The 143,185-nt window shown below is 55.1% G+C and overlaps 3 protein-coding genes across 6 annotated transcripts in view; 1 reads left to right on the top strand and 2 right to left on the bottom strand.

Moving 5' to 3' along the window:
- Positions 1–50,211, bottom strand: part of LOC147086679 (fibulin-1-like) — a 63,036-nt gene extending 12,825 nt beyond the window's left edge. The window contains exons 1-8 of one of the 2 annotated variants that reach the window (XM_085978814.1): positions 50,003–50,211; positions 16,077–16,727; positions 15,245–15,391; positions 13,181–13,292; positions 9,719–9,848; positions 4,645–4,831; positions 3,231–3,329; positions 1,834–1,935 (exon numbers count right to left, since the gene is read on the bottom strand). In XM_085978814.1, coding sequence (XP_085834940.1) covers positions 1,834–1,935; positions 3,231–3,329; positions 4,645–4,831; positions 9,719–9,848; positions 13,181–13,292; positions 15,245–15,391; positions 16,077–16,716 — 1,417 coding nt within the window. In that variant the 5' untranslated portion in view covers positions 16,717–16,727; positions 50,003–50,211. Of the gene's footprint in view, positions 1–1,833; positions 1,936–3,230; positions 3,330–4,644; positions 4,832–9,718; positions 9,849–13,180; positions 13,293–15,244; positions 15,398–16,076; positions 16,728–50,002 lie in introns of both variants that reach the window. The other variant, XM_085978813.1, reaches the window with a different exon arrangement.
- Positions 50,212–60,754: 10,543 nt separating this feature from the next.
- Positions 60,755–126,712, bottom strand: LOC147086678 (structural maintenance of chromosomes protein 1A). 3 transcript variants are annotated; one of them, XM_085978810.1, is made up of 25 exons: positions 126,512–126,711; positions 116,375–116,563; positions 115,276–115,388; positions 112,821–113,024; positions 110,479–110,717; positions 107,942–108,200; positions 106,465–106,605; positions 104,085–104,167; positions 102,724–102,931; positions 99,867–100,052; positions 93,501–93,680; positions 91,495–91,641; positions 91,126–91,263; positions 90,558–90,674; positions 87,020–87,126; positions 85,705–85,846; positions 83,513–83,658; positions 76,867–77,020; positions 74,549–74,659; positions 73,471–73,627; positions 71,880–72,034; positions 70,900–71,051; positions 69,542–69,611; positions 67,350–67,460; positions 60,755–62,215 (listed from the first exon to the last, which is right to left on the bottom strand). In XM_085978810.1, exons 1-25 carry the CDS (start codon positions 126,618–126,620, stop codon positions 62,135–62,137), a joined length of 3,699 nt encoding a protein of 1,232 aa, XP_085834936.1. In that variant the 5' UTR covers positions 126,621–126,711; the 3' UTR covers positions 60,755–62,134. The 3 variants fall into 3 exon arrangements, with proteins under 3 accessions (XP_085834936.1, XP_085834937.1, XP_085834938.1); XM_085978811.1 differs by having other exon boundaries at positions 74,549–74,647; positions 126,512–126,710; XM_085978812.1 differs by lacking the exon at positions 67,350–67,460 and having other exon boundaries at positions 126,512–126,712.
- A 798-nt stretch (positions 126,713–127,510) lies between these two features.
- ribc1 (RIB43A domain with coiled-coils 1) lies at positions 127,511–140,945 on the top strand. Its single transcript, XM_085978809.1, has 7 exons — positions 127,511–127,838; positions 131,134–131,215; positions 133,759–134,103; positions 135,445–135,563; positions 137,466–137,693; positions 138,278–138,444; positions 140,714–140,945. The coding sequence occupies exons 1-7, from the start codon at positions 127,722–127,724 to the stop codon at positions 140,793–140,795; spliced, it is 1,140 nt and encodes a 379-aa protein (XP_085834935.1). The 5' UTR covers positions 127,511–127,721; the 3' UTR covers positions 140,796–140,945.
- Positions 140,946–143,185: the final 2,240 nt, after the last annotated feature.

Raw genomic sequence — 143,185 nt, 5'->3', positions numbered from 1 at the left:
GAGAGCGAGAGAGAGACAGAGAGCGAGAGAGAGACAGAGAGCGAGAGAGAGACAGAGAGCGAGAGAGAGACAGAGAGCGAGAGAGAGACAGAGAGCGAGAGAGAGACAGAGAGCGAGAGAGAGACAGAGAGCGAGAGAGAGACAGAGAGCGAGAGAGAGACAGAGAGCGAGAGAGAGACAGAGAGCGAGAGAGAGACAGAGAGCGAGAGAGACAGAGAGCGAGAGAGACAGAGAGCGAGAGAGAGACAGAGAGCGAGAGAGAGACAGAGAGCGAGAGAGAGACAGAGAGCGAGAGAGAGACAGAGCGAGAGAGAGACAGAGCGAGAGAGAGACAGAGAGACAGAGACAGCGAGAGAGACAGAGAGAGCGAGAGAGACAGAGAGCGAGAGAGACAGAGAGCGAGAGACAGAGAGCGAGAGAGACAGAGAGAGCGAGAGAGACAGAGAGCGAGAGAGAGCGAGAGAGAGACAGAGAGAGAGAGAGAGACAGAGAGAGAGAGACAGAGAGCGAGAGAGAGACAGAGAGCGAGAGAGAGACAGAGAGCGAGAGAGAGACAGAGAGACAGAGACAGCGAGAGAGACAGAGAGACAGAGAGAGCGAGAGAGACAGAGAGCGAGAGAGAGAGACAGAGAGCGAGAGAGAGAGAGAGAGAGAGAGACAGGGAGAGAGAGAGCGAGACAGAGAGAGAGACAGAGCGAGAGAGAGACAGAGAGAGCGAGAGCGAGAGAGAGAGACAGACGGAGTGTGGGGGACGGAGAGAAAATCAGAGACACGGAAAAACAGAAACATGGAGAGAAACGGAGAGACAGAGAAAAAGAGCGCAGAGGGAGCAACGGAAAGAGAAACGAACAGAAAAAGGGAGTGGGGAAGCGGAGGAGAGAGGCAGAGAAAGTGAGGGAGAGAGAGCAAAAGAGGGGGAGATATAGCGGGAGAACAAGGGGTCAGGGAGAGGTGGGGCAGAGCGTGAGATAGAGTGTGGGAGAGGGAGAGCGATAGAAAACAGGAGTGAGGGAAAGAGAGACGCAGATGGAGCACAAGGTGCAAGGAGACACACAGAGGCCGTGGAAAGAGGTGGCGGGGGGGAGGGGGGGAGTCAGAAATATTTTGTCAAAATCAATAGTGAAATGATACAGATACGACATGCGGAATATCGCAGTCAGCTCAGACAGAACATCATTAGAGAAATCAATCAGAGCTACAGTACAGAAAAATATATTACACCATCACTCCTGATAACACTGTCCCATGTACAGTAGAGGAGATTTCCGAGGATGTGGCCAGGACTGGAGAATTTTAGCGATGAGGGAAGATCGGAGAGGCTGGGGTTGTTTTCTCTGGAACAGAGGAGGCTGAGGGGAGATTTAATCGAGGTGTATAAAATGATGAGGGGCCCTGGATAGAAAGGACCTATTTCCCTGAGCAGAGGGGTCAATAACCAGGGGGGCAGAGATTTAAAGTCATTGGGAGAAGGATTAGAGGGGAGTTGAGGAGAACTTTCTTCACCCAGAGGGTGGTGGGGGTCTGGAACTCACTGCCTGAAAGGGGGGGTCGAGGCAGAAACCCTCATCACATTTAAAAAGTACTTGGATACACACTCGAAGCGCCGGAACCTACAGGGCTACGGACCGAGAGCTGGACAGTGGGATTAGGCTGGAGAGCTCTTTGTCGGCCGGCACGGACACGAGGGGCCGAATGGCCTCCTTCTGTTCCGTGAATTTCTATGATTCGACGATAGATTTCTATGAACACTGCCCCAGTGAACAGTATGGAGTATATTACGACCTCGCTCCAGACACTGGCTGTGTTGCAAGTTGTTCCTCCGGCAGTAATTACCTTCGCAGGAGGTTCCGTCGTTCATCAGCCGATATCCCGGTAGACAGGAACAAACGATGGACCCTCCTTCACTCGTACACACCTGCGAACAGGGATGGTCACCTGTGGCCACACAGATAACACGTTATCAGCAGAGACACCGAACCGACTGATGCCCATGAAATACTCTCTCCATCGCCGACTGCAGAACCGACAGGCATCTTTATATCCGAGCTAATTACTTCTTGATTCACCTCAGCGCCTCCTCCTCCTCGGTGGGCCTCACTCACGCCTCTGAGCCAGAAGGTCGTGGGTTTCGAGCCCCCACTCCATAGATTCGAGCCCCATAATCCAGGCCCAACAGTCCCCCAGTGCTAGTACTGAGGGAGCGCCGCACCGTCGGAGGGGCAGTACCGAGGGAGCGCCGCACCGTCGGGGGGCCGGTACCGAGGGAACGGAGCACCGTCGGGTGGCCGGTACCGAGGGAGCGGCGCACCGTCGGGGGGGGCGGTACCGAGGGAGCGGCGCACCGTCGGGGGGGCGGTACCGAGGGAGCGGCGCACCGTCGGGGGGGGGCGGTACCGAGGGAGCGCCGCACCGTCGGGGGGGCGGTACCGAGGGAGCGCCGCACCGTCGGGGGGGCGGTACCGAGGGAGCGGCGCACCGTCGGGGGGGGCGGTACCGAGGGAGCGGCGCACCGTCGGGGGGGCGGTACCGAGGGAGCGCCGCACCGTCGGGGGGGGCGGTACCGAGGGAGCGCCGCACCGTCGGGGGGGCGGGTACCGAGGGAGCGCCGCACCGTCGGGGGGGGCGGTACCGAGGGAGCGGCGCACCGTCGGGGGGGCGGTACCGAGGGAGCGCCGCACCGTCGGGGGGGGCGGTACCGAGGGAGCGGCGCACCGTCGGGGGGGGCGGTACCGAGGGAGCGCCGCACCGTCGGGGGGGCTGTACCGAGGGAGCGCCGCACCGTCGGGGGGGGGGGGGGCCGTACCGAGGGAGCGCCGCACCGTCGGAGGGGCAGTACCGAGGGAGCGCCGCACCGTCAGGGGGGCAGTACTGAGGGAGGTGCCATCTTTCAGATGAAAGGTGGACGTAAAGATCCCACATCCACTGTGGGAACAAAAGCGGGGGGGGGGGGGGGGGGGGGAGGGCGTGGAGTTCTCCCCGGTGTCCTGGGGCCAATATTTATCCCTCAACCAACATCACTAAAACAGATGATCTGGTCATTATCACATTGCTGTTTGTGGGAGCTTGCTGTGCACAAATTGGCTGCTGCCTTTTCTACATTACAACACTGACCGCACTTCAAAAATTCTTCAATGGCTGAGGCGCTTTGGGACGTCCTGAATGGTGAAAGGCGTCGGAGAGACGCGAGTCTTTTTTATACTGAATGCTGCCCGAATGCATTCCACCGTTACCTTGGCAGTGATCGTCCACTTCAGACGGTGAGGCTTGTGGTGGGCTCCGTTCCTCGTCCTCTCCTCCTCCTCCTCCTCCTCCTCCTCCCTCGTCCACTTCTGCCAGGGTCAGAGGAAGAGACGTTCAATCATTGGGAGGTAGTCCCGTGACACGGAGGGCGGTTTCTGCCCCCAGCACGATAAGACAATTGGTCCCACACTCCCCCCTGCTCTTGCCCCAGGGCCCTGCACATTTTGCCTGTTCCGAGTATTTATCCAATTCTCTTTCGAATGCTCCGATTGAATCGGTTTGCAGATCATAACCACTCGCGGCGTGGAAAAATATTCTCATCTCCCCTCTGGTTCCCCACCCTCCTGCCACTGGAAAGAGTTTCTCCCGATCTACTCTGATCAAAACCCTTCATATCCACTCACGGATCTAATTCCATTAGCCGCATTCACGCCCGATCGCAGCCTCTACATCTCACCATGGCAGACCGAGAGAGGGATCGCAGTTGTCCTATGGCCACCGCGCCCTGTCCCAGGCCAATCCAGTCTTGTCCCATGTTCTCCCAGGCCCACCCAGTCTTGTCCCATGTTCTCCCAGGCCAATCCAGTCTTGTCCCATGTTCTCCCAGGCCAATCCAGTCTTGTCCCATGTTCTCCCAGGCCAATCCAGTCTTGTCCCATGTTCTCCCAGGCCAGCCCAGTCTTGTCCCATGTTCTCCCAGGCCAGCCCAGCCTTGTCCCATGTTCTCCCAGGCCAACCCAGTCTTGTCCCATGTTCTCCCAGGCCAACCCAATCTTGTCCCATGTTCTCCGAGACCAACCCAGTCTTGTCCCATGTTCTCCCAGGCCAGCCCAGTCTTGTCCCATGTTCTCCCAGGCCAGCCCAGTCTTGTCCCATGTTCTCCCAGGCCAACCCAGTCTTGTCCCATGTTCTCCCAGGCCAGCCCAGGCTTGTCCCATGTTCTCCCAGGCCAACCCAATCTTGTCCCATGTTCTCCGAGACCAACCCAGTCTTGTCCCATGTTCTCCCAGGCCAGCCCAGTCTTGTCCCATGTTCTCCCAGGCCAGCCCAGTCTTGTCCCATGTTCTCCCAGGCCAACCCAGTCTTGTCCCATGTTCTCCCAGGCCAGCCCAGGCTTGTCCCATGTTCTCCCAGGCCAACCCAATCTTGTCCCATGTTCTCCGAGGCCAACCCAGTCTTGTCCCATGTTCTCCCAGGCCAGCCCAGTCTTGTCCCATGCTCACCCAGGCCAGCCCAGTCTTGTCCCATGCTCACCCAGGCCAGCCCAGTCTTGTCCCATGTTCTCCCAGGCCAACCCAGTCTTGTGCCATGTTCTCCCAGTCCTGTGCCATGTTCTCCCAGTCCTTGCTGGGGCCCCACAGTGGAAAGTGCCCCCTCTCCCTGCCCTCACCGACAGTGACTCACCCGCAGACGCTGTCTCTTGTGGGCGCCTGGGTTCGCGGCGACTGATGGACGAGGGAAGGCGGCTGTCTGTCTCCCGGCAGCAGGTGGTGAAAGCCTGGCCACAGCCCAGTCCAAGGGGTGGGATCTGATCGCACTCCGCCCCTTGACTGCGGGCCTGAAGTCCCAGAGAGCAGCACTTGCAGCAGCGCTACAAAACAGAGAGACTGGCGTCAAACGCAGGTTGTACCCGCTCCATCCGCAAGACCGCCCGCTTACAACTCCGTAACATCCGCCCGTCTCCGCCCCACCTCAGCTCATCTGCTGCGGGCAATGACTGTCTCCAACAAGCGAGAGTTTAACCATCTCCCCTTGACATTCAACGGTATTACCGTCGCCGAATCCCCCACCATCAACATCCTGGGGGGTCACCATTGACCAGAAACTTAACTGGACCAGCCACATAAATACTGTGGCAACAAGAGCAGGTCAGAGGCTGGGTATTCTGCAGCGAGTGTCTCACCTCCAGACTCCCCAAAGCCTCTCCACCATCTACAAGGCACAAGTCAGGAGTGTGATGGAATACTCTCCACTTGCCTGGATGAGTTGCAGCTCCAACAACACTCAAGAAGCTCGACACCATCCAAGACAAAGCAGCCCGCTTGATTGGCACCCCATCCACCACCTTAAACATTCACTCCCTCCACCACCGGCGCACCGTGGCTGCAGTGTGGACCATCTACAAGATGCACTGCAGCAACTCGCCAAGGCTTCTTCGGCAGCACCTCCCAAACCCGCCACCTCTTCCACCTAGAAGGACAAGGGCAGCAGGCGCACGGGAACACCACCACCTCCAAGTTCCCCCCCAAGTCACACACACCATCCCGACTTGGAAATATATCGGCCGTTCCTTCATCGTCGCTGGGTCAAAATCCTGGAACTCCCTCCCTAACAGCACTGTGGGAGCACCTTCACCACACGGGACTGCAGCGGTTCAAGAAGGCGGCTCACCACCACCTTCTCGAGGGCGATTAGGGATGGGCAATAAATACCGGCCTTGCCAGTGATGCCCACATCCCATAAGCGAATAAAAAAGGGTAGATGCTGGGAGGCTGTTTCCCTCTGGCTGGAGAGTCTAGAACCAGGGGTCACAGTCTCAGGATAAGGGGTCGGCCATTCAGGACTGAGATGAGGAGGAATTTCTTCACTCAGAGGGCGGTGAATCTTTGTAATTCTCTGCCCCAGAGGGCTGTGGAGGCTCAGTCGTTGAGTATATTCAAGGCTGAGATTGATAGATTTTTGGACTCTAGGGGAATCGAGGGATATGGGGATCAGGCAGGAAAGTGGAGTTGAGGTCGAAGATCAGCCCTGATCTTCATAGAATCCTAGAACGGTTACAGCACAGGAGGAGGCCATTCGGCCCATCAAGCCCGTGCCAGCTCTCTGCGAGAGCACTTCAGCTAGTCCCCCGCCCTTTCCCCGTAGCCCTGCAAATTTTTTTCCTTCAGGTACTTATCCAACTCCCTTTTGAAAGCCACGATTGAGTCTGCCTCCACCACCCTCTCAGGCAGCGCGTTCCAGATCCTAACCACTCGCTGCGTGAAAAAGTGTTTCCCCTCATGTCGCCTTTGGTTCTTCTGCCAATCACCTTAAATCTGTGTCCGCTGGTTCTCAACCCTTCCGCCAATGGGAACAGTTTCTCTCTATCTACTCTGTCCAGACCCCTCATGATTTTGAACACCTCGATCAAATCTCCTCTCAACCTTCTCTGCTCTAAGGAGAACAATCCCAGCTTCTCCAGTCTCTCCACATCACTGAAGTCCCTGATCCCTGGTACCATTCTGGTCAATCTCCCCTTAACCTTCTCTGCTCTAAGGAGAACAACCCCAGCTTCTCCAGTCTCTCCACATCACTGAAGTCCCTCATCCCTGGTACCATTCTGGTCAATCTCCCCTTAACCTTCTCTGCTCTAAGGAGAACAACCCCAGCTTCTCCAGTCTCTCCACATCACTGAAGTCCCTCATCCCTGGTACCATTCTGGTCAATCTCCCCTTAACCTTCTCTGCTCTAAGGAGAACAACCCCAGCTTCTCCAGTCTCTCCACATCACTGAAGTCCCTCATCCCTGGTACCATTCTGGTCAATCTCCTCTTAACCTTCTCTGCTCTAAGGAGAACAACCCCAGCTTCTCCAGTCTCTCCACATCACTGAAGTCCCTCATCCCTGGTACCATTCTGGTCAATCTCCCCTTAACCTTCTCTGCTCTAAGGAGAACAACCCCAGCTTCTCCAGTCTCTCCACGTCACTGAAGTCCCTCATCCCCGGTACCATTCTGGTCAATCTCCCCTTAACCTTCTCTGCTCTAAGGAGAACAACCCCAGCTTCTCCAGTCTCTCCACATCACTGAAGTCCCTCATCCCTGGTACCATTCTGGACAATCGACCCTTAACCTTCTCTGCTTTAAGGAGAACAACCCCAGCTTCTCCACATCACTGAAGTCCCTAATCCCTGGAACCATTCTTGTAAATCTTTTCTGCACCCTCTCTAAGGCCTTCACATCCTTCCTAAAGTGCGGTGCCCAGAATTGGACACAGCACTACAGTTGGGGCTGAACCAGTGTTTTATAAAGGTTCATCATAACTTACTTGCTTTTGTACTCCATGCCTCTATTTATGAAGCCCAGGATCCCGTGTGCTTTTTTAAACCGCTTTCTCAACCTGCCCTGCCACCTTCAACGATTTGTGCACATATACCCCCAGGTCTCTCTGTTCCTGCACTCGCTTTAGGATTGTACCCTTTAGTTTATATTGTCTCTCCACATTCTTTCTGCCAAAATGTGTCACTTCACACTTTTCTGCGTTAAATTTCATCTGCCACGTGTCCGCCCATTCCACCAGCCTCTCTATGTCTTCCTGAAGTCTGTCACTCTCCTCCTCACTGTTCACTATACTTCCAAGTTTTGAGTCATCTGCAAGTTTTGAAAGTGTACCAAGTCATTAATATATATCATGAAAAGCAGTGGTCCTAGAACCGACCCCTGGGGAACACCACTGTATACGTCCCTCCAGACTCTGCCAATGCTCTCTCACCTTGCCCCCTCAGGTGGATGCAAAAGATCCCACGGCCGCTATTGGAAGAAGAGCAGGGGGGAGTTCTCCCCGGTGTCCTGGGGCCAATATTTATCCCTCAACCAACATCACTAAAAACAGATGATCTGGTCATTTATCACATTGCTGTTTGTGGGAGCTTGCTGTGCGCAAACTGTCTGCCGCGTTTCCTACATTGCAACTTCAAACAAAAAGTACTTCCTTGGCTGTGAAGCGTTTTGGGAGGTTCTGAGGTGGTGAGAGTTGCTGGAGAAATGGGGAGTTCTTTCTCTAACCCGAAAGGACGGTAATGTCTGTGTAAAATTTATATTGTCCGATTCTGTTGCTTCGAGCCCCGCGTTCTAATCTCCGGGAGGTTCATGTTCTACTCCTGGGACACCCCAGGACAATTGTGGAGCGGGCCCAGGGGCCGTGTAGCCTGGTTCTGTTCCTACTTCTTGTGTTCTAATTCGGTGTTAGATGTCAGGAGATGGTTTTATTCCTGTTCCTGGCTGGGGTGGAGATCGCCTTTACAGAAGGTAAGTACTGTAGAAAATATAGGGACAGAGTGATCTCCTGGAAGAATCTCGATCACCTAGATGGGTCGGAGAGGAATTTCCCAGATTTTTTTCTCCCAAATTGGCCATTGGGTCTTTATCTGGTTTTTCGCCTCTCCCGGGAGATCACATGGGTTCGGGTGGGATGGCGAGTGATAGAAGATTTGAGGTTAGGATCAGATCAGCCATGATCTTATTGAATGGCGGAGCAGGCTCGAGGGGCCGATTGGCCGACTCCTGCTCCTATTTCTTATGTTCTTCTGTAATCCGGGAGGGTTACACAGTATTTACAGCACAGAAACAGACCATCTGGCCGCAACTGGTCCACGTCGGTGCTTATGCTCCACCTTCCTTCATCGTAACTTTCTGAAACGGAATTTCCGGCTGGGTGGGCGTGTGTGCTGTGAGGAGGATGCCGAGAAACTCCAGTACGATTTGGACCGGTTGGGTGATTGGGCAGATGCATGGCAGATGCAGTATAATGTGGATAAATGTGAGGTTATCCACTTTGGCGGCAAAAACAGGAAGGCAGATTATTATCTGAACGGCAATAGATTGGGAGAAGGGGAAGTGCAACGAGACCTGGGTGTCCTTGTGCACCAGTCGCTGAAGGTAAGCAAGCAGGTGCAGCAGGCGGTTAAGAAGGCAAATGGTATGTTGGCCTTCATAGCAAGAGGGTTCGAGTACAGGAACAAGGATGTCTTGCTGCAGTTGTACAGGGCCTTGGTGAGACCACACCTTGAGTATTGTGTGCAGTTTTGGTCGCCTTATCTGAGGAAGGATGTTCTTGCCATGGAGGGAGTGCAGCGAAGATTCACCAGACCGATACCTGGGATGGCAGGAATGACGTATGAGGAGAGATTGGGTCGATTGGGCTTATACTCGCTAGAGTTTAGAAGAATGAGAGGGGATCTCATTGAAACTTATAAAATTCTAACAGGACTAGACAGACTAGATGCAGGAAGGATGTTCCCGATGGCGGGGAGTCCAGAACCAGGGGTCACAGTCTAAGGATAAGGGGTAAGCCATTTAGGACAGAGATGAGGAGGAATTTCTTCACCCAGAGAGTGGTGAACCTGTGGAATTCTCTACCACAGAAGGCAGTAGAGGCCAATTCATTAAATATATTCAAGAAGGAGTTAGATATATTTCTTAAGGCTAAAGGGATCAAGGGATATGGGGGAAGGCAGGGACAGGGTACTGAACTTGGATGATCAGCCATGATCTCGTTGAATGGCGGAGCAGGCTCGAGGGGCCAAATGGCCTACACCTGCTCCTATCTTCTATGTTTCCGGATGTCAAAAGCAGGGATTGAACTCGCGACCTTGGCGTTATTAGCACCACGCTCACAGGCCCAGAGGCCCCCCGGGGTCACCTTCGATCCCCCGCCACCCCCACCTCCGCCCGCTGCAAGCGCCAGGTGAGAAAGGAGCGGCGGTGCGAGGGGGGGCTTCACCTTAAACACGTCCGAACCGCAAGCGTCGTTGGCCTCCAGCGTGCAGAAGCCGCCTCGATTCGCCGCCACGACTCCCGCCTGGCATTTCGCCTCCTCCAGCGCGGCCAGGCAGCACTGGTCCTGCAGCTCCCTGGGGGTGGGGAACAAGATCACAGAAAGATCCCACAGTCTGCACTAAAATCAAAATCATCAGCAGGACATTCGACGCTGGGGAATGGAACCCAATGTCAGCTTCAGTCCCAGGGCCCCGCACAGACACACACAGAGACAGTAACACACACACAGACATACACACACACACAGACACAGACAGCGACACACACACAGACACAGCGACACCCACACAGACACAGCGACACCCACACAGACACAGCGACACACACACAGACATACACACACACACACAGACAGCGACACACACAGACACGGCGACACGCACACAGACACGGCAACACGCACACCGACACGGCAACACGCACACCGACACGGCAACACGCACACCGACACGGCAACACGCACACCGACACGGCAACACGCACACCGACACGGCAACACGCACACACGGCAACACGCACACACGGCAACACGCATTCACACACTCACAGACAGTAACACTCACAGACAGTAACAACAACTTGTATTTATGTAGCACCTTTAACGTAGTAAAACATCCCAAGGCGCTTCACAGGAGTATAATCAGACAATAAGGTTCACCAGACTGATTCCTGGGATGGCAGGACTGTCGTATGAGGAGAGATTGGGTCGACTAGACCTGTATTCACTAGAGTTTAGAAGAATGAGAGGGGATCTCGTGGAAACGTATAAAATTCTGACAGGGCTAGACAGACTGGATGCAGGGAGGGTGTTTCCCCTGGCTGGGGGGGAGGGTCTAGAACGAGGGGGTCACAGTCTCAGGATACGGGGTAGGACATTTAGGACTGAGATGAGGGAGAAATGTCTTCACTCAGAGGGCGGTGAACCTGTGGAATTCTCTACCACAGAAGGCTGTGGAGGCCAAGTCACTGAATATATTTAAGAAGGAGATAGATAGATTTCTAGACACAAAAGGCATCAAGGGGTATGGGGAGAGAGCGGGAATATGGTATTGAGATAGAGGATCAGCCATGAGCGTATTGAATGGCGGAGCAGGCTCGAAGGGCCGAATGCTGCTCCTATTTTTTATGTTTCTGTGTTTCTATTAAATTTGACACCGAGCCACATAAGGAGATATTAGGGGCAGGTGACCAGAAGCTTGGTCTAAGAGGCAGGTTTTAAGGAGCGTCTTAAAGGAGGAGAGAGAGAGGCGGAGAGGTTTAGGGAGGGAATTCCAGAGCTCGGGGCCCAGGCGGCTGAAGGCACGGCCGCCAATGGTGGAGCGATGGAAATCGGGGGGATGTTCAAGAGGCCGGAATTGGAGGAGCGCAGAGATCTCGGAGGGGTTGTGGGGCTGAAGGAGATTACAGAGATAGGGAGGGGCAAGGCCATGGAGGGATTTGAAAACAAGGAGAATTTTTAAATCGAGGCATTGCTTAACCGGGAGCCAATGTAGGTCAGCGAGCACAGGGGGTGATGGGCGAACGGGACTCGGTACGAGTTAGGACACGGGGGCAGCAGAGTTTTGGATGACCTCCCATTTACGGAGGGTGGAATGTGGGAGGCCGGCCAGGAGTGCGTTGGAATAGTCGAGTCTGGAGGTAACAAAGGCAGGGATGAGGGTTTCAGCAGCGGATGAGCTAAGGCAGGGGCGGAGACGGGCGATGTTACAGAGGTGGGAGTAGGTGGTCTTTGTTATGCTGCGGATGTGGTCGGAAGCTCATTTCAGGGTCAAATATGACCCCAAGGTTGCGAACAGTGTGGTTCAGCCTCAGACAGATGTTAGGGAGAGGGATGGAGTCAGTGGCTCGGGAACCGAGTTTGTGACCGGGACCGAAAACAATGGCTTCGGTCTCCCCAATATTTAATTGGAGAAAATTTCTGCTCATCCAGAACTGTATGTCGGACAAGCAGTCTGACAGTTTACGACAGTGGAGGGGGTCGAGGGAAGAGGTGGTGAGGTAGAGCTGGGTGTCGTCAGCGTACATGTGGAAACTGAGGCTGTGTTTTCAGATGATGTCACCAAGGGGCAACATGTAGATGAGAAATAGGAGGGGCCAAGGATAGATCCTCGGGGACACCAGAGGTAACGATGCGGGAGCGGGAAGAGAAGCCGTTGCAGGTGATTCTCTGGCTACGATTAGATAAGAATGGAACCAGGCGAGTGCAGTCCCACCCAGCTGGACGATGGTGGAGAGGCGTTGGAGAAGGATGGAGTGGTCAACCGTGTCAAAGGCTGCAGACAGGTCAAGAAGGATGAGGAGGGACTACACACACCGCACAGCCACAGACACACACATAGACGCTGATACACAGACAAACAAACAGACAGATAGACAGCAGACAGACTCTGGTACACAGACAAACAAGCACACACGGACAGACAGACTCTGATACACAGACACACACGGACAGACAGACAGACTCTGATACACAGACACACAGCCACAGACAGACAGACAGACTCTGATGCACAGACACACAGCCACAGACAGACAGACTCTGATACACAGACACACAGCCACAGACAGACAGACAGACTCTGATGCACAGACACACACGGACAGACAGACAGACTCTGATACACAGACACACAGCCACAGACAGACAGACTCTGATACACAGGCACACACGGACAGACAGACAGACTCTGATGCACAGACACACAGCCACAGACAGACAGACTCTGATACACAGACACACAGCCACAGACAGACTCTGATGCACAGACACACAGCCACAGACAGACAGACTCTGATGCACAGACACACAGCCACAGACAGACAGACTCTGATACACAGACACACACGGACAGACAGACAGACTCTGATACACAGACAAACAAGCACACACGGACAGACAGACTCTGATACACAGACACACACGGACAGACAGACAGACTCTGATACACAGACACACAGCCACAGACAGACAGACTCTGATACACAGACACACAGCCACAGACAGACAGACTCTGATACACAGACACACACGGACAGACAGACAGACTCTGATACACAGACAAACAAGCACACACGGACAGACAGACTCTGATACACAGACACACACGGACAGACAGACAGACTCTGATACACAGACACACAGCCACACACGGACAGACAGACTCTGATACACAGACACACACGGACAGACAGACTCTGATACACAGCCACACAGCCACAGACAGACAGACAGACTCTGATACACAGCCACACAAACACACACAGCCACAGACTCTGATACACAGAAACAGAGACTCTCTCACACACAGTGACACTAACTCCTGACAGAGGGTCGCTGAGGCGTGAACTCCAGGGGGTCCGACGCTGTCGCGGAAGAGCTTCCAGGGTGAAGGAAAGGGAAACAGACCTGCACAGCTCCGAGTCCCCTCCGTGCGATGAAATCCTGAGGCATTTGCCATCCTCGACTGCAGAGCGACGGCCGGCAGCACAGCACGAGGCCAGAGATTCCTCAAACACCGCTGCACAGATCAAACACAAAGCACGGGTCAATCTGGGGGCAATCCGAAAATCAAACCAAGATGGCAATAGCGAGCGGGCAGGGAGATGCTACAGAATCACACAGCACAGCAGGAGGAGGCCATTCGGCCCGTCGTGCCTGTGCCGGCTCTTTGAACGAGCTCTCCAATCAGTCCCACTCCCCCCTGCTCTTTCCCCACAGCCCTGCTAATTCCTCCTTTACAACTATTTCTCCACTTCCCCTTTTGAAAGTTACTATTGAATCTGCTCCCACTGCCCTTTCAGGCAGCGCGTTCCAGATCACAACAACTCGCTGCGTAAAAAACATTCTCATCTCCCCTCTGGTTCTTTTACCGATTATCTTCAATCTGTGTCCTCTGGTTACCGACCCTCCTGTCACTGGAAACAGATTCTCCTCATTTACTCCATCAAAACCCTTCATGATTTTGAACGCCTCTATTAAATCTCCCCTTAACCTTCTCTGCTCTAAGGAGAACAACCCCAGCTTCTCCAGTCTCTCCACATCACTGAAGTCCCTCATCCCTGGTACCATTCTGGTCAATCTCCCCTTAACCTTCTCTGCTCTAAGGAGAACAATCCCAGCTTCTCCAGTCTCTCCACGTCACTGAAGTCCCTCATCCCTGGTACCATTCTGGTCAATCTCCCCTTAACCTTCTCTGCTCTAAGGAGAACAATCCCAGCTTCTCCAGTCTCTCCACGTCACTGAAGTCCCTCATCCCTGGTACCATTCTAGTCAATCTCCCCTTAACCTTCTCTGCTCTAAGGAGAACAATCCCAGCTTCTCCAGTCTCTCCACATCACTGAAGTCTCTCATCCCTGGTACCATTCTGGTCAATCTCCCCTTAACCTTCTCTGCTCTAAGGAGAACAACCCCAGCTTCTCCAGTCTCTCCACATCACTGAAGTCCCTCATCCCCGGTACCATTCTGGTCAATCTCCCCTTAACCTTCTCTGCTCTAAGGAGAACAACCCCAGCTTCTCCAGTCTCTCCACATCACTGAAGTCCCTCATCCCCGGTACCATTCTGGTCAATCTCCCCTTAACCTTCTCCGCTCTAAGGAGAACAATCCCAGCTTCTCCAGTCTCTCCACATCACTGAAGTCCCTCATCCCTGGGACCATTCTGGTCAATCTCCCCTTAACCTTCTCTGCTCTAAGGAGAACAACCCCAGCTTCTCCAGTCTCTCCACGTAACTGAAGTCCCTCATCCCTGGAACCATTCTGGTCAATCTCCCCTTAACCTTCTCTGCTCTAAGGAGAACAATCCCAGCTTCTCCAGTCTCTCCACGTAACTGAAGTCCCTCATCCCTGGGACCATTCTTGTAAGTCTTTTCTGCACCCTCTCTAAGGCCTTCACATCCTTCCTAAAGTGCGGTGCCCAGAATTGGACACAATACTCCAGTTGAGGCCGAACCAGTTAGGTTCATCATAACTTCCTTGCTTTTGTACTCGATTTATGAAGCCCAGGACCCCGTGTGCTTTTTTTAAACAGCTTTCTCAACCTGCCCTGCCACCTTCAACGATTTGTGCATATATCCCCAGGTCTCTCTGTTCATGCACCCTCTTTAGGATCGTACCCTTTAGTTTATGTTGCCTCTCCTCGTTCTTTCACTTCTCAGGACGTCCCAAAGCGCTTCACAGCCAATGAAGGACTTCTTTTGAAGTGTGGTCACTGTTGTAATGTAGGAAACGCAGCAGCCAATTTGCGCACAGCAAGCTCCCACAAACAGCAATGTGATAAATGACCAGATCATGTTTTTTTTAGTGATGGTTACACGTGCACTGCATCAGGACATTATTAGAATCAACGGAAGGATATGAGCAAGAGTCTCGCGCACTCCCCGTCCGCCCGCCACCCGCCCCCCGGCCTTAACACTTAACGGAGAGGCAGTCAGTGGGAGTTCGGGGCCCCCCGATCGATGGTGCTGGACCTACCTCTCTCGGTCGTGCCGCTGTGGTCCTTCTCCGGCTCCTGTGCGGTGACGGGACGCGTGTGTTCGGAGCTGGCGGCCGTCGGGACGCTTGCCCGGTCAGTGTGTGGGGCTGCGGGGTTCCTGTCCCCCTCGGGCCCAGCTCCAGAATCTGTTGCTAGAAGCACACGGATTGCGTTCAATCAATTTCTCGCCTCCCTCCCCGACCCACAATATTCTCCCACCCCACTTGCTGAACAGTTGCGGGGGGGGGGGGGTCTGCCGGCCGCTCAACCGTCCCCGCCCGCTGCAAATATCGGCAGGCACTTCGACTAGGTGAGGCATCGCAGTCCAGACCGATGTCCACGTTCTCTCGCTGGGTGATTTTTCACGGAGGGGGCGGAGGACTCGCGCAGACACCCAGGACGAGAGGATATATCTCCGCACGGACCGGGGGCGCTTGGGCTCTCTCGCTCCCAACACTGCCCCAGCCCTCCCACACCCCGCCCCGCCTTTCTCTACCCCCATCATCACCCCTCAATGACGACCCCCTTTGTCCCCTTCCTCTCTGCACCTCGCCCCCATCCCCTTCCCTTCCCCTCCCCTCTCCACCTCCACCACATCCCCTTCCGCCCCTCCCCTTCCCCTCCACCCCCCGCCCTCACCACCCCCCCACCCCTCTCCCTCTCCGCCCCTTTCCCTTCCCTCCCCCCCCCTCCTCCGCCCCTCCCCTCCCCCCCCCCGCCTCTCCCCCCCCCCCTCGCCTCTCTCCCCCCCGCCCCCCTCGTCCCTCCGCCCCCACCCCCCTCGTCCCTCCGCCCCCCTCCCCTTCGCCACCCTCCCCTTGCCCCGCTCACCTCTCTTGCCGTCACTTGGGGCCGCGCTCTCCTCCGTCTCCCGCTGGCCGGCCTGCGTCCCCCCGGCCGGGTCCTTCTGGTCAGACAGGACCCCGTTGGCCGTCTCGGGCCCGCAGTCGGCGTCCGCGGTGCACATGAGGGAGCCCGAGCTCAGGCAGTGGCAGACGGTGCAGGGTTCGACGCGGAAGGAGTGGCCGGCCGGGTACTGGTGCCCGCTGCTGACGCAGCCCAGCCTGGCGCACTGCGGGCATCCGTCCTGGGGCTGGTAGGACTTGATGCAGTTCTTGGGCAGTTCCGGGCAGGGAATAAAGCTGCAGTGGATCTTGCCGCCACCTTTGGGGCACTTGCACTCGGTGCTGCCAGCGTCCACGTAGTAAGACTGCCCAGCCGGCACCTTGCCGCCCTGGTGCCCAGCATTCAGACAGTCATAGTACTCGTAGCCCTCGCACTGGCAGCCCGCCTGCAGGCAGCTGGCACAGCAGGCACCGCTCTCCAGCGTCTCCTCGATGCAGTTCTCCAGCAGCGGGCACTCCACGCCCGTGCAGTCCTGCTGGCCCAGAGCGCCCGACAGCACCAGGGCGGAGCACAGCAAGAATCCGCCGCAGAGGCTCAGCGAGCCCCGACCCCTCCGTGCAGCCATGACTCGGAAACCTGTGGGGCACATCGACAAAATGTTAGATTTCACGGGTTAGATACAGAGTAAAGCTCCCTCTACACTGTCCCATCAAGCACTCCCAGGGCAGGGACAGCACGGGTTAGATACAGAGTAAAGCTCCCTCTACACTGTCCCCATCAAACACTCCCAGGGCAGGAACAGCATGGGTTAGATACAGAGTAAAGCTCCCTCTACACTGTCCCATCAAACACTCCCAGGGCAGGTACAGCACAGGTTAGATACAGAGTAAAGCTCCATCTACACTGTCCCATCAAACACTCCCAGGGCAGGTACAGCACGGGTTAGATACAGAGTAAAGCTCCCTCTACACTGTCCCCATCAAACACTCCCAGGGCAGGTACAGCATGGGGTTAGATACAGAGTAAAGCTCCCTCTACACTGTCCCCATCAAACACTCCCAGGGCAGGTGCAGCACGGGTTAGATACAGAGTAAAGCTCCCTCTACACTGTCCCCATCAAACACTCCCAGGGCAGGTACAGCACGGGTTAGATACAGAGTAAAGCTCCCTCTACACTGTCCCATCAAACACTCCCAGGGCAGGGACAGCACGGGTCAGATACAGAGTAAAGCTCCCTCTGTGTACACCCCAATGAAGAGCTCCCACCACAGTACACAATTTTTGAATATTAAGGAAATCGAGGGATATGGGGATCGGGCGGGAAAGTGGAGTTGAGGTCGATGATCAGCCGTGATCTTATTGAATGGCGGAGCAGGCTCGAGGGGCCGAATGGCCAACTCCTGCTCCTATTTCATATGTTATGTTCTTATGAAGCTGGACAGAGGTCAGGAGCAGAATCCGAGGCTGTCCCAAACCCAGGTGCTACGACTGTCCGAGGCCCCCCCGACGCTGTGTTCAGTAACCCAGCACCTGGCATCCGCTTGCCGCGTGCGGATCAGGACCAGAGATTTACTTCTATTTAATGCTGCATCCTAAGAAACTTCTCCACTCCATCCCTCTCCCTGGGCTACTGTCTGAGGCTAAACCGGACCGTGCGCAACCCTGGCGTCCTATCTGACCCTGAGCTGAGCTTCCGACCACATATCGTCTCCATCACCAAGACCCTCCGTCTCCGTAACGTCGCCCGTCTCCGCCCCTGCCTCAGCTCATCCCGCAGCTGAAACCCTCATCCATATCTTCATTACCTCCAGACTCGACTATTCCAACGCACTCCTGACTGGCCTCCCACATTCCACCCTCCGTAAACTTCAGCTCATCCCAAACTCGGCTGCCCCGTGTCCTAACTCACACCCAGTCCCGTTCACCCATCACCCCCTGTGCTCACTGCCCCGTGTCCTAACTCACACCCAGTCCTGTTCACCCATCACCCCCTGTGCTCACTGCCCCGTGTCCTAACTCACACCCAGTCCCGTTCACCCATCACCCCGTGCTCACTGCCCCGTGTCCTAACTCACACCCAGTCCCGTTCACCCATCACCCCCTGTGCTCACTGCCCCGTGTCCTAACTCACACCCAGTCCCGTTCACACATCACCCCCTGTGCTCACTGCCCCGTGTCCTAACTCACACCCAGTCCCGTTCACCCATCACCCCCTGTGCTCACTGCCCCGTGTCCTAACTCACACCCAGTCCCGTTCACCCATCACCCCCTGTGCTCACTGCCCCGTGTCCTAACTCACACCAAGTCCCGTTCACCCATCACCCCCTGTGCTCACTGCCCCGTGTCCTAACTCACACCGAGTCCCGTTCACCCATCACCCCCTGTGCTCACTGCCCCGTGTCCTAACTCACACCCGGTCCTGTTCACCCATCACCCCGTGCTCCCTGCCCCGTGTCCTAACTCACACCCAGTCCCGTTCGCCCATCACCCCCTGTGCTCACTGCCCCGTGTCCTAACTCACACCCAGTCCCGTTCGCCCATCACCCCCTGTGCTCCCTGCCCCGTGTCCTAACTCACACCCAGTCCCGTTCACCCATCACCCCCTGTGCTCACTGCCCCGTGTCCTAACTCACACCCAGTCCCGTTCACACATCACCCCCTGTGCTCACTGCCCCGTGTCCTAACTCACACCCAGTCCCGTTCACCCATCACCCCCTGTGCTCACTGCCCCGTGTCCTAACTCACACCCAGTCCCGTTCACCCATCACCCCCTGTGCTCACTGCCCCGTGTCCTAACTCACACCAAGTCCCGTTCACCCATCACCCCCTGTGCTCACTGCCCCGTGTCCTAACTCACACCGAGTCCCGTTCACCCATCACCCCCTGTGCTCACTGCCCCGTGTCCTAACTCACACCCGGTCCTGTTCACCCATCACCCCGTGCTCCCTGCCCCGTGTCCTAACTCACACCCAGTCCCGTTCGCCCATCACCCCCTGTGCTCACTGCCCCGTGTCCTAACTCACACCCAGTCCCGTTCGCCCATCACCCCCTGTGCTCACTGCCCCGTGTCCTAACTCACACCCAGTCCCGTTCGCCCATCACCCCCTGTGCTCACTGCCCCGTGTCCTAACTCACACCCAGTCCCGTTCGCCCATCACCCCCTGTGCTCACTGCCCCGTGTCCTAACTCACACCCAGTCCCGTTCACCCATCACCCCCTGTGCTCACTGCCCCGTGTCCTAACTCACACCCAGTCCCGTTCACCCATCACCCCCTGTGCTCACTGCCCCGTGTCCTAACTCACACCCAGTCCCGTTCACCCATCACCCCCTGTGCTCACTGCCCCGTGTCCTAACTCACACCCAGTCCCGTTCACCCATCGCCCCGTGCTCACTGCCCCGTGTCCTAACTCACACCCAGTCCCGTTCACCCATCACCCCGTGCTCACTGCCCCGTGTCCTAACTCACACCCAGTCCTGTTCACCCATCACCCCGTGCTCACTGCCCCGTGTCCTAACTCACACCGAGTCCCGTTCACCCATCACCCCGTGCCCACTGCCCCGTGTCCTAACTCACACCCAGTCCCGTTCACCCATCACCCCGTGCTCACTGCCCCGTGTCCTAACTCGCACCCAGTCCCGTTCACCCATCACCCCCTGTGCTCACTGCCCCGTGTCCTAACTCACACCGAGTCCCGTTCACCCATCACCCCCTGTGCTCACTGCCCCGTGTCCTAACTCACACCCAGTCCCGTTCACCCATCACCCCCTGTGCTCACTGCCCTGTGTCCTAACTCACACCCAGTCCCGTTCACCCATCACCCCCTGTGCTCACTGCCCTGTGTCCTAACTCACACCCAGTCCCGTTCACCCATCACCCCCTGTGCTCACTGCCCCGTGTCCTAACTCACACCCAGTCCCGTTCACCCATCACCCCCTGTGCTCACTGCCCCGTGTCCTAACTCGCACCCAGTCCCGTTCACCCATCACCCCCTGTGCTCACTGCCCCGTGTCCTAACTCACACCCAGTCCCGTTCACACATCACCCCCTGTGCTCGCTGGCCTACATTGGCTCCCGGTCCGGCAACGCCTCGATTTTAAAATTCTCATCCTCATGTTCAAATCCCTCCACGGCCTCCTCGCTCCTCCCTATCTCTGTAACCTCCTCGCCCCCCCCCCCCTATCTCTGCGCTCCTCCAGCCCCTACAACCCTCCGAGATCTCTGCGCTCCTCCAATTCTGCCCTCTCGCACATCCCCCAATTTCCATCGCTCCACCATTGGCGGCCGTGCCTTCAGCTGCCAGGGCCCCGAGCTCTGGAATTCCCTCCCTAAACCTCTCCGCCTCTCTCTCTCCTCCTTTAAGACGCTCCTTAAAACCGACCTCTTTAACCCAAGCTTTTGCTCACCTGTCCCCAATATCTCATGTGGCTCGGTGTCAGATTTTGTCTGATTTACGCTCCTGTGAAGCACCTTGGGAGGTTTTACTACATTAAAGGGACTAACATTAATACTTCTCAAACAACTATCAAGGCTATTTAAGTGTTTATCCAGTCTTGGAGTATACAATGGGATTGGAAAATAGCTTTGACCTAAGAAAATTACTAGGCACTTGGTCTAAGCGTTAAACAAAGCTTTAATCAACTGTTTTACAACATGGAGGTCTAGTTGTGTCATAGATACATAGAAGATAGGAGCAGGAGTAGGCCATTCGGCCCTTCGTGCCTGCTCCGCCATTTAATGAGATCATGGCTGATCCTTTAATTCAGTATCCCGTCCCCGCCTTCTCTCCGTAACCCTTAACCCCTTTTGCCCGTAGAAATATATCTAATTCCCTCTTAAATATATTTAATGAGCTGGCGTACACTGCCCTCTGTGGCAATGAGTTCCACAGGTTCACCACTCTCTGAGTGAAGAAATTCCCCCTCATCTCTGCCCTAAATGGTTTAGCCCTTATCCTTAAATTATGTCCTCTAGTTCTGTTTTCACCCGCCAAGGGAAACATTCCTTCTGCATCCAGTCTGTCTAGACCTGTCAGAATTTTATACACTTCTATGAGGTCCCCTCTCAATCTTCTAAACTCCAGTGTGTACATCCCTAAACTACATAGTCTCTCCTCATAGGTCATTCCCGCCATTCCTGGTATCAGCCTGGTGAATCGCCGCTGCACCCCCTCCATGGCAAGAACATCCTTCCTCAGATGAGGCGACCAAAACTGTACACAGTACTCGAGGTGTGGTCTCACCAGTGCCCTGTACAGCTGCAGCAAGGTATCCCTGTTCCTGTATTCTAACCCTTTTGCTATGAAGGCCAGCATACCGTTTGCCTTCTTGACCGCCTGTTGCACCTGCATGCTCGCCTTCAGTGACTGGTGTACAAGAACACCCAGGTCTCTCTGTACTTCCCCCTCTCCCAATCTATTGCCATTTAAATAATAATTTGCCCTCCCGTTCCTGCACCCAAGGTGGATAACTTCGCACTTGTCCACATTATAGTGCATCTGCCATTTATCCGCCCAATCGCCCAGTCTGTCCAAATCGCTCTGGAGCTTCCTGGTCTCTTCCTCTGAGCCCACCCCACCTCCTAGTTTAGTGTCGTCTGCAAATTTGGAAATGCTGCATCCGACTCCCTGATCCAGGTCATTAATGTAAATTGTGAACAGCTGGGTCCTCCACTAGTTCCTGTTAAAGAATGTCCTGAGCAAGCTGGGCCCGTGCCCGAGTATTTATACTCTCCCTGGACAGCGCCACCCGCAGGCCGGTCAGTATTATTTCATAAGTCTTCCATGAATGTCAACTTAATAGCAGAGAATATAAATCAGATTTTACCCACAATGTCCTCCATGGACCCAATTGCGGGGCAACAGAAAGACATTTTTTTTTGGGAGTGCGGTCAGTTTTTTAAAAAATTTGTTCCTGGGATCTGGGCGTCGCTGGCAAGGCCGGCATTTATTGCCCATCCCTAGTTGCCCTTGAGAAGGTGGTGGTGAGCCGCCTTCTTGAACCGCTGCAGTCCATGTGGTGAAGGTGCTCCCACAGCGCTGTTAGGGAGGGAGTTCCAGGATTTTGACCCAGCGACGATGAAGGAACGGCCGATATATTTCCAAGTCAGGATGGTGTGTGACTCGGAGGGGAACTTGAAGGTGGTGGTGTTCCCGTGCGCCTGCTGCCCTTGTCCTTCTAGGTGGAAGAGGTGGCGGGTTTGGGAGGTGCTGCCGAAGAAGCCTTGGCGAGTTGCTGCAGTGCATCTTGTCGATGGTCCACACTGCAGCCATGGTGCGCCGGTGGTGGAGGGAGTGAATGTTTAAGGTGGTGGACGGGGTGCCGATCAAGCGGGCTGCTTTGTCCTGGATGGTGTCGAGCTTCTCGAGTGTTGTTGGAGCTGCAACTCATCCAGGCAAGTGGAGAGTATTCCATCACACTCCTGACTTGTGCCTTGTAGATGGTGGAGAGGCTTTGGGGAGTCAGGAGGTGAGACACTCGCCGCAGAATACCCAGCCTCTGACCTGCTCTTGTAGCCACAGTATTTATGTGGCTGGTCCAGTTAAGTTTCTGGTCAATGGTGACCCCCAGGATGTTGATGGTGGGGGATTCGGCGATGGTAATGTCATTGAATGTCAAGGGGCGGTGGTTAGACTCTTGCTTGTTGGAGATGGTCATTGCCTGGCACTTAAGTGGCAGGTAACATTCACGCCACACATCAGCCCAAGCCTGAACGTCGTCCAGGTCTTGTTGCACGCGGGCATGGACTGCTTCATTATCTGAGGAGTTGCGAATGGCACTGAACACTGTGCAGTCATCAGCGAACATCCCCACTTCTGACCTCTTTTTTGCAAAGGAGAGGGAAAGCATGGGAACATGTAATGGAGATAGTGAACTCTGTGCCAATCCTAATAAGGGCCTGGATGAGTAAAAAGTTGGAAAATTAACATAGCAGAGGCTCTGACCATCATTTTCCAATCCTCTCTGGCTACAGGTGTGGTGCCAGAGGACTGCTAACACAGTACCGTTGTTTGAAAAGGGAGAAAGGGATAGACCGAGTAATTACAGGCCAGTCAGCCTAACCTTGGTGGTGGAAAAATTATTAGAAAAAATTCTGAAAGACAGGATAAATCTTCATTTAGAAAGGCACGGATTATTCAGGGACAGTCAGCATGGATTTGTTCAGGGAAGGTCGTGTCTGATTAACTTGATGGAATTTTTTGAGCAGTTAACGAGGGTCGATGGGGGTAGTGTGTTTGATGTAGTCTATATGGATTTTAAGCAAGGCTTTTGATAAGGTCCCACATGGCAGACTGGTCACAAAAGTAAAAGCCCATGGGGTCCAAGGCAACGTGGCAAGTTGGATCCAAAATTAGCTCAGACAGGAAACAGAGGGTAATGGTCGAAGGGTGTTTGTGTGACTGGAAGGCTGTTTCCAGTGGGGTTGCGCAGGGCTCAGTACTGGGTCCTTTGCTTTTTGTGGTATATACAAAAATTGGCCGTGTGGTTGATAAAGAAGGAAGCTGTAGACTGCAGGAAGATATCAATAAATTGGTCAGGGGGGGCAGAACAGTGGCAAATGGAATTCAATCCGGAGAAGTGTGATGCATTTGGGGAGGGCTAACAAGGAAAGGGAATACACATTAAATGGTAGGATAATGAGAAATGTAGAGCAACAGAGGGTCCTTGGAGTGCATGTCCACAGATCCCTGAAGGCAGCAGGCCAGGTAGATAAGGTGGTTAAGAAGGCGTATGGAATACTTGCCTTTATTAGCCGAGGCATAGAATACAAGAGCAGGGGGGTTATGCTTCAACTGTATAAAACACTAGTTAGGCCTCAGCTAGAGTACTGGGTGCAGTTCTGGTCACCACATTACAGGAAGTGATTGCACTAGAGAGGGTACAGAGGAGATTGCCGAGGATGTTGCCTGGGCTGGAGAATTTTAGCAATGAGGAAAGATTGGAGAGGCTGGGGTTGTTTTCTTTGGAACACAGGAGGCTGAGGGGAGATTTAATTGAGGTGTATTAAAATGATGCTGGGGAAAGCTTGACGCGACCCTTACTTGAAAGCAACCATTCAGCACCTTGCAAAGGGTTAACTACGCAGACAGAGCGAGCGGGACGCTTCCCATTAGAGACAGATGCTCGCATTACAGACCTGTTCGCTGGGTAATCGCATGATTGAATTCATATGGGAACCAGCGCCGCTCTGAAACTGTGCCAGCCATCAGCACAGGATTAACTGGGAGGGCCGAGAGATCGGTTAACACACAGCTCACTGGGAGAGAGGGCCCAGGGATCGGTTAACACACAGCTCACTGGGAGAGAGGGCCCAGAGATCGGTTAACACACAGCTCACTGGGAGAGAGGGCCCAGAGATCGGTTAACACACAGCTCACTGGGAGAGAGGGCCGAGAGATCGGTTAATGCACAGCTCACTGGGAGAGAGGGCCGAGAGATCGGTTAACACACAGCTCACTGGGAGAGAGGGCCAAGGGATCGGTTAACACACAGCTCACTGGGAGAGAGGGCCCAGAGATCGGTTAACACACAGCTCACTGGGGGAGAGGGCCGAGAGATCAGTTAACACACAGCTCACTGGGAGAGAGGGCCCAGAGATCGGTTAACGCACAGCTCACTGGGGGAGAGGGCCGAGAGATCGGTTAACACACAGCTCACTGGGAGAGAGGGCCCAGAGATCGGTTAACACACAGCTCACTGGGAGAGAGGGCCCAGAGATCGGTTAACACACAGCTCACTGGGAGAGAGGGCCGAGAGATCGGTTAATGCACAGCTCACTGGGAGAGAGGGCCAAGAGATCGGTTAACACACAGCTCACTGGGAGAGAGGGCCAAGGGATCGGTTAACACACAGCTCACTGGGAGAGAGGGCCCAGAGATCGGTTAACACACAGCTCACTGGGGGAGAGGGCCGAGAGATCAGTTAACACACAGCTCACTGGGAGAGGGCCCAGAGATCGGTTAACGCACAGCTCACTGGGGGAGAGGGCCGAGAGATCGGTTAACACACAGCTCACTGGGAGAGAGGGCCGAGAGATCAGTTAACACACAGCTCACTGGGAGAGAGGGCCGAGAGATCGGTTAACACACAGCTCACTGGGAGAGAGGGCCCAGAGATCGGTTAACACACAGCTCACTGGGAGAGAGGGCCAGAGATCGGTTAACACACAGCTCACTGGGAGAGAGGGCCCAGAGATCGGTTAACACACAGCTCACTGGGAGAGAGGGCCGAGAGATCGGTTAATGCACAGCTCACTGGGAGAGAGGGCCGAGAGATCGGTTAACACACAGCTCACTGGGAGAGAGGGCCAAGGGATCGGTTAACACACAGCTCACTGGGAGAGAGGGCCCAGAGATCGGTTAACACACAGCTCACTGGGGGAGAGGGCCGAGAGATCAGTTAACACACAGCTCACTGGGAGAGAGGGCCCAGAGATCGGTTAACGCACAGCTCACTGGGGGAGAGGGCCGAGAGATCGGTTAACACACAGCTCACTGGGAGAGAGGGCCCAGAGATCGGTTAACACACAGCTCACTGGGAGAGAGGGCCCAGAGATCGGTTAACACACAGCTCACTGGGAGAGAGGGCCGAGAGATCGGTTAATGCACAGCTCACTGGGAGAGAGGGCCAAGAGATCGGTTAACACACAGCTCACTGGGAGAGAGGGCCAAGGGATCGGTTAACACACAGCTCACTGGGAGAGAGGGCCCAGAGATCGGTTAACACACAGCTCACTGGGGGAGAGGGCCGAGAGATCAGTTAACACACAGCTCACTGGGAGAGAGGGCCCAGAGATCGGTTAACGCACAGCTCACTGGGGGAGAGGGCCGAGAGATCGGTTAACACACAGCTCACTGGGAGAGAGGGCCGAGAGATCAGTTAACACACAGCTCACTGGGAGAGAGGGCCCAGAGATCGGTTAACACACAGCTCACTGGGAGAGAGGGCCCAGAGATCGGTTAACACACAGCTCACTGGGAGAGAGGGCCAGAGATCGGTTAACACACAGCTCACTGGGAGAGAGGGCCGAGGGATCGGTTAACACACAGCTCACTGGGGGAGAGGGCCCAGAGATCGGTTAACACACAGCTCACTGGGGGAGAGGGCCGAGAGATCAGTTAACACACAGCTCACTGGGAGAGAGGGCCCAGAGATCGGTTAACGCACAGCTCACTGGGGGAGAGGGCCCAGAGATCGGTTAACACACAGCTCACTGGGAGAGAGGGCCGAGAGATCGGTTAACACACAGCTCACTGGGAGAGAGGGCCCAGAGATCGGTTAACACACAGCTCACTGGGAGAGAGGGCCCAGAGATCGGTTAACACACAGCTCACTGGGAGAGGGGGCCCAGAGATCAGTTAACACACAGCTCACTGGGAGAGAGGGCCGAGGGATCGGTTAACACACAGCTCACTGGGGGAGAGGGCCCAGAGATCGGTTAACACACAGCTCACTGGGAGAGAGGGCCGAGAGATCGGTTAACACACAGCTCACTGGGGGAGAGGGCCCAGAGATCGGTTAACACACAGCTCACTGGGAGAGAGGGCCCAGAGATCGGTTAACACACAGCTCACTGGGAGAGAGGGCCCAGAGATCGGTTAACACACAGCTCACTGGGAGAGAGGGCCCAGAGATCGGTTAACACAGCTCACTGGGAGAGGGGGCCCAGAGATCAGTTAACACACAGCTCACTGGGAGAGAGGGCCCAGAGATCGCGTAACACACTGCTCACTGGGAGAGAGGGCCCAGAGATCGGTTAACACACAGCTCACTGGGAGAGAGGGCCCAGAGATCGGTTAACACACAGCTCACTGGGAGAGAGGGCCCAGAGATCGGTTAACACACAGCTCACTGGGAGAGAGGGCCCAGAGATCGGTTAACACACAGCTCACTGGGAGAGGGGGCCCAGAGATCGGTTAACACACAGCTACCTCCCAGGGCGGGTGTATAATCCCAGATTAATATAATTACAAAGACATAAACATCACTGTCTTGCACTATCCGCGATCTACTTTAACGTATCCTGTCCCAAAGCGCTTTACAGCCAATAAAGTACTTTTTGAGTGTGGTCACTGTTGTAATGTAGGAAACGCGGCAGCCAATTTGCGCACAGCAAGCTCCCACAAACAGCAATGTGATAATGACGAGTGCATCGTTTTCCGTGATGCTGGTTGAGGGATAAATATTGGCCCCAGGACACCGGGGAAAACTCTTCTTTGAAATAGTGGCCGTGGGATCTTTTATGTCCAGCTGAGGGGGCAGACAGGGCCTCGGTTTAACGTCTCATCTGAAAGACGGCAACTCCGACTGCGGCGCTCCCTCAGTACCGCCCCTCCGACAGTGCGGCGCTCCCTCAGCACCGCCCCTCCGACAGTGCGGTGCTCCCTCAGCACTGCCCCTCCGACAGTGCGGCGCTCCCTCAGTGCCGCCCCTCCGACAGTGCGACGCTCCCTCGGTACCGCCCCTCCGACAGTGCGGCGCTCCCTCGGTACCGCCCCTCCGACAGTGCGGCGCTCCCTCAGCACTGCCCCTCCGACAGTGCGGCGCTCCCTCAGCACTGCCCCTCCGACAGTGCGGCGCTCCCTCAGCACTGCCCCTCCGACAGTGCGGCGCTCCCTCAGTACTGCCATTCCGACAGTGCGGCGCTCCCTCAGTACCGCCCCTCCGACAGTGCGGCGCTCCCTCAGTGCCACCCCACCCACAGTGCGGCGCTCCCTCAGCACTGGCATCGGGGGGGGGTGATAGTGTCGGGGCTCAGATTATGGGGTTCGAGTCTCTGGAGTGGGGACTTGAACACACTGGCTCGAGGGCCCACTGACACCCGAGGGAACCGAGTCAGGACGATCCCAGGTCGAGCTGATTTCAACCCAGGGCAGCGACCGAGGCTCCATTACTGGCCCTCAGCAGACCCGGAGCCATGATTGCTGCTCCCAGATATCCACAGTCTTATCGGACTCCTGCCAGAAACTGCAGGTGGGCAATGGGTGACGACCAGCGACGGCCTCCACAGTCGAATAGCCCACTGAAGGGGGCCAATGGAATGTTGGCTTTCATTGCTCGGGGGATAGAATATAAAATTAGGGAGGTATTGCTTCAGTTGTACAAGGTATTGGTTAGACCGCACCTGGAATACTGCGTACAGTTTTGGTGTCCATACTTAAGAAAGGACATACTTGCTCTCGAGTCAGTACAAAGAAGGTTCACTCAGTTAATCCCGGGGATGAGGGGATGGACATATGAGAGGTGAGTAGATTGGGACTCTACTCATTGGAGTTCAGAAGAATGAGAGGCGATCTTATTGAAACATATAAGATTGTGAAGGGGTTGGATCGGGTGGATGCGGGGAGGATGTTCCCGATGATGGGTGAAACTAGAACTAGGGGGCATAGTCTTAGAATAAGGGGCTGCTCTTTCAAAACTGAGATGAGGAGGAACTACTTCACTCAGAGGGTAGTAGGTCCATGGAATATGCTGCCCCAAAAAGCTGTAGAAGCTACATCATTACATAAATTTAAAACAGAAATAGACAGTTTCCTAGAAGTAAAGGAAATTAAGGGTTACGGGGAGCGGGCAGGAATTTGGACATGAGTCTAGGTTCGGATCGGTCATGGCCCTGTGGGTAGCGGAGCGGGCCCAGGGGCCGTGTAGCCTGATCCTGCTCCTATTTCGTGTGTCTAATTCTGTTAGATTCAGGAGATGGTTCTGTGATAGTGGATTGGCGGTTAGGATCAGGTCAGCCATGATCTTCTTGAATGGCGGAGCAAGCTCGAGGGGCCGATTGGCCTACTCCTGCTTCTTATGTTCTTATGTTCTGACCCCCACCCACCCCCCTCCACCTGCCCATGGCTGTACCTGGCCTACATGCTCGACGGAGGCGGGGAGAGTCCCGTGGAAGAGGAACGGCGTCTCAAGGCCCGATTTCCACCCTGGGCTGCACCGTCAGATCGGGCAGAAATTAAGTGCAGTTGGAAGCGGTTGGAGATTGGGCTGATGGAGCGGCATTTTAACCGCCTCTGGCTGTCAGCGTGGAAGTAAATCTCTCCGAAGGAAGAGAAATTGGAGCAGGGGGTGGGGGGTGGGGGAAGGGGAGGAAGAGGCTCAATTCCCAGATAAAACTTCCGGAAATCTGGTCCCGATTAGAAGCAATCAGTCGGTTTCCTCGCCGATCTGCTACTGGGTAAACTGCAGGAATGTCTCTCACATCTGCGCGGTGGTGAGCCGCCTCCTTGAACCGCTGCAGTCCGTGTGGTGAAGGTGCTCCCACAGTGCTGTTAGGGAGGGAGTTCCAGGATTTTGACCCAGCGACGATGAAGGGACGGCCGATATATTTCCAAGTCAGGATGGTGTGTGAGACTTGGAGGGGAACTTGGAGGTGGTGGTGTTCCCCTGCGCCTGCTGCCCTTGTCCTTCTAGGTGGTAGAGGTCGCGCGTTTGGGAGGTGCTGCCGAAGAAGCCTTGGCGAGTTGCTGCAGTGCATCTTGTAGATGGTCCACACTGCAGCCACGGTGCGCCGGTGGTGGAGGGAGTGAATGTTTAAGGTGGTGGATGGGGTGCCGATCAAGCGGGCTGCTTTGTCCTGGATGGTGTCGAGCTTCTCGAGTGTTGTCGGAGCTGCACTCATCCAGGCAAGCGGAGAGTATTCCATCACACTCCTGACTTGTGCCTTGTAGATGGTGGAAAGGCTTTGGGGAATCGGGACCTCCCGAGTCTACGTGGTTCAGCCTCGCACCCGGGGAATTTCTGAAAAGTCTCTTCCATGCCTCTCGACCCGGCACCTGGCAAACTCCAGCCCCTTCGAGCAGATCAGCCTAACGTCTGTGGTGGGGAACGTGCTTCTGATCCTCCGCCGGAAGGGGCTGGTGGACAACGGCGGGGGATCAGCGAGGGCCTCCCCAGTCAAATAGCCCGGCGCCGCGCACCGGCCTGGGCTCAGAGCTGAAGGACGGCCACGCGGGTGAGGCGTGGGAGGGTGACCAGCGCAGAAACGGTGGCCAATTCTGTGCGGACTGGAGGATCTTTCCCATCCACCCCACTCCGAGCGCCTCAGTTCTAAGCCGGGTTTGTCGAATCACTCACTCAGACACCAGCGACACAAGTGTCAGGGGAAAAAAAATAACACATATTGCAACATCTAAACTCACAAACTGAACTGAAGCCGAGACCGAGAGTCTGGCAGATTTCCTCATGCTCCCTGATGGGCCTTCAATACCCACAAAACTAGAAGTTACAGACTTAAACAAGTTGGCTTTTAATCACTAAGATCAGAGCTAACATCTCAACACGCCGACTGGTTCACAGGAATGAGTCATACAGATCCTGGGATCTTTATGTAAGAGAAGTCAGGGGCGGAGCCAAGAGCCAAGACCTGGAACCTCCCAGGTTAGTCGGGAAAGAGGAAGTGAAACTATACACAGTGGGGGAGGGTAATATACATGAGTGCAAAATGAATACAGGATCAAGACAAACAGATTTCATTACATTCACCCCTTCTATAGATTTAGTCCATCGGGGTGATGTTTCTTAAAAGTTGGTATAAGTGAGTCTGTCAGGAGGTTTTGCAGTTCTCAGTGATCGGCGCAAAGCCGGTTGGGGTGCCTCTAGGGGAGTGGATTCTGGTTCCTCCGCTGTCCGGGCCTCCGCAGTGTCTTCCAGGTTATCTGCAGTGTCCTCCAGGTTAAAGTTGGGTATTGATACCTCTGGGCGTCCTGTCTCTTTGTAGTGTAGGTCTTCATCGGGTAGTCTCCCATTGTTCTCTCCGCTCCCCGAGGGAGCGAGGTGTTTTATGGAAACAGTGTCCTCTCGCCCGTCAGAGTATTCGATATAGGCGTACTGAGGGTTTGCATGGAGGAGCTGTACCTTTTCCACAAGGGGGTCCGTTTTATGGCCTCTCGCGTGCTTCCGCAATAGTACTGTCCCCGGAGACGTCAGCCACGCGGGTAGAGATATGCCCGAGGTGGATTTCCGGGGGAAAACGAACATCTTTTCGTGAGGGGTAGCGTTAGTGGCAGTACATAACAGAGACCTTATGGAGTGGAGCACGTCTGGGAGGACTTCCTGCCAGCGGGAGGTCGGAAGGCCTTTTGACTTGAAGGCTAACGTGACAGCCTTCCAAACAGTAGCATTCTCCCTTTCCACTTGCCCATTACCCCGGGGGTTGTAGCTAGTGGTTCTGCTAGTGGCTATCCCCTTCGAGAGCAAGAACTGGCGCAGCTCGTCACTCATGAATGACGTCCCCCTGTCGCTGTGTATGTAGTTCGGCATGCCAAACATGCAGAATAGATTACAGAGACACTTGATGACCGTGGCACTGGTCATGTCTGGGCAGGGAATGGCAAAGGGGAAGCGGGAATATTCATCAATGATATTGAGGAAGTATACGCTACGGTCGACAGAGGGAAGGGGTCCCTTGAAGTCCAGACTTAGGCGCTCGAATGGCCGTGTGGCTTTGATAAGGTGTGCACGGTCAGGCCTGTAGAAACGAAGCTTGCATTCCGCACAGATGCGGCAGGCTCTGGTCATTGCCCTGACCTCCTCGATGGAGTGGGGCAGATTGCGGGACTTTATAAAATGGTATAGTCGGGTGACCTCTGGGTGACAGGGGTCATTGTGGAGACCCTGTAATTTGTCCGTATGAATGCTGGCACACATTCCCCGCGATAGGGCGTCTGGGGGTTCATTAAGGGCTCCCGGCCTGTACATAATATCATAGTCGAACGTGGATAGTTCGATCCTCCACCTGAGTATTTTGTCATTCTTGATTTTCCCCCTTTGTTTGTTATTAAACATGAAAGCCACCGACCGCTGGTCGGTGAGCAGGGTGAAACGTTTGCCGGCTGGGTAGTGTCTCCAGTGCCGCACTGCCTCCACTATAGCCTGTGCCTCCTTCTCGACAGAGAGTGCCTGATTTCAGGTCCCTGAAGGGTTCGGGAGAAGAAGGCCACAGGTCTCCCAGCCTGATTGAGGGTCGCAGCTAAGGCAAATTCTGACACATCGCTTTCGACTTGAAAGGGAATGCATTCGTCCACTGCACACACTGCAGCCCTTTCAATGTCCTGTTTAATACTGGTGAAAGCCTCCCGAGCTTCAGCTGATAGTGGGAAGGACGTCGATTTAATGAGGGGTCGGGCCTTATCAGAGTAATTGGGCACCCATTGGGCATAATACGAAAAAAACCCCAGGCACCTTTTTAAAGCTATGGGATTGTGTGGCAGGGGCAGTTCCTTTAGGGGGCGCAATCGGTCAGGGTCCGGTCCAATTACCCCATCTTCCACCACACAGCCGAGGATACAGAGACGGGTTGTGTTGAAGACACATTTGTCTTCGTTGTAGGTTAGATTCAGCTTTAGGGCAGTTTTTAAAAATCTCGCAAGATTTAGATCGTGGTCTTGCTCGTTGTGCCCGCAGATAGTGACATTGTTCAGATAGGGGTAGGTAGCTTGTAGTTTATTCTCGTCAACCATGCGGTCCATCTCACGTTGGAAGACCGAGACCCCATTTGTTACCCCGAAGGGCACTCTGAGAAAATGGTAGAGGCGTCCGTTCGCCTCGAAGGCGGTGTACGGGCGGTCCTCCGTTCTAATGGGGAGCTGGTGATACGCGGATTTGAGGTCGATAGTCGAGAAGACTCGGTATTGCGCAATCTGGTTGACCATTTCTGATATGCGGGGTAAAGGGTAGGCGTCCAGCTGGGTATAAATATTAACAGTCTGGCTGTAGTCAATTACTATCCGTTTCTTTTCGCTATTTTTAACTATGACTACTTGGGCACGCCACGGACTGGTACTGCATTCAATAATGCCTTCCCGCAGGAGTCTGTCCACTTCCGCCTTGATAAAGTGTCTGTCTTCCAGACTGTACCGTCTACTTTTGGTCGCTATGGGCCTACAGTTCGGCGCGAGATTAGCGAATAAAGAGGGCGGGCTGATTTTTAAGGTTGATAGGCCACAGACTGTGAGTGGCGGCTGGGACCCGCCATATGCTAGCGTGACACTTTTGTGGTGTCATTGGAAGTCCAGGCCCAAGATTACATTAACACAGAGTTCTGGCATCACGAGGAGTTTAAAATCCTTGTAGTCCGTGCCTTTTACAGTCGGTGTTACCACACAGTAGCCCAAAATGTCCGAAGTGTGGGGCTTAGCAGCCATAGCAATTCTGCTCCGTGTAGGGGTTACCGTTAATGAGTGCCGCCGTACCAGGCTAGGGTGGATAAAACTCTCGGTACTCCCACAGTCAATTAAACATTTCGTTAAATTCCTGTTTACCTGTATGTCCATCATGGATTTTGTCAACGGGTGTGGCCTGGATTGATCCACCGTGATCGAAGCCACTGTTGGGCCCTGGGCGGCTGTTGAGTCGGGAAAAGATGGCGGATCCCAAGATGGCGGCACGCACGGCACGCACGAGGCGGTGACGGAGTTGGAAATCGGATTCCCCTTGCAGACTTTGCTAAAATGCCCCTTTTTCTTACATTTGAAGCATGTAGCGTCCTTCGCTGGGCATCGTTGTCTGGGGTGCTTGGCCTGGCCGCAGAAGTAGCATTTCGGGCCTCGAGACATTGCCGCTGTAGTAGGACTCCTGGGTGAACTTCTGTGTGGGGACTCCGGCGGCGTAGAGCTGGTCTGAGACCTGGATGGGGAAGATGGCTATTCCAAGATGGCGGCCCCCTCGGCGCGCACGAGGCGGTGAGGGCCGCATGGCCGGAAGAATAAGAGTCAGAGTTTCTCTGGGCCACGTCCAGCGATCGCACAGTGGCCACTGCCTTTTTTAAGTCCAGGACCTCCTTCTCCAGCAGTCTCTGCCGGACATAATTCGATTTGAGGCCCGTGATGAAGGAATCGCGGACCAATTAGTCAGAGTACGCGTTGGCCATCACGGCCTTGCAGTTACAGTCCCGGACCAGGTCCTTTAGGCCCTGTAAGAAATCGTCCATTGATTCCTCTGGTCGCTGCCTGCGTGTAGCCAGCAGATGTCTGGCGTACACTTCGTTTACCGGCCTCTGGTATTGGGCCTTCAGGATAGTGATGGCCTCCGTGTAAGAGGTGGCGTCCCGGATGAACGAATAAATCCGATGACTTACGCGAGTAGTCAGTAGACGCAATTTATCTACCTCGCTAGCGGATGAGGCCCCCGCGAAGAGTTCGAAGCATTTGAGCCAGTGTCCAAATTGATTTGATGCTTCAGCAGAATGTGGATCCAAGTCCAGACGCTCTGGTTTTAGGAGTCGATCCATCCTAGTATTCTTTAGTGATTAAAATTGATGGGCCTTCAACAACCACAAAACTAGAAGTTATAGACTTAAACAAGTTGGCTTTTAATCACTAAGATCAGAGCTAACATCTCAACACGCCGACTGGTTCACAGGAATGAGTCATACAGATCCAGGGATCTTTATGTAAGAGAAGTCAGGGGCGGAGCCAAGAGCCAAGACCTGGAACCTCCCAGGTTAGTCGGGAAAGAGGAAGTGAAACTATACACAGTGGGGGAGGGTAATATACATGAGTGCAAAACGAATACAGGATCAAGACAAACAGATTTCATTACACTCCCGGACGGAGACAGAAAGGTCCATGCACTTCATCGCCCGGGTGTGGAATACCCTGGGAGCAAACAGCATTCCTTGCGTTCAGGACAAGCACAGTACGAAAGACAAGTGGCCACAGGTAGCGAGAGCAGTTACCCGGAAATAGTGCCACCCGCTATCAAAGTCACGCAACTGCACACAGGCCAGGAATGCCAGTAACCCAGAGTCCAATCTCACACAGACATATTGGGGATTCACCCGAAACAGCAACATAGAGTAATTAAGGAGTGACCCGGACAGCAAGAGTATTAAAGGGTTAACCCAGTCCGCGACCCGCGTCCTGTCACCATGCGGGGGAATCGCAGGCACAGACCCGCGTCCCGTCACCGAGCGGGGGGATCGCAGGCACAGACCCGCGTCCCGTCACCGTGCGTGGGGATCGCAGACACAGACCCGCGTCCAGTCACCGTGCGGGGGAATCGAACGCACAGACCCGCGTCCCGTCACCGGGCGGGGGAATCGCAGGCACAGACCCACGTCCCGTCACCGTGCAGGGGAATCGCAGACACAGACCCGCGTCCCGTCACCGTGCGGGGGCATCGCAGACACAGACCCGCATCCCGTCACCGTGCGGGGGAATCGCACAGACCCGCGTCCCGTCACCGTGCGGGGGCATCGCAGACACAGACCCGCGTCCCGTCACCATGCGGGGGCATCGCAGACACAGACCCGCGTCCCGTCACCGTGCGGGGGAATCGCAGGCACAGACCCGCGTCCCCTCACCGTGCGGAAGAATCACAGACACAGACCCGCATCCCGTCACCGTGCGGGGGCATCGCAGACACAGACCCGCGTCCCGTCACCGTGCGGGGGAATCGCAGACACAGACCCGCGTCCCGTCACCGTGCGGGGGAATCGCAGTCACAGACCAGCGTCCCATCACCGTGCAGGGGAATCGCAGGCACAGACCCGCGTCTCGTCACCATGCGGGGGAATCACAGGCACAGACCCGTGTCCCGTCACCGTGCGGGGGAATCGCAGGCACAGACCCGCGTCCCGTCACCGTACGGGGGAATCGCAGACACAGACCCGCGTCCCGTCACCGTGCGGGGGAATCGCAGGCACAGACCCGCGTCCCCTCACCGTGCAGGGGAATCGCAGACACAGACCCGCGTCCCGTCACCGTGCGGGGGTATCGCAGGCACAGACCCGCGTCCCGTCACCGTGCGGGGGAATCGCATACACAGACCCACGTCCCGTCACCGTGCGGGGGCATCGCAGACACAGGCCCGCGTCCCGTCACCGTGCGGGGGCATCGCAGACACAGACCCGCGTCCCGTCACCGTGCGGGGGCATCGCAGACACAGACCCGCGTCCCGTCACCGTGCGGGGGAATCGCAGACACAGACCCGCGTCCAGTCACCGTGCGGGGGCATCGCAGACACAGACCCGCGTCCCGTCACCGTGCAGGGGAATCGCAGACACAGACCCGCGTCCAGTCACCGTGCGGGGGAATCGCAGACACAGACCCGCGTCCCGTCACCGTGCGGGGGAATCGCAGACACAGACCCGCGTCCCGTCACCGTGCGGAGGAATCGCAGACACAGACACGCGTCCCGTCACCGTGCGGGGGAATCGCAGACACAGACCCGCGTCCCGTCACCGTGTGGAGCAAAGACACAGACCCGCGTCCCATCACCGTGCGGGGGAATCGCAGGCACAGACCTGCGTCCCGTCACCGTGCAGAGGAATCGCAGACACAGACCCGCGTCCCGTCACCGTGCGGGGGAATCGCAGACACAGACACGCGTCCCGTCACCGTGTGGAGCAAAGACACAGACCCGCGTCCCGTCACCGTGCGGAGGAATCGCAGACACAGACACGCGTCCCGTCACCGTGTGGAGCAAAGACACAGACCCGCGTCCCGTCACCGTGCGGGGGCATCGCAGACACAGACCCGCGTCCCGTCACCGTGCGGGGGAATCGCAGACACAGACCCGCGTCCAGTCACCGTGCGGGGGCATCGCAGACACAGACCCGCGTCCCGTCACCGTGCGGGGGAATCGCAGACACAGACCCGCGTCCAGTCACCGTGCGGGGGAATCGCAGACTCAGACCCGCGTCCCGTCACCGTGCGGGGGAATCGCAGACACAGACCCGCGTCCCGTCACCGTGCGGGGGAATTGCAGACACAGACCCGCGTCCCGTCACCGTGCGGAGGAATCGCAGACACAGACACGCGTCCCGTCACCATGTGGAGCAAAGACACAGACCCGCGTCCCATCACCGTGCGGGGGAATCGCAGGCACAGACCCGCGTCCCGTCACCGTGCGGGGGAATCGCAGGCACAGACCCGCGTCCCGTCACCGTGCGGGGGAATCGCAGGCACAGACCCGCGTCCCCTCACCGTGCGGGGGAATCGCAGGCACAGACCCGCGTCCCGTCACCGTGCGGGGGAATCGCAGGCACAGACCCGCGTCCCGTCACCGTGCGGGGGAATCGCATACACAGACCCACGTCCCGTCACCGTGCAGGGGAATCGCAGGCACAGACCCGCGTCCCGTCACCGTGCGGGGGAATAGCAGGCACAGACCAGTGTCCCGTCACCGTGCGGGAGAATCGCAGACACAGAACCGAGTCCCGTCAATCGGTGGTGCAGTGTCCCCTCGCTCTAGACGCTGCCTCGGATCGCGGCCGTCAACTAAGCGACGACCAGCGCGGGCGAGTATCCGAGTGCCCCAGATCTCACCACAGTCCTGAGGTGGTGAATGGATGGAGGTTGATCCCTGCTACAACTGCAAAGAATGGTCTAAGGGAAGGTTTGGAACCAGCGCGCTATTCCGGGAGGCGTAGTTGTGTCTAATTAGTGCAGCGCAGCACAGGTCAGGCAAAAAACTGTCAACGCTGGCACATCTGGCACAGCTTACAGATGCCCGTGTGGCTGCCATGTGTGTTAGCAATGGCCCGAGTCGGCACCTCGATACACGACCGTTACACGTCCTTCAGAACTGAGAATTCGACATTCGCCTTACACCAGCAACGTCTTTGCGCCCTGCGCCCGTCCCCCTCTGCTCTCTCCCGTCAATCATTACTGGACAAAAGGTCGTGGGTTCGAGCCACAACCCAGTCCAACACTCCCTCGGTGCCAGCACTGAGGGAGCGCCGCACTGTCGGAGGGGCGGTACTGAGGGAGCGCCGCACTGTCGGAGGGGCGGTACTGAGGGAGCGCCGCACTGTCGGAGGGGCGGTACTGAGGGAGCGCCGCACTGTCGGAGGGGCGGTACTGAGGGAGCGCCGCACTGTCGGAAGGGCGGTACTGAGGGAGCGCCGCACTGTCGGAGGGGCGGTACTGAGGGAGCGCCGCACTGTCGGAGGGGGGTACTGAGGGAGCGCCGCACCGTCGGAGGGGCGGTGCTGAGGGAGTGCCGCACTGTCGGAGGGGCGGTACTGAGTAAAGCTGCCTCTACACTGTCCCATCAAACACTCCCAGGGCAGGTACAGCACGGGTTAGATACAGAGTAAAGCTCCCTCTACACTGTCCCATCAAACACTCCCAGGGCAGGTACAGCACGGGTTAGATACAGAGTAAAGCTCCCTCTACACTGTCCCATCAAACACTCCCAGGGCAGGAACAGCACAGGTTAGATACAGAGTAAAGCTCCCTCTACACTGTCCCCATCAAACACTCCCAGGGCAGGTACAGCACAGGTTAGATACAGAGTAAAGCTCCCTCTACACTGTCCCATCAAACACTCGCAGGGCAGGTACAGCACAGGTTAGATACAGAATAAAGCTCCCTCTACACTGTCCCCATCAAACACTCCCAGGGCAGGTACAGCACGGGTTAGATACAGAGTAAAGCTCCCTCTACAGTGTCCCATTGTGGTAAACCACTGTTTGTATTCCACTGTGTACATGTCTGTACATGTCTCGGCTGACTCCTCCCACGAGTCCAGGTATAAAGGTGACTGCTCCACAGTCCCTCTGTATTCTGGACCGGTCGACCACTCGAGGCACACCTTCATTCTCTTGTTAATAAAAGCCTGTTAGTTACTCGCTTAATCTCAGTCTTTTGAGTTATTGATAGCGCATCAATTTTATGAACAAGATTTTTATAATGGAGAAGATCCTCACACCAGCATGCCTAGACTTAGACCATCGGGAGGCGGACGCATCCACCAAGTTTACTCACTGGCTGAGGTGCTTTGAAAAATTCCTGATCGCCTCCGCTGCAACAGTCAAATCGGACGAGGACAAACTGGATGTCCTGACCTCCAAAGTGAACCACCGAGTGTACTCGGTCATCCAAGACGCGACCTCGTACGCGGACGCTATCAAGCTCCTCAAGGACCAGTACACGCGCCCAGTGAACGAAGTGTACGCCAGGCACCTTCTGGGGAGTCGTAAACAACAACCTGGGGAATTGACCGAGGAATACCTTCAGGCACTGTCTGTGCTTGGCCGGGCCTGTGGTTGTAAGGATGTAAAGGCCGCCATGTACACAGAGGAACTTATCCGGGACGCTTTTGTAGTGGGCCACAGGTCCAATTACACCCGACAGCGACTGTTGGAGCAGAGTGACCTCGACCTCAACAAGGCCTCTGAACTCGCACTATCATTGGACGCAGCCTACCGGGGCATGGATGCCTACTCCTCTGCACCGTGGACGCCGCGGGGAACGACAGCCTGGGACACGGTAGGACCGTCTCATAGCGCCGTGCCACCCCAGCCACATCCCAGCAACGGCCCAACTACCGCAGCAGTGTCCCAAGGCAAGACAGCAGTGCCCCAAGGCCAGAAATGCTACTTCTGTGGCCAGGCCAAACACCCCAGAGCACGCTGTCCGGCGAAAAATGCGATCTGCTCGGGCTGCGGGAAGAAGGGACACTACGCCAGCGTCTGCAGGGCCAAAGCCACCCTGAACCCCAGCAGCGCCGCGTGTGGGCCGTGCGGGCCGCCATCTTGGGCCTCCCCAGCCATGTGCGAACCACCGGAACAGCAGCCATTTTGGACGCCTCCAGCCACATGGGGATCATGGACGCCGCCATCTTGGACGACAGCCGGGACGCAGCAGGCCCCCAACACCGCCTCATCTGATACCCGCAGCGACACACCGACCCCTACGCTGGCCTCCGTTACGCTGGGCCAAGCGAGACCGCACCAGCTGGCCCGGTCTACAATGGACATTAAGGTAAATGGTCACGAAACAATCTGCCTTTTTGACTCTGGGAGCACGGAGAGCTTCATCCACCCCAACACGGTGCGGCGTTGCTCTCTCCCAGTCCTGCCTGCGCACCAGCGGATTTCTATGGCCTCCGAGTCCCAGTCGGCGGACATTGGCGGCTACTGCGTGGTGACACTCGTAGTAGACGGGACTGCGTACGATAATTTTAAACTTCTGGTCCTGCCCCACCTCTGCGCTGCCGTTCTACTGGGGTTAGATTTTCAGTGCCACCTTAAAAGTGTTACGATGGCGTACGGTGGACCCCTCCCCCCACTCTCAGTCCGCAGCCAGCAGCTTCCAAATTGCCAGCCGCGCACCAGGTGCAACCTCTCCACACTCAGTCACCCCCCCCCCCACTGTTTGCTAACCTTACCCCCGACTGTAAGCCCATCGCCACAAAGAGCAGGCGATACAGTGCCGGGGACAGGGTTTTCATTAAAACCGAAGTGGAGCGGCTCCTGAAGGAAGGGATTATTGAGGGCAGCAGCAGCCCCTGGCGAGCCCAGGTTGTGGTCGTTAAGACCGGCGAGAAGCAGCGCCTGGTCATCGACTACAGCCAGACAATAAATCGCTACACCCTGCTGGACGCTTACCCACTCCCCCGCATAGCTGATATGGTCAACCAGATCGCGCAGTACCGCGTCTTCTCGACCATTGACCTGAAATCAGCGTACCACCAGCTCCCTATCCGCCCTGAGGACCGCCAGTATACTGCCTTTGAGGCAAACGGCCGCCTCTATCACTTCCTTAGGGTTCCCTTTGGCGTCACCAACGGGGTCTCCGTCTTCCAAAGGGAGATGGACCGGATGGTCGATCAAAATGCGTTGCAGGCCACTTTCCCATATCTGGACAATGTGACCATCTGCGGCCATGACTTGCAGGACCATGACGCAAACCTCGAAAAATTCCTCTGCACCGCCAAACTCCTCAACCTGACGTATAACAAGGAGAAGTGCATATTGCGCACAACCCGCCTCGCCATCCTTGGCTGTGTTGTGGAACACGGAGTCATCAGTCCCGACCCCGACCGGCTGCGTCCCCTTATGGAACTCCCACTGCCCCACTGCCTCAAGGCCCTGAAGAGGTGCCTAGGGTTTTTCTCTTATTACGCCCAGTGGGTCCCCTACTATGCGGACAAGGCCCGTCCGCTGATCAAGTCCACCTCTTTTCCCGTGATGGCAGAGGCCCGCTTAGCCTTCCACCGTATCAAGGAAGACATTGCCAAAGCCACCATGCACGCAGTGGACGAATCCATCCCCTTCCAGGTGGAAAGCGACGCGTCCGACTTTGCCCTGGCCGCTACCCTCAATCAGGCGGGGAGACCCGTGGCCTTCTTTTCACGAACCCTCCAGGGCCCGGAGACCAGACACTCCGCTGTTGAGAAGGAGGCCCAGGCTATTGTGGAGGCTGTGCGTCATTGGAGGCACTACCTGGCCGGAAAACGATTTATCCTGCTCACTGACCAGCGTTCAGTTGCTTTTATGTTTAACAACAAGCAGAGGGGCAAAATCAAAAACGACAAGATCTTGAGGTGGAGAATCGAACTTTCCACCTACAATTACGAGATCTTGTACTGGCCCGGGAAGCTCAATGAACCCCCGGATGCTCTATCGCATGGCACCTGCGCCAGCGCGCAGATCGATAGACTGCGGGCCCTCCACAATGACCTCTGCCACCCGGGGGTCACCAGGTTCTTCCACTTCATCAAGGCCCGCAACCTGCCTTACTCCATTGAGGAGGTGAGGACCATGACCAGGAACTGCCAAGTCTGCGCTGAGTGCAAACCGCACTTTTATAGACCAGACAGGGCTCACCTGATAAAAGCCACTCGCCCCTTAGCGTTGATTTTAAAGGGCCTCGCCCCTCCTCCGACCGCAATGTGTACTTCCTCAACATTATTGATGAGTACTCCCGTTTCCCGTTCGCCATCCCCTGCCCGGACATGACCAGTGCCACGGTCATTAAATGTCTGAACGACCTCTTCACCCTGTTCGGTTTCCCCAGCTATATCCATAGCGACCGGGGCTCATCGTTTATGAGCGACGAACTCCGTCAGTACCTGCTCGCTAGGGGTATTGCCACAAGCAGGACCACCAGTTACAACCCCCGGGGGAACGGACAGGTGGAAAGAGAGAATGCGACAGTTTGGAAGGCCGCCCTGCTAGCCTTAAAGTCTAGGGGCCTTCCGACCTCCCGCTGGCAGGATGTGCTCCCCGATGCGCTCCACTCTATTCGGTCACTGCTCTGCACTGCCACTAACGCCACCCCTCACGAGAAAATGTTTGTCTTCCCAAGGAAGTCCACATCGGGGACATCGCTACCGCCATGGCTGACGTCCCCAGGGCCGGTCCTACTGAGAAGACACGTGAGGACCCATAAAACGGACCCCCTGGTCGAGAGGGTCGACCTCCTCCACGCCAACCCCCAGTATGCTTACATTGCGTACCCGGACGGGCGGGAGGACACAGTCTCCATACGAGACCTCGCACCCTCGGGGGCCGCAGTAACCCACTACCCACTACCACCCGCCCCCCACGATCCGATATCCAGCCCCAGCAGACGGCAGGCCTGGGCCCCGCGACCCGCTCGACACCTACGAGGACTACGCACCAGTGCCCCAGCCTATGCGGGACTCGACGCCGGAAGCTTCACTACCGCTGCCGTCGCCACGTCGATCACAGCGGCAGACAAGACCTCCGGAGAGACTCCAATACACTAACTTTTAATACACTTCACCCCGCCGGACTCAATTTTAAACAAGGGGTGAATGTGGTAAACCACTGTTTGTATTCCACTGTGTACATGCCTGTACATGTCTCGGCTGACTCCTCCCACGAGTCCAGGTATAAAGGTGACTGCTCCACAGTCCCTCTGTATTCAGGACCGGTCGACCACTCGAGGCACACCTTCATTCTCTTGTTAATAAAAGCCTGTTAGTTACTCGCTTAATCTCAGTCTTTTGAGTTATTGATAGCGCATCACCCATCAAACACTCCCAGGGCAGGTACAGCACGGGGTAGATACAGAGTAAAGTTCCCTCTACACTGTCCCCATCAAACACTCCCAGGGCAGGTACAGCACGGGGTAGATACAGAGTAAAGCTCCCTCTACACTGTCCCATCAAACACTCCCAGGGCAGGTACAGCACGGGTTAGATACAGAGTAAAGCTCCCTCTACACTGTCCCATCAAACACTCCCAGGGCAGGGACAGCCTTTTCGCTTCGGAAGGTCCTGTGTAATCCTCTTTAACTTTTACTGGCTTAAATTTGCGCATTAGCTTTTTAAGCAAGATTTCTTCCTCCTCTCTGTGCCTGGAGCGGATTTCGTGCCATATCGTAACAGGCAGGAGCTGAGCTGATGCTCCATTGTCCTGCCGGTGAGCCGCAGGCTCGAGGAGTTTGGTCTCCCTGCACCGAACGGCGGAGCAAGAGGGGGAGTAGGAGGGAGGGGCCTTCTGGGTGTCGCAGAGAGCAAGCTGCCCACAGCAACTCACATCAAAGTTTGAAGGGGGGGGGGGGCAGACAGAGGGGGGGGGGGCAGAGAGAGGGAGAGGGGGCGAGCGGGGGAGAGCGGGAGAGAGGGGGAGCGGGAGAGGGGGAGGGGGAGCGGGGGAGGGGGAGCGCGGGAGGGAGAGGGGGAGCGGGAGAGGGGGAGCGGGAGAGGGGGAGAGGGAGAGCGTGAGAGGGAGAGGGAGAGCGGGAGAGGGAGAGCGGGAGAGGGAGAGCGGGAGAGGGAGAGGGAGAGGGGAGCGGGAGAGGAGAGCGGGAGAGGGAGAGGCGGGAGAGGGAGAGCGGGAGAGGGGGAGAGCGGGAGAGGGAGAGAAAAAGGGGGGTAGTACTGTCGGAGGGGCGGTACTGAGGGAGCGCCACACTGTCGGAAGGGTGGTACTAAGGGAGTGCCGCACTGTGGAAGGGCGGTACTGAGGAGCGCCGCACTGTCGGAGGGGCGGTACTGAGGGAGCGCCGCACTGTCGGAGGGGCGGTACTGAGGGAGCGTCGCACTGTCGGAGGGGCGGTACTGAGGCAGCGCCGCACTGTGGAAGGGCGGTACTGAGGGAGCGCCGCACTGTCGGAGGGGCGGTACTGAGGGAGCGCCGCACTGTCGGAGGGGCGGTACTGAGGGAGCGCCGCACTGTCGGAGGGGCGGTACTGAGGGAGCGCCGCACTGTCGGAGGGGCGGTACTGAGGGAGCGTCGCACTGTCGGAGGGGCGGTGCTGAGGCAGCGCCGCAGAGGCAGCGCCGCACTGTGGAAGGGCAGTACTGAGGGAGCGCCGCACTGTCGGAGGGGCGGTACTGAGGGAGCGCCGCACTGTCGGAGGGGCGGTACTGAGGGAGCGCCGCACTGTCAGAGGGGCGGTACTGAGGGAGCGCCGCACTGTCGGAGGGACGGTACTGAGGGAGCGCCGCACTGATGGAGCGCCGCACTGATGGAGGGACAGTACTGAGGGAGCGCCGCACTGTCGGAGGGGCGGTACTGAGGGAGCGCCGCACTGTCGGAGGGGCGGTACTGAGGGAGCGCCGCACTGTCGGAGGGGCGGTACTGAGGGAGCGCCGCACTGTCGGAGGGGCAGTACTGAGGGAGCCCCGCACCGTCGGAGGGGCGGTACTGAGGGAGCGCCGCACTGTGGAAGGGCGGTACTGAGGGAGCGCCGCACTGTGGAAGGGCGCTACTGAGGAAGCGCCGCACTGTCGGAGGGGCGGTACTGAGGGAGCGCCGCACTGTGGGAGGGGCGGTACTGAGGGAGCGCCGCACTGTCGGAGGGGCAGTACTGAGGGAGCCCCGCACTGTGGAAGGACGGTACTGAGGGAGCGCCGCACTGTGGAAGGGCAGTATGGATTTAGACGTGTGTGTGTTTAGCAGGCTGTCTGCCGAACAGCCCTCAATAAAAGTCTCCCCTCTGGCTGTTATCGGCCATCTTTGAAGTCACTCCTTTCTCTTTTATTGTTGGATTGAAGTAATGTTTTGTTTGTTACATTCTGTGTTTCCCCCCCCAGTCCCATCTGGTTCCTCTCTACCTCGCTCAGAGAATGTCGCACAGATGTGCGGTCTAGTTAGTTGTATAAAGCTTTAACCGATTGCGCTGACGGATGTGCTTTGCATTTCTGCACCAGCTCTGGATGTTCCAACGTTTACATCCAGTTAAATACTTATTGAAGTGAAGTCACTGTTGTCTACTGCACCTCCGACAGTGCGGCGCTCCCTCAGTACTGCCCCTCCGACAGTGCGGCGCTCCCTCAGTACCGCCCCTCCGACAGTATGGCGCTCCCTCAGTACTGCCCCTCCGACAGTGCGGCGCTCCCTCAGTACTGCCCCTCCGACAGTGCGGCGCTCCCTCAGTACTGCCCCTCCAACAGTGCGGCGCTCCCTCAGTACTGCCCCTCCGACAGTGCGGCGCTCCCTCAGTACTGGCAGCGGGGGAGTGCTGGCCTGGATTATGGGGCTCAGGTCTCTGGAGTAGGGGGATCGAACCCACGACCTTCTTACTCAGAGGTGCGAGTGAGACCCTCTGAGCCACAGCGGACACTTGGCTTTTAAGGAGCATCTGAAAGGATTAAGAGTAGAGGCGGTGAAGTCTTCACTCCTCGATTGAAGATCTTCAATTCCCAAGCGGGAGGACTGGGGGACGAGCGGTGAGCTCCGTCACTGGTGCCTCTCGGACCACATCACAGGGGAATGTGCAGAGCACCAGGATCCCTATCGTGGTCCGACGGCCACGGGAGAGTTTCATCGTTGGCCAACTTCATTTAATTGAGGGAATCTCCGTTCTTCATTCGCACCTCTCCAGACGGCTGCCAGGGTACAAGGAGCAGGATCCCTCACCCGCTCACCCCGGTTTCCCTCTGGCCTGATCCTGTCCTAATGAGATGTGTCACATACACACGCAGGAAATGATATACACAAATTATCCACCGGCATTCACTGGACATTGGTCAGGAGATCACAATTGGAGGGCGAGTGGGCAAAAGAGCAAAACGGAAGAATATAAGCCGAATGCTCTTCGTGTGACACACAGAACAATTTCACACACACAGATAGCGAGTGCCAGAGCACGTCTGTTGTCTGAAAGGAGAGTGGGACAGGTCTGCACTGGGCGCTCAGACCCCTTCCCGACACTTCGGTCCTAACCAGAGACATCAGCCTCTAGCCTGACACACTCCCGCCAACAGACCAGCTGTGCGTAATTCTTTTAATTAATTCACGGGATGTGGGCGTCGCTGGCAAGGCCGGCGTTTATTATCCATCCCTAATCGCCCTCGAGAAGGTGGTGGTGAGCCGCCTTCTTGAACCGCTGCAGTCCGTGTGGTGAAGGTGCTCCCACAGCGCTGTTAGGGAGAGAGTTCCAGGATTTTGACCCAGCGACGATGAAGGAACGGCCGATAAACTTCCAAGTCAGGGTGGAGTGTGAGACTTGGAGGGGAACTTGGAGGTGGCGGTGTTCCCGTGCGCCTGCTGCCCTTGCCCTTCTAGGTGGAAGAGGTCGCGGGTTTGGGAGGTGCTGCCGAAGAAGCCTTGGCGAGTTGCTGCAGTGCATCTTGTAGATGGTCCACACTGCAGCCACGGTGCGCCGGTGGTGGAGGGAGTGAATGTTTAAGGTGGTGGACGGGGGTGCCGATCAAGTGGGCTGCTTTGTCCTGGATGGTGTCAAGCTTCTCGAGTGTTGTTGGAGCTGCAACTCATCCAGGCAAGTGGAGAGTATTCCATCACACTCCTGACTTGTGCCTTGTAGATGGTGGAAAGGCTTTGGGGAGTCAGGAGGTGAGACACTCGCTGCAGAATACCCAGCCTCTGACCTGCTCTTGTAGGAAAAGTATCTTTCTCGGCTCCGAGTTCCTGCACTTGCTGTTAACGCCACCTCCTTTCGGGACCGCGGCAATATGCAGTCACGCACTGTGACCCCGGGGTGATACACTGTCACGCACTGTGACCCCGGGGATACACTGTCACGCACTGTGACCCCGGGGATACACTGTCACGCACTGTGACCCCGGGGATACACTGTCACGCACCGTGACCCCGGGGATACACTGTCACGCACTGTGACCCCGGGGATACACTGTCACGCACCGTGACCCCGGGGATACACTGTCACGCACCGTGACCCCGGGGATACACTGTCACACACCGTGACCCCGGGGATACACTGTCACGCACTGTGACCCCGGGGTGATACACTGTCACGCACTGTGACCCCGGGGATACACTGTCACACACAGTGACCCCGGGGATACACTGTCACACACTGTGACCCCGGGGATACACTGTCACGCACTGTGACCCCGGGGATACACTGTCACACACTGTGACCCCAGGGATACACTGTCACGCACCCTGACCCCGGGGATACACTGTCACGCACTGTGACCCCGGGGATACACTGTCACGCACCGTGACCCCGGGGATACACTGTCACGCACCGTGACCCCGGGGATACACTGTCACGCACCGTGACCCCGGGGATACACTGTCACGCACTGTGACCCCGGGGATACACTGTCACACACTGTGACCCCGGGGATACACTGTCACGCACTGTGACCCCGGGGATACACTGTCACACACTGTGACCCCAGGGATACACTGTCACGCACCGTGACCCCGGGGATACACTGTCACGCACCGTGACCCCGGGGATACACTGTCACACACTGTGACCCCGGGGATACACTGTCACGCACTGTGACCCCGGGGATACACTGTCACACACTGTGACCCCAGGGATACACTGTCACGCACCCTGACCCCGGGGATACACTGTCACGCACCGTGACCCCGGGGATACACTGTCACGCACCGTGACCCCGGGGATACACTGTCACGCACCGTGACCCCGGGGATACACTGTCACACACAGTGACCCCGGGGATACACTGTCACACACAGTGACCCCGGGGCGATACACTGTCACACACCGTGACCCCGGGGCGATACACTGTCACACACCGTGACCCCGGGGATACACTGTCACGCACCGTGACCCCGGGGATACACTGTCACGCACCGTGACCCCGGGGATACACTGTCACGCACAGTGACCCCGGGGCGATACACTGTCACGCACCGTGACCCCGGGGATACACTGTCACACACCGTGACCCCGGGGATACACTGTCACACACAGTGACCCCGGGGCGATACACTGTCACACACCGTGACCCCGGGGCGATACACTGTCACACACTGTGACCCCGGGGATACACTGTCACGCACCGTGACCCCGGGGATACACTGTCACGCACCGTGACCCCGGGGATACACTGTCACACACCGTGACCCCGGGGATACACTGTCACGCACCGTGACCCCGGGGATACACTGTCACGCACCGTGACCCCGGGGATACACTGTCACACACTGTGACCCCGGGGATACACTGTCACACACCGTGACCCCGGGGATACACTGTCACACACTGTGACCCCGGGGATACACTGTCACGCACCGTGACCCCGGGGATACACTGTCACGCACCGTGACCCCGGGGATACACTGTCACGCACTGTGACCCCAGGGATACACTGTCACACACTGTGACCCCGGGGATACACTGTCACGCACTGTGACCCCGGGGATACACTGTCACGCACTGTGACCCCGGGGATACACTGTCACACACCGTGACCCCGGGGATACACTGTCACGCACCGTGACCCCGGGGATACACTGTCACACACCGTGACCCCGGGGATACACTGTCACACACCGTGACCCCGGGGATACACTGTCACGCACCGTGACCCCGGGGATACACTGTCACGCACTGTGACCCCGGGGATACACTGTCACGCACCGTGACCCCGGGGATACACTGTCACACACCGTGACCCCGGGGATACACTGTCACACACCGTGACCCCGGGGATACACTGTCACGCACAGTGACCCCGGGGATACACTGTCACGCACCGTGACCCCGGGGATACACTGTCACGCACCGTGACCCCGGGGATACACTGTCACGCACCGTGACCCCGGGGATACACTGTCACACACCGTGACCCCGGGGATACACTGTCACGCACCGTGACCCCGGGGATACACTGTCACACACCGTGACCCCGGGGATACACTGTCACGCACCGTGACCCCGGGGATACACTGTCACGCACCCTGACCCCGGGGATACACTGTCACGCACCGTGACCCCGGGGATACACTGTCACGCACCGTGACCCCGGGGATACACTGTCACGCACCGTGACCCCGGGGATACACTGTCACGCACCGTGACCCCGGGGATACACTGTCACGCACCCTGACCCCGGGGATACACTGTCACGCACTGTGACCCCGGGGATACACTGTCACACACTGTGACCCCGGGGATACACCGTCACACACCGTGACCCCGGGGATACACTGTCACACACCGTGACCCCGGGGATACACTGTCACACACTGTGACCCCGGGGATACACTGTCACGCACTGTGACCCCGGGGATACACTGTCACACACTGTGACCCCGGGGATACACCATCACACACTGTGACCCCGGGGCGATACACTGTCACACACCGTGACCCCGGGGATACACTGTCACGCACCGTGACCCCGGGGATACACTGTCACACACCGTGACCCCGGGGATACACTGTCACACACTGTGACCCCAGGGATACACTGTCACACACCGTGACCCCGGGGATACACTGTCACGCACCGTGACCCCGGGGATACACTGTCACACACCGTGACCCCGGGGATACACTGTCACACACTGTGACCCCAGGGATACACTGTCACACACTGTGACCCCGGGGCGGTACACTGTCACACACTGTGACCCCGGGGATACACTGTCACACACTGTGACCACGGCGAGCCTGGAGAGTGGGAGAGAATTAGTCCCCACAGACGCTCCCTGCCTCTTGAAGAGAGACAACATCGCAAGCCAATGCATTTTTACACAATGTTCGGTGCTGAGCGATATATGGCCCAACCCACTCCCCCGTCACCACCCCCCCACTTTCCAAGAATGAACCCCCACACTGTACCGTATCTTGCAGGGAGCCGAGGGGTCATTAACAGCTGCCTCACAAATACCGAGCTCTCAGGATAGACTCGGTGTGCTTGTCCGAACCAGCCTAGCTCTCTGCGGGTCTGCACACAGGCAGCATTTTTTTTCCACACACACACACACACACACACACACACACAGAGTTCTTACCTGCAAAGTTTTTTTTCCAGCGAATTCTCTCTCACGCCAGCATTCCCACTCTGTCCTCAGCCCATACTCCCTTATCCTCTCCCGGAAACACTCCCGAGCTCTGCCCGATCCGTGCAGCTAATCTCAAACAGAAAGGCCAGTCATTTTAAGCTGCAGAGAGCAATCCGACGTCTGCAGTTACTGAGCACCTTCCCCTCTGTCCCCGGGAGGAGAGCTACCTTAACCCTTTCTCTACAGGTTTAAACTTTGTGCTCGTTACTTGCTGCGCTTTTCTCTTGCTGGACTCTGCCAGGTATCCAACCCCGTGCTGTACCTGCCCTGGGAGTGTTTGATGGGACAGTGTAGAGGGAGCTTTACTCTGTATCTAACCCGTGCTGTACCTGCCCTGGGAGTGTTTGATGGGGACAGTGTAGAGGGAGCTTTACTCTGTATCTAACCCGTGCTGTACCTGCCCTGGGAGTGTTTGATGGGACAGTGTAGAGGGAGCTTTACTCTGTATCTAACCCGTGCTGTACCGGCCCTGGGAGTGTTTGATGGGGACAGTGTAGAGGGAGCTTTACTCTGTATCTAACCCGTGCTGTACCTGCCCTGGGAGTGTTTGATGGGGGACAGTGTAGAGGGAGCTTTATCCGGTATCTAACCCGTGCTGTACCTGCCCTGGGAGTGTTTGATGGGGACAGTGTAGAGGGAGCTTTACTCTGTATCTAACCAATGCTGTACCTGCCCTGGGAGTGTTTGATGGGGACAGTGTAGAGGGAGCTTTACTCTGTATCTAACCCGTGCTGTACCTGCCCTGGGAGTGTTTGATGGGGACAGTGTAGAGGGAGCTTTACTCTGTATCTAACCCGTGCTGTACCTGCCCTGGGAGTGTTTGATGGGGACAGTGTAGAGGGAGCTTTACTCTGTATCTAACCAATGCTGTACCTGCCCTGGGAGTGTTTGATGGGACAGTGTAGAGGGAGCTTTACTCTGTATCTAACCCGTGCTGTACCTGCCCTGGGAGTGTTTGATGGGGACAGTGTAGAGGGAGCTTTACTCTGTATCTAACCCGTGCTGTACCTGCCCTGGGAGTGTTTGATGGGGACAGTGTAGAGGAAGCTTTACTCTGTATCTAACCAATGCTGTACCTGCCCTGGGAGTGTTTGATGGGACAGCGTAGAGGGAGCTTTACTCTGTATCTAACCCGTGCTGTACCTGCCCTGGGAGTGTTTGATGGGGACAGTGTAGAGGGAGCTTTACTCTGTATCTAACCCGTGCTGTACCTGACCCGTGCTGTACCTGCCCTGGGACCTTCTGTTTAGCTGCGCAGCAAGTCAGCACTAACTCCCACTGCTCTAATGGACGGTGTGGAGCACAGGGCTGGGATTCACCTCGCGTCCACCTCTATCCTGGGGCAGGTGCCGGCCTGTTAGGACACGCTCCCAAAACTATTTGCGCTGCCTGCAAGAATCCTCTCAGAGGGGATCATCACTGTGGCTGCACAGGCTGCCGACTGCCATCGATTTAAAACTCATCTTTGTGTTCAAATCGCTCCACGGCCTCCCTCCCTATCTTTGTAGCCTCCTCCAGCCCCCACAACCCTCCGAGATCTCCGCGCTCCTCCAATTCTGGCCTCTTGCGCATCCCCCCGATTTCCATCGCTCCACCATTGGCGGCCATGCCTTCAGCTGCCTGGGGCCCCGAGCTCTGGAATTCCCTCCCTAAACCTCTCCCTCCTCCTTTAAGGCGCTCATTAAAACCTACCGCTGGTCGCCTGTCCCTAATATCTCCTTGTGTGGCTCAATGTCTGATAACGCTCCTGTGAAGCGCCTTGGAACGTTTATATTAAGTTAAAGGCGTTGTATAAATGTAAGTTGCTGCCTCGGAACCGCAGCCGTTCAGATGCAACAAGCGCCGAAGCGATTACAACGCATGGTTTGCGCGTTCAGTCCTCAACGGGCTTTCATGCCCCGGGAGTTTCACCGAGCCTGGGGCACGGAGAATCGCTCAAGAGAATTCCTTGCGGTGAAACCTTCCAGCCTTGAATTCTGGGGTGTGGTGGGTGGAGAGCAGGAAGGGGGTCGGAGAGCGAGATTCGGCCCAAAATGCTCCCCTCCCTCTAGCTGAAGCGACCTCGCTCAAGTGGCCCTCCTGCACGGGACAGCTCCGACAAAGTGGATATTCGACCACGGGGGACCGTGCCCGATTCTGCCGCGCAGCCAGGCCTCCGCGCGCGCACATTCCAGCGTCAGCCTCTGGGTGGCGATCAGGAGCGGAAACCCTGGCTGGTTCTTCTCCACCCGAGACAGGAGACCATCTCAGCACAGGCTCTTTACCTTGAAGAAAGAACTTGCATTTCTATAGCGCCTTACACAACCTCAGGACGTCCCAAAGCGCTTCACAGCCAATGAAGTTTTTTTTTTGAAGTGCGGTCACTGTTGTAAAGTAGGAAACGCGGCAGTCTATTTGCGCACAGCAAGCTCCCACAACCAGCAATGTGATACATGACCAGATAATCGCGGGACGTTTTACTACGTTAAAGGAGCTATGTCAAGACAAGTTGTTGTCAATTGGTTCATCAATAAAGCGTGACAATGAAACGTTTACATAGACATTTCCACTGCACAATGCTGACATAGGAAGATCCCATTATAATTGTTGAAATTAAAAAGTTATGTTTGTGGCCACGATATACACACCAGCTGCAAGTTTTTGAATTACTAGATGTTCCGTGCATCATTTTAACTTTCAATTTCAGTTTAATCCAGTTTCCCCTGAGCCCCTCCACACTGGTTCACACAAACTAAAAAGGAGAGCACTCGTTTACAGTTTTACAACCGACAGTTCAGTGTTAAAATATCATTTAGGAACATGGGAACAGGAAGAGGCAATTCAGCCCCTCGAGCCCGTTACATTAGGAACAGGAGGAGGCCATTCAGCCCCTCGAGCCCGTTACATTAGGAACAGGAGGAGGCCATTCAGCCCCTCGAGCCTGTTACATTAGGAACTGGAGGAGGCCGTTCAGCCCACTCGAGCCTGTTACATTAGGAACAGGAGGAGGCCGTTCAGCCCCTCGAGCCTGTTACATTAGGAACTGGAGGAGGCCGTTCAGCCCCTCGAGCCTGTTACATTAGGAACAGGAGGAGGCCATTCAGCCCCTCGAGCCTGTTACATTAGGAACAGGAGGAGGCCGTTCAGCCCCCTCGAGCCTGTTACATTAGGAACAGGAGGAGGCCGTTCAGCCCCCTCGAGCCTGTTACATTAGGAACAGGAGGAGGCCGTTCAGCCCCTCGAGCTTGTTACATTAGGAACAGGAGGAGGCCGTTCAGCCCCTCGAGCCTGTTACATTAGGAACAGCAGGAGGCCGTTCAGCCCCCTCGAGCCTGTTACATTAGGAACAGGAGGAGGCCGTTCAGCCCCTCGAGCCTGTTACATTAGGAACAGGAGGAGGCCGTTCAGCCCCTCGAGCCTGTTACATTAGGAGCTGGAGGAGGCCGTTCAGCCCCTTGAGCCTGTTACATTAGGAACAGGAGGAGGCCGTTCAGCCCCTCGAGCCTGTTACATTAGGAACAGGGGGAGGCCGTTCAGCCCCCTCGAGCCTGTTACATTAGGAACAGGAGGAGGCCGTTCAGCCCCCTCGAGCCTGTTACATTAGGAACAGGAGGAGGCCATTCAGCCCCCTCGAGCCTGTTACATTAGGAACAGGAGGAGGCCGTTCAGCCCCTCGAGCCTGTTACATTAGGAACAGGAGGAGGCCGTTCAGTCCCCTCGAGCCTGTTACATTAGGAACAGGAGGAGGCCGTTCAGCCCCCTCGAGCCTGTTACATTAGGAACAGGAGGAGGCCGTTCAGACCCCTCGAGCCTGTTACATTAGGAACAGGAGGCCATTCAGCCCCATGAGCCTGTTGCATTAGGAACAGGAGGAGGCCGTTCAGCCCCCTCGAGCCTGTTACATTAGGAACAGGAGGCCATTCAGCCCCATGAGCCTGTTACATTAGGAACAGGAGGAGGCCGTTCAGCCCCTCGAGCCTGTTACATTAGGAACAGGAGGAGGCCGTTCAGCCCCCTCGAGCCTATTGCATTAGGAACAGGAGGAGGCCGTTCAGCCCCCTCGAGCCTATTGCATTAGGAACAGGAGGAGGCCGTTCAGCCCCCTCGAGCCTATTGCATTAGGAACAGGAGGAGACCTTTCAGCCCCTCGAGCCTGTTCCGCCATTCAATGAGATCATGGTTGATCTTAACTCCATCTACCCGCCTTGGCTCCGTAACCCTTAATACCCCTTACCCAACAAACATCTATCGATCTCAGTCTTAACATTTTCAATTGACCCCCAGCCGCGACAGCCCTTTGGGGGGGGGGGTGCGGGTGCGGAGGGGGGGGGGGAGAGTTCCGGATTTCCACCACCCTTTGTGTGAAGAAGTGCTTCCTGACATTACCCCTGAACGGCCTGGCTCCAATTTGAAGGTTCTGCCCCCTTGTTCTGGACTCCCCCCACCAGAGGAAATAGTTTCTCTCTATCTCTCTCTACCCCATCAAATCCTTTTTAATCGTCTTAAACACCTCGATCAGATCACTCCTTAATCTTCTAAACTCGAGGTAACACAAGCAAAGTCTGTGCGACCTGTCCTCGGGAGTTAACCCTTTTAGCACCGGTCTAAAGAAAGCTACAAGATTCAAGCCCCAGTGTGACAAGGAATGCACTTTTACAAAATAAAATCACTATTCAATGCTTAACTTTTATTGCCGCAGCGGAAAGCTCCCACAAACAGCAATGCCATCTGTTTCAGTGATGTTGACTGAAGGTTAAATATTTTCCCCAGAACTCCCCTGCTCTTCTTCCAATAGTGCCCTGGGATCTAACTTTTACATCCACCCGAGAGGGCAGATGGGGCCTCGGCTTAAAGTCTCAGCCGAAAAATGGCACCTCCGACAGTGTGCCGCTCCCTCAGTAATGCACTGGAGCGTTCGCTTAGATTTTGTGAGCTCAAGTCTCTGGAGTGGGGCTTGAACCCACAACCTTCTGACTCCAAGCCTCGATTTTACAATTCTCATCATGCCCAGGGAGCTTTACTCTGTATCTAACCCGTGCTGTACCTGCCCTGGGAGTGTTTGATGGGGACAGTGTAGAGGGAGCTTCACTCTGTATCTAACCCGTGCTGTACCTGCCCTGGGAGTGTTTGATGGGACAGTGTAGAGGGAGCTTTACTCTGTATCTAACCCCGTGCTGTACCTGCCCTGGGAGTGTTTGATGGGACAGTGTAGAGGGAGCTTTACTCTGTATCTAACCCGTGCTGTACCTGCCCTGGGAGTGTTTGATGGGACAGTGTAGAGGGAGCTTTACTCTGTATCTAACTTGTGCTGTACCTGCCCTGGGAGTGTTTGATGGGACAGTGTAGAGGGAGCTTTACTCTGTATCTAACCCGTGCTGTACCTGCCCTGGGAGTGTTTGATGGGGACAGTGTAGAGGGAGCTTTACTCTGTATCTAACCCGTGCTGTACCTGCCCTGGGAGTGTTTGATGGGGACAGTTTAGAGGGAGCTTTACTCTGTATCTAACCCATGCTGTACCTGCCCTGGGAGTGTTTGATGGGGACAGTGTAGAGGGAGCTTTACTCTGTATCTAACCCGTGCTGTACCTGCCCTGGGAGTGTTTGATGGGGACAGTGTAGAGGGAGCTTTACTCTGTATCTAACCCGTGCTGTACCTGCCCTGGGAGTGTTTGATGGGACAGTGTAGAGGGAGCTTTACTCTGTATCTAACCCGTGCTGTACCTGCCCTGGGAGTGTTTGATGGGGACAGTGTAGAGGGAGCTTTACTCTGTATCTAACCCGTGCTGTACCTGCCCTGGGAGTGTTTGATGGGGACAGTGTAGAGGGAGCTTTACTCTGTATCTAACCCGTGCTGTACCCGCCCTGGGAGTGTTTGATGGGACAGTGTAGAGGGAGCTTTACTCTGTATCTAACCCCGTGCTGTACCTGCCCTGGGAGTGTTTGATGGGGACAGTGTAGAGGGAGTTTTACTCTGTATCTAACCCGTGCTGTACCTGCCCTGGGAGTTTCTGATGGGAGGTTTACTCTGTATCTGGCCATGCTGTAACTGGGAGTGTCCGACGAGGACACTGGGTGAACAAACGTATTCTATTCCAAGGCAATGACAAGTACCGCACATTGATGAGAAAAGTCGATTAAAAAAAAAAAGATAGCTGGAGGAAAAGAACAGTTCCAACCAAAAGGTTAAGTACCAGGAATCTGTTGCTCACTTGGTCCGACCCCAGCTCTCGTCTGCATAAGTCATTCTTGACATTTAAAACAAGAAGCACGTTTATCCCGCACTGGGATGGAAAAACATTTTGCCCCAAAGCACCGAAAATTCATTTCGTAAGATCTCGTTCTTTTTCCTGTTGAAAGGATTTTGGTTATAAATTACATTGGGCTGAAAACTGAAAACCGCAAAGATTAACTCTTTCGGAGCACAAAGGGACAGCTGTGAAACGTTCCGGGGCAAAGAGGATTTGTACCTTGTGTGATCTTCTGTCCTCCTCCTCTGAACGCGTGCCGGTGTGCGACTCACAGGCTTCGCTACCTCGGCCATCCTTCGTGCGTGGGGATCCTCGACAGCGAGGGGCTGGTGGCTATTTGACCAGCACGGGGTCCCGACTCCAGGCCTTGCCGAGCTGACCCCCCCTTTCCTTGCCAAGACCCAAGCAGTCGTCTGCGGCCCCCGCACCGGTTCCCTCCCCTGGCCGCTGTCTCGAGGCTGAACTGGACTGTTCGCAACCTCTGACCTCCCCACCCACCCCCGACAACCCAAAGCTGAGCTTCCGACCCCATAACCTCTCAGCCGCCAAGACTGCCCGCTTCCAGCTCCGTAATATCGCCCGTCTCCGGCCCCCTGCGTCAGCCCATCTGCTGTTGAAACCCGCATCCGTGCCTTTGTTACTTCCGGGCTCCATTATTCCAACGTTCTCCTGGCTGCCCTCCCATCTTCATCAATTTGAGCTCCCGCCTCTCCCCGGGACCCCGCCTCTCCCCGGGACCCCGCTGCCCGTATCAAGTCCCGTTCACCCATCGACCCCCCCCCCACACCCTGAGCTCGCTGACCTACATTGTCCACCAATGCCTCAATTTTAAAATTCTCATCATGTTCGAATCCCTCCGTGGCCTCCTCTCCCTTCCCTATCTCTGTGACCTCCTCCAGCCCCTGCAACCCTCCGAGATCTCCGCGCTCCTCCAATTCTGGCCTCTTGCGCATCCCCCCACTTCCATTGGCAGCCGTCTCGACCCCAAACTCCGGAATTCCCTCCCCAAATCTCTCCCTTTAAAACCTACCTCTTTGACCAAGTTTCTGGGCACCTCTCCTGCTGTCTCCTTCTTTGGCTCAGCATCAAATACTGTCGGATTACGCTCCTGTGAAGCGCCTTGGTACCTTTAACCAAGGCGACTTCTTGTTGCTGCTTCCTGTGAGTCGGAGGACACACACCGCCTCATCTCCGATGCTCCGTGCGTCACTGGGCGCTGCTCGTTCTGTCCTTTTTATTCACTCGCGAAGCAGGAGTCCACAGCAAGGGGCCCTCTCCACCCAGCACAGTGGCTCAGCAACTTTATTCAAGGTTTAAGTCCAGCCATGCAAACCAGCAAGGTCACTGCTACTGTCACAGGGGGGCATGCCAGGTGTTATAAATCTCATCATGAAGAAACTGCTCATGAAATAACACTGGACGGCCAGCTGGTGGCGCCGTCCAAGGAGTGTAAATACTCGGACGTGGGCCCAGCTTGCCTAGGGACATTTTGTAAGACAAGGAACTAGTGAAGTACAACTAGACCTCCATGTTCTGAAACAAGTTGATTAAAGCCTTGCTTTATGCTCGAACCAAGTGCGTAGTGAGTTTTATTACCTCACTGGGCTTGCAGCCCGTGCCAGGGAGGTGCGCTGCTCCCCGGGACACTGCTGACCCAACAACCTGCCTCACTATCGGGACCCAGAGGCGGGGTAGAGCAGCCAACTGGGGACTGGGACCGCCGGCTCCTCGGTTCCAAATAAACCTGCAAAAGTTAACGCCCCAGTAACTCCGGTGGTCCCAGCTGGGCAAAGCAGTAGGAACTGGCACCTGGAGTACTGTGCACAGTTCTGGTCTCCTTATCTGAGGAAGGATATACTTGCCTTGGAGGCGGTGCAACGAAGGTTCACTAGATTGATTCCTGGGGTGAGAGGGCTGCCTTTGATGAGGGATTGTGTAGATTGGGCCGATACTCTCTGGAGTTTAAAAGAATGAGAGGTGATCTCATTGAAACATAAGATTCTGAGGGGGATTGACCGGGTAGATGCTGAGAGGCTGTTTCCCCCCTGGCTGGAGAGTCTCGAACCAGGGGTTACAGTCTCAGGATAAGGGGTCGGCCATTTAGGACTGAGATGAGGAGGAATTTCTTCACTCAAGAGGGCGGTGAATCTTTGGAATTCTCTGCCCCAGAGGGCTGTGGAGGCTCAGTCGTTGAGTCTATTCAAGGCTGAGATCGATAGATTTTTGGACTCTCGGGGAATTAAGGGATATGGGGATTGTGGAGTTGAGGTCAAAGATCAGCCGTGATCTTACCGAATGGCGGAGCAGGCTCGAGGGGCCGAATGCCTGACTTCTGCTCCAAATTCTAATGCTCTTAGCTGTAGTGGCGCTGTGCTGGTAAGCTGCTGGGTTTGAGCAGTGCTTCTCTGGGCGCTTGCGAGTCACTAAGGTTCAACTCATACCAACCCGAGCTTAGGTATGGTCCAGGGACATATCGGAGAAACCGAAACTCCACCCGCGTGGATTTCTCAGTCGTTTCTTGGAGACTCTTGAGCACGAGTTTCCACAGGAGAGGGGGGAGCGGGAGAGGGAACATAAAGATAGCTTAGGGCATTGGTTGCGGGTGGGGGGAGCTAATGGTTTGCCACCTGTGCTGATGGGCCGGGAATACGATCAAGCCAAGGCTCCGTCTCTTGATTCCTGCTGGAAGGTTCGTGCGTGCGAGGGCATGATGGGCTGTCGCATGTCCCCGTGGTCCAGTGACCCGCCGACGCTCGCACTCAAGAAACACGTCACTTCGGGGAGGTGCTAGAGGGCTGCCACTGGAACTGCATCCCGAGCAACCGTTTCACGAGAGGCAGAGAAGTGGAGAAATATACTGGTCTCCATCTCTACAATAAATATAATTAATTAAATGGGTTCGACAGAGAGGATGTTTCCACTTGTGAGGGGGAGACCAGAACTAGGGGCCATCAATATAAGACAGTCACCAGGGGACCTTGGTGTGCATGTACACAGATCCCTGAAGGCAGCAGGACAGGTAGATAAGGTGGTTAAAAAGGCATATGGGATACTTGCCTTCATTAGCCGAGGCATAGAATATAAGAGCAGGGAGGTTATGACGGAGCCGTACAAAATGCTAGTTAGGCCACAGCTGGAATACTGTGTGCAGTTCTGGTCGCCACACTATAGGAAGGATGTGATTGCATTGGAGAGGGTGCAGAGGAGATTCACCAGGATGTTACCTGGGCTGGAGCGCTTCAGCTATGAAGAGAGGCTGGGCAGGCTGGGGTTGTTTTCCTTAGAGCAGAGAAGGCTGAGGGGCGGACCTGATTGAGGTTAAAGGGATCAAGGGGTATGGGGAGAAAGCAGGGACTGGGTACTGAATTTGGATGGTCAGCCATGATCGCATTGAATGGCAGAGCAGGCTCGAGGGGCCGAATGGCCTACTCCTGCTCCTATCTTCCATGTTTCTATGTAGGTGTACAAAATTATGAGGGGCATAGATAGGGTAGATCGAAACAAACTTTCCCCTTAGTAGAGGGGTCAATAACCAGGGGGCATAGTTTCAAGGGCAGGAGGTTTAGAGGGGATTTGAGGAAAAACTTTTTCACCCAGAGGGTGGTTGGAATCTGGAACTCACTGCCTGAAAGGGTGGTAGAAGCAGGAACCCTCAACATTCAAGAAGCATTTAGATCAGCACTTGAAATGCCACAGCATACAAGGCTACGGACCAAGTGCTGGAAAATAGGATTAGAATAGACAGGGCTCGATGGCCGGTGTGGACACGATGGGCTGAAGGGCCTCTTTTTGTACTGTATAACTCTATAAATCCAATCGGGAATTCAGGAGAAACTTCTTTACCCAGAGAGTGGTGAGAATGTGGAACTTGCTACCACAGGGAGTGGTCGAGGCCGATAGCGGAGATGCCTTTAAGGGGAAGCTGGCTCGAGTGGAGCAGAAACACCGGCGCGGATCAGTTGGGCCGACTGGCCTGTTTCGTGTGATGTACGTTCTGTGTGCGCAAGAAGAAAATATTCCTGCAGAACAGGTTCCAACTCCTGCACAGCACCAACAGTGGCAGTGTGTCCCGAGGCACTAGCTGTCAGGCGTCGGGCTGACGTTGGCAGACGCTTGCAGTTGACAGTGTTGCCTGAACTCCCTTCGTGTTGCGGTGGCCTCACAACACACTCCAGACTCGAGATTCCCCCCCGCCCCAGCCCCACTCAGAAACAGAGCGACAGGAAAGACAAGCCTGTACCTGCGACTCCTCCCCGCCCTGCAGGGGTGTCCCCGCCTCCGACCAGCTGGAGAGCAGGAGGAGGAGGAGAGGGGGACGGCGCCGAATCCCAGCGGCCCGCAGTCAGGCCGGGGACTTAGACCAGAAAGTGAAGGGGGAGAGGGGGCAGGGCATAAAGCAGGCCGCCGTGGGGGGGGGGGCCATGTTAAATGGCTCGGGACGACTCGCTGGGAACGCACCACAACGTACCGTTAGGTCAATAAAATGGATTTTTATTGGGGGGCAAAAAATATTCAGGACAAACGTGATTTTGCACAAAGCTGCGATATGAAGTTTAACATGATTCTTTCTAAAATAAAAAAAGAAATTAATTGCCGGTCACTATTACAAAGAGCACAGTATTCAATGTTGATAAAGTTACCTAACACAGCAACACGACAGCGAGCAAGCGACGGGATATTAAATTCATTCTACACGGCAAGCAGATCATGATCCGAACACACCAGGTATCAAATATCCTAACGGGCTCTTCATCTTAAAAAGCCCCCCCCCATCCCGCGGTTTATATATTACAGTCACGCCCTGGGATTTCAGTCGACCGGCGATAGCGGTGCATCCAACCTTCGGCAAGGATACCCGGGCGGGCGATGCCTTCAGAGCTTGGGCGGGCAAGCAAGAGGGTGAAGAAGTGCTGGCGGGCACCGGGTGCGCCCCTGGTGGGAGCAGCAGCGAGGGGATGGATTCGGAAGACGAGCAGCACTTAAAGCGCTCTCTCTTTCCCCCGTGATGCGGTTATTCGGGGGGGGGGGCGGTGGCCAACAGCGCGAGGAAGAGGAGAAGCGAGAGTCCGGGGAGCGGTCCCCTGATTTTAAACAGTGCGTCACAGCGCCGACTCATCTCCCTCGTACGTACGGCGCCCCCCCTGTACAGTTTCTGCGGCACTGAACAGGAAGCGCACCAACAAAACATCCTCTCTCTTCGGGATTAGAGTCGAGGCTCGGCGGCACGGCAAAATCTTAAAAAGACAAGACAAGACACCACATCCTCCCTCCCTCCCGCCCTCCATTTCTCCAACCCGCTAACCGACGCTTTGATCGACTCTTGCGAATTATTTCGCCCGCATCGCCGAATTTCAGGCGACTGACTGTCTCAAGGTGCTGGGTTAAACGGCGGAGTTTACCGGGTCGGGGCAGAACGCCACTCCCCTCGGGATCGCACGCCCCGCAACACTCCGAAACGGATAACTCCGCCCCTTTGAAAAGACGCTCCGTCAATCCGGGCAAGCGATTGGACAGCTGTGGGAGAACCGGCTGGGCGGGACGCCTTCTGTACTAGCGTCGGGAGAGTGGCTCTGGTTGGTGCAGTTGGGGCCGGGTGTGGTGGGGCTTGAACCGTCAAGCCTCTGACTCGCGGGGGGGCGATGAAAGCAAGAAAAGACCCACAACGCCTCACTGAGGCATCCTTTCCCCCAGCTCTACCCCCCGGCACTAGACACTGGGGCCTACGACGGGGATCAGCAAATCGCCAGAAGGTACAAAGCGAGAAGGTTCCCCCCTCTCCCTCAGTTGCCCGACACGCACTGCCAGGTGTATAAAGCACTGTACACCCACCCCACCCCCCCCATTCCGCCCTCAGATTACTCGTTGGGAGACGGTCCAGCTTCTGGGAACACAGTCAGGTCGAAGGTCAGCACCTTGCTGATGACGCAGTCCCCTTGCTGGAAGAAAAGGAGAGAGAGAGAAAAAATAATATTAAATAAAACAGTCAGGGAAAGGGGCAGCCATTTCCCACCCCACACTCGAGAGGACAGCTCCCGGGACACTTTGCTGCAAGATCTCAGGTCGATGCACTTAATTAAACCATCCGAGAGCTTTCAAATGGGGATTGGGGGGGGGGGGGGGGGTAAGGGGTTAAGGGTGAGGTTGGAAATTCTCTCATAACTGAGGGACTTCAGTGATGTGGGGAGACTGGAGAAGCTGGGGTTGTTCTCCTTAGAGCAGAGAAGGTTAAGGGGAGATTGACCAGAATGGTACCAGGGATGAGGGACTTCAGTGATGTGGAGAGACTGGAGAAGCTGGGGTTGTTCTCCTTAGAGCAGAGAAGGTTAAGGGGAGATTGACCAGAATGGTACCAGGGATGAGGGACTTCAGTGATGTGGAGAGACTGGAGAAGTTGGGGTTGTTCTCCTTAGAGCAGAGAAGGTTAAGGGGAGATTGACCAGAATGGTACCAGGGATGAGGGACTTCAGTGATGTGGAGAGACTGGAGAAGCTGGGATTGTTCTCCTTAGAGCAGAGAAGGTTAAGGGGAGATTGACCAGAATGGTACCGGGGATGAGGGACTTCAGTGATGTGGAGAGACTGGAGAAGCTGGGATTGTTCTCCTTGGAGCAGAGAAGGTTAGAGCAGAGATGAGGAGGAATTTCTTCACTCAGAGGGTGGTGAATCTTTGGAATTCTCTGCCCCAGAGGGCTGTGGGGGCTCAGTCGTTGAGTAGATTCAAGGCTGAGATCGAGAGATTTTTGCATCCTTAAGGGGAATCAAAGGATATGGAGATCGGGCAGGAAAGTGGAGTTGAGGTTGATGATCAGCCACGATCTTACTGAATGGCGGAGCAGGTTCGAGGGGCCGTATGGCCAACTCCAGCTCTTACTTCTTATGTTCTTAAGAGGAGATTGACTTGAATGGTACCAGGGATGAGGGACTTCAGTGACGTGGAGAGACTGGAAAAGCTGAGGCTGTTCTCCTTAGAGCAGAGAAGGTTAAGGGGAGATTGACCAGCATGGTACCAGGGATGAGGGACTTCAGTGACACGGAGAGACTGGAGAAGCTGGGGTTGTTCTCCTTGGAGCAGAGAAGGTTAAGGGGAGATTTAATAGAGGTGTTCAAAATCATGAAGGGTTTTGATGGAGTAAATAAGGAGAAACTGTTTCCAGTGGCAGGAGGGTCGGTAACCAGAGGACACAGATTGAAGATAATCAGTAAAAGAACCAGAGGGGAGATGAGGAGAATGTTTTTACGCAGCGAGTTGTTGTGATCTGGAATGCGCTGCCTGAAAGGGCGGTGGGAGCAGATTCAATAGTAACTTTCAAAAGGGGAATTGGAGAAATACTTGAAGGAAATATTTGCAGGGCTGTGGGGAAAGAGCAGGGGGGGGGGGGGGGGGGAGTGGGACGAATTGGAGAGCTCGTTCAAAGAGCCGGCACAGGCCTGCGCTGCATCATTCTATGATAACAGGGCATCACGAGGTAAATCTGGGGCACGGTCGTGGGAAGGTGGCAGATAATCGACAGCCCCCCGCCCCCCCCGATAGACTGGGTGACGGGCTGTTTGGCAACCAAGGCAAGTCGGACACAAACAGCAACAGCGCAGCACGAGCTCGACATAAGCCCCCGCAAGGCTTAGAAACCTCGGAAAGATTCCTGGCAGGTAGTGTGTGTTTCTCCTGCAGCACAGAAAAAAAATAAACCAACTCCAGAAACATCTGGAGCGGCGGATTGCATGTGAACCCTGATAAACATCATTTCTTGGCAGCCTCCCCTGGCTGTGCTTGGATCGCGATTCCAGCAAACTGCGGCCTGAAATAGCCAGTTGGCAAAGCTCCCCCCGCCACCACCCGCCCCGCCCCCAACCAGCGCAGCACCATTTAGTGTTGCCGTCCTTGGTTTAAACCCCCAAAACACTAAATGAGAGAGCAGGAATGGCATCAAAGCACTGACCGACAGTCAAAGTCACTTGAAAATGGGGATATGAATGAAGTGGTCTGATTTTAAAAAGTGGGTGGGTGCAGGAACAGAGAGACCCGGGGCTGCATGTACACACAAATCTTCAAAGGTGGTAGGACAAGTGGAGAAGGCTGTTAAAAAATAAACATACTGGATTCCTGGGCTTTGTAAATAGAAGCGTAGAGTGCAAAAGCAAGGGTGTTATTATGAAATCTTTAAAAAACACTGGTTCGGTCCCAGCTGGAGTGTTGTGTCTAATTCTTTAGGGAGGATGTTAAGACCTTGGAGAGGGTGCAGAGGAGATTGACCAGAATGGTACCGGGGATGAGGGGCTTCAGTGACGCGGAGAGACTGGAGAAGCTGGGGTTGTTCTCCTTAGAGCAGAGAAGGTTAAGGGGAGATTGACCAGAATGGTACCAGGGATGAGGGGCTTCAGTGATGTGGAGAGACTGGAGAAGCTGGGGTTGTTCTCCTTAGAGCAGAGAAGGTTAAGGGGAGATTGACCAGAATGGTACCAGGGATGAGGGGCTTCAGTGATGCGGAGAGACTGGAGAAGCTGGGGTTGTTCTCCTTAGAGCAGAGAAGGTTAAGGGGAGACTGCCCAGAATGGTACCGGGGATGAGGGACTTCAGTGACGTGGAGAGACTGGAGAAGCTGGGGTTGTTCTCCTTGGAGCAGAGAAGGTTAAGGGGAGATTGACCAGAATGGTACCAGGGATGAGGGGCTTCAGTGACGCGGAGAGACTGGAGAAGCTGGGATTGTTCTCCTTAGAGCAGAGAAGGTTAAGGGGAGATTGACCAGAATGGTACCAGGGATGAGGGACTTCAGTGACGCGGAGAGACTGGAGAAGCTGGGGTTGTTCTCCTCGGAGCAGAGAAGGTTAAGAGGAGATTTAATAGAGGCGTTCAAAATCATGACAGGTTTTGATGGAGTGGAGGAGGAGAAACTGTTTCCACTGGCAGGAGGGTCGGAAACCAGAGGACACACATTGAAGATAATTGGCAAAGCGACCAGAGGGGATGAGGAGAAGAATGTTTTTAGGCAGCGAGTTGTTATGATCTGGAATGCGCTGCCTGAAAGGGCGGTGGGAGCAGATTCAATAGTAACTTTCAAAAGGGGAATTGGAGAAATACTTGAAGGGGAACAATAAAAATTGCAGGGCTGTGGGGAAAGAGTGAGACTCAATGGAGAGCTCTTTCAGAGAGCTGGCAAGTACACGAGGGGCCGAATGGCCACCTTCTGTGCGGTGTGATTCTCCGCTCGTGGCCGTGCCTGAGCCAGTTCTCACCCAACCGCACCTTTCCAGCAAGCGTCAAGGGAGCAGCGACCCCGTCAGCTGACTGCCCCCTGACATCGGGCGCACGGAGGTCAATCGTCAGGACTCCTACTGCTGCCCCTTGCCGAGGTCAAGCGCAGGCTGGGGACTGAACCCTGGGGTCCCGATGGGCCGGCGGGAATCCCCGCAGCGAGGGGGCCAAGGCCGAGGACACCAGCTGCGGGGGAAGAGAGAGCGAGCGGGCGGGCAGCACGAGTGCGGGCGAGCGGCGGTCAGTGCACCGCTAGTATGGGAAGGAGAGGAGGCGCGCGGTTTGGAGGTCCTGGGATAGAACGGGCTACAGGAGAAGAGGGCGTCGCGAGTCCGGGTGGCGACAGAGTGAGGAGGATGAGTGAGTCGGACAGCATTAAGAAAAGAATTCGGATTTCTACAGCGTATTTCACCACCTCAGGACGTCCCAAAGGGCTTCACAGCCAATGAAGCACTTTTTGAAGTGTGGCCACTGTCGTAATGTAGGAAACGCGGCATCAATTAACGCTCCCTCAGTACTGTCCCCCCGACAGTGCGGCGCTCCCTCAGTACCGCCCCTCCGACAGTGCGGCACTCCCTCAGTACCGCCCCTCCCACAGTGCGGTGCTCCCTCAGTACCGCCCCTTCGACAGTGCGGCGCTCCCTCAGTACTGCCCCTCCGACAGTGCGGCGCTCCCTCAGTACCGCCCCTCCGACAGTGCGGCACTCCCTCAGTACCGCCCCTCCCACAGTGCGGCGCTCCCTCAGTACCGCCCCTCCGACAGTGCGGCGCTCCCTCAGCACCGCCCCTCCGACACTGCGGCGCTCCCTCAGTACCGCCCCTCTGACAGTGCGGCGCTCCCTCAGTACTGTCCCCCCGACAGTGCGGCGCTCCCTCAGTACCGCCCCTCCGACAGTGCGGCGCTCCCTCAGTGCTGTCCCCCCGACAGTGCGGCGCTCCCTCAGTACTGTCCCCCCGACAGTGCGGCGCTCCCTCAGTACTGCCCCTCCGACAGTGCGGCGCTCCCTCAGTACTGCCCCTCCGACAGTGCGGTGCTCCCTCAGTACTGCCCCTCCGACAGTGCGGCGCTCCCTCAGTACTGTCCCCCCGACAGTGCGGCACTCCCTCAGTACCGCCCCTCCGACAGTGCGGCGCTCCCTCAGTACTGCCCCTCCGACAGTGCGGCACTCCCTCAGTACCGCCCCTCCGACAGTGCGGCGCTCCCTCAGTACTGCCCCTCCGACAGTGCTGCGCTCCCTCAGTACCGCCCCTCCGACAGTGCGGCGCTCCCTCAGTACCGCCCCTTCGACAGTGCGGCGCTCCCTCAGTACTGTCCCTCCGACAGTGCGGCGCTCCCTCAGTACCGCCCCTCCGACAGTGCGGCGCTCCCTCAGTACTGCCCCTCCGACAGTGCTGCGCTCCCTCAGTACCGCCCTTCCGACAGTGCGGCACTCCCTCAGTACCGCCCCTTCGACAGTGCGGCGCTCTCCGTCAGGAGCACAGCAGGAACAAGGGAGTCAGGGGAGAGGGGCGGGTCTCTAAGCTACGAAGGGGAGGTAGGGCAATAGAATGAGGAGGGGGATCTGACTCTCAGGTCTTTGCACCACTGGAACTGGGAGAATTCGTGAAGCTGGCTCCCGTCGGAGTGAGCGAGTGGAGAGGAATTTGCTGTTTAAATTGGATGGGCGATGGTGGCAGAGGGCGTTTGTCAGCAAGTTGAAAGCAATGAACTCCCACCAGCCCCCGCCCCGAAAGCATAGTGGTTTGTAGTTACGTCCAGAGAAGCGCCCCGAGTTGATGCGGCGGAGGAGGAGGAGAGCAAGACCTGGAGCGGTCACATACCTCAGGGTAGACTCCAATGAGAGCGTCAGCCTTGGTGTAGAATTCCTCTTTCAGGGAAATGACCACAGCCTGAAAGTTGGAGACCGACTGCTCCTTGATGTAGTTGGCAACCTGCAGGAAGGCCACAACCCTCAATTCAGTCAGTTGAAAAAATTGGTCCGGCCACCCCCGCCCACCCTTCCCTCGACGCCAGTGTTCCAGGGCCGGCTATTCGACCACGCGGGGCACCGCAGCAGCGCTCGCCCGACGCTCTGCAGCGCACGACACTGGGCCCGGGGCGGGAACACGAGCCGTTCAGGATTAGCTCACTTATCCAGGTCCTCGGAGTGTAACCCGGAGCCCCCCACCCCGGGCGCTGCTCCTCAACAGTCGTCTGGGTGAACCTGGGAGGAGGAGAAGCCGGAGGTAAAGCAAGTTTAACTCTCCTCTCACTTCTCCCCACGCTACCAGCAGTGGAGTGGGGGGGGGTGGGGGCAGGCGCATAAGAGCATATAAGAACAGGGAGGTAAAATAGCAGTGGATGTGGTGTATTTGGACTTTCAGAAGGCTTTCGATAAGGTCCCGCATAATAAATTAGCGTGTAAAGTTAAAGCACATGGGATTGGGGGCAAAGTATTGACTTGGATAGAGAACTGGTTGGCGGACAGAAAGCAAAGAGTTGGAATAAACGGGTCTTTTTCCGAGTGGCAGGCAGTGACTAGTGGGGTACCGCAGGGATCGGTCCTAGGACCCCAGCTATTCACAATATATATTAATGATCTAGACGAGGGAAATAGATGCAATATCTCCAAGTTTGCAGACGACACAAAGCTGGGTGGGTGTGTGTGCTGTGAGGAGGATGCAGAGAAACTCCAGGATGATTTGGACAGGTTGAGTGATTGGGCAGAAGCATGGCAGATGCAGTATAATGTGGATAAATGCAAGGTTATCCACTTTGGTGGCAAAAACAGGAAGGCAGATTATTATCTGAATGGCAATAGATTGGGAGAAGGGGAAGTGCAACGAGACCTGGGTGTCCTTGTGCACCAGTTGCTGAAGGTAAGCATGCAGGTGCAGCAGGCGGTTAAGAAGGCAAATGGTATGTTGGCCTTCGTAGCAAGAGGATTAAAGTGCAGGAACAAGGATGTCTTGCTGCAGTTGTACAGGGCCTTGGTGAGACCACACCTTGAGCGTTGTGTGCAGTTTTGGTCGCCTTATCTGAGGAAGGATGTTCTTGCCATGGAGAGAGTGCAGCGAAGATTCACCAGGCTGATACCTGGGATGGCAGGAATGACGTATGAGGAGAGATTGGGTCGATTGGGCTTATACTCGCTGGAGTTTAGAAGAATGAGAGGGGATCTCATTGAAACTTATAAAATTCTAACAGGACTAGACAGACTAGATGCAGGAAGGATGTTCCCGATGGTCGGGGGAGTCCAGAACCAGGGGTCACAGTCTAAGGATAAGGGGTAAGCCATTTAGGACAGAAATGAGGAGGAATTTCACCCAGAGTGGTGAACCTGTGGAATTCTCTACCACACAAGGCAGTTGAGGCCAATTCATTTAATATATTCAAGGAGGAGTTGGATATATTTCTTAAGGCAAAAGGGATCCAGGGATATGGGGAGAAGGCAGGGACAGGGTACTGAATTTGGATGATCAGCCATGATCTCATCGAATGGCAGAACAGGCTCGAGATGCCGAATAGCCTACTCCTGCTCCTATTTTCTATGTTTTATGACAGTGCTTGATGGCCGGCGCAGACACGATGGGCTGAAGGGCCTCTTTCCGTGCTGTTTAACTCTATGACTCAAAAGCGACTGCCAGATCTACTGGGGCTGCCGCACAGCTCGTTACTAGGAACGATGCAGGAACCAGATCAAGGGTGACCGCCCCCCGCCCCCCGCGCGTGAGCAAGGGATGACTGTGAGGGAGAGCGCCCGAGATTGAGTGCGAGAGGCTGCATGAGTGAGGGAGAGCGCGTGCGAGGGCGAGTTTATTCTGCAGGCTCGCGCACACAGAGACCCACGACAGCTCTGGCAGAGGCGAATGGCCCCCCACCCCTCCTGCACTGGCAGGGGCGAATGGTCCCCCCACCCCTCCTGCTGTCGCAGGGGCGAATGGTCCCCCCACCCCTCCTGCTGTCGCAGGGCTCCTGCACCTTTGGCTGTTAAGCTCGCGGCCTCGGCGTGGATCAGGATGAAAGCTCTCACCTTCCCAATGTTTGTGTTGTCCAGGGCAGCGTCAATCTCGTCCAAAACGAAGAACGGGGCCGGCTTGTAGCTGGGGTGGGGGGAAAGGGGACAGCCCTGGTTAGCAGCAGGTTAACAACGTGTCCCTCACCGACAACAAGGTGCAAAAGTCAAGGGACCAGCACCGCCGGAATTTTCAGGATGGAGATTGGTAGATACTTGTCGAGGGCAATGGCCAAACGGCCTCCTCCTGTTCCTAATGTAACAGGCTCGAGGGGCTGAATGGCCTCCTCCTGTTCCTGTGTAACAGGCTCGAGGGGCTGAATGGCCTCCTCTTGTTCCTAATGTAACAGGCTCGAGGGGCTGAACGGCCTCCTCCTGTTCCTAATGTAACAGGCTCGAGGGGCTGAATGGCCTCCTCTTGTTCCTAATGTAACAGGCTCGAGGGGCTGAATGGCCTCCTCCTGTTCCTAATGTAACAGGCTCGAGGGGCTGAACGGCCTCCTCCTGTTCCTAATGTAACAGGCTCGAGGGGCTGAATGGCCTTCTCCTGTTACTAATGTAACAGGCTCGAGGGGCTGAATGGCCTCCTCCTGTTCCTGTGTAACAGGCTCGAGGGGGCTGAACGGCCTCCTCCTGTTCCTAATGTAACAGGCTCGAGGGGCTGAATGGCCTCCTCCTGTTCCTGCGTAACAGGCTCGAGGGGTTGAACAGCCTCCTCCTGTTCCTAATGTAACAGGCTCGAGGGGGCTGAACGGCCTCCTCCTGTTCCTAATGTAACAGGCTCGAGGGGCTGAACGGCCTCCTCCTGTTCCTAATGTAACAGGCTCGAGGGGGCTGAACGGCCTCCTCCTGTTCCTAATGTAACAGGCTCAAGGGGCTGAATGGCCTCCTCCTGTTCCTAATGTAACAGGCTCGAGGGGCTGAATGGCCTCCTCCTGTTACTAATGTAACAGGCTCGAGGGGCTGAATTGCCTCCTCCTGTTCCTGTGTAACAGGCTCAAGGGGCTGAATGGCCTCCTCCTGTTCCTAATGTAACAGGCTCGAGGGGGCCGAATTGCCTCCTCCTGTTCCTAATGTAACAGGCTCGAGGGGGCCGAATTGCCTCCTCCTGTTCCTAATGTAACAGGCTCGAGGGGGCTGATATCGCTACATGAACAGAACGTGCACACGGTTTTTAGTGAGATGTCACACTGTTTACAGGGACAGCCTTACAGTCTCAAACTTAGAAACATTATTTCACTCCGTCAATTCAAGCTGGATTCAGATCCAGGTTTATTCCCTCGGCAACTCACCCTCGGGCGTCGCTTGTGGATCAGACCCCGGGTGTCCCACACTGCCTCAGGGAGGCCCCGCTACACAAACGCAAACATCCGTACCTGTGGATGGCAAACAAAAGGGCCAAGGCAGCCACCGTCTTCTCCCCTCCAGACAGGTTGTCCATGGGCCGGAACCTCTTCCCTGGAGCCACGCAGTTATAGTTAATCCCGTCCAGGTAGGGCTCTTCCGGATTCTCCGGTCCCAGGAATGCCTGGAAAACCCAAGGAATTTGGTCATTGATGAATATACAGACACACACACCTGGCATTTATGCAGCGCCTTTAACGTAATATAAAAGCCCAAGGCGCTTACTGTCGGAGGGGCAGTACTGAGGGAGCGCCGCACTGTCGGAGCGGCGGTACCGAGGGAGCGCCGTACTGTCGGAGCGGCGGCACCGAGGGAGCGCCGCACTGTCGGAGGGGCGGCACTGTCGGAGGGGCGGTACTGAGGGAGCGCCGCACTGTCGGAGGGGCGGCACTGAGGGAGCGCCGCACTGTCGGAGGGGCGGTACTGAGGGAGCGCCGCACTGTCGGAGGGGCGGCACTGAGGGAGCGCCGCACTGTCGGAGGGGCAGCACTGAGGGAGCGCCGCACTGTCGGAGGGGCGGTACTGAGGGAGCGCCGCACTGTCGGAGGGGCGGCACTGAGGGAGCGCCGCACTGTCGGAGGGGCAGTACTGAGGGAGCACCGCACTGTCGGAGGGGCGGTACTGAGGGAGCGTCGCACTGTCGGAGGGGCGGTACTGAGGGAGCGTCGCACTGTCGGAGGGGCAGTACTGAGGGAGCGCCGCACTGTCGGATGAGGCATCAAACCGAGGCCCCCTTCTGGCCTCTGATCAGCTGGACCGAAGCGACACGAGTCCATTGACGGAGCTGCACTGTACAGGGCTTGGAGCCAAGGATGCAGTGCTGCACTGACAAGAGCAGGGAGAGAAGTATCGTAACGTAATCTGAAGGCGACGGCTCCGGTTCACTGCAGAGAGGACGAGACAGGTTTGGGTGTCGGCTGGCGGATGGTCCTGGGGTGTGCCTCGGCCTTACCTGCGCACTACTGTTCCGCGAGAGGGCCTTGTAGATCTCATCGATGTTGGTGGCCACGGCCTCAAAACAGGCGTTAAAACGATCAAAGCGCTCCATCTTGACCTGCTCGAAGGCCTGCTTGGCTTTCTTGGCACGCTTCCTTGCAGCCTCGAACTCTGATCAACAAGAGGACGAGGAAAGCGATTAGAAAGAGTTTTTAAAAAAAAGGTACAATGTTTAACACGTTATCAGGTGAACCTCAGGGACAGGGAGCCCCTGTCCTGATAACATAAGAAATAGGAGCAGGAGTCGGCCATTCGGCCCCTCGAACCTGCTCCGCCATTCAATAAGATCATGGCTGATCATCGACCTCAACTCCACTCACCCGCCCGATCCCCATATCCCTTAATTCCCCGAGAGTCCAAAAATCTCTCGATCTCAGCCTTGAATAGACTCAACGACTGAGCCTCCACAGCCCTCTGGGGGAGAGAATTCCAAAGATTCACCACCCTCTGAGTGAAGAAATTCCTCCTCATCTCAGTCCTGAATGGCCGACCCCTTTATCCTGAGACTGTGCCCCCTGGTTCTAGACTCTCCAGCCAGGGGGGAAACAGCCTCTCAGCATCTACCCTGTCATAGAAACATAGAAGATAGGAGCAGGAGTCGGCCATTCGGCCCCTCGAGCCTGCTCCGCCATTCAATGAGATCATGGCTGATCATCCAAATTCAGTGCCCTGTCCCTGCCTTCTCCCCATATCCCTTGATCCCTTTAGCCTTAAGAAATATATCTAACTCCTTCTTGAATATATTTAATGAATTGGCCTCAACTGCCTTGTGTGGTAGAGAATTCCACAGGTTCACCACTCTCTGGGTGAAGAAATTCCTCCTCATCTCAGTCCTAAATGGCTTACCCCTTATCCTTAGACTGTGACCCCTGGTTCTAGGCTCCCCCACCATCGGGAACATCCTTCCTGCATCTAGTCTGTCCAGTCCTGTTAGAATTTTATAAGTTTCAATGAGATCCCCTCTCATTCTTCTAAACTCTAGCTGGATAAACACACGAGGGAGAAAGGAATAGAGGGAGATGGTGATGGGGGTGAGATGAAGAGGGGTGGGAGGAGGCTGGCGTGGAAGCAGAAACACCAGCATCGACCGGAATGGCCGGTTTCTGTGCCGTACGCTTAGTGTGATATGTCCCACCGCAAGCTTCCAGGAACTTCTCGTCGGCCACTCCCGCCCACCTTGAGACAGTCCGCAGCTTTTCAAAGCTCAACCTTCACTGAGAGAGCAGCGGTGTTCGGGGGAGGTGAAGCTATCCCAGGCATTCTCGGAATGCATGGAAAGTGAGTTTTCGTCAACCTCAGGTTCCCCTCCCGCCCCGCCCCCGGAGTTGCAGCTGCCGGGAAAGGCCGAGGAAAAGCCAACAACTCCTCGGGGTCATCCCAGGTTCCGCCCTCCCCCGCGCTCCGCAGAGCGAGGCCAGGGCTGGAAATGGTGGGGGGGCGCAGCGAGCACAGCCGGCTGCAGCCATCCCTGGGTTGGAGAGGAGTCGTATCCAGCCGAGGCGGCCGGTACGGGGGAGGGGGCGCGGGGCCACGTGGGAAAGACTCACCTTCCGACGTCTCTTGGAACTTATCCCGCACGCTGTCCAGCTTCTCCATGGCCTTCATGTTGGGGGCGGCGATGCGCTGCAGGATGTTCTGGTGCTCCGTCACCTTCTGCTGGAGGCTGTTCAGCTCGATCTTCACCTCGTCGTCTGCGAGCGCGTCCTGTGCGGCAGAGACGGCGGGGGACAGAGTCAATACAAAACCCTTCCCTCCCCCCCCGACCATTTTCATTTTTAAGAACAAAAACCCTTTGGCCTCATCGCTCCACTTGGCAAGTAGTGCAGAAGCTTCTAAAATGGCACGGTGGATGGCCGGGGTGGGGTGGGGGGTTATCCGACCTGGCTGCTCCATCTAGTGCTCGACGGGAGAACTTAAACTGCACGACATCATTCTGTACATTTGACTTATCTTGTACAGCAGGTGCTGGAGTAGAAGGGGGGAGGGATGAGAACAGGAGAGGTCGTTTCCCCCTGGCTGGAGAGTGCAGAACCAAGGGTCACAGTCTCAGGATAAGGGGTCGGCCATTTCGAACTGAGATGAGGAGGAATTTCTTCACTCAGAGGGCGGTGAATCTTTGGAATTCTCTCCCCCAGAGGGCTGTGGAGGCCCAGTCGTCGAGTATATTCAAGGCTGAGATCGAGAGACTTTTGGGCACTAAGGGACATGGGGGTCAGGCGGGATGGTGGAGTTGAGGTCGAAGATCAGCCGTGATCTTGCTGAATGGCGTAGCAGGCTCGAGGACTCCTGCTCCTGATTCTTATGAAAGGGAAGAAACATCTAGCTTTTCGGGTTAAATCACGAGGACAGGTTGCAACCTTGAGTCCAGACGGTCGAGGGGTGATCTGATCGAGGTCTTAAAATGATAAAAGGGGATTGGTAGGGTGGATACGGAGTAACCATTTCCTCCGGCAGTGGTTGGAGGGGGGAGGGAGTCTAGAACAAGGGGGCACCGCCTTAAAATTAGAGCTAGGCCCATCGGGGAGTGAAGTCAGGAAGCGCTCCTTCGCGCAGGCCAGTTGGAGAAAATAGCGCTGTAAATTCGATGTAAAATTGGAGCCACGCCCCTCGCGGAGACAGACCCACCTTCAGATCTTCGCACAGGTCGTTGTAGTCGATCTCAATCATTGCCTCCCGCACGTACACGTTGGAGGTCCTCTGGGAGCTGTTGCCTGTGTCCTCGGACTGCCATCCACCCTGACGGAGGGGGGGGAAATGTCAGCAAATCAATTCAACCAAGCCGGACAGGTGGAGGGGAAGAGCGGGGGAATATAAGACCCGGGGAGAGCGGACAGGCAATAGGGGGCGGGGGAATAGAGGAAGAGGAGTGGAGACACCGAACACACCACAAAATATAAAAGGACAGGGGGCTGCGGCGGGGGGGGGGGGGGGGGACTGAGTGACTGATTTGGGACTCCAGACCGTGGAGTTCTGGATCAGTTGGGAGTCCGTGGTAGGAAAACACCTTGGTCGGAAGAATGGAAAAGCAGAATATTTTTTAAGAGGCGAGAGGCCAGTCAATGTTGGCATTCTGTGGGGGGAGGGGGTTCCTTGCACACGAATCAGAGAAAGTTAACATGCAGCTACAGCAAGCAATTAGGAAGGTAAATGGTATGTTAGGAGAGATTGAGTTGATACTCTCTGGAGTTTAGAAGAATGAGAGGTGATCACATTGAAACGTATAAGATTCTGAGGGGGGATTGACAGGGTCGATGCTGAGAGGCTGTTTCCCCCCTGGCTGGAGTGTCTAGAACCAGGGGTCACAGTCTCAGGATAAGGGGTCGGCCATTCAGGACTGAGATGAGGAGGAATTTCTTCACTCAAGAGGGCGGTGAATCTTTGGAATTCTCTGCCCCAGAGGGCTGTGGAGGCTCAGTCGTTGAGTATATTCAAGGCTGAGATCGAGAGATTTTTGGACTCTCGGGGAATCCGGCGGGAGAGTGGAGTTGAGGTCGATGATCAGCCGTGATCTTATTGAATGGCGGAGCAGGCTCGAGGGGCCGAATGGCCGACTCCTGCTCCTCATTCTGATGTTGTTGAAATTGGGAGCCCAAACTCGATGACCCCGGGCCTTTTTGTGATCTCTCAGCCACCGCGGTTAAATACGGTGGCGACACTCATAGCCCAAGTGGTGGAAGGGCACGGGAGAAGTACTGGGGGAGAGGGGAGCGGCTCCCACTCATTGGACTGTACCCAGGCCCCTGTTCAGTCCCTGGGGTATATATTTCTCTCTCTAGTACATTGTCCCTCCAATAGAAGATTGTGGTTTCAGAACAAGGCAAGGGAGGAAGTGGAAACATTGAGAGAAAATATCAAGTCAAAGTCAGAAAGAAAGTCACCGACTTGTATTTCTACAGCCTTTCACACCTCAGGACGTCCCAAAGCACTTTACAGCCAATTTAGTACTTTCTGAAGAGTGGTCACTGTTGTAATGTAGAAAACACGGCAGCCAATTTGCACACAGCAAGCTCCCACAAACAGCAATGTGATAATGACCAGATCATCTCTTTTTTAGTGATGTTGGTTGAGGGATAAATATCGGCCCCAGGACACCGGGTAGAACTCCCCCTGCTCTTCTTCCAATAGTGGCCGTGGGATCTTTTACATCCACTTGAGGGGGCCGACAGGGCCTCAGTTTAATGTCTCATTGGAAAAACCGCACCTCCGACAGTGCGGCGCTCCCTCAGTACTGCCCCTCCGACAGTGCGGCGCTCCCTCAGTACTGCCCCTCCGACAGTGCGGCGCTCCCTCAGTACTGCCCCTCCGACAGTGCGGCGCTCCCTCAGTACCGCCCCTCCGACAGTGCGGCGCTCCCTCAGTACCGCCCCTCCGACAGTGCGGCGCTCCCTCAGTACTGCCCCTCCGACAGTGCGGCGCTCCCTCAGTACTGCCCCTCCGACAGTGCGGCGCTCCCTCAGTACTGCCCCTCCGACAGTGCGGCGCTCCCTCAGTACTGCCCCTCCGACAGTGCCGTGCTCCCTCTGTACCGCCCCTCCGACAGTGCGGCGCTCCCGCAGTACAGCCCCTCCGACAGTGCGGCGCTCCCTCAGTACCGCCCCTCCGACAGTGCGGCGCTCCCTCAGTACCGCCCCTCCGACAGTGCGGCGCTCCCTCAGTACCGCCCCTCCGACAGTGCGGCGCTCCCTCAGTACCGCCCCTCCGACAGTGCGGCGCTCCCTCAGTACCGCCCCTCCGACAGTGCGGCGCTCCCCGACTACTGGCAATGGGAGTGTCGGACTAGATTTTGTGCTCAATTCTCTGGAGTGGAAACAATGAGCCGCGGCCAACTCGAGGTGGGGTGGGGAAGAGGAGAAAGAGAACGAAAAATGGATGGCGATTTTCTCTTTTTATAAATCAAACCGTTGCCTGCTGGTAAAACCCAGGAAAATGCCTGAACACTTCACCTCTTCCTGACTGATGTCTTCCATGCTCCCTTTGTGCAGGGGCAGTTTGATGTCCTGCATTTTGCAGCCCTGCAGCAGGTTGTGGCGGTCGCTGCGCTTCTGCTCCAGTTTGGTCTCGATGGCGGTGACCTCTTTCTGGAGGTGGGTCATCTCCCTGCCAAAACAGGAAAAGAAAAAGGGGTGTTGGTGACGAGCAGCGCTGGACGTTCCTCTGCGCCGACACCGGTTACGGGCGATCCGTCCCTGACGTTCGACCGTGAATGAAATCGGAGCAGGAGGAGGCCATATCGTTCAATGAGATCGTGGCTGATCTTCGACCCTCTACTCCACTTTCCCGCCCCGATCCCTCGATTCCCCTCGAGTCCAACAATCTATCGATCTCGGCCTTGAATATACTCAACGACTGAGCCTCCACAGCCCTCTGGGGCAGAGAATTCCAAAGATTCACCGCCCTCTGAGTGAAGAAATTCCTCCTCATCTCAGTCCTCAATGGCCGACCCCTTATCCTGAGACTGTGACCCCTGGTTCTAGACTCTCCAGCCAGGGGGAAACAGCCTCTCAGCATCGACCCTGTCAATCCCCCCCTCAGGATCTTACACGTTTCACTGAGATCACCTCTCATTCTTCTAAACTCCAGAGAATATAGACCGAGCCTGCTCGGTCTCTCCTCTGAGGACAATCCCTCCCCATCCCAGGATCCAGCGTTTTGGCCGCAGTTGCCGGGAAACCGTTTCACCGCACCGACCCCACTCCCAGCAGCCCCCGTGCAAGTGAGGGGACAGCGCAAGCCGGGCTATTCGACCGAGGGGAGCCCGTCCCTGCACACCTTCCAGTTGGGGGCCACTGCCCAGGGAGCGGTAATCCCCCCCCACCTTCACTTCACCCAGTAGTGCGGAGAGAGTCTTGCCTCCGCAACCCCCCCTTCCCCCCCACCCCAGTCCTCCGGTTCGGCTTCTGCTGATCTGTACCTCAACTCCATTGATCCGCCTTTGCTCCGAATCCCTCGATACCCTTCCCCAACTAACAGCTATCGATCTCAGTTTTGAAAATTTCAATTGACACACCAACATCCACAGCTTTTTGGGAGGGGAGCGTTTTCCAGATTTCCACTAGTCTTTGTGTGAAGTGGCGCTTCCTGACATCACCCCTGGCTCTAAGTTTAAGGTTCTACCCCCTTGTTCTGGACTCCCCTCCCCGCCCCACCAGAGGCAATATACAGGGCCTTGGTGAGACCACACCTGGAGTACTGTGTGCAGTTTTGGTCTCCTTACCCAAGAAAGGGTATACTTGCCATAGAGGGAGTGCAGCGAAGGTTCACCAGACTGGTTCCTGGGATGGCAGGACTGTCGTATGAGGAGAGATTGGGTCGACTAGGCCTGTATTCACTAGAGTTTAGAAGAATGAGAGGGGATCTCGTGGAAACGTATAAAATTCTGACAGGGCTAGACAGACTGGATGCAGGGAGGATGTTTCCCTTGGCTGGGGGAGGTCTAGAACGAGGGGGCCACAGTCTCAGGATACGGGGTAGGACATTTAGGACTGAGATGAGGGAGAAATGTCTTCACTCAGAGGGTGGTGAACCTGTGGAATTCTCTACCACAGAAGGCTGTGGAAGCCAAGTCACTGAATATATTTAAGAAGGAGATCGTTAGATTTCTAGACACAAAAGGCATCAAGGGGTATGGGGAGAGAGTGGGAATATGGTATTGAGATAGAGGATCAGCCCTGATCATATTGAATGGCGGAGCAGGCTCGAAGGGCCGAATGGCCAACTCCTGCTCCCATGTTTCTCTCGATCAACCCGATCGAATCCTTTAATCATCTTAAACACCTCGACCAGATCACCCCTTAATCTTCTATACTTGAGGGAACACAAGCCCAGTCTGTGCAACCTGTCCTCGGAATTTAACCCTTTCAGCTCCAGGATCATTCTGCTGAATCTGCGCTGCTCCCCCCCCTCCAAGACCGATATATCCTTCACAGAATCACAGAAACCCCAGTGCAGATAGAGGCCATTTTGGCCCATCGAGCCTGCACCGACACATATCCCACCCGATCCCCGTAACCCCTACACCAACACATATCCCACCCGATCCCCGTAACCCCTACACCGACACATATCCCACCCTATCCCCGTAACCCCTACACCGACACATATCCCACCCGATCCCCGTAACCCCTACACCAACACATATCCCACCCGATCCCCGTAACCCCTACACCGACACATATCCCACCCTATCCCCGTAACCCCTACACCAACACATATCCCACCCGATCCCCGTAACCCCTACACCGACACATATCCCACCCGATCCCCGTAACCCCTACACCGACACATATCCCACCCGATCCCCGTAACCCCTACACCGACACATATCCCACCCGATCCCCGTAACCCCTACACCGACACATATCCCACCCGATCCCCGTAACCCCTACACCAACACATATCCCACCCGATCCCCGTAACCCCTACACCAACACATATCCCACCCGATGCCCGTAACCCCTACACCGACACATATCCCACCCGATGCCCGTAACCCCTACACCGACACATATCCCACCCGATCCCCGTAACCCCTACACCAACACATATCCCACCCGATCCCCGTAACCCCTACACCAACACATATCCCACCCGATGCCCGTAACCCCTACACCGACACATATCCCACCCGATCCCCGTAACCCCTACACCGACACATATCCCACCCGATCCCCGTAACCCCTACACCGACACATATCCCACCCTATCCCAGTAACCCCTACACCGACACATATCCCACCCTATCCCCGTAACCCCTACACCGACACATATCCCACCCTATCCCCGTAACCCCTACACCGACACATATCCCACCCGATCCCCGTAACCCCACGTATTTAATCCCCCTAACACTAAGGGTCAATTTATCATAGCCAATCAACCTAACCTGCACATCTTTGGACTGTGGGAGGAAACCGGAGCACCCGGAGAAAACCCACGCAAACACGGGGAGAATGTGCAAACTCCACACAGACAGTCGCCCGAGGCCGGATTCGAACCCGGGTCCCTGGCGCTGTGAGGCAACAGTGCTAACCACTATGCCACCGTGCTGCCCTGAGGTACGGGGCCGGGAACTGAACGCAGTGACTTCGGGTGGGGTCTGTCCAAGGCTGTGTGTAGCTTCCAGCCCCCATTGTATTCCAGCCCCCTTCGGATCAAGGGCAAGATTTCATTCGCACTTTTTGCAAATGCACACCCCATCAGCCCGGGCTGGGGACGGAGCCAGGACCCCATCAGCCCGGGCTGGGGACGGAGCCAGGACCCCACCAGCCCGGGCTGGGGACGGAGCCAGGACCCCATCAGCCCGGGCTGGGGACGGAGCCAGGACCCCATCAGCCCGGGCTGGGGACAGAGCCAGGACCCCATCAGCCCGGGTGGGGGACGGAGCCAGGACCTCATCAACCCGTGCTGGGGACAGAGCCAGGACCCCATCAGCCCGGGGCTGGGGACGGAGCCAGGACCCCATCAGCCCGGGGCTGGGGACGGAGCCAGGACCCCATCATCCCGGGGCTGGGGACGGAGCCAGGACCCCATCAGCCCGGGCTGGGGACGGAGCCAGGACCTCACCAGCCCGGGCTGGGGACGGAGCCAGGACCCCACCAGCCCGGGCTGGGGACGGAGCCAGGACCCCATCAGCCCGGGGCTGGGGACGGAGCCAGGACCCCATCAGCCCGGGCTGGGGACGGAGCCAGGACCCCATCATCCCGGGGCTGGGGACGGAGCCAGGACCCCATCAGCCCGGGCTGGGGACGGAGCCAGGACCCCATCAGCCCGGGCTGGGGACGGAGCCAGGACCCCATCATCCCGGGGCTGGGGACGGAGCCAGGACCCCATCAGCCCGGGCTGGGGACAGAGCCAGGACCCCATCATCCCGGGGCTGGGGACGGAGCCAGGACCCCACCAGCCCGGGCTGGGGACGGAGCCAGGACCCCATCATCCCGGGGCTGGGGACGGAGCCAGGACCCCATCAGCCCGGGGCTGGGGACGGAGCCAGGACCCCATTAGCCTGGGCTGGGGACGGAGCCAGGACCCCATTAGCCTGGGCTGGGGACAGAGCCAGGACCCCACCAGCCCGGGGACGGAGCCAGGACCGCATCAGCCCGGGGCTGGGGACGGAGCCAGGACCCCATTAGCCTGGGCTGGGGACAGAGCCAGGACCCCATCAGCCCGGGGCTGGGGACGGAGCCAGGACCCCATTAGCCTGGGCTGGGGACGGAGCCAGGACCCCATCAGCCCGGGGCTGGGGACGGAGCCAAGACCCCATCAGCCCAGGCTGGGGACGGAGCCAGGACCCCATCAGCCCGGGGCTGGGGACGGAGCCAGGACCCCATCAGCCCAGGCTGGGGACGGAGCCAGGACCCCATCATCCCGGGGCTGGGGACGGAGCCAGGACCCCATCAGCCCGGGCTGGGGACAGAGCCAGGACCCCATCAGCCCAGGCTGGGGACGGAGCCAGGACCCCATCAGCCCGGGGCTGGGGACGGAGCCAGGACCCCATTAGCCTGGGCTGGGGACGGAGCCAGGACCCCATCAGCCCGGGGCTGGGGACGGAGCCAGGACCCCATCAGCCCGGGGCTGGGGACGGAGCCAGGACCCCATCAGCCCGGGGCTGGGGACGGAGCCAGGACCTCATCAGCCCGGGGCGGGGGACGGAGCCAGGACCCCATCAGCCCGGGGCTGGGGACGGAGCCAGGACCCCATCAGCCCGGGGCTGGGGACGGAGCCAGGACCCCATCAGCCCGGGGCTGGGGACGGAGCCAGGACCCCATCAGCCCGGGGCTGGGGACGGAGCCAGGACCCCATCAGCCCGGGGCTGGGGACGGAGCCAGGACCCCATCAGCCCGGGGCTGGGGACGGAGCCAGGACCCCATTAGCCCGGGGCTGGGGACGGAGCCAGGACCCCATCAGCCCGGGGCTGGGGACGGAGCCAGGACCCCATCAGCCCGGGGCTGGGGACGGAGCCAGGACCCCATCAGCCCGGGGCTGGGGACGGAGCCAGGACCTCATCAGCCCGGGGCGGGGGACGGAGCCAGGACCCCATCAGCCCGGGGCTGGGGACGGAGCCAGGACCCCATCAGCCCGGGGCTGGGGACGGAGCCAGGACCCCATCAGCCCGGGGCTGGGGACGGAGCCAGGACCCCATCAGCCCGGGGCTGGGGACGGAGCCAGGACCCCATCAGCCCGGGGCTGGGGACGGAGCCAGGACCCCATCAGCCCGGGGCTGGGGACGGAGCCAGGACCCCATCAGCCCGGGGCTGGGGACGGAGCCAGGACCGCATCAGCCCGGGGCTGGGGACGGAGCCAGGACCCCATCAGCCCGGGGCTGGGGACGGAGCCAGGACCCCATCATCCCGGGGCTGGGGACGGAGCCAGGACCCCATCAGCCCGGGGCTGGGGACGGAGCCAGGACCCCATCAGCCCGGGGCGGGGGACGGAGCCAGGACCCCATTAGCCTGGGCTGGGGACGGAGCCAGGACCCCATCATCCCGGGGCTGGGGACGGAGCCAGGACCCCATTAGCCTGGGCTGGGGACGGAGCCAGGACCCCATCAGCCCGGGGCTGTGGACGGAGCCAGGACCCCATCATCCCGGGGCTGGGGACGGAGCCAGGACCCCATTAGCCTGGGCTGGGGACGTAGCCAGGACCCCATCAGCCCGGGGCTGGGGACGGAGCCAGGACCCCATTAGCCTGGGCTGGGGACGGAGCCAGGACCCCATCATCCCGGGGCTGGGGACGGAGCCAGGACCCCATTAGCCTGGGCTGGGGACGGAGCCAGGACCCCATCAGCCCGGGGCTGGGGACGGAGCCAGGACCCCATTAGCCTGGGCTGGGGACGGAGCCAGGGCCCCATTAGCCTGGGCTGGGGACGGAGCCAGGACCCCATCAGCCCGGGGCTGGGGACGGAGCCAGGACCCCATCAGCCCGGGCTGGGGACGGAGCCAGGACCCCATCAGCCCGGGCTGGGGACGGAGCCAGGACCCCATTAGCCTGGGCTGGGGACGGAGCCAGGGCCCCATTAGCCTGGGCTGGGGACGGAGCCAGGACCCCATCAGCCCGGGCTGGGGACGGAGCCAGGACCCCATTAGCCTGGGCTGGGGACGGAGCCAGGGCCCCATTAGCCTGGGCTGGGGACGGAGCCAGGACCCCATCAGCCCGGGGCTGGGGACGGAGCCAGGACCCCATCAGCCCGGGCTGGGGACGGAGCCAGGACTGAGTTGGGACGCAGATCAGCCGCGATCTTAATGAACGGCAGCTGAACAGGCTCGAGCGGCTGAACGGCCTTCCTCCTGTCCATGGGTCCCAGGAGGTTAAGAAGGACACTTGTCCATCGCCCGCGCAGCGCCCCAGCCCTCGCCCCCGGGCCGACTCAGCCCTCGCCCGCGCAGCGCCCCAGCCCTCGCCCCTGGGCCGACCCAGCCCTCGCCCGCGCAGCGCCCCAGCCCTCGCCCCCGGGCCGACCCAGCCCTCGCCCGCGCAGCGCCCCAGCCCTCGCCCCTGGGCCGACCCAGCCCCCCAGCCCTCGCCCCTGGGCCGACCCAGCCCTCGCCAGCGCACCGTCCCAGCCCTCGCTCCCGGGCCGACTTAGCCACTGACTTGTTGGCCCCCCCGAGCTTCTTGCGGATTTCGTCCATCTCGTGGTTCTTGTCGTTGACGTCGGACTTCTTGGCGAGGTGCTGGTTCTTCAGGTCCTGCAGCTGGGCCATGGTCTCGTCGATGATCTTCATGTGCCGGTACTCCTCCTGCGGACAGAGAGCGGCAACTGAAAGGAAGAAGCTGGAGATTCGGGAAGCTTCTCCCACCAACACGCCCCCCCCCCCCACCCCCCCCCAAAAAAGAAAGCCTAGACTAACACCCCCAGGGCAGGTACAGCACGGGGTTAGATACAGAGTAAAGCTCCGTCTACACTGTCCCATCAAACACTCCCAGGGCAGGTACAGCACGGGTTAGATACAGAGTAAAGCTCCCTCTACACTGTCCCATCAAACACCCCCAGGGCAGGTACAGCACGGGGTTAGATACAGAGTAAAGCTCCCTCTACACTGTCCCATCAAACACTCCCAGGGCAGGTACAGCACGGGTTAGATACAGAGTAAAGCTCCCTCTACACTGTCCCATCAAACACTCCCAGGGCAGGTACAGCACAGGTTAGATACAGAGTAAAGCTCCCTCTACACTGTCCCATCAAACACTCCCAGGGCAGGTACAGCACAGGTTAGATACAGAGTAAAGCTCCCTTTACACTGTCCCATCAAATACCCCCAGGGCAGGTACAGCACGGGTTAGATACAGAGTAAAGCTCCCTCTACACTGTCCCATCAAACACTCCCAGGGCAGGTACAGCACAGGTTAGATACAGAGTAAAGCTCCCTCTACACTGTCCCATCAAACACTCCCAGGGCAGGTACAGCACGGGTTAGATACAGAGTAAAGCTCCCTCTACACTGTCCCATCAAACACTCCCAGGGCAGGTACAGCACGGGGTTAGATACAGAGTAAAGCTCCCTCTACACTGTCCCATCAAACACTCCCAGGGCAGGTGCAGCATGGGTTAGATACAGAGTAAAGCTCCCTCTACACTGTCCCATCAAACACTCCCAGGACAGGTACAGCACGGGTTAGATACAGAGTAAAGCTCCCTCTACACTGTCCCATCAAACACTCCCAGGGCAGGTACAGCATGGGTTAGATACAGAGTAAAGCTCCCTCTACAGTGTCCCATCAAACACTCCCAGGGCAGGTACAGCACGGGGTTAGATACACAGTAAAGCTCCCTCTACACTGTCCCCATCAAACACTCCCAGGGCAGGTACAGCATGGGTTAGATACAGAGTAAAGCTCCCTCTACAGTGTCCCATCAAACACTCCCAGGGCAGGTACAGCACGGGGTTAGATACACAGTAAAGCTCCCTCTACACTGTCCCCATCAAACACTCCCAGGGCAGGTACAGCACGGGTTAGATACAGAGTAAAGCTCCCTCTGCACTGTCCCATCAAACACTCCCAGGGCAGGTACGGCACGGGTTAGATACAGAGTAAAGCTCCCTCTACACTGTCCCATCAAACACTCCCAGGGCAGGTACAGCACGGGGTTAGATACAGAGTAAAGCTCCCTCTACACTGTCCCATCAAACACTCCCAGGGCAGGTACAGCACGGGTTAGATACAGAGTAAAGCTCCCTCTACACTGTCCCATCAAACACTCACAGGGCAGGTACAGCACGGGGTTCGATACAGAGTAAAGCTCCCTCTACACTGTCCCATCAAACACTCCCAGGGCAGGTGCAGCACGGGTTAGATACAGAGTAAAGCTCCCTCTACACTGTCCCATCAAACACTCCCAGGGCAGGTACAGCACGGGTTAGATACAGAGTAAAGCTCCCTCTACACTGTCCCCATCAAACTCTCCCAGGGCAGGTGCAGCACGGGTTAGATACAGAGTAAAGCTCCCTCTACACTGTCCCCATCAAACTCTCCCAGGGCAGGGACAGCACGGGTTAGATACAGAGTAAAGCTCCCTCTACACTGTCCCGATCAAACACTCCCAGGGCAGGTACAGCACAGGTTAGATACAGAGTAAAGCTCCCTCTACACTGTCGCATCAAACACTCCCAAGGCAGGTACAGCACAGGTTAGATACAGAGTAAAGCTCCCTCTACACTGTCCCAGGGCAGGTACAGCACGGGGTTAGATACAGAGTAAAGCTCCCTCTACACTGTCCCATCAAACACTCCCACCAGTTAGTTCATGAGCTGCCAGCCACCTACGTTTCATGAACAATGCCGTACCTTTTTCAGCTTTTCGATCTCATTCTCGTCCTTCTTCACCGTTTGTTCCCACATGTGCACCTTGTCCAGGTCCTCCCTCAGCTGCTGCCGCTCATAGTCCAACTGGATTCCCAGCCTTGTTTTCTGGTTCTCAAACTCCAGCCTGCAGGAAGCGGGCCTCAGGTTAATACAGTGCACCTTCACTTGATGGGTGGTGGGGGGTGTCCCGGTTAAATCAGTACGTGCCTGGATGAGTGCAGCTCCAACAACACTTGAGAAGCTCGACACCATCCAGGACAAAGCAGCCCGCTTGATCGGCACCCCGTCCACCGCCTTAAACATCCACTCCCTCCACCACCGGCGCACCGTGGCTGCAGTGTGTACCATCTACAAGATGCACTGCAGCAACTCGCCAAGGCTTCTTCGGCAGCACCTCCCAAACCCGCCACCTCTTCCACCTAGAAGGACAAGGGCAGCAGGCGCACGGGAACACCACCACCTCCAAGTTCCCCTCCGAGTCACACACACCATCCCGACTTGGAAATATATTGGCCGTTCCAGGATTTTGACCCAGCGACGATGAAGGAACTCCCTCCCTAACAGCGCTGTGGGAGCACCTTCACCACACGGGACTGCAGCGGTGCAAGGCGGCTGCTCACCACCACCTTCTCGAGGGCGATTAGGGGATGGGTAATAAATGCCGGCCTTGCCAGCGACGCCCACTTCCAGTGAATGTATTTTTTTTTTAAATCCTCACTCGATGTGGAGCCTCCATTGATAGAGAACACTCCCAGCTGAGGAAGTTTTTTAAATTTCAGAGTGATGTTTTCTGCCCTCCCCAAACCCCCCTATGCAGGCATTCGGCCCCGGCTGGGGTACAGGCTCCACACGCCTCACTGAAGAGGCTGTTCATCATGGACAGCGACGGAAGAAAACTACGAGGCACTTGGTCTAAGCGTTAAACAAAGCTTTAATCAGCTGTTTTACAACACGGAGGTCTAGTTGTGTCCTTCACTAGTTCCTGTTAACGAATGTCCTGCGCAAGCTGGGCCCATGCCAGAGTATTTATACTCTCCCTGGACAGCACCACCCGCAGGCCGCTCAGTATTATTTCATGTTTTTCTTTCATGAATGACTGATTCATGTCAGACAGCGAGCGTTAGCAGATTTCTGAACATGTTGGGTGCTTATGCTCCACACGGGCCCCCCTCCCACCCTCCTTCATCTCACCCCCTCAGCATCTCCTACTCCTTTCTCTCTCGTGCACTTGTATAGTTTCCTCTTAGAGAGAGTGAGAGAGGCAGAGTGAGAGAGAAGCAGCATCAAATCCACGTACCTTTTTTTTGCGATCTCGTTCTGTCTTTTCACCTTCTCCTCTTCGAACTCCCTGATGTTCCTCACCCCGATTTCGCCACAGAATTCCTCAAACACCTCATCCTCCACCTGGGGAGCAACAGGAGCACAGTCGCGTCAGCGCTGAGTGTTACTTAAACTTTCACTCTTGGGATACGGGCTCCGCTGGCCTGTTGGGGGAGTCAGGAGGTGAGACACTCGCCGCAGGATACCCAGCCTCTGACCTGCTCTTGTTGCCACAGTATTTATGTGGCTGGTCCAGTTAAGTTTCTGGTCAATAGTGACCCCCAGGATGTTGATGGTGGGGGATTCGGCGATGGTAATGCCGTTGAATGTCAAGGGGCGGTGGTTAGACTCTCGCTTAGAGTCATAGTCATAGAGTTATACAGCACAGAAAGAGGCCCTTCGGCCCATCGTGTCCCCGCCGGCCATCAAGCCCTGTCTATTCTAATCCCATTTTCCAGCACTTGGTCCGTAGCCTTGTATGCTATGGCGTTTCAAGTGCTCATCTAAATGCTTCTTGAATGTTGTGAGGGTTCCTGCCTCTACCACCCTTTCAGGCAGTGAGTTCCAGATTCCAACCACCCTCTGGGGGAAAAAGTTTTTCCTCAAATCCCCTCTGAACCTCCTGCCCCTTACCTTGAAACTATGCCCCCTGGTTATTGAGCCCTCTACTAAGGGGCAAAGTTCCTTTCTATCTACCCTATCTATGCCCCTCATAATTTTGTACTCCTCAATCAGGTCCCCCCTCAGCCTTCTCTGCTCTAAGGAAAACAACCCCAGCCTGTCCGATCTCTCTTCATAGCTGAAGCGCTCCAGCCCAGGTAACATCCTGGTGAATCTCCTCTGCACTCTCTCCAATGCAATCACATCCTTCCTATAGTGTGGCGACCAGAACTGCACACAGTATTCCAGCTGTGGCCTAACTAGCGTTTTGTACAGCTCCATCATAACCTCCCCGTTGTCATATTCTATGCCTCGACCAATGAAGGCAAATATCCCAAGCTTGTTGGAGATAGTCATTGCCTGGCACTTGTGTGGCGCGAACATTACTTGCCACTTATCAGCCCAAGCCTGAACATCGTCCAGGTCTTGCTGCATGCGGGCACGGACTGCTTCATTATCTGAGGAGTTGTGAATGGCGCTGAACACTGTGCAGTCAGTCATCAGCGAACATCCCCACTTCTGACCTTATGATGGAGGGAAGGTCATTGATGAAGCAGCTGAAGATGGTTGGGTCTAGGACACTGCCCTGAGAAACTCCTGCAGCGATGTCCTGGGGCTGAGATGATTGACCTTCAACCACCACAACCATCTTCCTTTGTGCGAGCTATGTGCCAGCCAGTGGAGAGTTTTCCCCCGATCCCCACTGACTTCAGTTTTACTCGGACTCCTTGGTGCCACACTCGGTCGAATGCTGACTTGATGTCAAGGGCAGCCAGTCACACTCACCTCTGGAATTCAGCTCGTGTCCATGTCTGATCAAGGCAGTAATGAGGTCTGGAGACGAGGGGTACTGGCAGAACCCAAAACTGAGACACACGAACAATGGCGGTCAGGTAAAGACCCTCTGGCCCGTCCAGCCTGTCCCACACGCTTGCGATACCATGGGCCAGAAATTCGAGTCCCCACGGGCGAGTACGCGCTGGGTACTCACGCGTAGACCCAACGAAAGTGCCGGTTTCGTGCATGCACTGCGCATGCGCGGGAAACCGGAACTTCCGTTCCCTTCAAGGAAGGGGTTCACAGGTCGAGCGCGTGCGCCGGAGAGGGAGCGCGTACGCCTGGAACTTCCCGGTTTTTTTTAAACAGGTTTCTCCGGGAGGGTAAGTCTCCAGGAGCTACGCTTTTATAAAGCAGGCACAAGGCCTGCTTTTAACAAGGTAAGTGGTGAATTAAGTAAAATTAAAACATTTTTTCCACAGGTTTATTATTTTTAAATACTTTAAAGAAAGGTAAGTTTATTTTTAGCCCCGTTAAAAACTGTAATAAATTTTTTCAAAAAAAATGTATTTGAAGTTTTAGAGATATTTTGGGGCCAATTTCTATTCATAGGTTCCCTGCTCTGATTGGCTCTCCATGGCCCACGTGATCCCAGGGGACGCTTCGAACTAACTGCGCCCCTGGGATACGCGAGCACGGCACGCCGGCAGCTGGAGGAGGCCCAGGATCGGAATCCCACGCGGGCCCACAGCACAATGGCCGGCGCACTAGCTAAGTGCAGGTCGGAGGGCTTGCACCCGCGGGAAGCACCCGACCCGAATTTCCGGCCCCTTGTGTTTCACTATACAGACCCGGAACCATGTGATCTCCTGGGAGAGGCGAAAAACCAGATTAAAAAAACCCCCAGGGCAATTTGGGGGAAAGAGTCTGGGAAGTTCCTCTCCGACCGTCCGCCCCTTCCACCCCCCCAGGCAATCGAAACTAGTCCAGGAGATCACTCTGGCCCCGACGCAGTGCCTACCTTTTGTACGATGGGATCTCCACCCCAGCCAAGAGCTGAGCTTTTCCGTTACTCGACCAAACCATCACTTTCACGGCAAACAACTTTATGTGGCGGTAGCCGTTTATTACCGCTCACCAGGTGATAGCTGGTCAAAGAAATGTCTGAAAAATACTGGCGATCGATCACCTGCGGTGCTGCCCTCGGGTAGTCCGGGTGTCTGGACCGTGGGCCTTCCGCTGAGCTGCTCTCACCTGGCCTGCCCCGCGAAGGCCACTGTGCAAGCAAGCCCTGCGAGGAAGTGGGATGAATGGGCACAATCCCTCAGCCAAGCAGCGGATGGGGCATAGAAAAACAGGAGCAGCAGTCGGCCATTCGCGCCTGCTCCGCCATTCAGTATGATCATGGCTGATCCTCTATCTCAATACCATATTCCCGCTCTCTCCCCATACCCTTGGCCTCCACAGCCTTCTGTGGTAGAGAATTCCACAGGTTCACCACCCTCTGAGTGAAGAAATTTCCCCTCATCTCAGTCCTAAATGTCCTACCCCGTATCCTGAGACTGTGACCCCCTCGTTCTAGACACCCCCCCAGCCAGGGGAAACATCCTCCCTGCATCCAGTCTGTCTAGCCCTGTCAGAATTTTATACCTTTCAATGAGATCCCCTCTCATTCTTCTAAACTCCAGTGAATACAGGCCCAGTCGACCCAATCTCTCCTCATACGACAGTCCTGCCCATCCCAGGAATCAGTCTGGTGAACCTTCGCTGCACTCCCTCTATGGCAAGTATATCCTTTCTTGGGTAAGGAGACCAAAACTGCACACAGTACTCCAGGTGTGGTCCCACCAAGGCTCCGCATAATTGCAGTAAGACATCCTTGCTCCATCTACAAACAGGGTCCTGGGGCAACAGCACGCAGTCGTGGAGAGAGAGGTGGTTTCAGGACGGATGGGGTGTGATTGCTGGGGAGGTCGGGGCCAAGTGAAATATCGTCGCCCCGAGAATAGACGATGCAACTGGGCGGTCTGTGCAAACTGGAGCGGGGGGGGGGGAGATTCGGAGCAGGGCAGCCTCACCTGGTTCATCTTCTCCTTCAGCTCTTTCATCTCTCGGTCCCGGGCCTGGACGGTGCGCTTGATGTCGTTGATCTTTGGCCCGAAGTTTGCCAGTTCACTCTCCAGCTTGGACTTTTCCTGTAGGAACAGGAACAAAACGGTGAGGGCCGGGGGGGGGGGAAGGGGGAGAGAGCGCGCGTCCGGGGGGAGAGGAGGGGTAAGAGAGCGTCCGGGGGGGGAAGAGAGCGCGTCCGGGGGGGGGGAAGAGAGAGAGAGCAGGGGGGGAGAGAAAGAGAGCAGGGGTGGGAGTGTGTTGCGGGAGCGGGGTCGGCGGAGACAGAGCACCAGCAGGGACGGGAGAGCGCGTGCGCTAGCGCGGGTGGGAGAGAGCAATCGAGGGCGGGGAAGCGAGGCGAGCGGGGGGCGGAAGAGAGATAGCGCGAGCAGCGACAGAATAGATGGGGCGGGGGGGGAGAGAGAAAGAGGAAATAAAAATGAGCGCAGGAAGGAGGAGCGAGAGGAGGTAGCGCAAGTCCTCGTGCGTCAGAGGGGGACGCACACGCTCCAGGTTACTCCCTGCGATACTGACCTGCATGTTGAGGTTGAGATGCCGGGTCTTGGTCTGATCCAGGTCACTTTGGGAATATTTCAGCCTCATCTGGAGCCCGTGAGCCTGCGACTGCACCTGGCGGAGCTCAGCCTCCTTACGTTTAATTTTCATCTGCTCCTGTGGTAACGCACACAGACCCGCTGCATCAGACCAATGAACCAAACCGGGTAAAACTTGCACCGTACGAATTCAAACTTGCCTTTCCAACTCCGAACCCGGCACAATTACGTAAAGTATTTTTCTTTGGCCGGAGATGTTTCCCCCACGAACACTGACCGCAAGAACGACCCATTTCCCTCCGCTGTAGATTCGGCCGCCGTGGGAATATCCGTTCTCCCTTTCCCTTACCTTCAGCTCCTCGGTCAGCTTCTCCTTCTTGCTCTTGAGTTTCTCGACCGCCTTCTCGTCCCAGCGCCGGGCTTTCGCCTTCAGGTCGCTCGCGCCTCCCGAAATCACCCCGGATTTCTGGAACAGGGTCCCATCCAGAGCAACGGTCTGTGGAGAGAGGGGAGGAGGGGAAGGAATGGTGAGGAGAAGACACAAGAAACAGGAGTCGGCCATTCGGCCCCTCGAGCCTGCTCCACCATTCAATAAGATCGCGGCTGATCATCGACCTCAACTCCACTTTCCCGCCCGATCCCCATATCCCTCGATTCCCCCTAGAGTCCAAAAATCTATCAATCTCAGGACAGAGATGAGGAGGAATTTCTTCACCCAGAGAGTGGTGAACCTGTGGAATTCTCTACCACAGAAGGCAGTAGAGGCCAATTCATTAAATATATTCAAGAAGGAGTTGGATATATTTCTTAAGGCTAAAGGGATCAAGGGATATGGGGAGAAGGCAGGGACAGGGTACTGAATTTGGATGATCAGCCATGATCGCATTGAATGGCGGAGCAGGCTCGAGGGGCCGAATCCTGCTCCTATCTTCTATGTTTCTATGAAAGTATCCCGTATGCCTCGATCAATCAATGTCTAAGTATCAATCAAGAAAGGGCATCTTGACCATGACTCTGGTTAGCTGGGTTGCAGCGAAGATTCACCAGGCTGATACCTGGGATGGCAGGAATGATGTATGAGGAGAGATTGTGTCGATTGGGCTTATACTCACTGGAGTTTAGAAGAATGAGAGGGGGTCTCATTGAAACTTATAAAATTCTAACAGGACTAGACAGACTAGATGCAGGAAGGATGTTCCCGATGGCGGGGGAGTCCAGAACCAGGGGTCACAGTCTAAGGATAAGGGGTAGGCCATTTAGGACAGAGATGAGGAGGAATTTCTTCACCCAGAGAGTGGTGAACCTGTGGAATTCTCTACCACAGAAGGCAGTTGAGGCCAATTCATTAAATATATTCAAGAAGGAGTTAGATATATTTCTTAAGGCTAAAGGGATCAAGGGATATGGGGAGAAGGCAGGGACAGGGTACTGAATTTGGATGATCAGCCATGATCTCATTGAATGGCGGAGCAGGCTCGAGGGGCCGAATGCTGCTCCTATCTTCTATGTTTCTATGGCTGCACAGCGTGGAGCTGGGCCACGCAGGCCGGGACCCACCCCTGGCCTGTTTAAAAAGTTGACCGGCCTCAGGGCAGAACCCAGCGCTGTAATGAGCCTCCACAAAGGAGCTCAGTAGCCCCCACCCCATGCGAAAGTGTGGAGAAAAGCGGATGGGGGAACAGGCTCGAGCAACTGAACGGGCCTCCTCCCGTTGCTGTGTTCCAGCGAGCCCTGCCTGGGACTGGGCTGGCGGGGGCTCGGCTGTGATGCCCCACAGTCGAATATTCACCGTCTGGATTCACGTGTGAAGAACTCTGGACAGGCAGGGGCCAGCACCTTCAACAACAACCTGCATTTATACAGCGCCTTTAAATGCAGTAAAACATCCCAAGGCTCTTCACGGGAGCGATTACCAGACAAAATCAAGACACCAGGCCACATAAGGAGATATTGGGGACAGGTGACCAAAAGCTGGGTCAAAGAGGTCGGTTTTAAGGAGCGTCTTAAAGGAGAGAGAGAGGCGGAGAGGTTTAGGGAGGGAATTCCAGAGCTCGGTTCCCAGGCGGCTGAAGGTACGGCCGCCAATGGTGGAGCGACGGAAATCGGGGGGGATGCGCGAGAGGCCAGAATTGGAGGAGCGCAGAGGTCTCGGAGGGTTGTGGGAGATTACAGAGATAGGGAGGGGGCGTGGAGGGATTTGAACACAAGGATGGGGCGTGGCCGGTCCGGCAGGCAATGTAAGGCAGAAAGGATGGAGGATGAGCCTCTTCTGGAGAGTGTAGCAAAAAAACCAGAGAGGGGAGTGTGTCGAGGAACCACTCCACGCTCTCGCCAGATTGGCGGTCGAGGACACACCTTGTGCCTCTGCGGCCCCCCGAAAGCGATCCTCCTGGCGTCCTCCACGTTGTCGCACACCAGCGCGTTCCCGCAGGCGTACTGCAGCGCCTTCTTGATGTGGGGCGGCTCGTAGCGGATGACGTCGATCACCAGCTTGGCTCCCCGCAGCTCTCGAAGCTTCTCGTCCGTAGGCTTGACCTGAAACCAGAATATAGTCAATAACGTCACCTGGGCGAGCCGCGGGAGGCCTGTGCCCACCAGTGTTATACAGTGACAGACCTGTACCCACCTGTACTGTACCCCAGTGTTATACAGTGACAGACCTGTACCCGCCAGTACTGTACCCGTGTTATACAGTGACAGACCTGTACTGTACCCCAGTGTTATACAGTGACAGACCTGTACCTGCCAGTACTGTACCCCAGTGTTATACAGTGACAGACCTGTACCCACCTGTACTGTACCCCAGTGTTATACAGTGACAGACCTGTACCTGCCAGTACTGTACCCCAGTGTTATACAGTGACAGACCTGTACCCACCAGTACTGTACCCCAGTGTTATACAGTGACAGACCTGTACCCACCTGTACTGTACCCCAGTGTTATACAGTGACAGACCTGTACCCACCTGTACTGTACCCCAGTGTTATACAGAGACAGACCTGTACCCACCAGTACTGTACCCCAGTGTTATACAGTGACAGACCTGTACCCACCAGTACTGTACCCGTGTTATACAGTGACAGACCTGTACCCACCAGTACTGTACCCCAGTGTTATACAGTGACAGACCTGTACCCACCAGTACTGTACCCGTGTTATACAGTGACAGACCTGTGCCCACCAGTACTGTACCCCAGTGTTATACAGTGACAGACCTGTACCCACCAGTACTGTACCCCAGTGTTATACAGTGACAGAACTGTACCCACCAGTACTGTACCCGTGTTATAGTGACAGACCTGTACCCACCAGTACTGTACCCGTGTTATACAGTGACAGACCTGTACCCACCAGTACTGTACCCCAGTGTTATACAGTGACAGACCTGTACCCACCAGTACTGTACCCCAGTGTTATACAGTGACAGACCTGTACCCACCAGTACTGTACCCCAGTGTTATACAGTGACAGACCTGTACCCACCAGTACTGTACCCCAGTGTTATACAGTGACAGACCTGTACCCACCAGTACTGTACCCGTGTTATACAGTGACAGACCTGTACCCACCAGTACTGTACCCGTGTTATACAGTGACAGACCTGTACCCACCAGTACTGTACCCCAGTGTTAGTGACAGACCTGTACCCACCAGTACTGTACCCCAGTGTTATACAGTGACAGACCTGTACCCACCAGTACTGTACCCGTGTTATACAGTGACAGACCTGTACCCACCAGTACTGTACCCCAGTGTTATACAGTGACAGACCTGTACCCACCAGGACTGTACCCCAGTGTTATACAGTGACAGACCTGTACCCACCAGTACTGCACCCGTGTTATACAGTGACAGACCTGTACCCACCAGTACTGTACCCCAGTGTTAGTGACAGACCTGTACCCACCAGTACTGTACCCCAGTGTTATACAGTGACAGACCTGTACCCACCAGGACTGTACCCCAGTGTTATACAGTGACAGACCTGTACCCACCAGTACTGTACCCCAGTGTTATAGTGACAGACCTGTACCCACCAGTACTGTACCCCAGTGTTATACAGTGACAGACCTGTACCCACCAGTACTGGACCCCAGTTTTATACAGTGACAGACCTGTACCCACCAGTACTGGACCCCAGTGTTATACAGTGACAGACATGTACCCACCAGTACTGTACCCCAGTGTTATACAGTGACAGACCTGTACCCACCAGTACTGTACCCCAGTGTTATAGTGACAGACCTGTACCCACCAGTACTGTACCCCAGTGTTATACAGTGACAGACCTGTACCCACCAGTACTGGACCCCAGTGTTATACAGTGACAGACCTGTACCCACCAGTACTGGACCCCAGTGTTATACAGTGACAGACATGTACCCACCAGTACTGTACCCCAGTGTTATACAGCGACAGACCTGTACCCACCAGTACTGTACCCCAGTGTTATACAGTGACAGACCTGTACCCACCAGTACTGTACCGCAGTGTTATACAGTGACAGACCTGTACCCACCAGTACTGTACCGCAGTGTTATACAGTGACAGACCTGTACCCACCAGTACTGTACCCCAGTGTTATACAGCGACAGACCTGTACCCACCAGTACTGTACCCCAGTGTTATAGTGACAGACCTGTACCCACCAGTACTGTACCCGTGTTATAGTGACAGACCTGTACCCACCAGTCCTGTACCCGTGTTATAGTGACAGACCTGCACCCACCAGTACTGCACCCCAGTGTTAGTGACAGACCTGTACCCACCAGTACTGTACCCCAGTGCTATACAGTGACAGACCTGTACCCACCAGTACTGTACCCCAGTGTTATAGTGACAGACCTGTACCCACCAGTACTGTACCCGTTATACAGTGACAGACCTGTACCCACCAGTACTGTACCCCAGTGTTAGTGACAGACCTGTACCCACCAGTACTGTACCCGTTATACAGTGACAGACCTGTACCCACCAGTACTGTACCCGTTATACAGTGACAGACCTGTACCCACCAGTACTGTACCCCAGTGTTATACAGTGACAGACCTGTACCCACCAGTGCTGTACCCCAGTGTTAGTGACAGACCTGTACCCACCAGTACTGTACCCGTTATACACAGTGACAGACCTGTACCCACCAGTACTATACCCCAGTCTTAGTGACAGACCTGTACACACCAGTACTGTACCCCAGTGGTATACAGTGACAGACCTGTACCCACCAGTACTGTACCCCAGTGTTATAGTGACAGACCGGTACCCACCAGTACTGTACCCCAGTGTTATACAGCGACAGACCTGTACCCACCAGTCCTGTACACCTGTGTTATGCAATGACAGACCTGTACCCACCAGTACTGTACCCCAGTGTTATAGTGACAGACCGGTACCCACCAGTACTGTACCCCAGTGTTATACAGCGACAGACCTGTACCCACCAGTCCTGTACACCTGTGTTATGCAGTGACAGACCGGTACCCACCAGTACTGTACCGCAGTGTTATAGTGACAGACCTGTACCCACCAGTACTGTACCTGTGTTTTACAGTGACAGACCTGTATCCACCAGTACTGTATCCCAGTGTTATACAGTGACAGACCTGTACCCACCAGTACTGTACCCCAGTGTTAGTGACAGACCTGTACCCACCAGTACTGTGCCCCAGTGTTAGTGACAGACCTGTACCCACCAGTACTGTACCCCAGTGTTATACAGTGACAGACCTGTACCCACCAGTGCTGTACCCCAGTGTTAGTGACAGACCTGTACCCACCAGTACTGTACCCGTGTTATACACAGTGACATAGAAACATAGAAATAGGAACAGGAGTAGGCCATTCGGCCCTTCGAGCCTGCTCCGCCATTCAATGAGATCATGGCTGATCTTCGTCTGAGATCTTAGCTGATCTTACCAGTTCAGTACCCCGTCCCCGCCTTTTCTCCGTAACCCTTAATCCCCTTAGCCTTCAGAAATATATCCAATTCTCTCTTGAAAATATTTATTGAATTAGCCTTCACAGCCCTCTGTGGCAGGGAATTCCACAGGCTCACCACTCTGAGTGAAGAAATTCTTCCTCATCTCTGTTTTAAATGATTTGCCTGCTATTTTTAGACTGTGGCCCCTGGTTCTGTGCTCCCCTGCCATTGGAAACATTCTCTCTGAATTCAGCCTGTCCAGGCCTGCCATAATTTTATATGTTTCGATGAGATCCCCTCTCAATCTTCTAAACTCCAGTGAGTACAAGCCCAAACTATTCAATCTCTCCTCGTAGGTCATTCCCGCCATTCCAGGTATCAGCCTGGTGAATCGCCGCTGCACTCTTTCCATGGCAAGAACATCCTTCCGCAGATGGGGCGACCAAAACTGTACACAATACTCCAGATGCGGTCTCACCAGCACCTTGTACAGCTGTAGTAAGGTATCCCTATTCCTATACTCGAACCCCCTTGATATGAAGGCCAACATACCATTTGCCTTCTTAATCGCCTGTTGCACCTGCATGCTCTCCTTCAGTGACTGGTGGACAAGAACACCCAGGTCCCTCTGCACTTCCCCATCTCCCAATCTATTGCCATTTAGATAATAATCTACCCTCCTGTTTTTACCCCCAAAGTGGATAACCTCGCATTTATCCACATTATAGTGCATCTGCCACGTATCCGCCCATTCCCCCAACCTGTCCAAATCGCACTGTAGCCTCCTGACATCCTCATCAGAGCCCACCCCTCCTCCTAGTTTAGTGTCGTCAGCGAATTTGGAAATATTGCATCCAATTCCCTGATCCAGACCTGTACCCACCAGTACTGTACCCCAGTGTTAGTGACAGACCTGTACCCACCAGTACTATACCCCAGTCTTAGTGACAGACCTGTACACACCAGTACTGTACCCCAGTGGTATACAGTGACAGACCTGTACCCACCAGTACTGTACCCCAGTGTTATAGTGACAGACCGGTACCCACCAGTACTGTACCCCAGTGTTATGCAGCGACAGACCTGTACCCACCAGTCCTGTACACCTGTGTTATGCAGTGACAGACCGGCACCCACCAGTACTGTACCGCAGTGTTATAGTGACAGACCTGTACCCACCAGTACTGTACCCCAGTGTTATACAGTGACAGACCTGTACCCACCAGTACTGTACCCCAGTGTTATACAGTGACAGACCTGTACCCACCAGTATTGTACCCAAGTGTTATACAGTGACAGATCTGTACCCACCAGTAGTAGTGGAGAACCAAAAAGGACGTCAAGGCCTTGGGAGAGGGTGCAGAGGAGATTTATTAGAATGGTACCGGGGATGAGGGACTTCAGTGACGTGGAGAGACTGGAGAAGCTGGGGTTGTTCTCCTTTAGAGCAGAGAAGGTTAAGGGGAGATTGACCAGAATGGTACCAGGGATGAGGGACTTCAGTGATGTGGAGAGACTGGAGAAGCTGGGGTTGTTCTTGTTAGAGCAGAAAAGGTTAAGGGGGAGATTGACCAGAATGGTACCAGGGATGAGGGACTTCAGTGATGTGGAGAGACTGGAGAAGCTGGGATTGTTCTCCTTAGAGCAGAGAAGGTTAAGGGGGAGATTGACCAGAATGGTACCAGGGATGAGGGACTTCAGTGATGTGGAGAGACTGGAGAAGCTGGGGTTGTTCTCCTTAGAGCAGAGAAGGTTAAGGGGAGATTGACCAGAATGGTACCAGGGATGAGGGACTTCAGTGATGTGGAGAGACTGGAGAAGCTGGGGTTGTTCTTGTTAGAGCAGAAAAGGCTAAGGAGAGGTTAGGGGTGTTCAATAGTACAAGGGGATTTTAATAGCGCAAATAAGGAGAAACTGTTTCCAGTGGCAGGAGGGTCAGTAACCAGAGGACACAGATTGAAAATAGTTGGCAAAAGAGCCGGGGGAGGAGGAGGAGGAGGAAAAATATTTTCGCACAGTGAGTTATGATCTGGAATGCACTGCCTGAAGCAGATTCAACAGTAACTTTCAAAAGGGAATCTGATAAATAAATGTGCCGGGCTGTGGGGAAAGAGCAGGGGGGAGTGGGACTAATTGGAGAGCTCGTTCAAAGAGCCGGCACAGGCACGATGGGCCGAATGGCCTCCTCCTGTGCTGTGCGATTCTATGGATGCCCGTTATTACTCTCTGTGGACATGGTGAGCGACATGGGCGCAGTAAGATTGGAAAGCTCCAACCTACTCGCGCGTCCTCGCTCCAACTTGTGCGTCCTCGATACTCTGAAAATCAAGATGGACGACCCCGTTCCCGGCTCTGACTAAACTGGAACAGGCCTGCTCCCTGGTTCCTCTTCCTCCTGTAACGTGCTGGCTTCTGAACCCCAAGCTCTGCCTCGCCTAACCATCCCATCTGAATTGACTTCAGATTCCTCTTCCCACTCCTTTGAGCCTGGAACTGGGTTACTGGGTGACGTAATAAAACTCACTACGCACTTGGTTCGAGCATAAAGCAAGGCTTTAATCAACTTGCTTCAGAACATGGAGCTCTAGTTGTACTTCACTAGTTCCTTGTCTTACAAAATGTCCCGGTGCAAGCTGGGCCCACGCCCGAGTATTTATACTCCTTGGACACCGCCACCAGCTGGCCGGCCAGCGTTATTTCAGGAGCAGTTTCTTGATGATGAGGAGATTTATAACATTGGGTAACTGGGTCTCTCTCCTCCCCCCCCCCACCCATTCCCGACCCGCATTCCCTCGCTAACCTCCAGGTAGTCGAGCGGTAAGAAGGTCTCTGGCTCTCCGCGCTGTTCCTTGATGTACTGGATGCAGTCACGCCCGGTCTTCTCCGTGTCCACGATGATGGCATCCATGTTCTTGCCCAGCACCTTGGTGACTGCGATCTGGTACTTCTTCTGCGTGGGCTGGCAGAGGTCGATCAGCCGGCCGTACTGCGTGCAGGAAAAGAGACGGGGGCTCAACGAAAAGGCCTCGGGGGGGGGCGCTGGCGCAAAGCAGCTCATGGAGCCGGGAACACAGAGCAGCGGCGAGTAAACCGCGGTCTCGCTGAATGGCGGAGCAGGCCGGAGGGGGCTGAATGGCCGTCCCACCCCCGAGGATGAGAAATGATCATTCAGCACATCTTTACAATAACCCAGCTCTCCCATTATTGCATCTTAGAAACATAGAAGATTGTACAGGGGCCTTGGTGAGACCACACCTTGAGTATTGTGGGCAGTTTTGGTCACCTTACCTGAGGAAGGATGTTCTTGCCGTGGAGGGAGTGCAGCGAAGATTCACCAGACTGATACCTGGGATGGCAGGAATGACGTATGAGGAGAGATTGGGTCGATTGGGCTTATACTCGCTGGAGTTTAGAAGAATGAGAGGGGATCTCATTGAAACTTATAAAATTCTAACAGGACTAGACAGACTAGATGCAGGAAGGATGTTCCCGATGGTCGGGGAGTCCAGAACCAGGGGTCACAGTCTAAGGATAAGGGGTAAGCCATTTAGGACTGAGATGAGGAGGAATTTCTTCACCCAGAGAGTGGTGAACCTGTGGAATTCTCTACCACAGAAGGCAGTAGAGGCCACTTCATTAAATATATTCAAGAAGGAGTTGGATATATTTCTTAAGGCTAAAGGTATCAAGGGATATGGGGAGAAGGCAGGGACAGGGTACTGAGTTTGGATGATCAGCCATGATCTCATTGAATGGCGGAGCAGGCTCGAGGGGCCGAATGGCCGACTCCTGCTCCTATCTTCTATGTTTCTATGTTAGATAGGAGCAGGAGTCGGCCATTCAGCCCCTCGCGCCTCTTCCACCATTTAATGAGATCATGGCTGATCATCCAATCTCTATTCACATGTCATTCCTGCCATCCCAGGTATCAGCCTGGTGAATCTTCGCTGCACTCCCTCCATGGCAAGAACATCCTTCCTCAGATAAGGCGACCAAAACTGCACACAATACTCCAGGTGTGGTCTCACCAAGGCCCTGTACAACTGCAGCAAGACATCCTTGCTCCTGTACTCAAACCCTCTCGCTACGAAGGCCAACATACCATTTGCCTTCTTAACCGCCTGCTGCACCTGCATGCTTACCTTCAGCGACTGGTGCACAAGGACACCCAGGTCTCGTTGCACTTCCCCTTCTCCCAATCTATTGCTGTTCAGCTAATAACCTGTCTTCCTGTTTTTGCCACCGAAGTGGATAACCTCGCATTTATCCACATTATACTGCATCTGCCCAATCACCCAACCTGTCCAAATCATACTGGAGTTTCTCGGCATCCTCCTCACAGCACACACATGCCCATCTTGCTGCATTCTGCAGCTTCCCAATCCTTATAAGTATCAACCATCCCACTTGGCAGATTATTCCACACGTGTTGCTCGAGTTAATTCTGAAAAAAAAAGCTCTTTCCGAAAACCAGGTTCAAATGGACTTTTCACCAATTTAAATTGCGCCACTCTCCTCCTGCTGGCCCGACCTACACTGAAGTGACAATAATGGTTCACCTCAGCCACTCCCGCTTTGTATTTTACTGATGGGTCTCCATTAAATCAGAGCTCCCAATAAATCGGAGCAACTGGGCGATCCAAGCGGGAGGACTGCCCAGCAAGCACGACCGAGGAAAAGCACAGGAGCAGGCAAAGCAGTTCGGCCTTCACCGTTTGCGGCGACACACAAACCGTCACTGGGTCACGGAAAGGGAATCTCGACGAAAACGCAAAGGGGGGAAATTTTGCGGGGCTACGGGGAAAGGGCATGGATTTGGGGACCAATGTTCCCTTTTGTGTGGGTGCCTGGCCCCTTCAAGGGGCTGCGCGTCCCAGTCAAAATTTCGCGGGTGCGCGTGTTTTTGCCCCCCCATTTAAAAGCCGGTGGGCCGGTTGCTCGGGGGCTCCAGAGCGCTGCACGGGCGCGCGGCTTAAAGGGAACACTGTTTGGGACTCATCGGATAGCTCTTCCAAAGAGCTGGCCGAATGGCCTCCATTTGTGCTGTATCGTAGAGTCATAACGGCACAGGGGGCCATTGGGCCCATCGAGTCCGTGCCAGCTCTCTGTAGAGCAATCCAGTCAGTCCCATTCCCCCGCTCTATCCCCGTAGCCCTGCAAGTTTATTTCCCTCGAGTGCCTATCCAGTCTCCCCTGGAAAACATTGAGTGTCTCCGCTTCCGCCACTTCCCTCGGCAGCGAGTTCCAGGTCCTCACCACTCGCTGCGTAAAAAAGTTTTTCCTCACGTCCCCCCTGTATCTCTTGCCCCAAACCTTAAATCTGTGTCCCCTAGTCCTTGTACCGTCAACTAGTGGGAACAGCCTTTCCTCATCTAGCCTAGCCAAACCTGTCATAATCTTGTACACCTCTATCAAATCACCCCTCAATATCCTTTGCTCCAATGAAAACCAATCCAGCTTCTCCAACCTCTCCTTGCCTCGTTCTACTAAGTCTCGCGAATTTCCAATGAGGATCCTCCCCGTCCCGATAGCTTTCTTCTCTCTCGGCCACACAGCTCGAGCTTCTCTAATCCTTCCGTGTAGCTCACGCCCGCTGTGCGCGCTGCTCTCGCCTGCACCCACCGCCCCCCACCCCCCGGCCGGAGTGAACCACGCACCACGGAGCCCGGGTAGAGGCGCTTGATGCTCTCCATGATCTCGGCCTTGCGCTGCTGACGGCTGCTCTCCTGCCGGTCGATGCGCGCGTCGCCCAGCTGCTCCATGACCTGGTTCAGCTCCATGTTGATCTCGTCGATGCGCCGCTTCGCCCCCTCCACCTCGTCGGTCAGGTTGGTCTCCAGTGTCTGCTGCTCCTCCAGCGACTGCCTGGGGTAGAGGCGCACGTTAACCGACGGGCAAAAAAAAACAAAACGCTCGTTTCTCGCTCATGCTTGCGGTTGTGCTCATGGCAAGGGACACACGCACAGAATTCGCAAGCCCCGTGTTCGCAGGGATGAGGGGGTTTGACTTACGGGGAAAGGTTGTGTGCAGTTTTGGTCGCCTTATGTGAGGAAGGATGTTCTTGCCATGGAGGGAGTGCAGCGGAGATTCACCAGACTGATACCTGGGATGGCAGGAATGACGTATGAGGAGAGATTGGGTCGATTGGGCTTATACTCGCTGGAGTTTAGAAGAATGAGAGGGGATCTCATTGAAACGCAGGAAGGATGTTCCCGATGGCGGAGGAGTCCAGAACCAGGGGTCACAGTCTAAGGATAAGGGGTAAGCCATTTAGGACAGAGATGAGGAGGAATTTCTTCACCCAGAGAGTGGTGAACCTGTGGAATTCTCTACCACACAAGGCAGTGGAGGCCAATTCATTAAATATATTCAGGAAGGAGTTAGGTATATTTCTTAAGGCTAAAGGGATCAAGGGATATGGGGAGAAGGCAGGGACAGGGTACTGAATTTGGATGATCAGCCATGATCTCATTGAATGGCGGAGCAGGCTCGAGGGGCCGAATGGCCGACTCCTGCTCCTATCTTCTATGTTGAGCAGGCTGGGCCTATGCTCACTGCAGTTTAGAAGAATGAGAGGTGATCTTATTGAAACATATAAGATACTGAGGGGGCTCGACAGGGTAGATGCAGAGAGGATGTTTCCCCTCGTGGGGAAATCTAGAACTCGGGGGCACAGTCTCAGAATAAAGGGTCGCCCTTTTAGAACTGAGATGAGGAGGAATTTCTTCTCTCTGAGGGTCGTAAATCTGTGGAATTCTCTGCCCCAGAGAGCCGTGGAGGCTGGGTCATTAAGGTGGAGAGAGACAGATTTTGGCAAGATAAGGGAGTGAAGGGTTATGGGGAGCGGGCGGGGAAGTGGCTTTGAGCCCGAGATCAGGCATGATCTCATTGAATGGCGGAGCAGGCTCGAGGGGCCGAGTGGCCTATTCCTGCTCCTATTTTTTATTATATTCTTATGTTCTCTCAAGGTCAGGTCTCACGCATAGACAATTCTTTTTATTTTGAAACACATACTCACTTGCTGGTGTTGATGTAGTCTTCCAGCTTTTCGATTCTTTTCTGGTTCTCTTCAATTTCTCTGAGTTTCTGTTTGATTTTTGACTGCAGAGAGCGAGAGAGTACCATTAAATTCCACTGTGAACCCCAACACAGGACCAAGGACCCGCCAGTTGGCCTTCGACCATAACAACTTGGCCCGTATTTTCCGATTCCCTATGGGGTGGACACGAGGCGTGTGCACACCTCCTGTAGGGGCCTCGCAAATGCCGGTTTCAGGCAAGTGAATTGGCATTTCCGATCGGTCAAGAATCCTCCAGCCTGCCCTGGAGAGGGACCTCTGCGGGTGGAGAGTTCCGCTTTCTGCAGAACCACCGCCATCCGCTGAAAAGCCGTAGAAATCTTAAACCAATCGCAAAATACTGCGGATGCTGGAAATCTGAAACAACAACAGAAAAACGCTGGAAACACTCAGCAGGCCACGGCAGCATCCGTGGAGAGAGAAACAGAGTCCACGTTTCAGGTCAAAGGTTCTGACGAAAGGTATTTCACCTGAAACGTTAACTCGGATGCTGCCCTGGCCTTCTGAGTTTTCCCAGCGTTTTCTGTTGTTATCTTAGGAATCTTACACCTGGTAAAACGCAGGCCTTACGCCAGCATGAGTGTTTAAAATAGTTTTTTTTTTAATGTCTCCACTCATTTATAATTTTTTAAATAGTTAAGTTTACTTTTAGCCCCGTAAAAAGCAATTTTTTTCCCCCAAAATTAAATTGTTGCTTAAAATATTTACTTAAATGTAATTTGAACTAATTTTTAAATGTATTTAATGTTTTGATGTCTTTTTGGGGTGATCTCCATTCATACTGTTGACAGGTCATAGCGAGAGGGTTTGAGTACAGGAGCAAGGATGTCTTGCTGCAGTTGTACAGGGCCTTGGTGAGACCACACCTTGAGTATTGTGTGCAGTTTTGGTCGCCTTATCTGAGGAAGGATGTTCTTGCCATGGAAGGAGTTCAGCGAAGATTCACCAGGCTGATACCTGGGATGGCAGGAATGACGTATGAGGAGAGATTGGGTCGATTGGCCTTATACTCGCTGGAGTTTAGAAGAATGAGAGGGGATCTCATTGAAACTTCTAAAATTCTGACAGGACTAGACAGACTAGATGCAGGAAGGATGTTCCCGATGGTCGGGGAGTCCAGAACCAGGGGTCACAGTCTAAGGATAAGGGGTAAGCCATTTAGGACAGAGATGAGGAGGAATTTCTTCACCCAGAGAGTGGTGAACCTGTGGAATTCTCTGCCACAGAAGGCAGTAGAGGCCAATTCATTAAATATATTCAAGAAGGAGTTGGATATATTTCTTAAGGCTAAAGGGATCAAGGGATATGGGGAGAAGGCAGGGACAGGGTACTGAATTTGGATGATCAGCCATGATCTCATTGAATGGCGGAGCAGGCTCGGGGGGCCAAATGGCCGACTCCTGCTGCTACCTTCTATGTATGAAGGGGGATTTCCTTCTCCCATTGGCTCGCCATGGCCCACGTGATCCCAGGGCCCGGGCCTCTGCGCATTTCGTCCTGGACAGGCCCAGCATCGGAAATGGCCAGACCTCGGGAGCCCTCAGGTAAGGACGTAGATTTTTTCCAGATCGCAGGCCTCTGCACGCAGGAAGCCTCCGATCGGAAAATACGGGCCTTTAAGGTATTTATCCAGCGCCTTTATTGTAGTAAAACGCCCCAGGGCGCTTCACAGGAGCGATTATCAGACAAAAATCGACACCGAGCCACATAAGGAGATATTAGGGACCGGCGACCAAAAGCTGGGTCGAAGAGGTCGATTTTAAGGAGCGTCTTAAAGGAGGGGAGAGAGGCGGAGAGGTTTAGGGAGGGAATTCCAGAGCTCGGGGCCCAGGCGGCTGAAGGCACGGCCGCCAATGGTGGAGCGATGGAAATCGGGGGGATGCGCGAGAGGCCAGAATTGGAGGAGCGCGGAGATCTCGGAGAGTGGGTGGCGATGTCCCCTGTAAACTGCGTTTTGTTCTGCTCGGCCTGTTTCTTTTAACGCGCGGTCCCTTTAAATGTCTGTGCACGCGCGGTATTCCTTGCAGATTACCGCACACATTAGCGGTAGGGGCTGATAGGAGGAGATTACAGAGATAGGGAGGGAGGGCGAGGGCCATAGAGGGATTGGAAAACAAGGGTTGTTCCCTCCTGGTAGTGGCACGGACACAATGACAACGGGGGCTATCGACTGATCACGGCAAACAATCGCCGACAATCAGGCTACGGCAGACCCAGCTTAGGGCCGAGACAGCGGAAGGCGCGGCCGCCAAGACGAGCGAGGTGCGACCTTTTGGGTCCTCGGCTGCGTAGGCAGCCACGCTGAATCGGGGAAACCCACCTCCGTCTCCACTTTCTTCCGTTCCTCCAGGTCCAGTCGATCCTGGTCGGCCTTCTGGTCCCGGTTGAATTTCTCCAGCTCCTGAGCCAGGGTGGCTGCGCGCTTGCTGGCTTCTTCTTTCAAACGATGGTATTTCTTCACCTAAAAAAAAAATCCGGGGGTTGGGGAGAGAAAAACACAGGCGTCACGGAGATGGGTCGCCAATTCCGATCGCCGCTCAATCGAGACTCTGCTGCCCATCATAACATTTGTAAAAAAAAATTAACTATCGCGCGAAAAGGAAGCCAGTCAATTCCTGCAATTTTTTTTTTATTCGTTTATGGGATGTGGGCAAGGCCCGGCATTTATTGCCCATCCCTAGTCGCCCTTGAGAAGGTGGCGGTGAGCCGCCTTCTTGAACCGCTGCAGTCCCGTGTGGTGAAGGTGCTCCCACAGCGCTGTTAGGGAGGGAGTTCCAGGATTTTGACCCAGCGACGATGAAGGAACGGCCCGATATATTTCCAAGTCGGGATGGTGTGTGTGACTCGGAGGGGAACTTGGAGGTGGCGGTGTTCCCATGTGCCTGCTGCCCTTGTCCTTCTAGGTGGAAGAGGTGGCGGGTTTGGGAGGTGCTGCCGAAGAAGCCTTGGCGAGTTGCTGCAGTGCATCTTGTAGATGGTCCACACTGCAGCCACGGTGCGCCGGTGGTGGAGAGAGTGAATGTTTAAGGTGGTGGATGGGGTGCTGATCAAGCGGGCTGCTTTGTCCTGGATGGTGTCGAGCTTCTCGAGTGTTGTTGGAGCTGCAACTCATCCAGGCAAGTGGAGAGTATGCCATCAGACTGATACCTGGGATGGCAGGAATGACGTATGAGGAGAGATTGGGTCGATTGGGCTTATACTCGCTGGAGTTTAGAAGAATGAGAGGGGATCTCATTGAAACTTATAAAATTCTGACAGGACTAGACAGACTAGATGCAGGAAGGATGTTCCCGATGGCCGGGGAGTCCAGAACCAGAGGTCACAGTCTAAGGATAAGGGGTAAGCCATTTAGGACAGAGATGAGGAGGAATTTCTTCACCCAGAGAGTGGTGAACCTGTGGAATTCTCTACCACAGAAGGCAGTAGAGGCCAATTCATTAAATATATTCAAGAAGGAGTTGGATATATTTCTTAAGGCTAAAGGGATCAAGGGATATGGGGAGAAGGCAGGGACAGGGTACTGAGTTTGGATGATCAGCCATGATCTCATTGAATGGCCGACTCCTGCTCCTATCTTCTATGTTTCTATGGGTCGCGTTAACTAACTCTACAGGTCTAATTTCTGTAAATTGGGACTTCCCGGGGTCAGCGAGAGTGCAATTGCTTCTCTTTAGGCTGGCGGATGCCTGGAAATTGCTGGCTGCTCCCCCCAAGCAGGAAACGACTGGCGCCAACTTGCCTGAAGGATCGGCACGAATTGCAACCACGCCAATTCCTCTCCACCAGCTCGCCCTCACCTGGTTCTCCTCGAGCTGCAGGTCGCGGCCCTGGCTCTGGCTCTCCTCCTCCATGCGCTCCTCGAACTCCTGCCGGGCTTTCTCCACCGACAGCATCTCCTGCTCCAGCTCGTCCATGTCCGCCTTGCGCTTCTGGTACTGCTTCTGCGCGTTCTGCATCGACTTCTTGGCGGACTCCAGTTTCTTGATCTTGTGCGAGGTGTTCTCCTTGGCCTTGATGTACTGCGGCCGCTTCTGGTTCAGTTCCGCGTCCTTCTCCCTGAAGGTGGAAAGAGTAAGCCAACCAGGCGATTAATGTTCAAAACGCCCCACCCACGCGAGGGCCTCGTCTTTCATTCTTAAAACGCGTGAAGTGCTCCTGCAAATTGTGACTTCCTGAGGTCAGCGAGAGTGCAATTGTTTCTCTTTAGATTGGCGGATGCTGGGAAATTGCTCCCTCTCTCCCCCCACCACCCCAAGTCGGAAATAACTGGCGCTAACTTCCCTGAAGGGTCAACACAAATTACTATCCCGCCACACTGCTCCACCAAGCCCCTCTACACTCAGCCATGGTGAGGTGCAATACCCAAGGTAAATGATGCCTGGCTGTTCGACCATGATGGAGGCATCACAACCGGGGCTAATCGGTCTTCCCTGGACATTCATAAGTATAAGAGTATATTCAAGAAGGAGTTCGATATATTTCTTAAAGCTAAAGGGATCAAGGGATATGGGGAGAAAGCAGGGACCGGGTACTGAGTTTGGATGATCAGCCATGATCTCATTGAATGGCGGAGCAGGCTCGATTGGCCGACTCCTGCTCCTATCTTCTATGTTTCTATGCACGTTCCACTGGATAGCAGGAACCCTGGCTGGTTCCAGAAGACACTGAGAGCAACTGGAATGCTCCTTTTGCCGCTCCGCACAGACCAGGAGCGGAACCCAATACCACCGCCCCAGTCTGTACTGGTCAGCTGCACGTCACCTACACGGCCGACATCACTTGCACTGAATTGACCCAGGGTGACCTTTTAGTTTGCGCTCTCGCCTCAGACGGTCGTGGGTTCGATCACCGCTCCAGGGGTCTTGAGCCCCATAATCCAGGCCAACACTCCCAGTGCAGTGCTCAGGGAGCTCAGCACTGTCGGAGGGTCAGGGCTGAGGGAGCGCCGCACTGTCGGGGGGGCAGTACTGAGGGAGCGCCGCACTATCGGAGGGGCGGCACTGAGGGAGCGCCGCACTGTCGGAGGGGCGGTACTGAGAGAGCGCCGCACTGTCGGAGGGCCGGTACTGAGGGAGTGCTGCACTGTCGGAGGGGCGGTACTGAGGGAGCGCCGCACTGTCGGGGGGGCAGTACTGAGGGAGCGCCGCACTATCGGAGGGGCGGCACTGAGGGAGCGCCGCACTGTCGGATGGGCAGTACTGAGGGAGTGCCGCACTGTCGGAGGGGCGGCACTGAGGGAGCGCCGCACTGTCGGAGGGCCGGTACTGAGGGAGCGCCGCACTGTCAGAGGGGTGGTACTGAGGGAGCGCCGTACTGTCGGACGGGCGGTACTGAGGGAGCGCCGCACTGTCGGACGGGCAGTACTGAGGGAGCGCCGCACTGTCGGACGGGCGGTACTGAGGGAGCGCCGCACTGTCGGACGGGCGGTACTGAGGGAGCGCCGCACTGTCGGACGGGCGGTACTGAGGGAGCGCCGCACTGTCGGACGGGCAGTACTGAGGGAGCGCCGCACTGTCGGACGGGCAGTACTGAGGGAGCGCCGCACTGTCGGAGGGGCGGTACTGAGGGAGCGCCGCACTGTCGGACGGGCAGTACTGAGGGAGCGCCGCACTGTCGGACGGGCAGTACTGAGGGAGCGCCGCACTGTCGGACGGGCAGTACTGAGGGAGCGCCGCACTGTCGGAGGGGCGGTACTGAGGGAGCGCCGTACTGTCGGTACTGAGGGAGCGCCGCACTGTCGGACGGGCGGTACTGAGGGAGTGCTGCACTGTCGGAGCGGCGGTAATGAGGGAGCGCCGCACTGTCGGAGGGGCGGTAATGAGGGAGCGCCGCACTGTCGGAGGGGCGGTAATGAGGGAGCGCCGCACTGTCAGAGGAGCAGTACTGAATGAGTGTTGCACTGTCAGAGGTGCAGTCTTTCAGATGAGACGTAAAACCGAGACCCCGTCAGACCTCTCGGGTGGATGTAAAAGATCCCACAGCCACTATTGCAAGAAGAGCAGGGGGGAGTTCTCCCCGGTGTCCTGGGGCCAATATTTATCCCTCAACCAGCATCACTGAAACAGATGATCTGGTCATTATCACATTGCTGTTTGTGGGAGCTTGCTGTGCGTAATGTAGGAAACACGGCAGCCAAATTACAACAGTGACCACACTTCATATATACTTCGTTTGACTGTGGAGCGCTTTGGGACGTCCTGAGGTTGTGAAAGGCGCGATAGAACTGCAAGTCCTTTGCTTAAGCCACTAATACTGGGAGAGTGTCCTGTTTACGTCCCGCCATTCCCGACCCCCACACAGCCAGCCGCTCGGAAGGCAAGGGGCCGCCACCTACTTGATATCTTTCTCGATCTGCTGCTGCTCCCTCGTCAGTTTGCCCACTTCCTTCTTCTGCACCTTCATCTCCTCCTCCACCTTGTCCATGCGCTTCTTGTCCTTGTCGATCTCCCTGTTGCGGGAAGCCAGGTCCTTGCTCAGCCGCTCGATCTCCGACTCATTGTGGAAGAGTTTGAAGAGCTGCAACTGCACCTGTGCCCGGACCAGCTCGTCCTTCAGACGCTGGTAACGTTCCGCCTGAGGGGGGGGGGGGGGAGGAAGAGCAGAACAGGTGAGGAACAACGAAAGGCCCCCCCAAGGCCGGAGAACCCTTTCGACTTGGGTGTCAGCCGCAGCTCAGTGGATCTCACTCTGGCCTCAGTCAGAAGCTCGTGTGTTCCAGAGACTCGAGCCCCATAATCCAGGCCAACACACCCCCAGTACCAGTGCTGAGGGAGCGCCGCACTGTCGGAGGGGCGGTGCTGAGGGAGCGCCGCACTGTCGGAGGGGCGGTACTGAGGGAGCGCCGCACTGTCGGAGGGGCGGTACTGAGGGAGCGCCGCACTGTCGGAGGGGCGGTACTGAGGGAGCGCCGCACTGTCGGAGGGGCGGTACTGAGGGAGCGCCGCACTGTCGGAGGGGCGGTACTGAGGGAGCGCCGCACTGTCGGAGGGGCGGTACTGAGGGAGCGCCGCACTGTCGGAGGGGCGGTACTGAGGGAGCGCCGCACTGTCGGAGGGGCGGTACTGAGGGAGCGCCGCACTGTCGGAGGGGCGGTACCGAGGGAGCGCCGCACTGTCGGAGGGGCGGTGCCGAGGGAGCGCCGCACTGTCGGAGGGGCGGTGCCGAGGGAGCGCCGCACTGTCGGAGGGGCGGTACCGAGGGAGCGCCGCACTGTCGGAGGGTCGGTGCTGAGGGAGCGCCGCACTGTCGGAGGATCGGTGCTGAGGGAGCGCCGCACTGTCGGAGGGGCGGTACCGAGGGAGCGCCGCACTGTCGGAGGGGCGGTACTGAGGGAGCGCCGCACTGTCGGAGGGGCGGTGCCGAGGGAGCGCCGCACTGTCGGAGGGGCGGTGCCGAGGGAGCGCCGCACTGTCGGAGGGGCGGTACTGAGGGAGCGCCGCACTGTCGGAGGGGCGGTACTGAGGGAGCGCCGCACTGTCGGAGGATCGGTGCCGAGGGAGCGCCGCACTGTCGGAGGGGCGGTACCGAGGGAGCGCCGCACTGTCGGAGGGGCGGTACTGAGGGAGCGCCGCACTGTCGGAGGGGCGGTGCCGAGGGAGCGCCGCACTGTCGGAGGGGCGGTGCCGAGGGAGCGCCGCACTGTCGGAGGGGCGGTACTGAGGGAGCGCCGCACTGTCGGAGGGGCGGTACTGAGGGAGCGCCGCACTGTCGGAGGGGCGGTACTGAGGGAGCGCCGCACTGTCGGGGGGGCGGTACTGAGGGAGCGCCGCACTGTCGGAGGGGCGGTACTGAGGGAGCGCCGCACTGTCGGAGGGGCGGTACTGAGGGAGCGCCGCACTGTCGGAGGGGCGGTACTGAGGGAGCACGGCACTGTCGGAGGGGCAGTACTGAGGGAGTGCCGCACTGTCGGAGGGGCGGTACTGAGGGAGCACGGCACTGTCGGAGGGGCAGTACTGAGGGAGCGCCGCACTGTCGGAGGGGTGGTACTGAGGGAGCGCCGCACTGTCGGAGGGGCAGTACTGAGGGAGCACGGCACTGTCGGAGGGGCAGTACTGAGGCAGCGCCGCACTGTCGGAGGGGCGGTACTGAGGGAGCGCCGCACTGTTGGAGGGGCAGTACTGAGGGAGCACGGCACTGTCGGAGGGGAGTCACAAGTCGGCCCAGAGCAGGGTAGGGATGGCAGGTCCCCGTCCCTGATGGACTGGAGTGTACCAGTTGGGCTTTTACAACAACCCGATGGCGTTGATGGCCTTTTTCCCTGGTGCCGGAGTGAGCTGAATTTTACAGCTTGCCATGGTGGAATCTGAACTCTCCCCCTCAGGGTTGCTAGCCCAACTGCTTTCAGGAAGAGTGGGATGAGGGGAGGAAGAAGGTTAGGGCAGTACAGTACTTCATTACCCAGCGAGCGGCGAGAATGTGGATCGCGCTACCACAGGGAGTGGTTGAGGCGAATAGCAGAGATACATTTAAGGAGAAGCTGGATAAACACGAGGGAGAAAGGAATAGAGGGATATGGTGATGGGGTGAGATGAAAGAGGGGTGGGAGGAGGTTGGTGTGCAGCAGAAACCCCGGCACGGGCCAGATGGGCCGAATGGCCCATTTCTGTGTATAAATAGCCCCTCACACAAACACCAGACCATCTGCTCCGGAGAACAGTCACCTCGCTCTCGACCTACCTCCTCCTTCTCCTGCTTGGCCTCCTTGCGCTCCGCCGCGATGTTCTTCTTCCGGTGGTAGTTGAATTGGGTGTCCTCCTCCGCCTTCACCATCTCCTTCTTCCGCTTGTCGTACTCCAGAGCCAGCTCGCCCGAGCGGCTGATCTCCTCGAAGAGCGCGGTCCGCTCCTTGGGGTTCTTCATGGCAATCGACTCCACCGCGCCCTGCGAACCCCACAACACCTCAGTTACCTCCGGCGTGCGTGCAATCCTCTTGGAGGTCACAATTGCCCGATGGTGTAAGGGTTAGAAGGTCGCCGTCGAAGCACCAGGGAGACCCCAGTTCCATCAACAACAACATGCATTTATCCAGCGCCTTGAACGTGGTAAAAGGTCCCAAGGCGCTACACAGGAGTAGCGGGCCTTGGTGAGACCACACCTTGAGTATTGTGTGCAGTTTTGGTCACCTTATCTGAGGAAGGATGTTCTTGCCATGGAGGGAGTGCAGCGAAGATTCACCAGGCTGATACCTGGGATGGCAGGAATGACGTATGAGGAGAGATTGGGTCGATTGGGCTTGTACTCGCTGGAGTTTAGAAGAATGAGAGGGGATCTCATTGAAACTTATAAAATTCTCACAGGACTAGATGCAGGAAGGATGTTCCCGATGGCGGGGGAGTCCAGAACCAGGGGTCACAGTCTAAGGATAAGGGGTAAGCCATTTAGGACAGAGATGAGGAGGAATTTCTTCACCCAGAGAGTGGTGAACCTGTGGAATTCTCTACCACAGAAGGCAGTTGAGGCCAATTCATTAAATATATTCAAGAAGGAGTTCGATATATTTCTTAAGGCTAAAGGGATCAAGGGATATGGGGAGAAAGCAGGGACATGGTACTGAATTTGGATGATCAGCCATGATCTCGTTAAATGGCGGAGCAGGCTCGAGGGGCCGAATGGCCGACTCCTGCTCCTATCTTCTATGTTTCTATGTTAAATATATTCAGTGACTTGGCCTCCACGGCCTTCTGTGGTAGAGAATTCCACAGGTTCACCACTCTCTGAGTGAAGACATTTCTCCTCATCTCAGTCCTAAATGTCCTACCCCGTATCCTGAGACTGTGACCCCTCGTTCTAGACCCCCCCCCAGCCAGGGGAAACATCCTCCCTGCATCCAGTCTGTCTAGCCCCGTCAGAATTTTACACATTTCAATCAAATCCCCTCTCATTCTTCTAAACTCTAGTGAATACAGGCCTAGTCGACCCAATCTCTCCTCATACGACAGTCCTGCCCATCCCAGGAATCAGTCTGGTGAACCTTCGCTGCACTCCCTCTATGGCAAGTATATCCTTTCTTAGAAGTTGGGAGCGAGTTAGGACACGGGCAGCAGAGATTTAGACGAACCAATGTATAGGGAGGGTGGAAAATGGGAGGTCGGCCAGGCTAAAGAGGAGGGGGGAGTGTGGGGGAAGTGAGCCACATGGAATGCAGTGGGGAAAGAGTTAAACCGACATCGCTGGCAGTTTCACTGCATGGTGTAAGAAAAACAATAATCTAATAGGCCTTTGCAGTAGTAAGCTTTTTCTAAGTTGCTGAACTGGCAGTTGAGATAACCTAGCCGGACGTGGAAACCATAAGAGGCCTAAGAGGATGTAAGTTCGGTTCTGGCAGGAAAGTAAAACAATGAGTTGGAAGTAAAAGAGGCCGAGAGAGGCAGGAAAGGAGGACAATGAGTCGGAAGTAAAAGAGGCCGAGAGAGGCAGGAAAGGAGGACAATGAGTCGGAAGTAAAAGAGGCCGAGAGAGGCAGGAAAGGAGGACAATGAGTCGGAAGTAAAAGAGGCCGAGAGGGGCAGGAAAGGAGGACAATGAGTCGGAAGTAAAAGAGGCCGAGAGAGGCAGGAAAGGAGGACAATGAGGCAGAAGTACAATGTTGATGAGACCCCATCTGGCATAAACAAAGGTCATAGGTGCAACAACAGCTTGAGGGATAACAGACATATACTTTTCCGATAATAAAGGCGGCACTTTAACGTTACGCGGCATAGGCAACCAATCAGTGAAGATGCATGCGGGCCAAGGTCCAATCAGGTGGCAGGAATGAATTTTGAATGAGCTGGACATGTGTGTTGGAGTATATAAAAATGTAGTGTCTGCTGTAACAATTTGGAGAAGTCTGGCTAAGACAGAGCAGACGGTCTCCCCACCGGTACAATAAAGACAACTTGACTATCGATCTGAAAACCTTGTGTCGACCGTTGGTTTAAAATACTCCACAAGGAACATCAGACGACGGGCTCGACCACCCCACTGTCCATTCGCCCCCTCCCTCCAGACACTCGTGGAGATTGAACACTTCCAGAAGGAAACGGTGGGCAATTGAACCAGCCCCAATCAACGCCTTCAGGGGAGGGGAGGAGAAAAACTTTAAAGGGGCGAGGGGAGTAGGGAAAATAATCCGGTCAGGCGGCAGTGTTACCTGAAAGACCAAGAAGTTTCGGGCTTTGATGAGAATTCCCAGCTTCTCCAGCTGCTCGCTGTATTCCTGTAACGGCACCACCTTGGTGTTGATCCTGTACTCCGAGGAACCACCTGAAAAGTTACACAGAATTAATCCCCCAACAACTTTGAAATCCTTGTCGTTCTGAACAAATGCCTCCCTGGCCTTGCCCCGCCCCAGCGTATCTCTGTGGGTCTCTCGCTCGCCTCAGTCAGAAGGTCGTGGGTTCGAGCCCCCACTCCAGAGACTCGAGTCACATAATCCAGACCCGACACTCCCACGGTGTCAATACTGAGGGACGCTGCACTGTCGGAGGGGCGGTACTGAGGGAGCGCCGCACTGTGGGAGCGCCACACTGTCGGAGGGGCGGTACTGAGGGAGCGTCGCACTGTCGGAGGGGCGGTACTGAGGGAGCGCCGCACTGTCGGAGGGGCGGTACTGAGGGAGCGCCGCACTGTCGGAGGGCCGCACTGTCATTTTCCATTTCCCAGGCCTGTGCCCGCTGAACGAGTGAGCCATATCAGTGCCAATTTGAAGCTATTTTGTCCCACGTGCACACACTATGTTGACACATGCTCCACACTGATCTCACACAGGACCCTTCCACACTATAGGCGCAAGAACCTTTCATCTCATAACTAAGGGTTTTAAATAGGGAGGAACTGTTGCCAGTGGCAGGAGGGTCGGTAACCAGAGGACACAGATTGAAGATAATCGGCAAAAGAACCAGAGGGGAGATGAGGAGAATGTTTTTTACGCAGCGAGTTGTTGTGATCTGGAATGCGCTGCCTGAAAGGGCAGTGGGAGCAGATTCAATAGTGACTTTCAAAAGGGGAATTGGAGAAATACTTGAAGAGGAATAAATTGCAGGGCTGTGGGGAAAGAGCAGGGGGGAGTGGGACTGATTGGAGAGCTCGTTCAAAGAGCCGGCACAGGCACGACGGGCCGAATGGCCTCCTCCTGTGCTGGATGATTCGATCCCAGCCATTCTGCCTGGCTCTGAACGAGGCCCAGGGTCTATCTAACCTGACGCACGAGCCAATCTCGGAACAGGCCGCTCCCGTCGCCCGCCACTCACCCACGATAATCCTGGTGAAGACCTTGTCATCGCCGCTGTCCTCCGCGTACACCATGCTGACCATCGCGCGGTTGGCAGCCGGTTTGCCCACCGGGGCACCGTGGATCAGGTCTTTCAGCGTCTTCACCCGCAGATTGCTGGTCTTCTCCGCCAGCACGAAGCTGATGGCGTCCATGAGATTGGATTTGCCTGGGCGAGAAGGACACAGAATTTAAGCCAGCGTCGAACGGGACAGACTGAACAGGCTGGGGCCCTTTTCTCTGGAAGAGAGAGAAGGCTGAGGGGGGTGACCCGAGAGAGGTCTTTAAAATTATGAAGGGTTTCGATAGGGTAGACGTAGAGAAGATGTTTCCACTCGTGGGGGGAGACCAGAGCTAGGGGCCATCGATAGAAAAGTCACTAACACACACACACATGGCGACACACGCACGGCGACGCACTCGCGACAGACAGCGACGGACACACACACACAAAGACAGCGACGGACACACACACACAAAGACAGCGACGGACACACACACACAAAGACAGCGACGGACACACACACACACAAAGACAGCGACGGACACACACACACACAAAGACAGCGACGGACACACACACACACAAAGACAGCGACGGACACACACACACAAAGACAGCGACGGACACACACACACAAAGACAGCGACGGACACACACACACAAAGACAGCGACGGACACACAAAGACAGCGACGGACACACAAAGACAGCGACGGACACACAAAGACAGCGACGGACACACAAAGACAGCGAGACACACACAAAGACAGCGAGACACACACAAAGACAGCGAGACACACACAAAGACAGCGAGACACACACAAAGACAGCGAGACACACACAAAGACAGCGAGACACACACAAAGACAGCGAGACACACACAAAGACAGCGAGACACACACAAAGACAGCGAGACACACACAAAGACAGCGAGACACACACAAAGACAGCGAGACACACACAAAGACAGCGAGACACACACAAAGACAGCGAGACACACACAAAGACAGCGAGACACACACAAAGACAGCGAGACACACACAAAGACAGCGAGACACACACAAAGACAGCGAGACACACACAAAGACAGCGACACACACACAAAGACAGCGACACACACACAAAGACAGCGACACACACACAAAGACAGCGACACACACACAAAGACAGCGACACACACACAAAGACAGCGACACACACACAAAGACAGCGACACACACACAAAGACAGCGACACACACACAAAGACAGCGACACACACACAAAGACAGCGACACACACACAAAGACAGCGACACACACACAAAGACAGCGACACACACACAAAGACAGCGACACACACACAAAGACAGCGACACACACACAAAGACAGCGACACACACACAAAGACAGCGACACACACACAAAGACAGCGACACACACACAAAGACAGCGACACACACACAAAGACAGCGACACACACACAAAGACAGCGACACACACACAAAGACAGCGACACACACACAAAGACAGCGACACACACACAAAGACAGCGACACACACACAAAGACAGCGACACACACACAAAGACAGCGACACACACACAAAGACAGCGACACACACACAAAGACAGCGACACACACACAAAGACAGCGACACACACACAAAGACAGCGACACACACACAAAGACAGCGACACACACACAAAGACAGCGACACACACACAAAGACAGCGACACACACACAAAGACAGCGACACACACACAAAGACAGCGACACACACACAAAGACAGCGACACACACACAAAGACAGCGACACACACACAAAGACAGCGACACACACACAAAGACAGCGACACACACACAAAGACAGCGACACACACACACACACAAAGACAGCGACACACACACACACACAAAGACAGCGACACACACACACAAAGACAGCGACACACACAAAGACAGCGACACACACACAAAGACAGCGACACACACACAAAGACAGCGACACACACACAAAGACAGCGACACACACACAAAGACAGCGACACACACACAAAGACAGCGACACACACACAAAGACAGCGACACACACACACAGACAGCGACACACACACACAGACAGCGACACACACACACAGACAGCGACACACACACACAGACAGCGACACACACACACAAAGACAGCGACACACACACACACACAAAGACAGCGACACACACACACACACAAAGACAGCGACACACACACACAAAGACAGCGACACACACACAAAGACAGCGACACACACACACAGACAGCGACACACACACACAAAGACAGCGACACACACACACACAAAGACAGCGACACACACACACACAAAGACAGCGACACACACACACACACAAAGACAGCGACACACACACAAAGACAGCGACACACACACAAAGACAGCGACACACACACAAAGACAGCGACACACACACACAAAGACAGCGACACACACACACACACAAAGACAGCGACACACACACACAAAGACAGCGACACACACACACAAAGACAGCGACACACACACAAAGACAGCGACACACACACAAAGACAGCGACACACACACAAAGACAGCGACACACACACAAAGACAGCGACACACACACAAAGACAGCGACACACACACAAAGACAGCGACACACACACAAAGACAGCGACACACACACAAAGACAGCGACACACACACAAAGACAGCGACACACACACAAAGACAGCGACACACACACAAAGACAGCGACACACACACAAAGACAGCGACACACACACACACACACACAAAGACAGCGACGCACACACACACAAAGACAGCGACGCACACACACACAAAGACAGCGACACACACACACACAAAGACAGCGACACACACACACACAAAGACAGCGACACACACACACACACACACAAAGACAGCGACACACACACACAAAGACAGCGACACACACACACACAAAGACAGCGACACACACACACAAAGACAGCGACACACACACACACACAAAGACAGCGACACACACACAAAGACAGCGACACACACACAAAGACAGCGACACACACACAAAGACAGCGACACACACACACAAAGACAGCGACACACACACACACACAAAGACAGCGACACACACACACAAAGACAGCGACACACACACAAAGACAGCGACACACACACAAAGACAGCGACACACACACAAAGACAGCGACACACACACAAAGACAGCGACACACACACAAAGACAGCGACACACACACAAAGACAGCGACACACACACAAAGACAGCGACACACACACAAAGACAGCGACACACACACAAAGACAGCGACACACACACAAAGACAGCGACACACACACAAAGACAGCGACACACACACAAAGACAGCGACACACACACAAAGACAGCGACACACACACAAAGACAGCGACACACACACAAAGACAGCGACACACACACAAAGACAGCGACACACACACACACACACACAAAGACAGCGACGCACACACACACAAAGACAGCGACACACACACACACAAAGACAGCGACACACACACACACAAAGACAGCGACACACACACACAAAGACAGCGACACACACACACACACACAAAGACAGCGACACACACACACAAAGACAGCGACACACACACACACAAAGACAGCGACACACACACACACAAAGACAGCGACACACACACACAGCGACACACACACACAGCGACACACACACACAGCGACACACACACACAGACAGTGACACACACACAGAGTGACACACACACAGACAGTAACACACACACACAGACAGTAACACACACACACAGACACACAACCACACACACAACAAGTATTTATATAGCGCCCTTAACGTCCCAAGACACTTTACAGGAGTATAAGACAAAAAATTTGACACCGAGCCACATAAGGAGACATTCGGACAGGTGACCAAAAGCTTGGTCAAAGAGGTCGGTTTTAAGGAGCGGCTTAAAGGAGGAGAGAGAGGCGGAGAGGTTTATGGAGGGAATTCCAGAGCTCGGGGCCCAGGCGGCTGAAGGCACGGCCGCCAATGGCGGAGCGATGGAAATCGGGGGGACGTGCGAGAGGCCAGAATTGGAGGAGCGCAGAGATCTCAGGGGGGGTTTGTAGGGCTGGAATATTTAAAATAAAACTTGAATATTTAAAATAACATTTAAAAAAATTAAAATATTTAAAAAATATTTTAAAACATTTAATATAAAAATAACAAAAATATAAATATAAAAAATAACCTTAAATATTTAGAAAATATAGCAACATTTAAAAATAAAGATTAAAATAATTAAAAAATGTAAAAACACTTAAAATATAATAGGTTAAAAAATAGAACATTAAAAATTGTAGAATAAAAAAGCAAGATTTAAAAAACATTTAAAAATTAGAAAATATAACATTTAAAAATAAAGATTTAAAGATAAGATTTTAAAAATGTAAAAAAAATAGAAAATATAAAAAGATTTAAATATAAAACAAATAAATATCAAAAATAACATTAAATATTTAAATATATAACATTTATTAAATAAGATTAAAAAAGTAAAGAAACATTTAAAACATAAAAAAATATAAATAAGATGATTTAAGAACATAAGAAATAGGAGCAGGAGTCGGCCATTCGGCCCCTCGAGCCTGTTCCGCCATTCAATGAGATCACGGCTGATCATCCAGGCTGAACGGCCTCCTCCTGTTCCTAATGTAACAGGCTCGAGGGGCTGAATGGCCTCCTCCTGTTCCTAATGTAACAGGCTCGAGGGGCTGAACGGCCTCCTCCTGTTCCTAATGTAACAGGCTCGAGGGGCTGAACGGCCTCCTCCTGTTCCTAATGTAACAGGCTCGAGGGGCTGAATGGCCTCCTCCTGTTCCTAATGTAACAGGCTCGAGGGGGCTGAACGGCCTCCTCCTGTTCCTAATGTAACAGGCTCGAGGGGGCTGAATGGCCTCCTCCTGTTCCGAATGTAACAGGTTCGAGAGGCCGAACGGCCTCCTCCTGTTCCTAATGTAACAGGTTCGAGGGGCTGAACGGCCTCCTCCTGTTCCTAATGTAACAGGCTCGAGGGGGCTGAATGGCCTCCTCCTGTTCCTAATGTAACAGGCTCGAGGGGCTGAACAGCCTCCTCCTGTTCCTAATGTAACAGGCTCGAGGGGCTGAACGGCCTCCTCCTGTTCCTAATGTAACAGGCTCGAGGGGCTGAACGGCCTCCTCCTGTTCCTAATGTAACAGGCTCGAGGGGGCTGAACGGCCTCCTCCTGTTCCTGTGTAACAGGCTCGAGGGGCTGAACGGCCTCCTCCTGTTCCTAATGTAACAGGCTCGAGGGGGCTGAATGGCCTCCTCCTGTTCCGAATGTAACAGGTTCGAGAGGCCGAACGGCCTCCTCCTGTTCCTAATGTAACAGGTTCGAGGGGCTGAACGGCCTCCTCCTGTTCCTAATGTAACAGGCTCGAGGGGCTGAACGGCCTCCTCCTGTTCCTAATGTAACAGGCTCGAGGGGGCTGAACGGCCTCCTCCTGTTCCTAATGTAACAGGCTCGAGGGGCTGAACGGCCTCCTTCTGTTCCTAATGTAACAGGCTCGAGGGGCTGAACGGCCTCCTCCTGTTCCTAATGTAACAGGCTCGAGGGGCTGAACGGCCTCCTCCAGTTCATAGAAACATAGAAGATAGGAGCAGGAGTCGGCCATTCGGCCCCTCGAGCCTCGAGCCTGTTCCGCCATTTAATGAGATCATGGCTGATCATCCAAACTCAGTACCCTGTCCCTGCCTTCTCCCCATATCCCTTGATCCTTTAGCCTTAAGAAATATATCCAACTCCTTCTTGAATATATTTAATGAATTGGCCTCTACTGCCTTCTGTGGTAGAGAATTCCACAGGTTCACCACTCTCTGGGTGAAGAAATTCCTCCTCATCTCTGTCCTAAATGGCTTACCCCTTATCCTTAGACTGTGACCCCTGGTTCTGGACTCCCCCGCCATCGGGAACATCCTTCCTGCATCTAGTCTTATCGAATGCCTTCTGGAAATCCAAATACACCACATCCACTGGCTCACCCTTGTCCACCCTGCTCATTACCTCCTCAAAGAACTCCAGCAAATTTGTTAAACATGATTTCCCTTTCCGAAAACCATGCTGACTTTGTTTGACTGCAGTATGATTTTCCAAATGCCCCCGCTACTGCTTCCTTAACGAAGGACTCCAGCATTTTCCCCAACGACAGACGTTAGGCTAACTGGATACCTGGGATGGCAGGAATGACGTATGAGGAGAGATTGGGTCGATTGGGCTTGTACTCACTGGAGTTTAGAAGAATGAGAGAGTATCTCATTGAAACTTATAAAATTCTAACAGGACTAGACAGACTGGATGCAGGAAGGATGTTCCCGATGGTCGGGGAGTCCAGAACCAGGGGTCACAGTCTAAGGATAAAGGGGTAAGCCATTTAGGACAGAGATGAGGAGGAATTTCTTCACCCAGAGAGTGGTGAACCTGTGGAATTCTCTACCACACAGGGCAGTTGCCAATTCATTAAATATATTCAAGAAGGAGTTAGATATATTTCTTAAGGCTAAAGGGATCAAGGGATATGGGGAGAAGGCAGGGCCAGGGTACTGAGTTTGGATGATCAGCCATGATCTCATTGAATGGCGGAGCAGGCTCGAAGGGCCGAATGGCCTACTCCTGCTCCTATCTTCTATGTTTCTATGTCTATAGCTTCCTGCCTCCCTCCTTTCTTAAATTAGGGGTGTTATATTAGCAGTTTTCCAATCCGCTGGGACCTCTCCAGAGTCCAGGGAATTTTGGTATATTGCAACCAATGCATCCACCATCTCTGCAGCCACTTCTTTTAAGACCCTGGGATGCAGGCCATCTGGTCCAGGGGACTTGTCCTCTTTTGGTCCCATTATTTTACCGAGTATTATTTCCTCAGTGATAGTCTTTTAGTCCCATTATTTTCCCCAGTACTATTTCCTCAGTGATGGTCTTTAGTCCCATTATTTTCCCCAGTACTATTTCCTCAGTGATGGTCTTTAGTCCCATTATTTTACCCAGTACTATTTCCTTAGTGATGGTCTTTAGTCCCATTATTTTCCCCAGTACTATTTCCTCAGCGATAGTCTTTAGTCCCATTATTTTACCGAGTATTATTTCCTCAGTGATAGTCTTTAGTCCCATTATTTTACCCAGTACTATTTCCTCAGTGATGGTCTTTAGTCCCATTATTTTACCCAGTACTATTTCCTCAGTGATAGTCTTTAGTCCCATTATTTTACCCAGTACTATTTCCTCAGTGATGGTCTTTTAGTCCCATTATTTTACCCAGTACTATTACTACTACCAACTAGGGATCAGGCCATCTTAGACTGGGTATTATGCAATGAGAAAGGATTAATTAGCAATCTTGTTGTGCGAGGCCCCTTGGGTCAGAGCGATCATAATATGATCGAATTCTTCATTAAGATGGAGAGGGAAGTAGTTGACTCAGAGACTAAGGTCCTGAATTTAAATAAAGGGAACTATGATGGTATGAGACGCGAGTTGGGTAGGATTGATTGGGTAATATCACTCAAAGGGTTGACGGTGGATAGGCAATGGCAAACATTCAAAGATCACATGGATGAACTACAGAATTTGTTTATCCCAGTTTGGCATAAAAATAAATCAAGGGAAATTAGGGATAACATAAGATCCAAAGAGAGGGCATATAAATTGGCCAAAAAAAGCAGCAAACCTGAGGATTGGGAGCAGTTTAGGAGTCAGCAAAGGAGGACAAAGGGATTAATTAAGAGGGGAAAAATAGATTATGAAAGTAAGCTTGCAGGAAAATAAAAACTGACTGTAAAAGCTTTTATAGATATGTGAAGAGAAAAAGATTGGTGAAGTCAAGCGTAGGTCCCTTGCAGTCAGAATCAGAGGAATTTATAATGGGGAACAAAGAAATGGCAAACCAATTATACATATTTTGGTTGTCTTCACAAAGGAGGACACAAATAACCTCCCAGAGATGTCGGGGAACACAGGGACTAATGAAGGGGAGGAACTGAAAGAAATCAGTATTTGTAGGGAAATGGTGTTGGGGAAGTTGACGGGATTGAAGGCCGATAAATCCCCAGGGCCTGATAATCTACATCCTAGGGTACTTAAGGAAGTGGCCCTAGAGATAGTAGATGCATTGCTGGTCATCTTCCAGAACTCGATCGACTCTGGAACAGTACCCATGGATTGGAGGGTAGCTAATGTTACCCCACTATTCAAAAAAGGTGGTAGAGAAAAAGCGGGGAATTATAGATCGGTAAGCCTGACATCGGTAGTGGGGAAAATGCTACAGTCCATTATAAAAGATGTAATAGCAGAGCACTTGGAAAGCAGTGACAGGATCGGACAAAGTCAACATGGATTTACAAAAGGTAAATCGTGCTTGACTAATCTACTGGAATTTTTTGAGGATGTAACTGGTAAAATAGATAAGGGAGCACCAGTGGATGTGGTGTATTTGGACTTTCAGAAGACTTTCGATAAGGTCCCGCATAAGAGATTAGCTTGTAAAATTAAGGCACATGGGATTGGGGGCAAGGTATTGACTTGGATAGACAACTGGTTGGCAGATAGAAAGCAAAGAGTTGGAATGCACGGGTCGTTTTCCGAGTGGCAGGCAGTGACTAGTAGGGTACCGCAAGGATCGGTCCTAGGACCCCAGCTGTTCACAATATATATTAATGATCTGGATGAGGGAATTGGATGTAGTATCTCCAAATTTGCAGACGACACAAAGCTGGGTGGGAGGGTATGGTGTGAGGAGGATGTCGTGAAACTCCAGTATGATTTGGACAGGTTAGGTGATTGGGCAGAAACATGGCAAATGCACTATAATGTGGATAAATGTGAGGTTATCCACTTTGGAGGCAAAAACAGGAAGGCAGATTATTATTTGAATGGCAATAGATTGGGAGAAGGGGAAGTGCAAAGAGACCTGGGTGTCCTTGTGCACCAGTCGCTGAAGGTAAGCATGCAGGTGCAGCAGGCGGTTAAGAAGGCAAATGGTATGTTGGCCTTCATAGCAAGAGGGTTCGAGTACAGGAACAAGGATGTCTTGCTGCAGTTGTACAGGGCCTTGGTGAGACCCCACCTTGAGTATTGTGTGCAGTTTTGGTCACCTTATCTGAGGAAGGATGTTCTTGCCATGGAAGGAGTGCAGCGAAGATTCACCAGGCTTATACCTGGGATGGCAGGAATGACGTATGAGGAGAGATTGGGTCAATTGGGCTTGTACTCACTGGAGTTTAGAAGATTGAGAGGGGATCTCATTGAAACTTATAAAATTCTGACAGGACTGGACAGACTAGATGCAGGAAGGATGTTCCCGATGGCGGGGGAGTCCAGAACCAGGGGTCACAGTCTAAGGATAAGGGGTAAGCCATTTAGGACAGAAATGAGGAGGAATTTCTTCACCCAGAGAGTGGTGAATCTGTGGAATTCTCTGCCACAGAAGGCAGTGGAGGCCAATTCATTAAATATATTCAAGAAGGAGTTGGATATATTTCTTAAGGCTAAAGGGATCAAGGGATGTGGGGAGAAAGCAGGGACAGGGTACTGAATTTGGATGCTCAACCATGATCTCATTGAATGGCAGAACAGGCTCGAGGGGCCGAATGGCCTACTCCTGCTCCTATCTTCTATGTTTCTATGTTACTATTTCCTCAGTGATAGTCTTTAGTCCCATTATTTTCCCCAGTACTATTTCCTCAGTGATGGTCTTTAGTCCCATTATTTTCCCCAGTACTATTTCCTCAGAGATGGTCTTTAGTCCCATCCCTTTGATTATCCATTATTGAGATGTTGTTCGTGTCTTCTGCCATAAAAAGTTAACAATTTTTAAAATATAACAAAAACACATTAAAAAATGTAAAGGAAACTTTTTTTAAATGTAATAACATTTTTTTAAATATAAAAAGATTTAAAAAATAAGCTTCAAGCAATATTTAAACATTTAAAGGTCAGATTTTGGTGAAGTGTGGAAGAGGCGCGGCCTAGCAAACCCCCCTCATCCCCGGCCTCGATTTCCGCGCTCCGCCGCACCCACCCACCCGAGCCATTGGGTCCGATGATGGCTGTGAATTTTTTGAAGGGCCCGATGATCTGCCGGCCTTTGTACGACTTGAAGTTCTCGATCTCGATCAGCCGCAGGAAGCCCATGACCTCGGCTCGGCTCAGCTCCGCTCCTACCGAGCAATCCTCCCGCTCGACGGACAACACCGGCCAGCCGCTCTCCCGCCAACCTGGCCTCCTGGGTGTTGTAGTTTCTCTCGCTCCGCCTAACATGGCCGCGGACTGGTGTGTGAACTACAACACCCAGAATGCATCGCCCCTCCCCAGGCGCCGAGTGCGCGTAGTGCGCAGGCGTCAATCGCCTTTGGGGTTATCAGCGATGGGGAGGTTGTAGTTCCTCTCAATCCGCCTCCCATGGATGCGAATAGGAGAGGAAACTACAGCTCCCAGAATGCATACCTCCCCAAGCTTCGAGGGATATGTCATACGCAGGCGTCAAACTGCACCGGGGTTACCGGCGATGGGAGTTGTAGTTCCTCTCGCTCCGTCGACCATTGATGCGGACGGGATGAACTACAGCTCCCAGAATGCAGCCCCACCACCACCCAGGTTTCCAACGCGCATGCGTCAACCTGCACCGGGTAACTGGTTTGGGAAGGACTACATCGCCCAGAATGCAAAGCACCACGCCTGCGCACTCGCATCGGCCCGCCTCCTTCTCACACGCTATTGGTCCGCCCTCCGCCAACCCTGAGCCCTGATTGGTGCAAGCTTACGCCAATCACCAGAACCGGGGTCTGTTCCATATTTAGCGGCCACAGCGGGCGACAGTTTTTGATGAGGAAAATAAAGGAAGATAATTGAAGGAAATAAAGCGCTATTTGAACACATTGATGCTTTGTTACTTTTAATAATACGGAATAAATCTATTGGGAGCGGGTGGAGCGTGGAAAAATATAATTTTATAAATTGTTAATTTGAAAACCCCCTCCTTTGCTGGAGGTGAAGTGGGTCTGTTGCCATGGTGACCCAGAGCGTCCTTTTGTCTGTTACAATGCCAAGTTGCCAGGAACTTTGCAAAACTTTGCCACATCCGTCTCTAAAAGGGCTTTAAAGCCAAGAAATGCGGGCTGCACCGCCCAGACAGACCCAGATTCATCCAAAGGGCACTTTGCACAGCAACCAGTGAAAAAAAAAACGACATATATATGTAAAATATATAAATATAATAAGACGAGAGGAGGAAATATGTACAAGTTGGACATCCCCGTTGACCCCAAGCAGACTGCAGCCATCGAGAGGCGGAGGAACGCGGAGCAGCAACGACAGAGTCGCATATTCAACGCCAGGCACCGGACCCTGGGGGTAAGCGGCGGAGACGGTACCGCCGAGTGCCCCCCGAACCCCTCGCCCGCCCTCCCGCCGAGTCCCGTTCGCCCCATCACCCCCCTCCTGCGCTCGCCGACCTACATCGGCTCCCGGTCCGGCAACGCCTCGATATTAACATTTCTGTTTTCAAATCCCTCCTCGCCCTCCCTCCCTATCTCTGTGACCCCCTCCAGCCCCTGCAACCCTCCCAGATCTCTGCGCTCCTCCAATTCTGACCTCTCGCGCATCCCCCGATTCCCATCGCTCCACCATTGGCGGCCGTGCCTTCAGCCGCCTGGGCCCGGAGCTCTGGAATTCCCTCCCTAAACCTCTCTCTCCTCCTTTAAGACGCTCCTTAAAACCGACCTCTTTGACCAAGCTTTTGGTCGCCTGTCCTAATATCTCCTGATGTGGCTCGGTGTCAAATTTTGTTTGATAATCGCTCCTGTGAAGCTGCTTGGGACGTTTTACTACGTTAAAGGCGCTATATAAATGCAAATTATTATAGTTGTTGTTGAGAATGGTCATCCCGGAAGGCATTCCCCTGCCCTTTCCCAATGCTCGTATCTTTGTTATTTTACACGGATGCGGACGGACTGGTTTTGTGTTCAGAGCGTTGTTGAATATTACAGCACGGGAGGAGGTCACTTGGCCCCATAGCCCTCCCCCAATCGACCCATCGTACCTGTACTGTCTCTCTGAAAATTGTCGGCACAGTGGGTCTCACTCTCGCCTCTGAGTCAGAAGGTTGTGGGTTCAAGACCCGCTCCAAGGACTTGAGCACAAAAGTTAGGCCGGCACTCCCAGTGCAGTTCTGAGGGAGCGCCGCACTGTCGGAGGGGCGGTACTGAGGGAGCGCCGCACTGTCGGAGGGGGCGGTACTGAGGGAGCGCCGTACTGTCGGAGGGGCGGTACTGAGGGAGTGCCGCACTGTCGGAGGGGCAGTACTGAGGGAGCGCCGCACTGTCGGAGGGGCGGTACTGAGGGAGCGCCGCACTGTCGGAGGGGCGGTACTGAGGGAGTGCCGCACTGTCGGAGGGGCGGTACTGAGGGAGCGCCGCACTGTCGGGGGGGCGGTACTGAGGGAGCGCCGCACTGTCGGAGGGGCAGTATTGAGGGAGCTCTGCACTGTCGGAGGGGCAGTACTGAGGGTGCGCCGCACTGTCGGAGGGGCAGTACTGAGGGAGCGCCGCACTGTCGGAGTGGCAGTTCTGAGGGAGCGCCGCACTGTCGGAGGGGCAGTTCTGAGGGAGCGCCGCACTGTTTGAAATGCCGTCTTTTGGATGAGACGTTAACCTAAGGCCCCATCTGCCCTCTCAGGTGGACATAAAAGATCCCATGGTCACTATTGGAAGAAGAGCGGGGGGGGAGTTCTCCCCGGTGTCCTAGACCCAATATTTATCCCTCAACCAACATCCCTAAAACAGATGATCTGGTCAGTATCACATTGCTGTTTGTGGGAGCTTGCTGTGCACAAATTGGCTGCCACGTTTCCTACATTACAACAATGACCACACTTCAAAAAGTACTTCATTGGCTGTGAAGGGCTTTGGGACGTCCTGAGGTGTTGAAAGGCGCTGGAGAGATGCGAGTCTTTCTGTTCTGAAAGGGCTCTTCCCTTAGTCCCGTTCCCAGCTCTGCCCCCCCTCTCTTCCTCCAATAGTGCCACGGGAGTTCTACCCAAGGCAGACGGGGCCTCGGTTTAACATCTCGGTGCGACAGTGCAGCACCCCCTGAGTATTGGCACTGGAGGGTCAGCCTGGATTATGGGCTTAATTCGACGGAGTTGGACTCGATCTCTCCCCTGTGAGTGAGAAGGCTGTGTGTGTATCGACAGAGTCAGCCAAGGTAACAAGTATTTCACACCTACCTCTCCGCTCCCACTAGTCCTCCATCAGTGGCCATAGCACCCCCACTCTCTAAATCCCAGCGCCACCCGATCACCCTCCCCAAATTCACCACCTAAACTTCGAGCAGGCTTTGAACCCCACTGTTTCTGCTCTTCCCCCCCACCCCTCCAATTCTTTCTCGCTCCGCCCTGTCAAGTACCAAGGAGTTAAGAGGTGCCAGAGTCACACATGGGGTGGTATTACACAAACTGAGGTCGTACTTTTTGGAGTTTAGAAGGTTAAGGGGTGATCTGATCGAAGTTTTCAAGATATATAGAAACATAGAAGATAGGAGCAGGAGTCGGCCATTCGGCCCCTCGAGCCTGCTCCGCCGTTTAATGCGATCATGGCTGATCATCCAAATTCAGTACCCTGTCCCTGCCTTCTCCCCATATCCATTGATCCCTTTAGCCTTAAGAAGTATATCTAACTCCTTCTTGAATATATTTAATGAATTGGCCTCAACTGCCTTGTGTGGTAGAGAATTCCACAGGTTCACCACTCTCTGGGTGAAGAAATTCCTCCTCATCTCTGTCCTAAATGGCTTACCCCTTATCCTTAGACTGTGACCCCTGGTTCTGGACTCCCCGGCCATCGGGAACATCCTTCCTGCATCTAGTCTGTCTAGTCCTGTTAGAATTTTATAAGTTTCAATGAGATCCCCTCTCATTCTTCTAAACTCCAGCGAGTATAAGCCTAATCGACCCAATCTCTCCCAATATTAAGGGGAACCGATAGGGGAGAGAGAGAGAAACTATTTCTGCTGGTTGGGGAGTCCAGGACTAGGGGGCAGAGTCTAAAAATTAGAGCCAGACCTTTCAGGAGTGAGGTTAGGAAACACTTCTACATACAAAGGGTGGTAGAAGTTTGGAACTCTCTTCTGCAAACAGCAATTGATGCTGGATCAATAGTTAATTTGAAACCTGAGATTGGTAGATTTTTGTTAGCCAGAGGCATTGAGGGATATGGGTCAAAGGTGGGTGGATGGAGTTGGGTCGCAGATCAGCCCTGATCTCGTTGAACAGGCTCGAGGGGCTGAATGGCCTCCCCCTGTCCCTATGGTTGTATTTAAGGTCATTCCGTGCTCCAGGACTTGAGCAGGTAATCAGCAGGCAGGAGTCCCCCAGAAATGTTGGGTTACTCGCAGAGCGATCACTTGACCCAGCACCACCTCGCTTCTCTGGGAGACCGTTCCACTATCCTGTGTGGGAGGCGAGGTGACCACACGTGGGAGAAAGGAATAGAAGGATACGGGGATGGGGTGAGATGAAGAGGGTCGTGTGGAGCAGAAACACCGGCACGGACCAGTGGGGCCGAATGGCCTGTTTCGGTGCCGTACACTCGATGTAATCTTTACCCGTGGTCACGAATGTTGCAATTATTTATTCTGGTTCATTTCGAAGATCGATCGGCCATTCCTGGATCAGCAAGTACTTGAAAACAAGACGAGACAGGACAGAGAGCGACTGCGGAGCGGTGCATTTGGTAATTATCCATAGATGGACATCAGGGTCAAGTCCGGGACAGTTTTTACACGTCTAATTCAACATTAAATCGTCAGTCTCGTACACGGGCCGTGGGACGCCTGGTGTTCGAACTGGTGAGACTGGTGCAGTACAGGGTGCTCCAGTGAGTTTGGTGGCTGAGGTACATTGTTGGGGCAGTGTAGAGGGAGCTTTACTCTGTATATAACCCCGTGCTGTACCAGCCCTGGGAGTGTTTGATGGGACAGTGTAGAGGGAGCTTTACTCTGTATCTAACCCGTGTTGTACCTGCCCTGGGAGTGTTTGATGGGACAGTGTAGAGGGAGCTTTACTCTGTATATAACCCCGTGCTGTACCAGCCCTGGGAGTGTTTGATGGGACAGTGTAGAGGGAGCTTTACTCTGTATCTAACCCGTGTTGTACCTGCCCTGGGAGTGTTTGATGGGACAGTGTAGAGGGAGCTTTACTCTGTATCTAACCCCGTGCTGTACCTGCCCTGGGAGTGTTTGATGGGGACAGTGTAGAGGGAGCTTTACTCTGTATCTAACCCCGTGCTGTACCTGTCCTGGGAGTGTTTGATGGGGACAGTATAGAGGGAGCTTTACTCTGTATCTAACCCGTGCTGTACCTGTCCTGGGAGTGTTTGATGGGACAGTGTAGAGGGAGCTTTACTCTGTATCTAACCCGTGCTGTACCTGCCCTGGGAGTGTTTGATGGGACAGTGTAGAGGGAGCTTTACTCTGTATCTAACCCGTGCTGTACCTGCCCTGGGAGTGTGTGATGGGACAGTGTAGAGGGAGCTTTACTCTGTATCTAACCCGTGCTGTACCTGCCCTGGGAGTGTTTGATGGGACAGTGTAGAGGGAGCTTTACTCTGTATCTAACCCCGTGCTGTACCTGTCCTGGGAGTGTTTGATGGGAGAGTGTAGAGGGAACTTTACTCTGTATCTAACCCGTGCTGTACCTGCCCTGGGAGTGTTTGATGGGACAATGTAGAGGGAGCTTTACTCTGTATCTAACCCCGTGCTGTACCTGCCCTGGGAGTGTTTGATGGGGACAGTGTAGAGGGAGCTTTACTCTGTATCTAACATGTGCTGTACCTGCCCTGGGAGTATTTGATGGGACAGTGTAGAGGGAGCTTTACTCTGTATCTAACCCCGTGCTGTACCTGCCCTGGGAGTGTTTGATGGGACAGTGTAGAGGGAACTTTACTCTGTATCTAACCCGGGCTGTACCTGCCCTGGGAGTGTTTGATGGGACAGTGTAGAGGGAGCTTTACTCTGTATCTAACCCGTGCTGTACCTGCCCTGGGAGTGTTTGATGGGGACAGTTTAGAGGGAGCTTTACTCTGTATCTAACCCCGTGCTGTACCTGCCCTGGGAGTGTTTGATGGGGACAGTGTAGGGGGAGCTTTACTCTGTATCTAACCCGTGCTGTACCTGCCCTGGGAGTGTTTGGTGGGACAGTGTAGAGGGAGCTTTACTCTGTATCTAACCCCGTGCTGTACCTGCCCTGGGAGTGTTTGATGGGGACAGTGTAGAGGGAGCTTTACTCTGTATCTAACCCGTGCTGTACCTGTCCTGGGAATGTTTGATGGGACAGTGTAGAGGGAGCTTTACTCTGTATCTAACCCGTGCTGTACCTGCCCTGGGATTGTTTGATGGGACAGTGTAGAGGGAGCTTTACTCTGTATCTAACCCGTGCTGTACCTGCCCTGGGAGTGTTTGATGGGACAGTGTAGAGGGAGCTTTACTCTGTATCTAACCCGTGCTGTACCTGCCCTGGGAGTGTTTGAAGGGACTGTGTAGAGGGAGCTTTACTCTGTACCTAACCCGTGCTGTACCTGCCCTGGGAGTGTTTGATGGGACAGTGTAGAGGGAGCTTTACTCTGTATCTAACCCGTGCTGTACCTGCCCTGGGAGTGTTTGATGGGACAGTGTAGAGGGAGCTTTACTCTGTATCTAACCCGTGCTGTACCTGCCCTGGGAGTGTTTGATGGGGCAGTGTAGAGGGAGCTTTACTCTGTATCTAACCCGTGCTGTACCTGCCCTGGGAGTGTTTGAAGGGACTGTGTAGAGGGAGCTTTACTCTGTACCTAACCCGTGCTGTACCTGCCCTGGGAGTGTTTGATGGGACAGTGTAGAGGGAGCTTTACTCTGTATCTAACCCGTGCTGTACCTGCCCTGGGAGTGTTTGATGGGACAGTGTAGAGGGAGCTTTACTCTGTATCTAACCCGTGCTGTACCTGCGCTGGGAGTGTTTGATGGGACAGTGTAGAGGGAGCTTTACTCTGTATCTAACCCGTGCTGTACCTGCCCTGGGAGTGTTTGATGGGGACAGTGTAGAGGGAGCTTTACTCTGTATCTAACCCGTGCTGTACCTGCCCTGGGAGTGTTTGATGGGACAGTGTAGAGGGAGCTTTACTCTGTATCTAACCCGTGCTGTACCTGCGCTGGGAGTACTGAGGCAGCGCAGGACTGTCGGAGGTGCCGCCTTCAAGAACGACCTGCCTGACCTCTGCGTCCCCTCCCTCCCCTCGTGCAGACGCGGAAAGCTTACGCTATGAGCAGACGGCCCGGCTGCTGGAGGCTGTCGAGCAGGAGAAGGAGCGGGCGCTGAACGAGGAGCTGGGCGAGTACCGGGCTCGCTACCAGCAGCCGGAGAGCCGGCGGGATTTCGACCTGTCCGACCCCGATGCGCTGAAGAAGGACAAGCCGGCGCGGGTGAGCGACAGCGACCCTCGGTGTGGCCCCTCCGGGATGCAGCGGTTCCAGGGCGAGGACCCCAACGAGAAGCCCCGGATTAAGTTCCAGCAGCAGGAGTCTCGCAAGTGGCTGGCGGCCCAGCGGCGGGAGAAGGACGAAGCCGAAAGGGACCAGAAATTCGCAGGTACTCCCTCCTCCTCCTCTCCCGTACACCAGCCCCTCCTCCTGCCCCCCAGCCTCACCCGCCGTTTGCTTTGCTCCCCCCGCACATAGAAACATAGGAGCAGGAGTCGGCCATTCGGCCCCTCGAGCCTGTTCCGCCATTTAATGAGATCATGGCTGATCATCCAAATTCAGTGCCCTGTCCCTGCCTTCTCCCCATATCCCTTGATCCCTTTAGCCTTAAGAAATATATCTAACTCCTTTTTGAATATATTTAATGAATTGGCCTCCACCGCCTTCTGTGGTAGAGAATTCCACAGGTTCACCACTCTCTGGGTGAAGAAATTCCTCCTCATCTCTGTCCTAAATGGCTTACCCCTTATCCTTAGACTGTGACCCCTGGTTCTGGACTCCCCCGCCATCGGGAACATCCTTCCTGCATCTAGTCTGTCTAGTCCTGTTAGAATTTTATAAGTTTCAATGAGGCAGTAGAGGCCAATTCATTAAATATATTGAAGAAGGAGTTGGATATATTTCTTGAGGCTAAGGGGATCAAGGGATATGGGGAGAAGGCAGGGACAGGGTACTGAATTTGGATGATCAGCCATGATCTCATTAAATGGCGGAGCAGGCTCGAGGGGCCGAATGGCCGACTCCTGCTCCTATCTTCTATGTTTCTATCCCCTCTCATTCTTCTAAACTCCAGCGAGTATAAGCCCAATCGACCCAATCTCGCCTCATACGTCATTCCTGCCATCCCAGGTATCAGTCTGGTGAATCTTCGCTGCACTCCCTCCATGGCAAGAATATCCTTCCTCAGATAAGGCGACCAAAACTGCACACAATACTCAAAGGTGTGGTCTCACCAAGGCCCTGTACAACTGCAGCAAGACATCCTTGCTCCTGTACTCAAACCCTCTCGCTATGAAGGCCAACATACCATTTGCCTTCTTAACCGCCTGCTGCACCTGCATGCTTACCTGGTGCACAAGGACACCCAGGTCTGGTTGCACTTCCCCTTTTCCCAATCTATTGCCGTTCAGATAATAATCTGCCTTCCTGTTTTTGCCACCAAAGTGGATAACCTCGCATTTATCCACATTATACTGCATCTGCCCAATCACCCAACCTGTCCAAATCGTACTGGAGTTTCTCGGCATCCTCCTCACAGCACACACGCCCACCCAGCTTTGTGTTGTCTGCAAACTTGGAGATATTACATCTAGTTCCCTCGTCTAGATCATTAATATATATTGTGAATAGCTGGGGTCCAAGGACCGATCCCTGCCGTACCCCACTAGTCACTGCCTGCCACTCGGAAAAAGAGCCGTTTATTCCAACTCTTTGCTTCCCCCCCGCACAGACAACCTGTATCACAAGAAGGAGACGGAGCTGGCCGGGAGAGCGCAGCAGCTCGCCAAGATGGAGGAGGACTGCCGCCGGGCCCTCGACACTGCCACCCTCAACTACAACATGGCGCTGGTAGGGACCTCGCCGCCCCCCCTCCCCCTTGTAGCGAGGGTTCGGGACCACCTGAAGGTGGGACGGTCGGGGCACCGGATGCCGTCCGCTCCCTCGCCAATTATGCTGGGCTATTTGGCCACGGGGAGCAGCACGTGTGCCAGTCCGGGGTGGCTGTTCAACCATGGGGAGCAGCACAGTCGCCGCTTACGCACGTGCATGGTTCCAGCGGGGTGGGCGGGGGGTTTTCGGGGGAAGGTCACTGGCTGTCCGGACCTGGAGCAAGAATCCCTCTGCCTATCCCGCCCCCCCCCCCCCACCCCCCGGGTCCCCTCCCCCCACTCCGCCAGGGTGAGGTGGGCTACCACCGCACAGACTGGGCCATGGTGGGGGTGGGGAGCGGACCGTGGGAGCTCAGCGGGCTGCCTGGCGCAGGCACCGAGTCGCGGAGGCGTCTGGCCGCAGATCTTGCCTTCATAGTCGGGGTTTATCGGAGGTGGCGGGAGGGGGATATCGGGAGGGGATATCAGGGGAGGGGCTATCGGGTGTAGGGGTTGGCTATCGGGTGTAGGGGAGGGGCTATTGGGTGTAGGGGCGGGCTATCGGGAGTAGGGGAGGGGCTATTGGGTGTAGGGGCGGGCTATCGGGAGTAGGGGAGGGGCCATCGGGTGCAGGGGAGGGGCCATCGGGTGCAGGGGAGGGGCTATCGGGTGTAGGGGCGGGCTATCGGGTGTAGGGGAGGGGCTATCGGGTGTAGGGAGGGGCTATCATGTGTAGGGTAGGGGCTATCGGGTGTAGTGGAGGGGCTATCGGGTGTAGGGGAGGGGCTATCGGGTGTAGGGGAGGGGCTATCGGGTGTAGGGGAGGGGCTATCGGGTGTAGGGGTTGGCTATCGGGAGTAGGGGAGGGGCTATCAGGTGTAGGGAGGGGCTATCATGTGTAGGGGAGGGGCTATCGGGTGTAGGGGTGGGGCTATCGGGTGTAGGGAGAGGCTATTGGGAGGAGGGGCTATCATGTGTAGGGGAGGGGCTCTCGGGTGTAGGGGAGGGGCTATCGAGTGAAAGGGTGGGGCTATCGGATGAAGGGGAGGGGCTATCGGGTGTAGGGGAGGGGCTATAGGATGTAGGGGGCTATCGGATGTAGGGGAGGAGCAATCGGGTGTAGGGGCGGGGCTATCGGGTGTAGGGGAGGGGCTATCGGGAGATGGGGCTATCGTGGGTAGGGGAGGAGCTATGGAGTGTAGGGGAGGAGCTATCGGGTGTAGGGGCGGGGCTATCGGATGTAGGGGCGGGGCTATCGGGTGTAGGGGCGGGGCTATCGGGTGTAGGGGCGGGCTATCGGGTGTCGGGCGGGGCTATCGGGTGTAGGGGCGGGGCTATCGGGTGTAGGGGAGGGGCTATCGGGTGTAGGGGAGGGGCTATCGGGTGTAGGGGCGGGACTATCGGGTGGAGGGGAGGGGCTACCGGGTGCAGGGGCGGGGCTATCGGGTGGAGGGGAGGGGCTACCGGGTGCAGGGGCGGGGCTACAGGCTGCGGGGGCGGGGCTATCGGGTGTAGGGGAGGGGCTAACTGGGAGGGGCAAGGCTGTCAATGGGCAGGGCTATCGGGTGAGGGGGCAGGGCTATAGGATGTGGGGGCGGGGCTATTGGGCGTGGGGGCGGGGCTAACTGGGAGGCGGGGGCTGTCAAGGGGCGGTGCTAGAGTGCGTGGGGGCGGGGCTGTCAAGGGGTGCGGCTGTTGAGGGGCGAGGCTATAGTGCGTGGGGGCGGGGCTGTCAAGGGGTGCGGCTGTTGAGGGGCGGGGCTATAGTGTGTGGGGGCGGGGCTGTCAAGGGGTGGGGCCATTGGGCATGGGGCGGTGCTGTTGAGGGGCGGGGCTGATGGCGAGGCCACCATTTCACGGGATGTGTCCGGATCCATGGCAGGCGGCGGAGCAGGCGGCAGCGAGGGAGGTGGAGCGACGGCGGGAGGAGGACGAGAACTTGGTGGAGATCGGGAACCACGTGTACGGGGACATCCTGACGGAGAACCCAGAGGTGGCGGTCAGCGCCTTTGGGCCGCACCGTGTGGTAACGGACCGCTGGAAGGGGATGAGCCCCCAGCAGCTGGAGGAGATCCGCCGGCAGCAGAGGCTTCAGGTCGAGGAGAACAAGGTAGGCCCAGAAATAAACCAGGACCTAACGCCAAACACCGCGCCGATTGGAGGCGCTGGCTCGTGTCCCCGCCCTCCAGTGTCCCCAGCCTCCAGTGTCCCTGTTCTCCAGTGTTCTCAGCCTCCAGTGTCCCTGACCCTCCAGTGTCCCCGCCCTCCAGTGTCCCCGACCCTCCAGTGTCCCCGACGCTCCAGTGTCCCCGACGCTCCAGTGTCCCCGCCCTCCAGTGTCCCCGACGCTCCAGTGTCCCCGACGCTCCAGTGTCCCCGCCCTCCAGTGTCCCCGCCCTCCAGTGTCCTGACCCTCCAGTGTCCTGACCCTCCAGTGTCCCCGCTCGCCAGTGTCCCCGCCCTCCACTGTCCCCGCCCTCCAGCGTCCCCGCCCTCCAGCGTCCCCGCCCTCCAGCGTCCTCGCCCTCCAGTGACCCGCCCTCCAGTGACCCGCCCTCCAGTGTCCCCGCTCTCCAGTGTCTCTGCTCTCCAGTGTCCTGACCCTCGTGTCCCCGCCCTCCAGTGTCCCCGCCCTCCAGTGTCCCCGCTCTCCAGAATCCGCACCCTTTCTGATCTGCCACCCTCCCCTTGCAGAGGCTGAGGATGAAGGAGGCGCAGATCGAGACAGAGTGGGGCCGGCAGCAGACGGTGGCAGCGCGCGCGGCCCTGGCCCTGGAGCAGCAGGCGGAGGAGCGGGCGCGACGGCTGCGGAAGCAAGTGGACAAGTACAACCAGCAGCTGGAGAGCGAGCAGCTGGCACAGTGAGTATCGGAGCAGCGACAAACCGCACTCGCTGCATGTTCCTTTAACGATAAATGCCTCGCAGGAATGGATCAGATTTCAAAGCAGCTCCCACCAAATCGCTCCGCGACTATTGTGACACGGGCTGCCGGGCAGCCAGTCTGCACACTGCAAGATCCCACAAGCGGCAATGAGATGAACGGTCGGTTAATGTGTTTCTGGTGGGTGTTGGTTAACGGAGCAATGCTGGGTCCAGGACACCGGGGAGAACTCCCCCCTGGACCCAATAGTGGCCCTGGGATCATTAACGTCCACCCGAGATGGCAGATGGGGCCTCGGTTTAACGTCTCATCCGAAAGACAGCACCTCCGACAGTGCGGCACTCCCTCGTTACTGCCCCTCCGACAGTGCGGCGCTCCCTCAGTACCGCCCCTCCGACAGTGCGGCGCTCCCTCAGTACCGACCCTCCGACAGTGCGGCGCTCCCTCAGTACTGCCCCTCCGACAGTGCGGTGCTCCCTCAGTACCGACCCTCCGGCACTCCTTCAGTACCGCCCCTCCGACAGTGCGGCGCTCCCTCAGTACCGCCCCTCCGACAGTGCGGCGCTCCCTCAGTACCGCCCCTCCGACAGTGCGGCGCTCCCTCAGTACCGCCCCTCCCACAGTGCAGCGCTCCCTCAGTATATAACCCGTGCTGTACCTGCCCTGGGAGTGTTTGATGGGACAGTGTAGAGGGAGCTTTACTCTGTATCTAACCCGTGCTGTACCTGCCCTGGGAGTGTTTGATGGGACAGTGTAGAGGGAGCTTCACTCTGTATCTAACCCGTGCTGTACCTGCCCTGGGAGTGTTTGATGGAGACAGTGTAGAGGGAGCTTTACTCTGTATCTAACCCATGCTGTACCTGCCGTGGGAGTGTTTGATGGGACAGTGTAGAGGGAGGTTTACTCTGTATCTAACCCGTGCTGTACCTGCCCTGGGAGTGTTTAATGAGACAGTGTTGAGGGAGCGTTACTCTGTATCTAACCCGTGCTGTACCTGCCCTGGGAGTGTTTGATGGGACAGTGTAGAGGGAGCTTTACTCTGTATCTAACCCTGTGCTGTACCTGCCCTGGGAGTGTTTGATGGGACAGTGTAGAGGGAGCTTTACTCTGTATCTAACCCCGTGCTGTACTTGCCCTGGGAGTGTTTGACGGGACAGTGTCGAGGGGGCTTTACTCTGTATCTCAACCGTGCTGTACCTGCCCTGGGAGTGTTTGATGGGACAGTGTAGAGGGAGCTTTCCTCTGTATCTAACCTGTGCTGTACCTGCCCTGGGAGTGTTTGATGGCGACAGTGTAGAGGGAGCTTTACTCTGTATCTAACCCTGTGCTGTACCTGCCCTGGGAGTGTTTGATGGGACAGTGTAGAGGGAGCTTTACTCTGTATCTAACCCGTGCTGTACCTGCCCTGGGAGTGTTTGATGGGACAGTGTAGAGGGAGCTTTACTCTGTATCTAACCTGTGCTGTACCTGCCCTGGGAGTGTTTGATGGGACAGTGTAGAGGGAGCTTTACTCTGTATCTAACCCGTGCTGTACCTGCCCTGGGAGTGTTTGATGGGACAGTGTAGAGGGAGCATTACTCTGTATCCAACCCGTGCTGTACCTGCCCTGGGAGTGTTTGATGGGACAGTGTAGAGGGAGCTTTACTCTGTATCTAACCCGTGCTGTACCTGCCCTGGGAGTGTTTGATGGGACAGTGTAGAGGGAGCATTACTCTGTATCCAACCCGTGCTGTACCTGCCCTGGGAGTGTTTGATGGGACAGTGTAGAGGGAGCTTTACTCTGTATCTAACCCGTGCTGTACCTGCCCTGGGAGTGTTTGATGGGACAGTGTAGAGGGAGCTTTACTCTGTATCTAACCTGTGCTGTACCTGCCCTGGGAGTGTTTGATGGGAGTGTAGAGGGAGCTTTACTCTGTATCTAACCCGTGCTGTACCTGCCCTGGGAGTGTTTGATGGGACAGTGTAGAGGGAGCATTACTCTGTATCCAACCCGTGCTGTACCTGCCCTGGGAGTGTTTGATGGGACAGTGTAGAGGGAGCTTTACTCTGTATCTAACCCGTGCTGTATCTGCCCTGGGAGTGTTTGATGGGGACAGTGTAGAGGGAGCTTTACTCTGTTTCTAACCGTAGCTGTGGGATTAGAAAGAGTTGGAAGGGGTTCCATTACAGATCAATGACATTTGCTGGTGGCTATGAGGAATATTTTCAGCAGATCAGATTACTTAATTCAGAAAATTCTTATTTCCAGCCAAGACTACCTGGATAAAGAGCTTTACACCAACCCGCCGTCCGCTCAGTATTTCCTGCAGTTCAACACATCCAGTCGCTGAGGGACTCCGGCCAGCTCCTGTGCAGGATCTGCTCTGTGGGCTGGTAATGGGGAGACGCAGTTACAGGATATCAGTGCTGGCTCAGTGAGCCCAACTCTCGGCGCTATAAAGCGCGCAGTTTGGAACAAAATAAAACGTTTAGTCAGTGTTTCTCCGTGTCACGGCAGGATTGGTGGGTGCAGCGGCCACCCCTTAAACCGCGCGCCACCTTATCTAGTTCGATCCCTTTCTAAATTTGCGGACGAGGACACCAAATTGGCGGGGGTGGGAGGGGGGGACAGTCAAGACTGAGGAGAACTGCAACAAGTTACAAGAGTTGGAATAAATGGGTCGTTTTCCGAGTGGCAGGCAGTGACTAGAGGGGTACCGCAAGGATCGGTCCTAGGACCCCAGCTGTTCACAATATATATCAATGATCTGGACGAGGGAATTGGATGTAATATCTCCAAATTTGCAGATGACACAAAGCTGGGTGGGAGGGTATGCTGTGAGGAGGATGTTGTGAAACTCCAGTACGATTTGGACAGGTTGGGTGATTGGGCAGAAACATGGCAAATGCACTATAATGTGGATAAATGTGAGGTTATCCACTTTGGTGGCAAAAACAGGAAGGCAGATTATTATTTGAATGGCAATAGATTGGGAGAAGGGGAAGTGCAAAGAGACCTGGGTGTCCTTGTGCACCAGTCGCTGAAGGTAAGCATGCAGGTGCAGCAGGCGGTTAAGAAGGCAAATGGTATGTTGGCCTTCGTAGCAAGAGGGTTCGAGTACAGTACAGGAACAAGGATGTCTTGCTACAGTTGTACAGGGCCTTGGTGAGACCGCACCTTGCGTATTGTGTGCAGTTTTGGTCGCCTTATCTGAGGAAGGACGTTCTTGCCATGGAAGGAGTGCAGCGAAGATTCACCAGGCTGATACCTGGAATGGCAGGAATGACGTATGAGGAGAGATTGGGTCGATTGGGCTTATACTCACTGGAGTTTAGAAGAATGAGAGGGGATCTCATCGAAACCTATAAAATTCTGTCAGGCCTGGACAGACTAGATGCTGGAAGGATGTTCCCGATGGCGGGGAGTCCAGAACCAGGGGTCACAGTCTAAGGATAAGGGGTAAGCCATTTAGGACAGAGATGAGGAGGAATTTCTTCACCCAGAGAGTGGTGAACCTGTGGAATTCTCTACCACACAAGGCAGTAGAGGCCAATTCATTAAATATATTCAAGAAGGAGTTGGATATATTTCTTAAGGCTAAAGGGATCAAGGGATATGGGGAGAAAGCAGGGACAGGGTACTGAGTTTGGATGATCAGCCATGATCTCATTGAATGGCGGAGCAGGCTCGAGGGGCCGAATGGCCGACTCCTGCTCCTATCTTCTGTTTCTATGTTAAATCACTACAAGTTGCGACACAGGTTAACAAGGCCATAAAAAAGGCAAGCCAAGCACTAGGGTTTATTTCTAGAGGGATAGAATTGAAAAGTAGGGAAGTTATGCTACACTTGTATCAGACCTTGGTTAGACCACACTTAGAGTACTGCGTGCAGTTCTGGTCGCCATATTATAAAAAGGATATAGAGGCACTGGAGAGGGTGCAGAGAAGGATGATACCAGAAATGCGAGGGTATACATATCAGGAAAGGATGAACAGGCTGGGTCTCTTTTCTCTTGAAAAGGCTGAGGGGTGACCTAACAGAGGTCTTTGAAATTATGAAAGGTTTTGATAGAGTGGACAGAGGGGGCTGGATTTTCATTCAAGTGTCGGATAGGAGGCGGGACTACAACTTTCGGGGTTGCAGTCCCACCTCCATCGAGTTGTGGCCAATCCACGCGATTTTAACTTGATTGACCTTGTTGAGTCCGCCCAGCGGGCTCAGCAGGCCAATTAAGGGCCACCCGGCAACAGGTGACGTCACAGACTGAAATTTCATCTGTCAAGAGGTTTTGACAGATGAAATATCAGTGTTTCACAGCTGTTTGAAGCTGTCAAACACTGACAGTCTGACTTCTAACCTGAGTCCTTCTACACAGATTCAGTTAGAAATCTCACCGGCACAGAAAGCTGAAGGCTGTCACTTTTGACAGTTCGCAGCCATTCTGCTTTCTGTGCCGGTGAGATGAGGGACTCCCGAGACCTAAGGCTGAAAAGGTAAGAAAAGGTCATTTAAACTTCTTTAAACACTTTAGACACACCAAACACACTTACCTTTGCACTCATGCACACATCACTCACCTGAACACCGGACATCTCGACCCCTCCAAGTCCTTCAACCCGACTAACTTGGCGTGGTTTGGAGCCATCGGGAATCCCACACTTCAGGAATAAAAATAGGGATTAGGCTAAAAACTGCCTGTTAACGGGCAGTTAATTGGCACTAATCCCTTCCCGCCTCGG

This window comes from Somniosus microcephalus, unplaced genomic scaffold, assembly GCF_052327205.1.
Source record: "Somniosus microcephalus isolate GS21.2 unplaced genomic scaffold, FLI_Smic_1.0 unresolved_chr7, whole genome shotgun sequence".
Lineage (NCBI taxonomy): Eukaryota > Metazoa > Chordata > Chondrichthyes > Squaliformes > Somniosidae > Somniosus > Somniosus microcephalus.
Note: the sequence above shows the minus strand (reverse complement) of the source record. Positions and strands in the feature narration are given on the sequence as shown.

Excerpts from the sequence above, each read along its gene's own strand:
- ribc1 (XM_085978809.1), top strand. The coding sequence starts at position 127,722 with ATGTACAAGTTGGACATCCCCGTTGACCCCAAGCAGACTGCAGCCATC. Across the intron at positions 127,839-131,133 it reads CCAGGCACCGGACCCTGGGG|ATCGATCGGCCATTCCTGGA; the intron begins GTAAGCGGCGGA and ends TTCATTTCGAAG. Across the intron at positions 137,694-138,277 it reads TTCAGGTCGAGGAGAACAAG|AGGCTGAGGATGAAGGAGGC; the intron begins GTAGGCCCAGAA and ends CTCCCCTTGCAG.
- LOC147086678 (XM_085978810.1), bottom strand. The coding sequence starts at position 126,620 with ATGGGCTTCCTGCGGCTGATCGAGATCGAGAACTTCAAGTCGTACAAA. Across the intron at positions 108,201-110,478 it reads CAGATCGAGAAAGATATCAA|GGAGAAGGACGCGGAACTGA; the intron begins GTAGGTGGCGGC and ends TTCCACCTTCAG. Across the intron at positions 102,932-104,084 it reads GACTACATCAACACCAGCAA|GCAGTCGCTGGAGGAGCAGC; the intron begins GTGAGTATGTGT and ends CCTCTACCCCAG.